The 129,712-nt window shown below is 40.2% G+C and overlaps 2 protein-coding genes across 3 annotated transcripts; one reads left to right on the forward strand and one right to left on the reverse strand.

The window, feature by feature from the left end:
- Positions 1-11,391: 11,391 nt before the first annotated feature.
- On the reverse strand, positions 11,392-105,169 carry CZH10orf67 (chromosome Z C10orf67 homolog). Of its 2 annotated transcripts, XM_070727219.1 has the most exons (17): positions 104,662-105,169; positions 103,132-103,211; positions 77,544-77,664; positions 76,944-77,087; positions 73,549-73,623; positions 68,928-69,074; positions 51,398-51,539; positions 49,993-50,051; positions 46,627-46,698; positions 43,388-43,525; positions 27,046-27,207; positions 23,228-23,313; positions 22,911-22,976; positions 20,160-20,244; positions 17,484-17,579; positions 15,452-15,551; positions 11,392-11,505 (listed from the first exon to the last, which is right to left on the reverse strand). In XM_070727219.1, the coding sequence occupies exons 4-17, from the start codon at positions 77,034-77,036 to the stop codon at positions 11,474-11,476; spliced, it is 1,353 nt and encodes a 450-aa protein (XP_070583320.1). In that variant the 5' UTR covers positions 77,037-77,087; positions 77,544-77,664; positions 103,132-103,211; positions 104,662-105,169; the 3' UTR covers positions 11,392-11,473. The 2 variants fall into 2 exon arrangements, with proteins under 2 accessions (XP_070583320.1, XP_070583321.1); XM_070727220.1 differs by lacking the exons at positions 103,132-103,211; positions 104,662-105,169 and adding an exon at positions 102,961-103,118.
- OTUD1 (OTU deubiquitinase 1) lies at positions 104,953-108,046 on the forward strand. The gene has a single exon (XM_070727221.1). It carries the CDS (start codon positions 105,523-105,525, stop codon positions 106,741-106,743), a length of 1,221 nt encoding a protein of 406 aa, XP_070583322.1. The 5' UTR covers positions 104,953-105,522; the 3' UTR covers positions 106,744-108,046.
- Positions 108,047-129,712: the final 21,666 nt, after the last annotated feature.

The raw sequence follows: 129,712 nt of genomic DNA on the forward strand, positions 1-129,712 counted from the left end.
AAGGGCTGTAAAAGCACCATGAAGCGGTATATAAGTCTAAATGCTATTGCTAAATGCTTGGCATGGAGACTGGTGACAAACAGAGGAGGCATGTTTTCATTGGCTGCTGATAATTGTTTCAACTGCCATAGGAAACTCTCCTCAGAACATAAAGGAACCATAGATTAGATTGCCTCCTAAATATTGCATGCTTGGGTGGAACCAAGAACCCTGTGAGGTAGGCTGCTCTTATCTTTTCTTGGTAGATGGGTTGGGCCAGTCTCTTAAAGCAGAGGGGGACAGGGAGGGAGGGAGAGAGATGTCCAAATATCACTCTGCTTTTTAATGTTAATTCCTTCAAACTCTGTTCTTATGAACAAATTGAGCAGGGGGTTGGACTAGAACACATAGAAACATAGAAACATAGAAGTCTGACAGCAGAAAAAGACCTCATGGTCCATCTAGTCTGCCCTTATACTATTTTCTGTATTTTATCTTAGGATGGATATATGTTTATCCCAGGCATGTTTAAATTCAGTTACTGTGGATTTATCTACCACGTCTGCTGGAAGTTTGTTCCAAGGATCTACTACTCTTTCAGTAAAATAATATTTTCTCATGTTGCTTTTGATCTTTCCCCCAACTAACTTCAGATTGTGTCCCCTTGTTCTTGTGTTCACTTTCCTATTAAAAACACTTCCCTCCTGGACCTTATTTAACCCTTTAATATATTTAAATGTTTCGATCATGTCCCCCCTTTTCCTTCTGTCCTCCAGACTATACAGATTGAGTTCATTAAGTCTTTCCTGATACGTTTTATGCTTAAGACCTTCCACCATTCTTGTAGCCCTCCAAGGTCCCTCCCAAGTATGTTATTCTGAATAAACTGAACAGGGGGTTAGACTACAAGACCACCAAAGTTCCTTTCAATTCTTATTCTTAACAAAAATTGAGCAGGGGGTTGGACTAGAAGACCTCAAACTCAGTTACTCTGAATAAATTGAGCAAGAGGTTCAAAAATATAAATATTCATTTGTTCATGATCTAAAATCTCCTAAAGTTCTTCACCAATTGCTTTGAAAATGGCTCTAAAATAAGTTTGACTACAAACCATGGGGTTTGCCACCTAAGTATTACATGCTTGGGGTGGAACTAACAACCCTGCAAGGTTGGTCGGGCCGTCTCTTAAAGCAGAGGGGGGCAGGGAAAGGGGGAGGGAGAGGGAGGGAGGGAGGGAAAGAGAGAGAGAGAGTGAGAGAGAGAGAGAGAGATGTCCAAATGTCATCCTGCTCTCTAATGTTAATCCTTTCCAACTCCTTTCTTCCGAATTTATTGAAAGGGGTTGGACTAGAATACTTCTAAGGTATCTACCAACTCTGTTATTCTGAATAAATTGAGCAGGGGCTTCGACTAGAGGACCTCCAAGATTCCTTCCAATTCTTATTGTGAATAAAAATTGAGCAGGGTTTTTTAATAGCTTTAAAGCATGCAATAATAATACTAATACAACACAAATAGTATAGCTCTATTCTGCTGTGTTAATTTACCCTAAAGGAAAGTGGGAGAGAAAGGCAGGCAACCTATCCCAAATTGTATTGTTAAATATAATTTTAAACCGAGTGATTTTTACAAAAATCTAGCATTTTCATTCATGATAGCCTACTACCTCTTACCCTGAAATACATTCCTTGAATTGAAGAGATGGGGAGAAGATGAGGATTAAGCAAAACAATCCATAAGACCATTGTATGGCTAAAAGGCTAAAAAAAACTTTGGTTGCAACATAAAACACGATTTAAGTATTGCCCACAAGATCATATGCTGCAACGTCCTGCCTGTCGGCTACTACTTCAGCTTCAACCGCAACAACACAAGAGCACTCAACAGATTCAAAATTAATATTAACCGCTCCAAACTGGACTGTAAAAAATATGACTTTAACAATCGAGTTGTCGAAGCGTGGAACTCATTACCGGACTCAATAGTGTCAACTCCCAACCCCCAACATTTCTCCCTTAGACTCTCCACGATTGACCTCTCCAGGTTCCTAAGAGGCCAGTAAGGGGCGTATATAAGTGCACTGATGTGCCTATCGTCCCCTGTCCAATTGTCTTCCCTTATCTTAAATATCATACATATTCTCTCCTTATCTATCTATCTATCTATCTATCTATCTATCTATCTATCTATCTATCATCTATCTATCTATCTATCTATCTATCTATCTATCTATCTATCATCTATCTATAAATCATATATATTCTCTCCTTATCTCTTATATCATATATATCCTCTCCCTCCCATCCACTTCTCTTCTTTTTTACTTTCTATCTTCATATATATTACTTAATGTCTATTCTCTTCCATATGTATTGTATATTGGACAAAGAATAAATAAAAAATTATATTCAGTTTTCTGACAGCAAATCTATTTAGTGGGGCTTATTTTGGAATAGATATGTATAAGATTGTTTCCAATGATTCCCCCTCTTTATACATCTCTCTGGAAGTTTTCACTGGGCTTTAGAACATTTGAGTAGATGGACATAAAAATCATGGTTTATCTATGAACAAGGTTCACAGGTAAGAGAAGGAACTTAGTTCCATTTTGGCGTGAAATCCCTGAACTTGGTGGGTCTTTCCATACCTGCCAGGTGGTCAGACGAGCTACAATATCTATACAGTACATAGTATAGGGAATACAAGGTTTTTTTTGTTTTTGTTTTTAAAGCAGTCCTTGAAAAAAGGTGAAGTGGTTTTCAACAACAGACTAATTGTCTGTGGAACACAGTGAAATTAGGGAGGCTGTCTTTTACTAACAGGCTTCCTGTACCGCTAAGAGTTTTGTGAAAGACAGAAGTTCAGCAGGTGCAGCCTCCCTCCCCCATGCCCCTCCCGGCTGGGAAAAATTACACTTGTTGAACTTCTGCCAGATGCAGCTGTTCACGGCACAGAAACTTCTGTCAGGACAAAACGGTGGCATCTCCATTGTGGATCGCTATTAGCGGAGAATTCTCAGGCAGCGGCGAATGCCACCAAATAGGCTCCGATGCTCTCCTTTCATACACAGCATTCATTTACATGTGAGCGTCTATTCCAGCTGCTGTGCGAAGGTCTTATTGTTCACACACAGGTTGCTCTTGTGTGGAAAGTGACGTCTTCGAGCCTAGCAGTTAATCAGGTGACGTCACCAGTGCAGCTTTTAGTGAAATACTGCTGTCCTGTTCAAAAAACTTCCGAAGTTTGGGAAGCAGGTGCGCAGACATCTGTGAGAGAATTTCTATAAATAACTACTCTCCATTTCCACTGCAAGTAGTGACCGTAAACCTCTAATTCTTTGGCAGGGAAAGCAGACAGGAGAAGTCAGCCAAATGTCCAGTTCAAAGAGCCATGCACTTCTAATTAAATATTGCTACTCCCTTTCTATCAGGAACATTAGTCCTCAGTTCTGGAAATTTTCGAATAGATGTCCACTTGAAAAATCAGGTTTTACTGGGGAGAAAGGGAGGGAGGGAGGGAGGTAGAGAGGGGGGAGGGAGGGAGAGAGAGAGGGAGGAAGGGAGGGAGGTTGGAGAGAGAGGGGGAAGAGGGAGCGAGATAGAGAGAGGGGGAGGAAGGGGGGGAGAGGGAGAGAGAGAGAGAGAAAGAGTCTCTGAAGCACCCGAGTATAAACTTCATTGCATTTCAAATAAAATTTTACAACTGTAAAATTATTCAAAATAGTGACCTCCAATGCAATGGATTAGTTTCATATTGTCTATATATTTTAAAAAGCTTTTTCATAAAAGTTAACTAGGAAATAACAGGGAGGAGACGGTAGTAGGAAAAAATAAATAAAAAATCCACCTAATTGTAACCAATTATCATTTGCAAATACTATGAAATTAAACAGAGATGCACTTAAATATCTATTTATTAATTATCTCCAGCTAAGAAAATGTGAGTTTTATGTTGATCTGAAGCCCTAGCTTAGCGCAGAGGCAATTATCATTAAAAGAAAAATCCAAACAAGGGCTTTGTAAAAAACAGCATAAAAATTGATATCCCAGATGTTTGGATGTCCACATGAAATTGAGCGCGACAACGAGAGGGTAAGAGTTAACACAAAGAAGAAAACTTAGTTTCTTTCTTTTCTTCAAGCCTATCTCAGGTTTCATAGTAAAAATTGGATGCAAATATCCTTTAAAAAAAAAAAGGACTAATGACATTTCACAGGTAATGCAATTTAGAAAGAAACACTTCCATGTTTTCTTTTCCAACAATGTGCATTTTTGTAAACTGCTATAAATTGCAATTCAAAAGCCCTGATCTTCCCATCCCCAATCATTTTTTATACTGATCAAATGAATGCAGATACTCTCGCTTGGGAGGGGCAACATGACATTTCACTTGGCAGTTCTAAACGGGTCACAGACCTTTCGCAGACCCTAAGGCAGTGGGAGGGAGCGCTTTACGAAACCGTGTAACCAAATCAAACCAATGGTTACCCCCTTTCAATTTTTTTGCACAATGCTTATTCACATAGCAGCAGAGAAACTGAAAGGATGGCCGGCCAATGGAAATGCCTTTCCCTTTGTTTGATCTTAACAGGAGCTTCAAAATAGTAGGAAAACCATTACATCTTGCAGCAACAAAACCCCACACAAACCTGGTACACATCTTTGAGAAGGTGGATACATTAGCGAGGGTATTGAGCTTCAATGCTTAAAAACAGCTACATGGGACTGAATATGGACATTTATGGGAGATGTTGCTTTGTTTGAAGCCATGAACACAAAGACACAACATGGCTGCCCTGGAGATGACCTATGGCTTTCAAGTTGCTTGAGCACATCAGAATTTCCATTGTTGAGGTTGATTAATTGAAACTGATAAGTTACCATGAATAAAGATTGTTTTTCTGTTTAATGTGGTGGGCCTGATTTGGTAAATGCTTCATTCATGTAGCCTTGCAGTGCAGCATATGGGCAAGATTCATTCAGTATCACAAACATACAGAATTTATTATGCTTGTATGGTCACAGCGAAAAGGCCTTTCTAGTTTAATGTCAAAGTCTGAATGAAAAATTCCATTTAAAGTGTCACTAGCAATGTTGCATCTGAGTTTTGTCCTTCAGACCGGCTCTTTAGTTTCAAATTCAAAAATCGTACATTAAAAAGTTAAATTCAACAGCAAAGTAGATGAGAGAGGTAAGGGGACATCGGCTTTCTTTCAAAATAGACAAGCAATTTATATGAAATGTTTGTAGACACCTATGACAAAGGCACATGTTATGGTCTGGTGCCGCCCTATGTCACACATTGCTGATAAAGTTATCACTATAATGTTTCAATAAGATACTGTCACCCCAGTTCTAAGGATCTGACATTCCTGTGTCTTTTTTGCTGGAAGAAAAAGTCAAGTTTACATAATAAATGTGCTCTTTTAGAAAGAGAAAACCAGAAGCCTCAATAAATTATTTTACTGCAACACGTACTGTCACGACCAGGCAAATATTGTATATTCTTTGAAGTCCAGCTGGTATAATTAGTTCCTTTAACAATTAGAAAGGTGTTTGACTTAAAAAATAAACTAACCAGTCAATGATTGCATCACTGATGCAAAATAATAAAATAAAATTAACATTGGTTTTAGGCTCAAATTAACTTTAGTCATTCTGGGATTGGGCAGCATATATATTTGTAACAAGAAACACAATTGTTGTTCTTATGATCTTAGAAAAACTACTGTCAATATTTATGGATTCAGTGCTGAAAATACTGTATTTTCTTAGCAGATGTTGAACTGATATGGTTAACAAGGTAGAATGCAGGGCTTGTGGCTCTGTGTTGTAACCTCAAAGGAGTGAAGCCAAAAATGAGCATTTTTTTTCCTACTGTATTTCCAAGTTTGAGAGGGTTTAATTTTTTCCTCACAATGGCCTACCAGATAGTTCTGAGATTTTCACGAGAAGGAAATGGAGCCATACTCTTTGATGGCTATTGTTCTTTTGCAATTTTGGAACAATTTTTTACCCAATCCTGAAATATAATTTACTTTTCAAAACTACAAGACTCCTCCTGAGTGATCTGTCCTCCATAAAAAAGCTTTTAAAATTTTCCAGGGTAGCAGAGATAATTCAGTTCACTGGTAACAATTTCCACAGATTAATTATACACTGTGTGAAGGTGAATCTTATTTTGTCTGTTCTATGTGTCTTTCCCAATAGGTGACTTCTGGTTCTTAGGCTTGAGAAAAAGAGGACAAGTTTGTTTCAGTTATTTTTCCCCATGGCCTGATGACCATGGCAGATCTGAAGAAGGTTGATGAGAGATAGAGAGGCTTGCTTATGTATGTATGTATGTATGTATGTATGTATGTATGTATGTATGTATGTATGTATGTATTTATTTATTTATTTAAAGACTCGGAGCGGCTCACAACTGATAAAAACAATATATAATGACAAATCTAATAATTAGAATCTAAAATAACAGTTGTACATTTAAAAATCTAAAAGCAAGGAACCCCAATACAGTATAAAGAACATACATACAGTCATATCATGCACAAAAACTGCATAGGCAGGGGGAGATGTCTCAGTTCCCTCATGCTTGACGACAGAGGTGGGTTTTAAGGAGTTTACGAAAGGCAAGGAGGGTAGGGGAAGTCCTAATCTCTGGAGGGAGCTGATTCCAGAGGGTCGGAGCCGTCACAGAGAAGGCTCTTCCCCTGTGTCCCGCCAGACGACATTGTTTAGTCGACGGGACCCGGAGAAGACCAACTCTGTGGGACCTAACCGGCCGTTGGGATTCGTGCGGCAGAAGGCGGTCTTGCAGATATCCTGGTCCGGTGCCATGAAAGGCTTTATAGGTAAAGGAGATTTGATCCATAGAACAGCCAAGGATTGGACATGACTGAATGGCTGATGACGATGACAGCACGGATTGATATATTTTGACCATTTACCTCTTGCCCCTCTTTTTTCTAAAAAAGTCCTGTTTATATTCTAGCCCAGGGATGGAGAACCTTTTTTAGTTCACATCCAAAAGGGTGGTGTTTGTGTACGTGTGTGTGTGTGTGTGTGTGCCCATACTCATTCCCTCCCCCCCCATGAATGTGCAACTCCCTGCCCCTGTGTCTGTGCGTAATGCCCATCCCCACATATGCCTCACTGAAGCCTGGGATGGTAAAAAACAGCCAAACCATAAGTTAGGAAAAATGGACTTCTGGTTTGTGCACTGTGCTGTTTTTTGCACTCCGGGCCTTTAGGGAAGCTTCCCTGAATCCTCAGTGCGAAAAACAGCATAATGCACAAAACGGAAGTCTGTTTTTCTAAACTTCCGGTTTGTCCATTGGGCATTATTTTGCACTTGAAAGTTCCCTGAAGCCTCCAGAGGGCGAAACAGCCTTCCCCAAGGCCAAGAATCAGAAGGCTAGCACATGCATGAGCACTGGAGCTGACATAGGGCAATGTCTCATGTACCCTCCAATATGGCTCCATGTGCCACCTGTGGCACACGTTCCATAGGTTTGCCATCACAGTTCTAGTCACTTTTTCTACAATTCTAGGTACTTAACATCTTTAGGTATTTTATTCATCTTTTTCTGCACTTTTTCAACTCTATGATGCTTTTTTTGTAAGCATGGTATTTCAGATGCAGTAAATGTTATATATTTGTAGGAAGGCATTATAAGGTTGGTAATTGTTCTGTCGGGCTCTCTGGCAGACTCCTCACAAAAATTCACAAGTACAAATTTCAGACACACACACGTTTGAAAATTCAAAACAATGTTCTTTATAATGAAAATTCACTTAACCTAAGCCCTCTTTTGGTATAGCAAAGAGCACTTGTCTCCAAACAAACTGGTAATTTGTACAAGTCCCTTATCAGTTCTGTGATACTTAGCTTGCAGCTGTGAGGCAATTCACAGTCCTTCTTCTTTCACAAAGTGAAACACAATTTGCCCTGGTTTAGTTTCAAAGCGGGGAAAAACCAGCACACAAAAAGTCAAAGTCAGTTAAGCAGTCAAGAAACACAACGATCAGATAATCCTCCACAATGGCCAAATCCACAGGCTGCTTTTTATAGCAGCCTCACTAATTACCACAGCCCCACCCAACCACAGGTGGCCTCATTTTCTTTGATAATAATCTCTCAGTTGTTGTTGCCTATGCATCACTCTCCACATGCGTGGCTGTATCATTAACTCTTGTTCTGAATCCAAGGAGGAGCTAGATAATTGATCTCCTTCTGAGCTGTCTGCCACACTCTCCTCCTCCCTGTCACTCATGTCTTCTTGGTCAGAGTAGCCTTCATCAGCAGATTCCACCGGGGGCAAAACAGGCCTGCAGCATATGGATGTCTCCCCCACATCCACAGTCCTTGGGGCAGGAGCTAGGCCAGAGCTAACCACAACATTAATGTTATTTTCAATGTCTTTCTTAATGATCCTTAACATTAAAATTTCCCCTTTTGTTAATGTTGCCTCTGATTCAACATCTTATTAAGCTAGCTTCTTTGACCCAAGATAATTTCCCTTTAGCTACAGTTTAGTTTTCATAACTTTTAAGGTTAAATTATGGGGAATTATTTTTCACCTATTTAACTGAACTAATTTATAAAGAAGTAGAAAAGTACTAGATGCTGATCCCTAGGGAGTTTCTTATTTCCCTCCATTGAAATATTTTTACTTTTTGTTTTCTCTTTTTGAAACAACAGTCCAGCTCATTATCAAATTTCAAAGAAAAAGTATCACATCCTTAGAGCCTACTTGATGAGAACATCTGCCTATTAAATCCAGCCTACTTTTTCAGAAAATTGGAATTTCTTTTTACCTGGGCAGAAAAGGCAGAAAAATAATATCCCTTTCTCACGGTGACTTTAAAGCAATCCCAAGGTCATGTCCTTTTCTTTGATCAAAGAAAAGAGCAGTACAGATGGTCCTTGACTTACGACTAGAAAAATTTCTACTGCCAAGCAAGACAGATGTTAAATTAACCATGCCCCATTTTATGACTTTTTTCAATGGTTGACAGCATGAGGCTGTTAAGTGAATCATATGGTTGTTAAGTGAATCTGGCTTCCCCCATTGACTTCCTTGTCAGAAGATTCTTAGGGAGAAGAAATGACAATCCCAAGAGGACCCTAGGATCCTACAACCATCAGACATACATGCTGACAAACACCCAAAGTTTGATTGCATGTCTGCGGAGATGCCGAAATGGTCATAACTGTGAAAACTGGCCATAAGTCATTTTTGCAGTGCCACTGTAACCTTGAACTAAAGAAATGGTTGTAAGTCGAGGACTACTCATATAGAAACATAGAAACATAGAAGACTGACGGTAGAAAAAGACCTCATGGTCCATCTAGTCTGCCCTTATACTATTTCCTGTATTTTATCTTACAATGGATATATGTTTATCCCAGGCATGTTTAAATTCAGTTACTGTGAACTTACCAACCACGTCTGCTGGAAGTTTGTTCCAAGGATCTACTACTCTTTCAGTAAAATAATATTTTATCATGTTGCTTTTGATCTTTCCCCCAACTATTTAACCCTTTAACATATTTAAATGTTTTGATCATGTCCCCCCTTTCTCTCTGTCCTCCAGACTATACAGATTGAGTTCATTAATTCTTTCCTGATACGTTTTATGCTTAAGACCTTCCACCATTCTTGTAGCCCGTCTTTGGACCCGTTCAATTTTGTCAGTATCTTTTTGTAGGTGAGGTCTCCAGAACTGAACGCAGTATTCCAAATGTGGTCTCACCAGCGCTCTATATAAGGAGATCACAATCTCCCTTTTCCTGCTTGTTATACCTCTAGCTATGCAGCCAAGCATTCTACTTGCTTTTCCTACCGCCCGACCACACTGCTCACCTATTTTCAGACTGTCAGAAATCACTACCCCTAAATCCTTCTCTTCTGAAGTTTTTGCTAACACAGAACACATATACTGTATACCTGACAAATGGTTTGTACGTCCATAGTTTTATCTCTCATATTTTATTTATTTATATATTTTTTATTGTATCCCATCTTATTTCTACAAATAACTCAAGGCAATGAACAGAATCAGTACATCATCCTTCTCCTATTTCCCCCTCAGCAGCAATCCTGTCAATAAACTGAATTGAGAGGGAATGACTGGTTCAAAGTCACCCAGCCAATTTTTCAATGCTAAAGTACATCTGCAGCTCACAATCTCCACATTTCTGGCCTGGTAAGTTTATTTATTTATTTTATTTATTATTTGGATTTGTATGCCGCCCCTCTCCGAAGACTCGGGGCGGCTCACAACAAGTGAAACAAATCATAAATAATGCAATTAATTAAAATATTTAGAAATTTAAAAAACCCCATAAACTAACAGACACACACACAAGCATACCATGTATAAATTAAACATGCCCAGGGGGAGATGTTTCAATTCCCCCATGCCTGACGGCAAAGGTGGGTTTTAAGGAGTTTACGGAAGGCAGGGAGAGTAGGGGCAGTTCTAATCTCCGGGGGGAGTTGGTTCCATTGAGCCGGTGCCGCCACAGAGAAGGCTTTTCCCCTGGGGCCCGCCAACCGACATTGTTTAGTTGACGGGACCCGGAGAAGGCCCACTCTGTGGGACCTAATCGGTCGCTGGGATTCGTGCGGCAGGCGGCGGTCTTGGAGATATTCTGGTCCAATGCCATGAAGGGCTTTAAAGGTCATAACCAACACTTTGAATTGTGACCGGAAATTGATCGGCAGCCAATGCAGACTGCGGAGTGATGGTGAAACATGGGCATACCTAGGTAAGCCCATGACTGCTCTCGCAGCTGCATTTTGCACGATCTGAAGTTTCCGAACACTTTTCAAAGGTAGCCCCATGTAGAGAGCATTACAGTAGTCGAACCATTCTTCTCTCCTGGCTATTTTAGCAGGGGATGATGGATCTGAAATTCAACAATCTGAAGGGTCCCTAGTTGGGAAGATTAATCTAAACCAGTGGTTCCCAACCTTTTTTTGGCTTTTGCATCTCTAAAATCCTGATGCCCCCTCCATGACATATAATTCTTACTATTCAAAAAAGGAACTTGATTACCTTGGTTTACCTTGGTTTAAACAAGCTTCAATTAAAAATCAAATCCCCCCCCCCCACTGTTGGGCATGGGCTCCACGTTGGGAACCAAGGATCTAAACAATATTAATTGGCAATTCATATTTATTATAGTTCATTAATGCGAGCCAATCATTTGTTTGATTGCAGCGGGAAAGCGTCATAACTAATGATGAACTTTTCCTAGGTAATCCCAAATCTTAAAAGTATTTAATTATGACAGGATTATAGGTAATTTTTCCCATTTCACAATTTTGAAATTTTTATTGCGATGAAATTTCTCACAAACTTGAACAGAAGATCTAATATTACATAATGACAGATCTAAATGTTTTGTTTGAAATAATTTTTATTAATAAATGAAATAAAGAATTTAAATTTATTTTACAAAAGGTCCTGACTTCCCCCAGATTTTAAATCTGGTCTTCTTTTTGACTTGTTTGGTCTGAAAAAGAAGAAGAAACATACAATGCAATCTATCAAAATAACTAAGCTGATTCTGTGCACGAGATTTGAGTATTGTTTAAGCTTTCTCTGTTTTTACAAACTATGCAAAGAGTTGGTATTTCTTGGCAGTTTTATCTTAGGGGTTCGTGTTTTTCTTACTCATTAAGACTGTTTCTAAAGATAACAAACAGCAAATACTGCCTGGCTACCAGACTGTGAGAAAAGTCTTCTTCAATCTGGAAAAGTAAACATGGAATTTTATTTTCACAGGGTGGAAAGCTTGGAAATTGTCCACTATCTATTTTATCAATGATTGAGAAGAGATAATAAAGTTCTCCAAAGCAAAGCAGAAAATGATGATGAGGTTATTCATCTTCCCTGAGTTGCTACTACAATTTACATAGTTGTCTACGACTAATCACATTGATCAAAATGATAGTTGTCACCTGTTGGGTTAAACAATTATTTTAAAACCACGATTTATTCAATAAACTAGAGTTGGATGGCTTCGCATCACTTTAAATTGTAACAATGATTTGTAAGTCACAATAGCTATACTCACACAACACATTAAATCAAAACCAATTGATTCATATTATGACTTAGCTCCAAGGGTGGCTGCTGCCTCGACGGGGGCGGGGGACACGCAGTGGGGTAGCAAAAATGGAGCTCCACCCCAGAGCACCCAATTTGCATTGAGAGATGTTGAAAGAAAATGAAGGGTGTCCTGCATAAGCCACGCCCACAGGGTGGTAGTAAAAGGTTTGGTAGCCCTTCACTGCTTAGCTCATTATATGAACCAACATATGGCTTACCTCTAAATAAGTAAGAAGAGAGAATGGATCATATACCCTGTTTCCCTGAAAATAAGATGTACCCTGAAAGTAAGGCATGTCAGAGGTTTTGCAGAATTTGCTAATATAAGGCACCCCCTGAAAATAAGGCGTAGTCAAGTTTACATACGGTACGGTGGAAAAACATACGGTACCATTCAAAGCTGTTCATAGCGGTACCGTAATAATGTGGCATCCCCTGCTGGCCCCTTCCATCGCTTTGTACTGTCCAGTACAGCAGACACAGTCTGCTGCTGTCTCACCGCCATTACAGTCTCCACTACAGTGCGTAGACTGTAGTTCCTCTGGTGGCTGGAAGCTGCAATAGCGGGAGTATACTGTTGTACCATATAAGTGCCGTCGTTTGTGTGTGTGGGTGCCATACTGACAGGTACCGTACCGTAATCAGTGTACTGTATGGTACACTTTCTTTGGGGTTGTCAGCTTTTCTGCCTGTGAATTTGTCTTATTTGAGAAATATAAGGCACCTCCAAAAAATAAGACATAGCACAACTTTTGGAGCAAAAATTAATATAAGTCAGTGTCTTATTTTCGGGGAAACATGGTAGCTTTGGATCAAGCATATGCTTGGCATTCAGATGTTATCAGATTGATCTCCTGATTTCTTTCTAGTTCAATGTTTCTCAACATTGTGGCCCTTAAATCCTAGAATTCTTGAAACAATATACTGGTTGGGGAATTCTGGGAGTTGAGGGCCATTTCAAGTTGCCAAATCTGAGAAAAACTGTTTTATGAGTTAAAAGCATCATCTGATGTAAAAGCGTCAGATGGTTGTCCTATTGCTAGCCAGGGCAGATAATACCTTTTATCGGGTGGATAAAAGTTTTTAATCTAATAACTGCTGCTGCACATATTCCTAATGGGACTACAGTAAATATTCTTGTGTTTTGTCTAGTATAATACCTATTTCAACCAAATGCTTTATTCTGGTTGATTTTTCCTCGGCTAGGAAACCAAGCGGGACCAGAATTGATTAATAGTCAGATGGTAGACCATGGTTTATAAGCCAAGACTAAGAACATATCATCGGGTTTAAGGTTTGTGATATTTCTAGTACAGTGATCCCTCGATTTTCGCGATCTCGTTCTTCGCGAAACGCTATATCGCGATTTTTCCCACCCGATGACGTCACTCTCTTCCTTCCTTTCTCATCTTTCTTTCTCTCTCTCTTTCTCTATCTTGCTTCTTCCTCTCTCACACTCTCTTCCTCCCTCTCTCATCTCTTTCTTTCCTTCTCTCTCTTTCTGTATCTCTCCCCCTCTTGCTGGTGGGCGGCGGGCGCCGGGCGGGTGAGCGGGGGCATCAGCGAGGAAGACCCAGGGAAGGTTCCTTCCGCCGCCCAGCAGCTGATCTGCTCGGTAGCGCAGCAGCAGCGAGGAGCCGAATCGGGGTTTCCCCTTTGCGTGGGCGGCGGGGAAACCCCGATCTTTGTCTGCTCGCTGCTGCTGCGCTACCGAGCAGATCAGCTGCTGGGCGGCGGAAGGAACCTTCCCTGGGTCTTCCCTGCCGCCCACGCAAACTCCACCATCTGCGCATGCGCGGCCATGAAAAAAAGGGCGCGCATACACAGATGGTGTTTTTACTTCCGCAACCCTACATCGCGAAAAATCGATTATCGCGAGGGGTCTTGGAACGGAACCCTCGCGATAATCGAGGGATCACTGTAATACCCAGGTGTACAAATTTCATCTATAAGACTTTCTTCAATAGCAAAATAACTTTGCTTGGATTGAATATTTTACACTTAGAGCAGGGAAGAATACATTGATTGGTGATCTACCTTAGAGAATGTGTATTTTGAATCTGTATTGTTGCTCAGTCCTACTAACAATGACACTAGATTTATTAAAGTTTTGGAAGTTCACAAACATGATTAGTCAGTACCACTACCTGTGCAGAATGTTCAACATTATAAGTCCTTGCGATAGTATCTATTGAAATAAGCTAAAATCCCCTCCCTCAATCTAGGAAGGGTTGTAACCTTAATTAATTATTTTACATATGTTCATTCCACACAAGGCTATTTCTAGCTCTTGTAGCCAGTTAGGTGTACATAGCAATTCGGAAAAGTGTCTGGAAAAATAAAATTTAACCGCTTCTGTTGGAATATGAAATAAACAACAGAATTATATGCATTCATTTTTAAACTGAAGAATATGTTTACATCATAATCAGCAAGAAATTAAATAGAAATCTGTAAGATTTAAAAATAACCAAGATAATTGAGGCCACATGAAATAAGAATAATAATAATTACCATATGTTCAGGGATGGACTTCAAAAATTATAGCAAAGGGTTCTTTGCCCAGTTGTTGGATGAATATGACCATGGTGGGCCTGACCTAGTCAGCCTCCTGCACCACAGTGGGGGGGGGGCTTTTTGCCCTTCCTGGGCTATGGAAGCTTTCCTCAAAGTTCTGGGGAGGTGAAAAGCTGTTCTACAGGCTCCACAGGCCCTCCACAGGGTGGAAGAGGTCCCATTACTGGAAAGGGGAGGCCCATTTTCAGTTTCCCAAACTTCCAATAGGCCCGTTTTCCCCCTCCCGGAGCCTCCGCATGTGCCCTGCAGTTACTTCCATCCAAAATGGGCTGTGTGGAGACTCCTGGGAGGGGAAGGGCAGGTAGGGTGGGCAGGGACTGGGATTTAGGGGTTCTCCGAACTGCACAGAATCTTAGCTAGAGTTTCTCCCAAACCCCAGCGAACCCCCAGCAGCACACCCCTGTACAGTAGTCCCTCGCTATACCACGCTTCACCTACTGCGGCTTCACTTCATCGCGGGTTTCTGAGGAAGTCGATCGGCAGATTTAAACAGCCCGCCGAACTCGATCGGCAGGTTTAAAAAAAATAAAAAATCTAAAATTGTAAATACTGTATTTAAATACTGTATCTAAAATAAATACAGTGTGGGAAGGGTTTATAAACACTTAAAACAATGAAAACTTACCAAACAATTACAATATAAATACTTAAATAAGTACTATCAGTCGATAAATTCCCCATCGCGGATTTCACCTATCGCGGCCAGGTCTGGAATGTAACACCAGCGATAGGTGAGGGACTACAGTATATGTTAAATAAGAATTACTTGCCTTGTGTTAAAGCATTGGGTATTTCAATTGTAACTGGATTGTTAGCATCACTTTGTTCTTCATCAGCTGACTCAATATCTATCTCAGTAGTTATCTCCGGCTGAAATTAAATATTTTATTATTTATTTATTGATTGGATTTCTATGCCGCCTCTCTCCGTGGACTCAGGGCGGCTCACAACATATAATACAAAATATCTTGAATCCAATTAATTAATTAAAAATCTAAAAAAACCCAAAAGCATAACTAACAATCATTCCATTCTCTCAACACATTCATTGCCCGGGTGCAAAGATCTAATGGCCCCAGGCCTGGCAACATAAATGAGTCTTCAGACTCTTACGGAAGGCGAGGAGAGTGGGGGCAGTACGAATCTCTGGGAGGGGGGGGAGCTGATTCCAGAGGGCCAGGCCCCCCACAGAGAAGGCTCTCCCCCTAGGCCCCGCCAAACAACATTGTCTAATTGATGGAACCTGGAGAAGGCCGACTCTGTGGGACTTGACTGGTTGCTGGGATTCATGCGGCAGAAGGCGGTCTCAGAGATATTCTGGTCCCATGCCATGTAGGGCTTATACAATTAAATTACAAGAGAATCATTGCATATATATGGTTGATTGATATGATATTAATACATATTATAGCATTTGCGGATTAATAAATTGTAGAAATTTGAGCAAAATAAATATATAAGGGGAACAGAGAAAATATAGTTCTTGACATTACAACTTTAATATATGTATTTTAAACATTCTGAATTAGCTAATTTATCTTGAAGAATGCTATAATGTTGGTTTTGGTTTAGTGTGTTGGGTGAATCCAGCCACCAAGAATTGCAAAGCATGATTTGTTGAATGGATCACAATTAAACAACCCATGCCTTTAAACAGTAGGTCAATCCAGTCATTCAAAAATGAATTATCCTGCTTTGTGTGATGCTAACACAAAGCAGGATTAATCAGACTTTCAGAGTTCTTGAGAAAAAAATGGAATGTTGAATCCATGTTGCAGGTACGTTCCCAAACTGGAGGCTGAAGACAGATTTTCTCATTCATAAAACCAATATCAAAAAGGGCATGGCATCCTACAAAGCACTGATTTAATGGGAGCTACCTATTTTCCTTTCTAGTACAGTGGTACCTCTACCTAAGAACACCTTTACTTACGAACTTTTCTAGATAAGAACCAGGTGTTCAAGATTTTTTTGCCTCTTCTCAAGAACTATTTCCCACTTACAAACCCGAGCCTCCGAAACTGTAACTGGAAAAGGCAGGGAGAAGCCTCCGTGGGGCCCATCTAGGAATCTCCTGGGAGGAAACAGGGCCGGAAAAGGCAGGGAGAAGCCTCTGTGGAGCCTCTCTAGGAATCTCCTGGAGGAAACAGGGCCTCCACCCTCCTTGTGGTTTCCCCAATCGTACACATTATTTGCTTTTACATTGATATGGGGAAAATTGCTTCCTCTTACAAACTTTTCTACTTAAGAACCTGGTCACAGAACAAATTAAGTTTGTAAGTAGAGGTACCACTGTATTTGTTTCAAAGAACATTCCCATCCTGTAGCCTTAAGCTACTAAATAAAATGTTTGCTTTCTCATTTTATGGGGAAGTACCTCTTTGTAAATTTGGGACCCAATGATTATTGAATGAGCAGTCAGCCATTTCATTTTAGCATTGTGCTTGTGATTGTATCGCTAACTTGGAGAACTGATGGCAAATAGGGGTTGTGACAGTGTCCTTGAGGGATGGGGGCTAGGAAGGACATTTTGTAACATCAAGGCAGACTCTGTGCATTTTCTATGTGTATTGTGATACCACATGCATGTACAAAAGGGAAAGAGATTACATCATAAAGCCAAAAGGTTGTTTCCTTCATTCTGACAAAAGCTACAAATAATTGTGAGTGTCCTGGATTGTGAATTTATAATACTTCACCATCACTTTTGAGCAAACTAGTAATATTCCAGGCCCTGATTGAGTGGCAGGAAGGTTAGTAGCACTAGCAACAAAATTATTAGCCATATGTTAAATTACATACCAGAGGTGAATACTGCATATACAAAGTACTTGAGAGCCAACGGCGTTTACGTGGAGGATTCTGAATTCGATTCTGGATGTGTATAGGCAAAGCTTTCTGGAAAGTAATCATAATTCAAATGATTCAGTAGTGAGTGAAAACCTATACCATAATTCATACTCTATCCTAGCATTTTCAAAATTATTACTAAAACTGAAGTTACAGAAAAGTTTGAAAAATGGATTTATGAAGGAACAATTGTTGTCACTGGTGTTCATATTAAGAACAACTGCCAGGAAAAGGCGAATGAAAGATAATAATATTCTATAACATTATTATCTTTCATTTGCCTTTTCCTGGAAGTTATTATTATAATTCAAATTATAACGGCAGCAAGAACCTTATATGCCCAGACCTGGAAACAGAAGCAAACACCTACCATATTAAACATTGTAATTAAAATAATGGAATATGCAGAAATGGCAAAATTAACTATGGAATTACAAAAAGATACAGTATTTTACCAAGTCTGGGGCAAATGGTATGATTGGCTGAAAAAAAGGAAAATACTTCATTTAATACAAAACGATAGTAATCCAACAAAATAACCTAATTCTTGTATAGAAATCCCTGCAGACACTTTGCTGCATACACACACACACACACACACACACACACACACACATATAAAATTTTTTTAAAACTATAGTCCTAATCTAACCAATAGAAATTTACAATTAGGGAACGACACTCCAACGATAAATATGAATTTTACGTCGTAAGGATACGATACATCAGCCGTTTGCTGGTCCTATTCTCAATCATCTCTCTATATGCTCTCTCTTCTTTTACTTCGTTGTTTTTTTCTTTCTCTTCTTCTTTTCTTGCCTTTTGCTTTTCTCTCCTCTCTTTCTACCCCTCCTTTTTCCTTTTCCATGCTCTTACTTTTTATTTCCCCTTTTTTTTCTCGATGTAAATATGTATACTATTTTAGAATTGCATACTTTAAAACTGCACGAATTTATACCAATGACTAAATAGACCTTTTGTTTTCTGTATTCCCTTCCCCCATTTATTTGTAATAAAGATTATACAGTGTTCCCTCGATTTTTGCGGGGGATGCGTTCCCAGACCGCCCGCGAAAGTCGAATTTCCGCGAAGTAGAGATGCGGAAGTAAATACACTATTTTTGGCTATGGACAGTATCACAAGCCTTCCCTTAACACTTTAAACCCCTAAATTGCAATTTCCCATTCCCTTAGCAACCATTTAGATTATTACTCACCATGTTTATTTATTAAAGGTTTTTTAAAAAATATTTATTAAAGGCAGATGACATATGATGTCATCAGGCGGGGAAAACCGTGGTACAGTATAGGGAAATAACCTATACGAAGTAATTTTTAATTAATATTTTTGAAAAACCGTGGTATAGACTTTTCGCGAAGTTCGAACCCGCGAAAATCGAGGGAACACTGTATTTAAAAAAGAAAAAGAAAGATAATAATGTTCATTCTCCAAAACAGAAGGACAAGACATTGTGTGATCTATTGCTCAGAGGTGGGCTTGGACCAGTTTGCCCAAACTGGTGCAACCTGCTGGTGATGTCATGATGATATAATGGAACTGGTTCTATTGGTGCCAGTTCATGAATGCTGCCATCTTTTTTGGATTTTTTTAAAAAATGGATTTCCCCCCCTGGGTTTTTTATTTCTGCGCATGCACAGGAGCTGAGTTTCTGGCACTGTGCATATGTCATCATCTTGTTTTCAGCATTTTAAAATTTATTTTTTGACATGGTACATGTGAGCGAAGCACCCAGGCGACATAGAAGGAAGTGAACCGGCAGTAAGGTAAGTTAGAACCCACCCCTGCTAGAGCTCCTTATTCACCAAATGGGTCACAACTTGCAAGGCATAGTATTACATAATAGTATTAGTATTAAGGGACGTACATAAGTGCACTGGTGTGCCTTTCGTTCCCTGTCCAATTGTCTTTCCTTTCTCTCACTTATCATATATATTCTCTTTCTTTCATATATCCTCTCCTCTAAGTTCACTTTTACCCTTATATATATTACTACATGTCTATTTTTCTTCCTATGTATTTGTGTATTGGACAAATGAATGAATAAATAAATAAATACATCCATGCAGGACATGTAAGCATTATGACATACAAAAGCATGCCACAAAACAAAGAACATCTCAAATGAAAAGTCAAATTTGGTGTCTCCCCCCCCTCAAACTAGGCTTCATGCTAGAATAAAATAGAATAGAATAGAATTCTTTATTGGCCAAGTGTGATTGGACACCCATGGAATTTGTCTTTGGTGCATATTGTCTCAGCGTACATAAAAAGAAAATATACATTTGTCAAGAATCCTGAGGTACAACACTTAATGATTGTCATAGGGGTCAAATAAGCAATAAAGAAATTAATAAAAATCTTAAGGATACAAGCAATAAATTACAGTCATATAGTCATAAGTGGGATGAAATGGGTGATAGGAATGATGGGGCAAAAAACTAGTAGTAATAGTAGTGCGGACTTAGTAAATAGTTTGACAGTGTTATATATAATATTAGAAGAGCCATATAAATCAGAAAGCAAGTCCTTTCAGTACTTTGAATTTCAAAAATGTGCTTTTAGATTTAAAGAAAAAAACAACAGAACATGGGTACCTATTATACCTACCCTGTCATTTAGTAATGGGCGTCGGAATTTCACTGATTGCTGCAGTGATTGTCTAAGATACATCTCATTCTTAATAGCATGCAAGCTAGAAATAAATGGAAATAATCCAATTTTAAATTAATTAAATGACTGCCCCCTCTGCAGTTTCATTTTTATCAGAGTAGGGATGAAACTGAAAGCTTTATAGAAGTTCTCCAAGACATATTGATGTTGCAGTGCACTTATTTCTACAAGTCCCCATAGATTGAAAAACAGTCAATTTTGTTGCTTAATAAGAACAAAAGCTTTCAATTCCAGCCTAAACCACAGCAAAGTGGACAAATGCTACTACACACTATTTTTAAATAAGATAACAAAATATTATTTGCCTTTATAGTCTGAAATATTGAATCTCCCCCCCACTCCCAGTATTTGTACCCACTACTTCCTATGCAATCATCCTTCACATGATCCATGAAATGGATCCATGTAGACTTAGAACACAATAATGAATATTAAAAACGTACTAATTTAAAAGAATTTTCAAAAATTAAAACCAAAATAGGGGTCCTCCCCTTTTTTCCCTGTTTAAGATAAATCTGGTACTGCTTTCTTTTTGGCTTAAAATTTGGATTTGGAAACAGCTTTTATACAAGATATCTGTATGTGCCTTTTTAGAAAGTCTCATTGTAGCAATAACAGAGTTGGAAGGGACCTTGGAGGTCTTTTAGTCCAACCCTCTGCTTAAGCAGGAATCATATTAACTGCATCATATTAACACCTGAGAGGCAAAATAACCCACCCAGAGTGAATAAAGTGTTTCCTTTCTCTGGTGGCTGGGAGTTGTTTATTCACTCTCCCAGTGCTCAGAGAAAAGAAATGCCTTATTCTCTCTGGACTGCCCAGAGCGAATAAAGCGTTTCTTTTTTCTGGCCGCTGGGAGTTTATTCACTCTCCCAGTGCTCAGAGAAAGGAAATGCTTTATTCGCTCTGGGCAGCCCAGAGTGAATAAAGCATTTCCTTTCTCTGGGCACTGGGAGAAGGAAGCTTCTCCCACTGCCCAGAGAAAGGAAATGCTTTATTCACTCTGGGCTTTTTAAAAACCCTGCGGGACATGGGACAAATTATTAAAAAGTGGGACTGTCCCGCCAAAAGTGGGATGTGTGGTCACCTTAACCTATTCATGTACAAACACTTAACAGAGGATAAATTTGCAAGTACATTCCCTAACCACCAAAAACCTCAGGTAAATTCCTGATTGCTCATTGATTTAACTCTTTCTCGGAACTAGGCTGCCTGATATTGCTTTTCCAGTCTCTGCTTACTCAATAAGGAGTCATCCCCCTAGACCAGGAGTGTCAAACTTGATTTCAATGAGGGTCACATCAGAGTTGTGTTTGACCTTGGGGGACTGGGGTGGGCATGTCCATGATGGCCATGGCCAGCTTGAGGTCACTCATGTTAGAGGCACCTGTGGAGGCCCAAGCGCTCTAGCAGTGACTCCTGAGCTCTGTTTTCAGGTGCAACGGCTTCCTGCAACTCCCTGACAGCTCCCATTTTGCTGCCAGAGGCACCACGGACCAGTCTTTGCTGTTTTTAGGGTGGTCCTGCGGGTAAGATCTAAGCACGCTGCAGGCCAAACCCAGCCCCTGGACCTTGAGTTTGACATCCCCGACCTAGACATTCAACAGCTCCCAGGGTACAGTCCTTGTAATTATCGACTATTTAGGAAATGGAAAAAATGACTTTTTCATACTTCATTCTCAACACACAATTCCTCAGAGTTTCCCTGATTTCTATTTTTCTCCTCAGGCAAAATTTTAGCTTTCTTTCTTCAGTGTTTCAATGAAGGATAAAGTGCATTTTTCTCTGCCTGCTAATTTTAACTGTGGTTTAGGTAATGCATGAAAAGGAGTGGGCCTTCTCCGGGTCCCTTTGACTAAACAATGTTGTTTGGCGGGACCCAGGAGAAGAGCCTTCTCTGTGGCGGCCCCGACCCTCTGGAACCAGCTCCCCCCGGAGATTAGAACTGCCCCCACCCTCCTTGCCTTTCGTAAAGTTCTTAAGACCCATCAGGCATGGGGAAACTGAGACATCTCCCCCGGGCATATTCAGTTTATACATGGTATGTTTGTGTGTATGTTTGCTTTTAATAATGGGATTTTTTACTGTTTTTTAAATTATTAGATTTGTTCTTACATTGTCTTTGTTATTGTTATGAGCCGCCCCTAGTCTACGGAGAGGGGTGGCATACAAATCTAATAATAATAATAATAATAATAATAATAATAATAATAATAATATACTGCTCAAAAAAATAAAGGGAACACTCAAATAACACATCCTATATCTGAATGAATGAAATATTCTCATTGAATAATTTTTTCTCTACAAAGTTGAATGTGCACAACAGCAGGTAAAATTGATTGTCAATCAGTGTGCTTCCTAAGTGGACAGTTTGATTTCACAGAAGTTTGATTTACTTGGAGTTAAATTGTGTTGTTTAAGTGCTCCATTTTTTTTTTTTGAGCAGTGTATAATTTGCTTATAGGATTCTGGACTAATTCTAGTTGCGTATGTATTTTACCAACACTTTAAAATGTTCAAAGAGGTTTTCTCATTACTATGTATGAGTGTGTTGCACTTTGCAGGCTAAGGGTTATGGGTGAAATAGGCCATAATGATAGGTTTAACAAATCATATAACAAAGCAAACACACAAGGCTTAGCATGATGTGCTAATACAATCGGATAGATATCATTAGTAACATACCTTCTCTTTAGAATATCAAACTTTACTTCCCAACATTTATTCAAGTCACTTAATTCCTTCTGAAGTCTGAAAAAAGAAAAGAGGAAGATTTATACATCTTGTAAATATGACATGATTGTCATACATCCAGGGGTGGGCTACTGCACGGACTGGGGGAGAATGCAGTGGGGTAACGAAAATGGAGCTCCATCCCACAGCACCCAATTTGCACTGAAAGTTGTTGAAAGAAAATGCAGGATGCCCTGCATAAGCCACGCCCACAGTGTGGTAGCAAAAATTTTGGTAGCCCTTCACTGCATAGGTCCTTGTGTACTTACCTTTGTACTTGCAATCTTGCTTGCTCTTCAGCTTTCTTAAGCCTTTTAATTTCATTATATAATGATTTTCTCTCAGCCGCCGTTAGCTTTTCAAATATAATTGGCAGCACATAAACACAAACACAGATACACATGAATTATGCATTAATTATGAATGTATGGAAAATGCTGAAATTATAACAGTTGGGCAGAGTTGTAACAGTTATAAGAGTTGGGCAGAGAGATATTTATTCATACAAGATTATCAGTATATACACATACATGTATACATATGTACACATATATGCATGCATGCTTGCATGTTTTTTGCTGAATTTGAAAATTAAGAGAGACTAGGATAGATCTATTTCGGCCTTATATTGGCCTCATCAGCTAGCCATACCCACTGGGACTTGAACCTGCAATCTTTGCCTTGTAAGGCAGAGAATTATATATATATATATCTGAAGGGATCAGATCTGGTGGCCTAGAGGTTAATTCTCTGCCTTACAAGGCAGAGGCCCCAGGATCAAATCCCAGTAAAGGTATGGCTAGCTGATGAGGCCAGAGCAAGGCCGAAATAGCGCTATCCTGGTCTCCCTTATTTTTAAATATTCAGCAAAAATATATGATATATACACACATACACACATATATATATAATATACTTTTGCTGAATATTTAAAATTAAGGGAGACTGGGATAGCACTATTTCGGCCTTGTTCTGGCCTCATCAGCTAGCCATACCTTTACTGGGATTTGATCCTGGGGCCTCTGTCTTGTAAGGCAGAGAATTAACCTCTAGGCCACCAGATCTGATCCCTTCAGATGTATATAGGTTGCAGGTTCAAGTCCCAGTGGGTATGGCTAGCTGATGAGGCCAAAATAAGGCCGAAATAGATCTATCCTAGTCTCCCTTAATTTTCAAATTCAGCAAAAAAACATGTGACACACACACACACACACACACACATATATATATATATATATATATATATATATATATATATATACATGTATGTATGCAAGCATGCATATATGTGTATATATGTACATGTATGTATATGTATGTATATATGCATATGAATGAATGAATATGTACCTCCATAGTCAAATTCCCTTAGAATTGGGGCCACTACATGCAGTCCTCAATTTATATCAGTTCATTTAGTGATTGTTCGAAGCTGCAACAGTGTTGAAAAGTGCCTCGTGATCATTTTTCATACTTATGACCATTTCAGCATCCCCCATGGTCACACAATCAAAATTCAGACTCATATTTATGATGGTTGCAGTGTCCTGAGTCCTGTGATCCCCACTTAGGATCTTCTGTCAAGCAAATCTACGGGTAAGTCAGGAAACTCAGATTCACTTACCAATCATGTTATTAACTTAGCAATTGCAGTGATTCACTTAAGAACCATGGCGAGAAAAGTCATAAAATGTGACAAAATTCACTTAACAAATGTCTCTCCCAAAACAGACATTTGGGGCTTAATTCTGGCCGTAAGTCAAGGACTACCTGTAGTAAATTTTCTACACCACATTAAAACTACTGAATGTAATTATTAACTAAAAATAAGCAGCAGCTGAGACGACTATGGGTTACACACAACCCTTGGAAATCAGTATGTACTTACAGTATGTACAGCAGGTTTATTCAGAAGCCTAAATCTAAAACTGTTATTGTTATTTCGAGATAAAAAAAGATGACATGTAAAAACAGATTAGTTCAAATGCTATTGAAAAAGGTAGTGATTTGTGAAGATCAGGAGTACAATATCCGTGGTTCACAAATGGCAATAACTAAGGGCACGTGCCAGATCTTACTATCTTCATCAAAACTACAGTGTCATTGACAAAAAAAAAAAGATGGGACTTTCATTTCAGAGAGTAGCGGGTTCTAAAACCCATTACTACTGGTCTGTGGGCACACGGATGTGCATACCACTTCTGTGCATGCGCAGCAGCAACCCGGGAAAGTAGGCAGAGCTTCCTGCCCCCTAGTGCGCTACCAGTTCATAGATCAGCAGTGGCAGCAACCCACTGCTGATCTCGGAGATGTAATGCTGCTTTTGTTGTTAGTCCTGTTCCCCTGGTGCAGAACATTGCTTCCAAACTCCACAGTTTCTGGCCACTCTAAGTTGTAGGAGTCTAGGGTCATTAGCTGCTCCATGCATATTCTACTGCTTTGTGCTTTTATCTTGTAATTGCTCAGTGCTTATTATTCTGTATCTGCTTCGTGCTTATACTGGAAACCAATGTTGGCTTGTCTCGGTTACGCTATGAAACCTTCGACAACACCGAGCAGAGAATTTTAACAGAGCGTGGATGTGTGATAAAGCCAAGACACAGACTTAGTTAAATAAGTATTATTTACATATAAACAAAATATAAACAATCCAGAATAAGCACGAAGCAAATACAGAATAATAAGCACTGAGCAATTACAAGATAAAAGCACAAAGCAAAATACAATATAGATAATAAGCACAAAGCTAATACAAGAAGATACACACGAAGCGTAAACACAACTCCCCCTTCTCAGGCAAAAGTAAAGGAAGTGACGAAACAGCCTTGAATATTAACTCTTCAAGTACAAGTTAACTCTTGTAACCAGGCTAGTACTTGGAATTCTAACTAAAAGTGTTTTGCTGGCCTGGTTTGAAGAAAGAGAAAGAAGGTTTAGCATAATCTACTGAATTAAATATATTCTCCATTGTCATTCTGCCCATTTCTTCCTTTGTTCTCAGTAATGATCAAATAAAACATCAGTTATGTCCAAGCAGAACTTTACGGATATCATATCTGACTAAAACAATTTCTATTTCTGGCTTATTTCAAGCGCTGAAAAGTAGTTTGGTAATGGAAAACTCTGATTAAGTGAAAACTGTGACAAGGAGGGAAAAGTTACTGAAAAGACACAGCATGAGCTAAGATGAGTGGCCAATAAATGAGACAAACAAACATGAGAGAGTCCAGAAATATTTCACAAGAAGAGTCCTTCATTCCTCTTCTCACAACAAAATACCTTACTCCACCAGACTTGAAATTCTTGGTTTAGACAATTTACAACTCCGTCGTCTCTGTTCCGACTTAATTATAGTTCATAAAATCATATACCAAAATGTCCTACCTGTTAACGACTACTTCACCTTCAACCGCAACAACACACGAGCACGAAATCGATTTAAACTAAATGTCAACCGCTCCAAACTTGACTGCAAAAAATACGACTTCAGCAACAGAGTAATCAACACCTGGAATGCACTACCTGATTCTGTGTTTTCTACTCCTAACCCCAAAACCTTTAACCTTAGACTATCTACAATTGATCTCTCCTCCTTTCTAAGAGGTCTGTAAGGGGCGTGCATAAGCGCACCATTGTGCCTACCGTCCCTGTCCTATTGTCTACTTTTTATCATTACTTATGTAATGTTTCATATGTACAAATTATCACCCTATAATTGTTTGACAAATAAATAAATAAAATAAATGATTTCAGAGCTTCTGCATGCTGTGGCTTATTCAACTGATTAATACATCCTTATGAAACCAATGAATCTTAACCTAATCTCACGTTTCGGTTTTTGACCCAAGATGCATCTTCTTTAGAATAGTTTTCTCAATTTGAACACCTAACAAGGAATTCTAGTGGAATTGCAGTGTGGAATGCGCCTTCTGGTAGGATAAACCCAAGGAAAAACTGAAAATTTGTTGCTCCCTCTTCATTTTGTTACAAAGGACTTTGAGAAAAGTTATGAGGACAATGCTGCAGCTGAGGATGAAGATGTGATTTAGGATCAGGGTTGTCTTAGCTTAGAAAAACATCTCAGTACCTCATCCGAAGTTTCACCTGTCCCATCTCCTTTGGTGGCTGCTTCTTTGACGGCTTCGTCTTTGATGGCGGCTGTTTTAAAAGCTGCCTCTTTACTGGCAGTTTTCCCTTTCAGAGTCTTTTTCCGGCCTCTTTTCACTGTTCCTTCCAGTTCTGAGACTTTCTATAAAATACAATTAATAATCCTTCTATTTGAGACATGAAGAGATTGTAAGATAGCTCTCCGTCATTAAGCCCTGATAGAAATTTCATTTCAAAGCTTGGCTGGTTGGGAAGGGAGGGGTGGAAGGGGGGGGAGGAGACTTGTCTAGCACCTCAAAAACCTTCCCAAGGGAAACTCACCTGCTCTCACCTTTGTTCATCCTTTGATGGCTGTTTGATTGCTGCTTCTTAGAGTTTAGGGGTATAAATATTAGAAATGAATAAAACACAATAATGACAAGCTTTGAAAGGCTGAATGGCAATAGAACTGTCTAGTCCAGTCACAGCGTTGTCAAAGAAATAAAATCAGATTTAAAAACAGCAATAAATAGCTAATGCACCGCTAGGATCAGTGGTGAATTAGTTTGCTATTGGTTTGTGTGTATGTCTGTGTGGGCGCGCTAGCTTCCTGGATGGGTGGGCAGAATCTCCCAACCCTGCTACTACTGGTTCTAAGAATCGGTCTGAACTAGGGGCAACCCGCCGCTGGCTAGGATGAAAAAAGCACGTAAGATAAAGAAACTAATGCGGGAGGAAGAACACAATGGGTAAAAACCATTTTTAAGTGTTGTTTATGACCTATAAAACCCTTCATGGCATCGGACCAGAATATCTCCGAGACCGTCTTCTGCCGCACGAATCCCAGTGACCAATTAGGTCCCCTAGAGTGGGCCTTCTCCGAGTCCCGTCAACTAAACAATGTCGTTTGGCGGGCCCCAGGGGAAGAGCCTTCTCTGTGGCGGCCCCAACTCTCTGGAACCAGCTCCCCCCAGAGATTAGAACTGCCTCCACCCTCCTTGCCTTTCGTAAACTCCTCAAAACCCACCTTTGTCATCAGGCATGGGGGAACTGAGATATCTCCCCCGGGCCTATACAATTTATGTATGGTATGTTTGTACGTATGTCTGCTTAATAATGGGGTTTTAAAAATATTTTAAATTTTAAATTATTAGATTTGTTATGAACTGTTTATTGTGTTGTGAACCGCCCTGAGTTTACGGAGAGGGGTGGCATACAAATCTAATAAATAAATAAATAAATAAATTTTCACTCCATAGGACAAATCTGATCTGTTAAGTGCTTATGACATCCTTCTTTTGTAGATTAAATGCATTTGAGATTAGATTTATATACAGGATGCTCAGTGCAGGCTTTGGAAGACAAAGCAACAATAGAAAGGAATGTGGCTCTTTAGTGTGTGTGTGTGTGTGGGATTAGTTATTTCTGCCTTAAACTATTAACTGTGGACTCCATTGGCTGCCAATCGACTTCCGGACCCAATTCAAAGTGTTGGTTATGACCTATAAAGCCCTACACGGCATAGGACCAGATTACCTGCGGGACCAACTTCTGCCGCATGAATCCCAGCGTCTGGTCAGGTCCCACAGAGTTGGCCTTCTCCAGGTCCCGGCAACTAAACAATGTCGTTTGGCAGGTCCTAGGGGAAGAGCCTTCTCTGTGGGGGCTCCAGCCCTCTGGAATCAACTCCCCTCAGAGATTCGCACTGCCCCCACCCTCCTTGAAAACGCACCTATGTCGGCAGGCCTGGGGTCACTAGACCCCAGCCTCTGCCCAGTAAATGTATTGAATGTGACAGTATGGTTATGATTGTTCGTTTTTAAATGACTAGTTTTGTAAGACAATTTTTAAAAGTAATTATTCTATTAATTGGCTTAGGGATGTTTTATATTGTATCTTTTTATCGGAATATTGTGAACTGGCCCAAGTCCGCGGAGAGGGGCAGCATATAAATCCAATAAATAAATAAATAAATAAATAAATAAATAAATAAATAAATAAATAAATAAATAAATAAATAAATAAATAAATAAATAAATAAATAAATAAATAAATAAATAAATAAATAAATAAATAAATAAATACATACATACATACATACATACATAAATAAATACATACATAAATAAATACATACATAAATATGTTAACATAATTTTATTGCTATTGTATATTATTTTCAGTCTTGTGTATATAACTTTACATAAGAGCAATGGTCTTCTACATATCCTAAAGTTGAATTTTAAAACCAAGGTTTGTTAAATTGAAATTGAATTTTAAAGTTGAATTTTAAAACCATGGTTTGTTTAAAAAAGCAGAAAGTTTTAAAACTGCAAGATGAAACACCAATATATTGCTCTATGAAATGTCTGTATATTAGTAGTTGGTGTTGGTAGCTATGTTGATGATTTGAGCTCCAAGCTTGGCCATTTGGTTATAAATATTTCATCCCCATTCGAAAGGACATCTTCAGTGGACTTTGGATTGTGCTTCCTGGGGGAGTACTGGCCTTTAAATATCTTTCTAACTCCTGGCTGATTTTTGGTAATGTCATCCTTACTCCTTCTCGCATCAGATTTGACATTCTCAATTCCTTTAACTCTTCATTATATGGTTTAGCTGTCAATCCTCTAATCATCTTTATTGCTCTTCTCTGCACTCTTTCCAGAGTCTTAACACCTTTTTTGTGTTGTGCTGACCAAAGCTGGATGCAGTATTCCATATGTGATATCTCACTAGTGCAATATAAAGTAGTAGTAACACTTCATGTGCTCTTGATATCATATTTCTGTTAATAGAGCCTAGGATTGCATTGGCTTTTTTGGCCGCTGCATCACACTACTGGCTCATAGTTGTTCACTAGGATACCTAGATCTCTCTCAAAATTAGTGCTGTTGAAACAGGTACCATTGGTTCTGTACCTATGATGTTGGTTTTTCTTGAATAAATATAAATTTTTGCCTTTTACTGTTGATTATTAAAAGCAAAATTCCAAAATGCAATATGTCATAGAATTGGTAAGATAGCAATCAAGAAAATATATTTTGATGTCACAATTGTCTATACTTACAGAGACCAAAACTGAATAATCAGTGGTTTTCTCTATAATTCTATATGGAGAAAAGTTGGACTTTGAAGAAATAGGACATTGATGGTTTTGAACTTTGATGTTGAATAAACCCTTGAGAAGTGATGGATAGCCAATAAATAAATAAATATAGAACAAATCACTCTGGAGTTTTCATTTAAGGTCCAAATGACCAGGCTCAAGGATCATACTTTGGCTATAATGGAGTTCTCTTGAGAAGCCTGTAATAGGGGCCTGTTTGGTCTGATGCAGGGGTGGGAAAGAGGCGGGATGTTGTGGAATGCTGTTCCACTGGTGGAAATGGAGTTGTATGTGCATTCCATCACCACCAGCCATTCATGCGCCGTGCGTGCGAGATTCAGCTTCTGCACAACTGTAGCAGCCGAATCTCACCACCTCAGCAAGCAGCAACAGTACCCCCTGAAATGAAGGAGACTCAGACAAGAAGTACAAGATGGTTCCGTTTATTCAGCTTTTCCGCAAGTGACTCCAGCAAGGAAACGCATCTGAGCTGTCAGTGTCAAAACAGCCCTATTTATACTTTAAAGGCTCGCGCCTAAAAGAAACGGCCGTGCGTCTTAGCCAATCAGACGCGGCCAAGGTTTATTCATAGTTAGGAACAGTATTTACAAAATCTTTCTTTTACAGAGTTTTACATTGGTTATACAGACTTAACACCCCTCCCTCATTAGTTGAGTCAAACTGTCAATCAGTGAGCCAAGTGACGTAGTCCTCCAATCGATTGGGCCGGCGTGACGTGCGCTCAGACCTGCGCAGATCATTACCGGCTGGTATGTCTATGGTGGAGGTTGGCTCGCTGTTGTCTCCTGTCCGCGGCTGGGCCCAAGTTGGGGCTCTGGCCTGCGGAGATGAGTATGCTGGTGGCACACCGTGCCCTGAAGAGGAGGAAGGCTCGGCGTCACTGGAGGATGCATCTGGCCGTGGTAAGTCCTTTTGTAATTCCAAAAGTTCGAGTTGCGAATTAGTGTCTGCTTGGGGGGAAGAATTTCCGTTAGCGGCCGGCTCTCCATTTGGTGTTATGCGCCCTCTTAAATGATCGATGTGCCGCCTCCATGTGCGGCCATCTTCCAATTGAACCACATAAGATTTTGGGGCTGTTTGTTGCATTATTTTTCCTTTCAGCCAACTCAACCCCCCGTCAAAATTTCTAGCAAAAACAAGTTGCCCTAGGTACATACTTCTTTCAGGTGCTATACATGTTTCATCATTTACATTTTGAGTACAATAACGAGGGTGCAACCTGTCCAGGGGGGACCTTATTTTTCGACCCATTAAAATCTCTGCTGGGCTTTTGTTTGTGATGGAATTTGGGGTGATATGCTGCATTAATAGGAATTGATCTAATTTGTGTTGTATTTCCCCTGGGCCTGCCCTGCGCAAGGCTTCTTTGGCCACACATACGTAACGTTCTGCAAGGCCATTAACCCATGGTGAGTAAGGGGATGTGAGTGCGTGTCTGACCCCTAAGTTGCTTAAAAAACACTCAAATTGTCTGGCAGTCAATTGTGGCCCGTTATCTGAAACTAGGATGTCTGGGCACCCATGTGTGGCAAACAAGTGATATAATGCCTTAATGGTGGCACAAGTAGTAATGTTTTGCATAGCAATGATTTCCACCCATCTGGAGAAGGCGTCTACCACAATTAAAAAGTTTTGAGTTCCAATAGGCCCTGCGAAGTCAATGTGAATGCGGGACCATGGCCCAGTGGGTCTTTCCCATTCCAGAGGTGTTGTTTTCGGGGGATTGGGTCGTGACTCCTGGCAAGGGTCACAGTTTGCTACCCATTGCTCAATGTCCCTATCTAAACCTGGCCACCACAAGTAACCCCTGGCCAAACCCTTCATTCTAACAATGCCTGGGTGGCCAGCATGCAACATACTTAGTACCTTCTGTTTTAAGGTATTGGGGATGACCACCCTGTCACCCCATAACACGCATCCCCTCAAGTAGGATAATTCCAACCTCTTTGATTTAAAATCTGACAGTCCAGTTTCCTCAGAGTCTCCCAACCATCCTTTTTGAATACAATTGATTACTCTTAATAATAGTGAATCCCTTTTAGTGTGCTCAGCCACCTCTTTGGCAGTGGTCAGGCAGTTCTCCTCAAGGTCTATTAGTAAAACATCCTCTGTGGGGGTTGGATCTGAGACTAACTCGGGCATGGGGCATCTGCTTAGGCCGTCAGCATGGTTTATTGATTTTCCCCCCTTATGTGTTAGTTGATATTGATACCCTGACAGGAATAGAGCCCATCTTATTAATCTAGGGGACATGAAGGGAGGAGTTGGTTTGTTGGAAGCTAGAAGACCAAGCAGGGGTTTGTGATCTGTTATTAGTTCAAAACTCCTCCCACACAGATAGTAGTGAAATTTCTTAACGCTAGAGACTAGGGCCAATGCCTCTTTGTCTAATTGGCTGTAATTTCTCTCGGCCATGGACAATGTTTTAGAAAAGAAGGCGATGGGGGCCTCTGTATTGTTTGGCATTATGTGAGCTAATACCCCGCCAACCCCATACGCCGAAGCGTCGCACGTGAGCCTTATGGGCAAAGTTGAGCTATATTGAACCACTACGCTTTTAGAGGTCAATAACTGTTTTATTTTATGAAAAGCTTCGCGCTCCATTGTGCCCCAGGTCCAGGGAATCCCCTTCTGCAGCAGTCGGTGTAGCGGTTCTGCTGCCGTTGCCTTCTGTTTCAGAAAGACAGAATAAAAATTAAGAAGGCCCAGAAATGCTTGGAGTTCCGTCTTATTATTTGGCTCGGGTGCTTTGGTTATGGCCTCTAATTTATCTGCTGTGGGGTGTATTCCCTCACTGTCTATTCTATAGCCCAGAAATTCTATGCTATTGGCTCCCCACACACATTTGTCTGGTTTTACTTTTAACCCCTTAGCTTGAAGTCTAGCCAACACCTCTCTGATGCGCATGTTTAATTCTGCTTGGTTTTTTCCTGATATAAATATATCGTCAAAATATGGGGTGGTTCCTTTTATACCTGCTAATAATCGTTCCATGAAACTTTGGAAAATGCCTGGGGCGGTACTGACCCCAAATTGCAGGCGGGTGCACCTGAAAGCACCCCTGTGGGTCACTATGGTCTGGGCCAGGGATGTGGCCTCATCGACCGGAAGCTGTTGGTATGCTTGCGCCAGGTCGATTTTTGAAAAGACTCTCCCTTCCCCCAGGGAATGTAGCAACTGTTGGACTACTGGGATTGGGTATGGATGGTGTTGAAGGGCTTTATTGATAGTGGCTTTGTAGTCTGCACAGACCCTTAAGGAGCCATCAGGTTTAACTGGAGTGACTATGGGGGTTTCCCATGGCCCTTGTTCTACAGGGACTAAGATGCCCTGGGCAATAAGTTTGTCTAATTGGATGTCTAATTTAGGTAATAGCGGTAGGGGTACCCTGCGAGGCTTAAGTCTGACTGGGGGTACCTTGGGATCTAGAGAGAAGGAGATAGGTGCCCCATTATAGGTGCCCAAAGTAGGGCTGAAAACCTCAGGAAATTCTTGGATAAAGTTAGGAATATCAGATTCAGCATTTATATGACAAAGACCCAGTATTTCAATACCCAAAGGAGACATCCATGTTAGCCCCAGGAGGGAGTGTTTGGCTCCCTCAACCACGATCAGAGGAAGAGAATATTCACAATTTTTAAATTTTACAGGCACATCTACTTTCCCCAAAACAGGTATGACATTACCTTGAAAATCCCTTATTACTAAAGTTGAGTTAGCAAAGTCAGTTTTAAGAAAATTTGGCATATACATTTTGAATTTGTCCCAAGGCATGATAGAATGCTTAGACCCTGTGTCTAATTCTAGGTTACAGGGTTTGTTATTTAAAAGTAGCGAGATGATAATCTTGTTCCCTCCTTTAGTAGTTGCGCAATTTACGTAAGTTTGTGCTTTACCTCGTGCGTAGTCACGGTTAGCGGTGGAGTCGTTTCTGCGATTGAAGCCTCTGGAAAATTTGTTGTCCCGCGGTTGTTGTGCCTGGTTGTTGAAACGTTGTTGGCGGGGTGTAGAGAAGGACTCCTCTGGGAGGGGCGCTCTGCAAGCCTCGGCGATGTGCCCGCGTCGATTGCAGCGGCGGCAAATGGCGTCCCTGAAGGGGCAGCGCTGTCGTGGGTGATTTCCTCGGCAACCGGGGCATGGGTTGGATGGACGTTGGTATCTGGGTTGTCTGGCGTGCTCGGAAGGCAGCAGGAGGCAGGTGTCGTCGTCCGTGGCAGCTGGGCTGAGGTCATCTGGGGTTTCGGCGCGGGAAACAGCAACGGAGATTTTGGAGACGATTTCCTTCTTTTCGTGGTCTTTTAGTTCTTTGGCGGCCGCGTCAGCTACTTCGGCTGTTTGAGCCAACTTGATAACCGACTGAAGCGTTGGGTCGTCTTCTGTCAGGATTTTATTTCGTACCGTCGCATTCTTCATTCCAAAAATCAGAGCGTCTGTGAGGCGAGCTTCTGGGCTGTCAAATTTGCACTTTGACAGTACTGTGCGAAGCCGCGTGGCAAACTGATTGATTGTCTCTGACTCACGCTGGGTCATCCTGGAAAATTGATGTCTGTAGACTACGGCAGGCTTCGTTGGTTTGAAGTGGTTGGCGAGTCTTGCTTGGAGGTCGTCCCATGGAACGGATTTAGCCGGGAGCGGGTCGGTGAGCGTTTGGACGAGGTCAAAGATTTCCGTCCCGCAATAATTTAAGAAGATCGCCCGCTTTCTGTCGTCTTCGGCTTCTCCCATTCCTGCCGCTTCTAGGAAGATTTCAAATTTCGCCATGTAGGCGTCCCAGGACGACTTCTCGGGGTCGAAGTAGTCGGGAGCCCGGCCGATCTGGAGGTGATTCATGCTTGACTCGTGGATTCTTCGTTCTCTCGTCGCCAGTGAAATGAAGGAGACTCAGACAAGAAGTACAAGATGGTTCCGTTTATTCAGCTTTTCCGCAAGTGACTCCAGCAAGGAAACGCATCTGAGCTGTCAGTGTCAAAACAGCCCTATTTATACTTTAAAGGCTCGCGCCTAAAAGAAACGGCCGTGCGTCTTAGCCAATCAGACGCGGCCAAGGTTTATTCATAGTTAGGAACAGTATTTACAAAATCTTTCTTTTACAGAGTTTTACATTGGTTATACAGACTTAACACCATCCCACCTTCGTCGCCAGTGAAATGAAGGAGACTCAGACAAGAAGTACAAGATGGTTCCGTTTATTCAGCTTTTCCGCAAGTGACTCCAGCAAGGAAACGCATCTGAGCTGTCAGTGTCAAAACAGCCCTATTTATACTTTAAAGGCTCGCGCCTAAAAGAAACGGCCGTGCGTCTTAGCCAATCAGACGCGGCCAAGGTTTATTCATAGTTAGGAACAGTATTTACAAAATCTTTCTTTTACAGAGTTTTACATTGGTTATACAGACTTAACACCCCCCAACTAGGTGGGCCAGAGAACGTGGCACTCATCCAGTTGGCATGGGGTGCCTCTGCTGCTGCTGATGCTGGGGCCGGCCAACAGCCGTGGAGTTGGCTAGTGTGAGGCACGGCGGTAGGGGTGATGGTCAATCTTGGCCAGGAGCCACCGTCTGGAAGAAATCCTACATGGTGGGTCTGGTTGGTGGGCGAGCGGGCATGGCTGGTGATGGGCAGTGACAGAACACCAGCCAGTGTGAGAAGCTCAGCATGCAGCACCTGGCCATCTGCTACATCGGCCACCTCTCCGAGATGCTCAGCCAGGAGACGCACCTGCCGCACCCCTGCTGGAGCCACCCCACCACAGCCAAAGTAGGGCCGCCCTGCTCCCACACCGAGTTGTGTGCAAGACGGCCGAGTCAGCACCGTGCTTCTCGTGGCGGGGCAGCTCGAGCAGGTGGGGTGGTGGGCATATCTGCTGGCGGAGCAGCTCAGAGAGGTGGCTGATGTAGTGGATGGCCAGGCACCGCATGCAAAGCTTCTCGCGCTGGCTAGCATTCTACCACTATCTACCGCCAGGCCTGCCCACCAGTCCCACTCACCAAGGAGCCGCAGGAGTCCAGGGAGGAGACTGTCGAGGCGCTGCTGGACCCCAGCCGGCCTTGGCTGGGCACAGACAGCAAGAGGGCTGCAAGAAAGCAGAGCCGAGGTCTGGAGAGGGGCAGCTACCACAGGTCCCATAGGCCATGGCTGGGGCGCTTCGGGTCTGGGCTCGTTGGAGAGTAGCACACCTCCAGTGCTGTACTTCGGGCCACGACTCTGCACATGCGCAGGAAGTTAAAGGACATGCATGCATGCATGCACCCCACCACCACCGGAGCGTTCCAGTAGGGCCACAAGTAGCTGCTCTTTACTGGTCTTATGGCTAAGCATCAGGCTAGCAAAGCAGGAGACCATAATTGAATGGGTCCAAAGACAAAATTGAACGGGTCCAAAGACGGGTTACAAGAATGGTGGAAGGTCTTAAGCATAAAACGTATCAGGAAAGATTTAACTAACTCAATCTGTATAGTCTGGAGGACAGAAGGAAAAGGGGGGGACATGATCGAAACATTTAAATATGTTAAAGGGCTAAATAAGGTCCAGGAGGGAAGTGTTTTTAATAGGAAAGTGAACACAAGAACAAGGGGACACAATCTGAAGTTAGTTGGGGGAAAGATCAAAAGCAACATGAGAAAATATTATTTTACTGAAAGAGTAGTAGATCCTTGGAACAAACTTCCAGCAGACATGGTTGATAAATCCACAGTAACTGAATTTAAACATGCCTGGGAGAAACATATATGCATCCTAAGATAAAATACAGAAAATAGTATAAGGGCAGACTAGATGGATCATGAGGTCTTTTTCTGCCGTCAGTCTTCTATGTTTCTATGTTTCTATAAGTTCAAATCTCATTTTAGCCCTAAAAGCTGGCTGGATGACCTTTCATCCCAACTCATCTCATAGGATTGCTGCTATGGGGAAAATGGGAGGGAGGAATGTGCGTTGGATATGTTTGCCACTTTGACTTTTTAAGAATAAAAATAATAAAAGTGGGATATATATAAACAAACAAAGCTGGGAAATATATGTAGCAGTAAAGAGAAGGGGATGACCAGCATCAAGGTTCATAGATTTAATTGCAGCAGCAATTGGTGCACTGTTGGAAGATCTGAAGGGACAATTTTGTTTGAGGACAATCATCCTGGAATAGGTCTATCTATTTAGTCATTGTCAATACCAATTTGATTGCACATAATAAATCAATTAATAAAACAGTTTCCCTTTGTGAAGAACTATTCAGCAACTGTTTCCTGATTGAGTTGCACTGTTAAGACAGCTAAACAAATGCGAGCATCAGGCAACTCAAGAACTTGTGCTGATTAAAACATATTAAACTTACTTTGCTTTTTATTTTTTAATACGAAATATTTTTTCTTGTACAAATACTGCTCAGATATATACAAATATAATGTATAAGGAACCTTTTGAAATCCTGACAGGTGCCCACTTCTGTATCTACCCATAATTCCGGCTACTTTACTAAATCTGTGTTAGCAGACAAATATTGAACAAAGCATGTATATGTTTAACTACAATTATATTCTATTTTCTCTTATGCTGTTTCATGAACTTCATTGTACAGTTTCCAGTAGCCTCTGAATTACAGCCCAAAGTAACCAGATAATTCTGTTTACCAACCTTCTCACATAAAAAGGTGCACTGCAAAAATCAGGACAGCTAACAGAAGACAGCAAAGAGTTAGTTTACTCTATGTTTTTTGTGCCATTTATTGCCTGCTTCTATTTTTGTATCCCAGAGCTGGTTGTCTAAGCCCTGTTTAATTACACATATTAAGTGAATTAGGAATAGATGCTTGGTGTGAGCTGTGATGGGACAGTGGGTTTTGGGATTATTGTTTTGTTAAAAGGGAAAAACACTTTATTTATTTGCTGGTGTAAAGCATTTATCTAGCTGCCCACTTTATATCAAATTCAGGGTAACTCCCAAAACACAACATCAATACAACATTAATCTATTAAACCTTAATCTATTAAAAACATATCTATTAAAAAACCAACCTTATAAACTGGCACCAAGTGCACTTTCACGTGCAGTCCATCAGACTCACCCTATCTTTGCATTTAATGTATTTTGCATTGGGGGAGGGGAGGGAAAGTATTTTTCAGAAGGCTATGAGGGAAGGATGGGGGAAGGATGTCCCATAGGGCAGGAGTGCCGTGGAAAACATATACTCCCCAGATCCCATAAGAGGGCAATGTTTAAGAGAAGGAACTAGAAGGGTATCCATCCTATTTGACTTTGAAGGAGAGGTAAGTGACCTTAAGGTGACCCTATGCCATATAAGGCTTTCAAAGTAATAATCAGCACCTTGAATTACAATTGGGAGGAAAATGGGAGCTGGTGTAGCTCACACAACAAGTGTTGCACGGGCAAATCTAGGAGCACCCACCACTATGCATACTGTCACATTCTGGACCAGTTGCAGTTGGTCAGATAAGCGATGATGAATCGGTGGCACGCGTGTCACAGGTGGAACGCGGAGCCACATCTGAATGCATGTGAGGCACTTCCCTATTTATTGACCAACTAATTTTTGGCCTTGTTCTTGACCGTTTTCACTCTCCCCACGGCAATAATGGGCCAACATTCAGGATTCAGAATGTTATATATTGTTATATATAGACTTGTATGCCACCCTGAGTTTTCGGAGAGGGGCGGCATACAAGTCGAATAAATAATAATAATAATAATAATTATAATAATAATAATAATTATAATTATAATTATAATTATAATTATAATTATAATTATAATTATAATTATAATTATAATTATAATTATAATTATAATTATAATAATAATTATAATAATAATTATAATTATAATTATAATTATAATTATAATTATAATTATAATTATAATTATAATAATAATTATAATTATAATTATAATTATAATTATATTATTATTATAATTATTATAATTATAATTATTATTATAATTATTATTATAATAATTATAATAATAATTATTATTATTATAATTATTATTATAATTATTACAATTATTATAATTATAATTATTATTATTATTACAATACAACACAGCAAACGAGATCACTATGCTGGATTTCGTATTTCATCACCAGTCGGGCGCTTCCCAAGCACCTAGGACTGCGTGATGTAGCGGCGAATTATGTTTGCCGATCCCAGTCAATTGCAAAAGTGGCCTTTTGCAATTGACAGATGGAGATTTTGTCAATTCCGATGGTTTTCAAATGTCCGCTGAGATCCTTTGGCACTGTGCCCAGCGTGCCAAGTACCACTGGGACCACTTTCACTGGCTTATGTCAGAGTCGTTGCAGCTCGATTTTTAGATCTTCGTATTTCACTAATTTCTCTAGCTGCTTCTCCTCAATTCTGCTGTCCCCTGGGATTGCGATGTCGATGATCCATACTTTCCTTTTCTCCACAATCAGGACGTCTGGTGTGTTATGCTTCAGAATTCAGTCAGTCTGAAGTTGGAAGTCCCACAGTAGTTTTGCTTGCTCATTTTCGACCACTTTTTTGGGCTTATGTTCCCACCAGTTCTTTGCCACTGGTAAATGGTAGTTCTGGCACAGGTTTCAGTGGATCATCTGTGCCACAGCATCGGTGATCCACTGGAACTTGTGCCGGAAATACCATTTTTTAAAATTATTATTATTATTATTATTATTATTATTATTATTATTATTATTATTATCATCATCACCATCATCATCATCATATTATTATTATTATTATTATTATTATTATTATTATTATTATTATTATGTTGTTATTGTTGTTGTTGTTGTTTTAAGCCACTCTTACACTCTTTGGAGACCGGCGACATAAAAGTCAAATAAACAAACAAACAAACAAACAAACAAACAAACAAACATTGGGGAGAGTGATAAACAGCCCAACTGGAAATCCAGAGGCTTCGGTGAGAGCTGTGCACATGCGCGGGGGGTGGGGTGGGGGAGGGTCAGCGGAAGGGGAGCTGTGTACATAAGCAGGGCATTGCATTATGGGGGTGGGCACATGTGCTCACGCTATTGCATGCGTGCTCACCCTTTTGGCACTCGAGAACAAAAAAGGTTAGCCATCGCTGTTCTAGATGATCTACTAAGGAAGCCCCATGTGTAATGCATTACAACAATCCTAATGAAAAGTGACTAAGGTATCAAAAGGCCTCCCATGCAGGAGGAGTGCAATTTGCACACTAGACCAGTGTCTCCCAACCTTGGCAACTTGAAGATATTTGGACTTCAACTCCCAGAATTCCCCAGCCAGCATGGAAAACACTGCACTAGACAAAACTGTGCAAAGGCCTTCCTTGAGGCATAAGATTAGCATATTTCATTTCATTTTACCAATTCATGCTTTGTTTCCTAATGTGTATGTTTGTCTTTCTGTAACAATGGGGACTCAGAAAATCCTGGGTTCAGACTTTTTGACCTTACACTTGCCAAATAGGGTGAATCATTATTTGCTTCATCTCTACCCATAGCTTATTCTTGTTGAATTTTCTATGGCAAGACTGGAAACATGCTGTCATTTCCTGGGATTCAAAATGATCTTTGAAGAGCTGGCGTCCAAATATATAAATACAGGATTGTGATAAGATGAATTAAAATGAAGTACACGAGGAAGGTGAATTGGAAGAAGCAAGTATTATTCCTATCTTTAAAAAATATGTCTTTCAAGGAAAAATGATTTTTATATAGAAAGAAAAATGATTTTTATATAGAAAGAAATTCACTTCTGATTCTTTCTATATCCAAATTTAAATTATGCCTTTCAGTCCCAATTCAAGGCATTCCACTCCCATCCTTCAGTTCAAAAAGTCCATCCATAATGGTTTTAAACCACGTCAAATTCAAAGCAAAGTGTACCTTCTCGTAAGTCGGAACCTAGAATTGTAACTCTTAGTTGATACTACAAAATGATTTACTAGAAATGCATGTTTAACAGAATAATGACACTGATATATTAGTTACTGAGTTACCCTCTTAAAAGAAGCAAACACAAACATCTTGATAAAACATTACTTCTTTTATCTGAAAACAAATCACAGATATTTCAAAACTATTTACCACATTATAATTAACTGATCTTATTTCCTCTCCTTTCTTTTGGAGACTGTTTTCCAGTCCAGCTAATCTCAGCATGTGTGACTTTCCCACTACATGTCACACTTTTACAAATATAGGTTTGATTAATAAAGGAAAGCAAATTCCTCTTGCAGCCAATGCTGCATCAAAGGAGGAGGTGAGTTGTACATGGATTTAGACATTAACTTCTGAGCACTTGCTTGCTGCGTGCCTTTATTTGAAGTTTGAGAAAGATGTAGGATAACAGTAGTCTTTAGTCAAACAGTTTTATCAAACTCCATATTAAGAATATCTTTAGGAAGGAATACAAAAACAATCCTTTATTATTTAAAGCACCTACTGACACCCATATATTGGAACATGCTGCATGAAAAAATGTTAAAGAACCGGACACAATTTAAAGTGTTGGTTATGATCTATAAAGCCCTACATGGCATAGGAACAGATTATCTCCGAGATGGCCTTCTGCCACACGAATCCCAGCGTCCAGTCAGGTCCCACAGAGTTGGTCTCCTCGGGGTCGCGTCAGCCAGATAATGTCGGCTGGCAGGACCTAAGGGGAAGAGCCTTCTCTGTGGAGGGCCCATCCCTCTGAAATCAGCTCCCTCCCGGAGCTTTGCACTGCCCCCACCCTCCTTGCCTTCCGAAAAAGTTTAAAGACTCATCTTTGTCACCAGGCCTCGGGTCATTAGATCTTTCCCCCTGATTAACAAGTGTTTTTGAGTGTGTTTTATGGAATGAGTGCTCATAAATTGGTTTAGATTATTTTAGGATTTTTAGGGTTTTTAATTACATTATTGGATTAGATGTACCACTATGTTTTTTATATATATTGTGTGCCGCCCCAAGTTCTCGGAGAGGGGCAGCATACAAATCCAATAAATAAATAAACAAATAAACAAACAAACAAATAAATAAACAAATAATAATAACTAAATAAACAAACAAACAAACAAACAAACCATAAAAAAGATTTTGTAGTAAAGTGATCAGTTGCAAATATTTGGTCTTTTAAAAGTTGCTTAAGATATGGGCATTGCACAAAGTTATGAAGTCTTGCTAGCGTTTCAGTAAGCTGAACTTTTAGATTTTCTCATAATTTTTTGAGAAGCAACTGAAAACAAATATGGAGCAAATCATATTTTGTGAAACTTCATTTCCCATCGTCTACAATCATCATATTTCATCCTCAGCGAACAGCTTCTGTGTGTTTCTATAGTTGTTTTAAAACAAATTATACAGTATGGGATTTCTTTGACCTAATTGTTTTCTCCCTCTATGTAGGTAGTTTATTTATATCTTTTATGTAAGAATATATATTTATATATTAATATTTATGTATCCTTGAGAAATAATTTCTAAAATCTTTGATATAGCTATTAGCTAGATTGATTTTAATGTTCTTAATCAGACTTGTGAACAGCAAACAAAGGCAGTCTGTTAGCTTCATGTCTTATCAGTGGAAATGTTTGACCGGTCACAGCTGGAAACAGCACTGGGCTAGACAAAACTTTTGCCTTCCTTTAGTAAGATCCTTCATCCATTCTTAGGCAGAATATTGTATAGGGTGTCTTCAGGTAACCTATTCGAATCATTCCTATGTTCCATTAAATTTCACTAAGGAACTGAAATGTGTTTAGTTCAAAAACTGCAAAATAAAATGTTAAATATGGAAAGTGGTCATTGAGTTACAACCATTTGACTGTTTAAAGTCATAATGGCCTCAGAAAAAAGGACTTAATTTAATAATAATTTATTAGATTTGTATGCCGCCCCTCTCCGAAGACTTACAACCTGCCCTTGGACTTACAGCCAATGTATCACTCCCATGATCATCTGATCACAATTTGACGGCTTCTACTTAACAATAGCTACCTAAAATTACTTGGTCACGATTTACCTTTTTTTTTACTGATTTCTGGTAAAAAAAACACCCATTGAGCTTAACAACAGCATGACTCAATGACCAGGTGATTTACTTAACAATCACTCTAAAAATTGTTGTAATATTGACTTACAGCTGCAATTACTTACAATGGAAATTTTGAACTTACTTGTGATCATAAGTTGAGGACTACCACTACAATAAAATAAAATATATTCACAACCAACAGACTAAATTACCTTTGCTATTGACAGAGCCTGCGCCTGAGCCTGAGCCTGAGCCTGAGCCAGAACTTGAGCCAGAGCCGGAGCTAGAGACGGAATCTGATCTGCAGCTTCTTTTAATTTTGCGAGAATATCTTGAGCTTCTTTTAGTTCCTTAAAAATAAAGATAAAATATAATTGAGCACAATTGCAAAAACAAATGTGATGATGAAATCTCTAGCACTAGAAGGGAGATGTTTATTTTCCTTGATTTACAATCTAACTAATGTAAAGAACCATGTTCTATACCATGAATCCCAACGACCGGTTAGGTCCCACGGAGTTGGCCTTTTCCGGGTCCCGTTGGCCAGACAAGGGGAAGAGCCTTCTTTGTGGCGGCCCCAGCCCTCTGGAATCAACTCCCTCTGGAGATTCGCACTGCCCCAACATTATTTACTATAATGCAATCTTTTTAAAAAATCATTGCGCTGGAAAGAATAATCTTAAAAACAAAATGGCAGCATATTGGCCATTATAACAATAATTTCAATCATTCCTCTGTATCATAACAGCTCTAAAGATCCATGTCCTCTTTTTTTCTCTTTTCATTTATAATGAAAGAACAAGGATCTCCCAGGTTTGATCTTCTGCTCAAGGACCTACACAGTGCTGAGCTTAACAAAATAGAATAAACAAATCATCTGTAATTTAAAGCCCTTTAAAGCCCTACATGGCATTGGGCCAGAATACATCTGGAACCGCCTTCTACTACTACGCCTTCTAATCCCAGCGGCTGATAAGGTCCCACAGAGTTGACCTTCTCCGGGTCCCGTCGACCAAACAATGTCGTTTGACGGGCTCCAGGGGAAGAGCCTTCTCTGTGGCGGCTCCGGCCCTCTGGAATCAACTCCCCCTAGAGATTAGAACGGCCCTCACCCTCCTTGTCTTTCGCAAATTACTCAAGACCCACCTTTATCGCCAGGCATGGGGGAGTTAAGATATTCTTTCCCCCTAGGCCATTACAAGTTATGCATGGTATATTTGTGTGTGTTTGGTTTTTATAATAAGGGTTTTTAGTTGTTTTATTAATTGGATTGTACATGCTGTTTTTATCATTGTTATTAGCCGCCCCGAGTCTGCGGAGAGGGGCAGCATACAAATCCAATAAAATAAATAAATAAATAAATAAATAAATAATAATAATAATAATAATAATAATAATAATAATAATTAGGCACAGATGTAACTGCAAAAAGGAAGTGAATACTCAACAAGTTTGGTTTGCTCTTCATAACATTTTATACTCTGAACAACCACATTACTTGGCAATTTTTAAAAAAGTAAACCAAGATATGTTGGATTTTAATGTGTTTTATAAACAATATAACATTTAATCTGCTGTAACAAAACATGTTGCAGGGATGGACTGCTGGTGGTTTGCAGGAGTTCTGGAGAATCTCTAGCTAAGATTCTGTACAGCTTGGCGAACCCCCAAATCCCACTTCTGGCTGGCCCCTCCCCTCCCCTCTCCCAGGAGTCCTCACATGGCCCATTTTGGATGCAGGTAAGTGCAAGACTTGTGCAGCAACTAAGGAGGGCGAAAAACAGGTCTACTGGAAACAGGCCCATTATCGGCCACCAGGGAGCCTCTGGAGCCTGGGAAGGCTGTTTTCATGATCATGGAGGCCTGAGGAAAGGCTCCAGAGCCAAGGGAGAGCAAAAACACTTCCCCACCATGGTGCATGAGGCTGACTAGGCCAGGGTTGGGTTACAATTTTCTTTACTGTTGGTTTGCTCAGGTATGTGCCATGTGGGCAAGTGCGCACAATAATAAAACAAGACAGTTAAAAAAAAATCCAAGATGGCGGCAACTACTGTGCCATTGAGAGAACGAGCTCAGGGATGTGGCAGGTCTGGGTTGTTTCTGGGCCCAGTGACCCAGGCTGCCAAGTTACTACTGGTTCTATAGAACCGGCCTGAACTTGGAGAAACCCATCTCTGGTCTAGGCCATGCCTATCATGACCACGCTCACCCAGCAACTGAGAAGATAAAGCCTCTCTAACATTTTTGAAGCCCAACCCTGAGATGTTGGCATTGGCAAAACATGAAACTAAGTTATTATAAGTTAAGAGGAGATAGGAAGAATAAAAAAGAAATTTAAAAAAAATTGGTACCATGAGGAATATAATTTTTTAAGCAATACTGAACTGGAGGTAATGTGGCAAAATCTGAAAAGCTGATAGATATTATTTTTTATTTGTGTAATGGTAAATAGTGAAAGTAATTCTTGTATCCAAAGGGGAAAAATATTTCAGAGTTCTCTATGTATTCATTTTATTTTCAAATACCTCCGAAAAGACATAACATCATTAGTGATGGGTGAACCCAACGGTGTTCGGGTTCGGCAAGTTCGGACGAATTTTACGCAAACTTCAGCCGAACTGAACCTGAACAGGGAATCCCTCCCACGAAGAGATTCCAGGGGTGGAGCTTTGACGTCACTGGCAGGTTGCTAAGGACGCCCAGATGATCACTTCCTGGATTCCATGGAATCCAGGAAGTGATCACCTTGGTGTCCTTAGCAACCTGCCAGTGATGTCAAAGCTCCGAACGCCGAACACGACCCTGAATTTTGTCCGAAGTTTGAAAAAAAATTGAGTTCGTGTTCGGCATACCGAACACCGCAAAATTCAGTATGGACCCGAATTGTTCGGGTTCGGTTCATCCATCACTAAACATCATAGAAGAGTTCAAAGCCAACTCAGCTTTCTAACCTCTGAGGTCAATAAAATGAGGATCCAGATTGTAGGAGGCAATATGCTGACTCTGTAAACTGCTTGGAAAGGGCTATAAAGCATTGTGAAGCGGTATATAAGTCTAAGTGCTATTGCTATAAAGCACATGCAAAATAGTATCTTTCATGGGCCTTGACATATCATGAGGAAATCTAGTATATATTCTCTTCACAATAGACACTACACCAAGCAGTTTTGAAAGTTCTAGTTTTCAAAGGCAATACACATCTCCCCAAAATAATATGCAGTAATATTATTATTTAATTTGATGATGAGAGCCTGCTGACATAAAATTAGTCAAGCTAATATGCAAATTGAAGCATGATTTTTGAAATGTTAATCAGGAAGTCTGAAGAGTGAAATATTGAGCATAACATTTGTACAGATATCATAGCAACCATCAGTTTTCCAGGCTTAGGAGGCAGATTGAAAACCAAAAAAAAGTTTTAACAGTTTAAGTCTTTTGAAGAGAATCTTACCTGAGTCCTTGCTTGCAGTTTTTCCTTCTCTTTGTCAAGTTCTGCCTTCAGTAAGTCATAAGCATTTCCTAACTAATTAAAAAAACAATTATGAAGCTTTAGCGAAAGTATTTTTTTTTAAATAGATAGAAACATAGAAACATAGAAGACTGACGGCAGAAAAAGACCTCACGGTCCATCTAGTCTGCCCTTATACTATTTCCTGTATTTTATCTTACAATGGATATATGTTTATCCCAGGTATGTTTAAATCCAGTTACTGTGGATTTACCAACCACGTCTGCTGGAAGTTTGTTCCAAGGATCTACTACTCTTTCAGTGAAATAATATTTTCTCACGTTGCTTTTGATCTTTTCCCCAACTAACTTCAGATTGTGTCCCCTTGTTCTTGTGTTCACTTTCCTATTAAAAACACTTCCCTCCTGAACCTTATTTAACCCTTTAACATATTTAAATGTTTTGATCATGTCCCCCCTTTTCCTTCTGTCCTCCAGACTATACAGATTGAGTTCATTAAGTCTTTCCTGATACATTTTATGCTTAAGACCTTCCACCATTCTTGTAGCCCGTCTTTGGACCCGTTCAATTTTGTCAATATCTTTTTGTAGGTGAGGTCTCCAGAACTGAACACAGTATTCCAAATGTGGTCTCACCAGCGCTCTATATAAGGGGATCACAATCTCCCTCTTCCTGCTTGTTATACCTCTAGCTATGCAGCCAAGCATCCTACTTGCTTTTCCTACTGCCCAACCACACTCCTCACCCATTTTGAGACTGTCAGAAATCACTACCCCTAAATCCTTGTTGTGTTTTGGATGTTTTGGAAGTTGTCTGGAAATATGTGTATTGAAAAATTATATTAAACTTAACAAATTAAAGGAAACTTAGACTATTAACTTTTTTAATTCTCCAGTTCTTCAGTTCAGAAGTATTGGCCTGGGGCAGAACAGTGCTTACTATAGGTCAGAAGTAACCCATCAACACCTGATAACAGTGATTCTCCACTGCACAGCTGGCAAACTTGTGGGCTGTGGCCTGGATGCGTTACACGCTGGCCACACCCCTGTCTGCTTTAGTGAAGGGGGGAAAAGTCCTGATATGTCACGTGACACCACCATGACGCCACAAGTTTGACACCCTTACTCTACCGCCATCAGATTATTTATCTCTGATGGAAAAATGCTTTTATAGTCAACTAAGTTTCAGGAAGACATTAATGTGAACAAATCCTTCCTTGAGACATTAAAGAACATAAATTATCAATTTCCTTGTCCATTTCCTTTCTTTTCCTCATACATACAGTAATTCTAAACCTGAATTGTTCTTAAGTACTGGTTTTAAAGGTGAGGCTTAAAATATCTCAGATTTTTTTTTTTTAAAAAAAATTCTTCCAGCAGTGAAATTATCAAAATAAACTTAAGGAGAGAATCAAAACCTCCCTCAACAAAATGACTGTTGGACTCCACAAATCCAACAGGGATGGCTTTCCTTACTTTTCTATCTTCAAAACATTTTCCTGCCATTTAACCGAATCCCACTTTCAGAAATACCCTTATGTCCAAAGAGAAAAGGATGGCTGTCTAGATTTTTGGTTTGCCTGGATAGCACTGAATGAAGAGGAATCATCTTGGGCGATCTGTCTGTCTATCTGTCTGTCTGTGTATATTCCAGCATAATTTTGGAATGCTCTGAACAATTTCAATCACGCTTGGTACACAGATGGCTTACCCACTGGAAAAAATTACTGTGGGGGTAAGACACCTCTAACACTCCTCTCTGTGTGTGAATGTGTGTGTGAGTGTGTGTGTTCCAGCATAACTCTGGAATGCTCCAAGAAATTTCAACCTGGTACACAGATAACTCACTCACTCAAAAAAATACTGTGGGGAGTAAGACACCCATAACTCTTCTCTCTCTCTCTCTCTCTCTCTGTGTATGTGTGTGTCTGAGTTCCAGCATTATGTTGGAATGCCTGGGCTGTTAAGAAGAGCGAATGCATCCTCCTGCCGCAGCAATTGTTTGTGATGTCACTTTCTTCGCAGCTTCCTCTGGAAAGCCAGCTGTGATGTTCGTCCTCTAGTACACTGTTTCCCAACCTTGGCAACTTGAAGATATTTGGACTTCATCTCCCAGAATTCTCCAGCCAGCGGATGCTGGCTGGGGAATTCTGGGAGTTGAAGTCCAAATATCTTCAAGTTGCCAAGGTTGGGAAACACTGATCTAGTAGACCAATGGGGAAGCTCCTGATGTTCCCTTCTCTTGGTAGGAGTGCCCCTGGTGGATTTGGGGCAAAATGCCAGGATCGTAGAAAGGGTGGGATAGAGGAGCGCATGAGAGGGAGAAGGGAGAGGGCAGGGATGATGGGCATGGGAGTAGGGGGAAGAAAGGCCCTTCTCAAAGGCCCCCTGTCAGACAAAGGCTTTGTCATCTGTGTTTCTTTCCCCCCAATAAATAAATAAATAAATAAATACCCAAGCAATACTGTGTTATCAATTTATATATAATTCGTGTATATAAAGTATAGTTAAAGTATATATAATAATAATGTTAAAGTTTATGATCTTGTGGGGCTGCACTACTACCTGTCGAGGATTGCAAGTGGCCCATAAGCCATGGTTTGGACACACCTGATTTAAAGCAAGCAAGAAACGCCCTATACATCCTTTCACCTATTACCAAGTTGGAAGTTTTAAAAAGCGTATGCTTAAATTTATTAAGTAACTTCTCCACCCTTGACTTCTTAGAAAATTCATCTAATGTAGTGGTCACCAACCTTCCCAGCTGTGCAGATTGCCAGCAAGGAAGGGGATGGTTTCTCATGCACACTTGCCACTTGTGCAAATGGAGATTCTCGCATGTGCAAATAAAGCTTCCACTCTCGTATACCACTTGTGCAGTCCAGTTGTCAATGGGCCATGGACCTGTACCATGTGGACCTGTACCACGTAACAGACCAAGGGTTGTGGGCCCCTGCTCTAATGTATATGAATCAAATTTATGATTATAAATAATGAACTATTATTGTTATTTTTATCAATGATTCCATTCTGTTTCCAAAAATTCAACTACATGAAATTCCTATCATATGGAATAGCACCAAACCTGGCAAATCAGGAATATCACATTAATTTCCATTTATATGATTTGGTATTTCATTCTGCTTTTCCATCCTGGATCTAATCCAGATTAACTTCAGGATGCAAGATTTCCACAAAATCCTATATTTTGAAAACCATTTATAAAAGGTAAGGAACAATAGAGTAGTAGTGATCATCTTTTAAATATTTTTTTTGTGAATTCCTGGACTCCTGCATCTGTCCTAGAAGTTAATCAATTGCAGACATAAATAAGTAAAGGATACAGTACCTTTTCCGTTGCCTTTATCTCTTTTTCCATTTTGCTCTGCAAACTTTTTATTTCGTTCTCTGAAAGAAGCAAGGGTAAGGTGGGGATAAAGCACACCATGAAATTACATGGCTATTTGAATAGATTCATATTGTGCACTACAGGTCAGTCGGGTGCATGGCAGATGAAGGCATTGGGCAGACTGTGACCTTCACAACTGCCCTTGACCTTCAGAGAATTCTGCCTGCTGTTCAGATGGCTGGTCAGAGAGAGAGAGATTAAGAAATAAGTTCAAGAGCCAAGTGTGTCTGAGCACCCTTAGCTTTTCATTAATATTCATTTATGCCATTAGTCACCACTGATAAAAAAAACACGCTTTTGCAGGTGGTTCTAAATATTGCCAGAAATATGGCCAAATCATGATAAAACTGCAAAAAAGGTTGGCTTTGTGCTAATTTATATCTCCATCCAATAGTATCATATTTCTGTATTTTGTGTTTGCTACATGTGTGTCATTGTTCTTTGTTATTATTTGTATATCTTTAAAAATGGTTTTGATATTTACTTAATTGTTGTAAAACTTCTTAACTTCTAAGAAGCAGAAATTATTTATCATTGCAAATTTCTAATCTTCTACTTTGCAATATGCAGAAAGAAGAAGAAAACTTATGGTATGCAGATACACTGCATGTATATATTACATTAATAGACATTTTCCTAAATATATTCATTTATTACTTAGTAGGAGTGGATAAATACTGTTGTCTTATTAGAAATAGAAATAATTAAGGATGCGACAAAATGGACAATGCAAAATTGGTATTGGTACATGGTGGACCATATTCAATTTTAAATTATGAATAAAAGGATAAATTTGGATAATGAAACTGACTTGCGACAACTGATGGGACGGTGGGACAAGGTAAGACGATATATGATGAGTAGAATCCGAGACCAAGCTACAAGAAATAAATTGGAATCACCCAATAATATGTAAATAGATATATTGCTCTTGGGTCAAAGTGAGTTATATAAGAAACACTCCCGATTTGGTGGTGGGGTATGTGTGTGTGTCAGGGTGGTAAGTACTTTTCACCTTTTTTTTAATGTTGTGTGTATATTAAACTTGTTAAAAATCAATAAAAATATATTTTAAAAAGAAGTAGAAATAATTATTAATCTATAAATAACATTTTGACATCCATGGATAACATACTTTCTTTTTACTAGAATAAAAACTTAAAAATAAGCAAATACGCAATATAAATTAATTCCACTAAGTCTATCAAAGTTCAAGATCAACTTAAATTACAGAGCAAATTGGAAAGAAACGAACAATTGCTGTTTAGACACAATTCTGCCATTTAGTTTTTTTCATTACTTCTTTTTTTGCATATGCTTTATTTGATTTACAAGTAAAATTTACCTAAGTAAGCCTGTTCTTTCACTCCCAGTTTCACAATTTCTTGAAGCTGTGTGTTTTTTTCGGTCTGGCTAACTATTTCCTCTCTCAACTCTCGCATCTGTTGCCGATGCCACTCCACATCAACATATCCTTCTTGCTGAAGCTGAAAGATTAAGAACCCATCTATTTCTAAAGCAAGAGGCATAAAAGAACAACAAAATGTAAATCTGATGCTGGGATGGGTAGGGGACGGACACACAATAGTTATACAATGCCGCTATCATAAAATTTTCTGAATCCTGTCATGTAAGTTACAATATGAATGGGAAGGAAATCTAGGAGACGAAGTAGAACTTGCTGAAGAAAAGCTTTGGTGCCGCTCATACAAAGACGGAAATATGTGGGGATGTATTATTGACAGGCATAATACATATCATACTGTTTGTTTGCCCTCATCATTCAGGCCAATTTATTGTGGAAGCTGCATCCCAAAGGCAGCTGGGGCCTATCCAATCCACCCACCCTTATCTCTCAGTTTAGAAGGGCCATCTGTAACTAGGCAGGCAAGGGAAACCATGGGCCGACAGCTCCAGGGGACTGCAATGTGCAGGGCTAAAGAGAAGGAGGGGGTGCCTTGCTGTCTTTTGTGCCATTTCTCAGTGACAGGGCTGCCATTGCAGTGACGAGTACATCACATGTCAAAATCGGAGAAATTTCCAGGCTGGGAGCCACATGGAGTCCGTGAGGCAGTCTTACGGCAATATAGTTGGCTTTTTGCTTCGTGCTGAAGCCACCCAGGGCCAATTCATTTTCTGAGCTTTAGAGCAGTTTTGCATGCACATCACACATAGGGTTTGCAGTTTTTTTTTTTTTAAAAATGCCATTGAAGTTTTTGGGTAAATTTCCATGCAAGCAGTGATAACCTCACAGGAAAGTTTCGGGACAGCACACAACAAAAGACTTTAAAGTTATACTTTTAGTAAAGCAAACTCATTTACATTTTTATTATGCATGGCCTTTGTTAAAATCTGGTCGCATTCATTATGGAAAAGACTTTGTATGCATCCAAGCTTATTGGGAGAACTACTCTTTCTTCTTGTCTGCTTCAAAGCTATTTGGAACATTTGCATATATTGTTAAATGGCTGTTGAGATTTTACTGCTGCATATTTCTTTTAATGAAAGGGGAAGGGGAGGGGGAATAAAGAAGTTGAAACAAGTTTTTTAAAATCACCCTGAAAGCTAACAGTACATAGCTCAATTACTTAAAGATGTATTATTAATTTTTTAAAGATGATTATTAAATAATTCCTTTCTAGATCATTTGAAGATAGAAATAAAAATGAGTATGATGATACTGACAATATAATAAAATGAAATGCTATATAGAATATATTTATGACAAAATATACCCTGGAAACATACAGTAGTTGTTCAAATATCAGCATACAGTGATCCCTCGATTTTCGCGATCTCGATCTTCGCGAAACGCTATATCGCGATTTTTCAAAAAATAATAAATTAAAAATACTCCCCGGTTTTTTTGCTATACTGTACCATGGTTTTTCTCACCCGATGACGTCTTTTTTTCTATCATTTCTCTCTCTCTTCCTTCCACTCTTCTCTCTCTCTTTCTTCCTCTCTCACACTCTCTTCCTCCCTCTCTCATCTCTTTCGGGGGGGGGGCGGCGGGCGGGTGCCTATGGGGGACGGTGGCCGCCAGCGCTGGACTCGGTGGTGAGAGGGGCGGTAGCGGCGAGTGAGCGGGCGGGCGGACGAGTGGCGGGCGGGTGGGTGCTTACGGGGAACGGTGGCTGCCAGCGCTGCTGCAGGAGGACTCGGCGGTGAGAGGGGTGGTAGCGGCGAGCTGGCGGGCGGACGAGTGGCGGGCGGGTGGGTGCTTACGGGGAACGGTGGCCGCCAGCGCTGCTGCAGGAGGACTCGGCGGTGAGAGGGGCGGTAGCAGCGAGCGGGCGGGCGGACGAGTGGCGGGCGGGTGGGTGCTTACAGGGAACGGTGGCCGCCAGCACTGCTGCAGGAGGACTCGGCGGTGAGAGGGGCGGTAGCGGCGGGCGGCAGACAAGCGGCGGGCGGACAAGTGGCGGGAGGGCAGGCGGCGGACAAGCGGCGGGCGGACAAGCGGCGGGCGGGCAGGTGGCAGACAAGCGGCGGGCGGGCGGCGAGCTGTATGTAGCGGAAGTAAAAACACCATGGAAAAGTGGCGCGCATGCGCAGATGGTGTTTTTACTTCCGCACCACTATATCGCGAAAAATCGAGTATCGCGAGGGGTCTTGGAACGTAACCCTCGCGATACTCGAGGGATCACTGTATATATATTACTCTATGTTGACTCATTCCTTCCAGTTAGGCATCTGAGAATGATAAAGAGTTCACAAGGCCCATGTTTTTGCATAGTATATTTCAATGTGCCTCACATTCTTCCTTTACTTGATGAAAAGTTTCACAGTTTATTGGGCACTGTCATCCAGTTTGGCTTGTTTGGGTTGGTCTACTAAATGTAGGCAATCTCCAAGATCCATACATATGTTTGGAGTCATACGAACTGGCGCCAGCTTTTCACGCAGTAATAAATAGAGCTTCAGATTTCTGGTTTTCTTCCATGTTCTCACCGTTAAGCATCTGCAGGATAGCAAATTGGTTTGCTAATTATGTTTGGAATTCTCGTTTATATCCTGGTTCAGCCTCTTGTGACTACTACAGCTTTGCTGATGGTACCATCTGTCATTTTATGCATTGGAGTTTACGTTGAACCACTGGTCAGATTATGTAGCATAATAATTGGACCTGCAATCAACGCTTTGCATGACATGAATATCTTTGAGGGATGATGAAGCTTAAAATAATAAAATATGTCAAACTTCAGAGGAGGGAATTTTAGGAGATTTTGTGGTGCCAGGTTAAAGCCTCTAATACAGGGGGGGTCTCCAGCTTTGGCAACTTTAAGACTTGTGGACTTCAACTCCCAGAATTCCTCAGTCAAGTTGGAAACCTCTGCTCTAATATATGTTTCCAGAGGGGGGGGGGGAGAGACAGCTATATTGTGCCAAATTAGACAACTACCGGACTACAAATTTTTTTTAGGAAAAGTACATTATCAGCTTAGCCATAGAACATTCAGAAGGCTAAAGAGTACGGCTAACCTGTGAAAAATTACTTGGGGGCAAGATGAATTTATGCACTGGACTCAACTTCCTTGTGTGTTCAATCACATTTGGACAATAAAATATACTGTATTCTAGTCTATATTCTATTCTAATAGCTTTCCTCCTATGACGATACCTGTAACACTAACACAACTACATCTATTTATCCAGGATCCTTGGGAATGGCCCAATAGGCAGACAAAAGAGCCAAAATCAGTCTGAAACACTGGCTGACTGTGTGACAGACCACAATAATAAGGACCATTCCTCCTCTCCGCAGTCACTCTTGGGCCTCTCAACTGCCAGGCTGCCCATTTAGTTCTCCTCTGGCCGCTGCCGCTCTACCGCCTCTGACCTCTCCATTGGGCCTCAGCTGCATCAGCTCTGCCTCTGACCGCTGCCTGTTTCCTCAATGCTTGTGGCAAGCCTATGTTCCGTATGGCACGTGCACTCATGGTCCCCAAAGTGGTCTACGAGGTACCTTGAGATGAGTTGATAACCAAGCTTAAAAAGCATTATCTGTCTTTCATGTCATGCCATTTCCACTTCAGGTGTCACATCCAGGCAGAGGGTGAGTCAATCATGCAATACGTGGCCGCCCTTCGTGATGCCATGTGGGACTGCGACTTTGAGGACCTAGATTGCTCCCTGCTGGAGCAATTGGTCTGTGGAGTGCGTGACCTGCAATTACAACGCTGCCTCCTAGCCCATTCCAAGCTCACCCTAACCATAGCCATCGACGATGCCTACGCCGTGGAGATTTCCTTTCACTTGTCCGCCGAGGTTGGAATGTATCCACCCCACATACACCCCTAACCTAGACAGGGAGATATCCAACCCCATAAGGAGTTTTGCCCAGGGGGACCCAGTATATGCCCGAAATTATGCGGGGGAGACCCATGTTAGGAACCAGGTTGAGTCTCCGAAATAACCAGGCCTTGTTCTTATAGGATCCAACTCAATGACGGACAGACCTGGCGCTGGCACGTAGACCAGTTGCCCTGCCAGGCATTAGACCCTGCCATGCCGGCGTCACTCACACCATTCGTCCCGTCACTCAGAACCACACTGTTCAGTCTTCCAGAGGACATTCCATCACTTGGCAACCAAGATCGTACCGCAAACTCCGCACCAGGAACCAATAACACCAGTAGAGGGTGATCCCTCTATGGAAACAAATGTAGAAGACAATCCCCAACTATTCTCTATGGGAGCAGTAACACCGCTTCAAACACCACCCTCACCAGTAGGAACCAAACCACGCCTTTCCACAAGACCACACAAGTGTCCCTCTTATTTAGGGGACTTTGTGTGCTCAAACCAGGTGGGGAGGGGTGTTGTGTCCAGAGGACAGTTGAGAAATGCGGCCCCCCTGAATTGGCTGGCTCAGCCTGGCAGCAGTAGATATAAATAGCTGCTAGGCGCAGCCATCTTGTTCTTGTTGCTCCAACTAGTTCGTTGTAGTTGTTGTTACCCTTTCCAATAAAGCCTGCTAACAATCGCCAGGCCTACTGTCTTTACTGGGGAAGATTTAATAATAATAAATAGATAAATAAATAAATAAATAAAGATTGATAAATAAATTCTTGCCATCAGTTTTCTGTGTTTTTTAAGAGGAAAAATTTGACAGTACAATAATATGATGGAAGAAATGTTACACGAATAAAGAAATCACATAATAGTTTAGGGCAAATTTGTTAACAGAAATTAGTTGGATATGTTGGGAATATTAGAATTTAAGAAAAAACTTAAGAAGAGGAGAAGGGTAGAAAAGGGGAAAAAAGCAAGACAGGAAGCAAATTATTAAAAATGTAGATCAACTTGAGAATACACCCAAAAGAGTCAGGCCAGCAGTTGGAAGCAAACAAACCCAGATAAGGAGAAAGAAATCAGGGTTAGGTTTAGGGTTATTGTGGATAATACCTTGGCACAACATTATTAATGAAGAGTTCCATATGGAGCTCTTAAATAAAGACCACTTATGAAATAAATGCAATTTTTCTTTTACCAATAGAATGATCAAAATACTAAAAAATTATCAAGGGCAGGAGTGGACAATCTGTTGCCCCGACCTGATAGTCTTAGGATCCAATTCATGTCCATCTATATACAGTGGTCCCTCGATTTTCACGGGTTTGAACTTCGCAAATAGCCTATATCACGGTTTTTAAAAAAATATTAATTAAAAAAATACTTCACGGGTTTTTTTCTATACCATGGTTTTTCCAGTCATACATCATCGCCAAACTTTCATCCGAATTAAGAGCTGTGGTAGTGCTGTGGTTAGAATGCAGTACTGAAGGCTACTGATCACTGACTGCCAGTAATTTGGCAATTCGGATCTCACAAGGCACAAGTTTGACTCAGCCTTCCATCCTTCTGAGGCGGGTAAAATGAGGTTTAGAGTCAGCATATTGTTGAGAGAGCTGTAAAGCACTGTGAATTGATACAGTATAGAAGTCTTATTGCTATTGCTATTCTGTGTGTCTGCATGCACATTTGTGTGTCTTCCTTTTTGGCGGGGTGGGTGGGTAGTACAATCAATTTAAATTCAAAATCTGTCAGAGCATAGGCAAATAAATAACAAAAAATAATTATTGTTAATAAATAATTATGTTTATAAATATCAGGATCGCTAAGTGTCTTATTCAATTGTAAGTATCAGTAATAATGGTGAGTAAATGGTTATTAAGGGAATGGGAAGTGGTAATTTAGGGGTTTAAAGTGTTAGGGGATGGCTTGTGATACTGTCCATAGCCAAAAATGGTGTATTTACTTCCGCATCTCTACTTCGCGTAAATTCGACTTTCGCGGGCAGTCTCGGAACGTATCCCCCGCGAAAATTGAGGAAACACTGTATTACTAAAATTCTTACCAATAATTTTTAATGGGGTGAAATGGTAAATCACTTGGCAACAATGTTTGAACTAAGATACTAAGATGAGCTAATTTACAAAAGGGGCAAAATCTGGGACCTAAGCTTCCTGAAGCAGTGAAATTTGGGAAAGTTTCAACCGCTCAGTGCTATTTCCTTTTGCTAGGCTGAAACTATGATCATGTGATTTTCATTTTCAGTCTTCCATGACAGTTTCCCAGGCAGTCTCATAATCCTTTGCTCCCTTTCCCACCCAGCTTATATATCTGCCAGTTGGGAAGGGAAAGAAGGAGGAAGGGAGGGAGGCTGATTTCCAATGCTTCCTGCCAGATTCCCTCAAGGATTCAGTGGGAAAGTCAGTAGGAAGTTGAAGTCACTCTTATTTTCACTGCTTTTTTGCCCAACTATGGAGATTCTATTTCTCTGCTTAGATTAAAATAAAATAAAATAAAATAAAATAAAATAAAATAAAATAAAATAAAATAAATAATAAAATAATAAAATAAAATAAAATAAAATAAAAAATAAAATAAAATAAAATAAAATAAATAAAATAATAAAATAATAAAATAAAATAAAATAAAATAATAATAATAATAATAATAATAATAATAATAATAATAATAATTTATTAGATTTGTATGCCGCCCCTCTCCGAAGACTCAGGGTGGCTCACAACAATAATAAAAACAATGTTACATGGAACAAATCTAATATTAAAAGAGAAATCTCTAAAATGATGACACAACAAGTTACAGTTGCCTAGCTTTGAAAAACGATGATGCCAAAATGGTGAAATGTGAGTCATAATATCACAGTGCAAGCTCTTTTGTTTTGTACTTCACTTGATTAATATCATTTAATTATGTTTGGGGAAGAGCTTGTATTGTGTTGGTGCAATATACTTCATTTGTTTCCTTGCCTCTCAGCAGATGCTTATAATCCCATTTGCAGCCTCCAGCATAGCCCAAGTAGGTTCAGACAAATTAGTAGCAAAATGGCCTTTTTTGCTCAACATTTTTTTTAATGGTGGGAAAAAACCCATAAGAGCCTTAATTGTCTCAAATAATAATCTGCCTCTAGATGTTCATAAATAGAGATGAGTGATTAGTGCTTTCCTCTGATGTTCTTTCACCATGTGTGGTTGCAAAGGAAATCCCCCATTTCAAATCAACAGTACCATGACCTTATACAAAGGTTCCCAACCTCTGGGCCATGGGTCACTACTGGACAAGGGCCTATTCAGAACTGGGGCACATGAGAAGTGGACCGGCACGCATGCGAGTGGTGGCTGAGAGCTCACATGAGTGGAGTTGGGCATGCATATGCGTTCCGACCCACTGCTTGCACAGTTCAGTTCCCCTCTTGTCCTTCCAGCCAGGCTGCAAAGATTTGGGACCAATGATCTTAATAGGCTTAACAGCATCTTTGCTGAGATACCAGGAACTATCTTTCGTCGGAAAAAAAAATTGTTTTTCAGAGTATAAGACGCCCCCTTTTCCTCCCTAAAAGAGGCTGATAATTCTGAATGTAGCTTTTCCCCCCCAGCCCTAACTAGGTGCTAACAATCTTCCCTGCTCTCACCTTGCAGGCTCTTTCATAGTTTCTCTCTACGAAGAATGTTTTCCAAACTTTGCAGGGTTTTTTTCATTGCTCTAACTTGTTCCAAATGTTTCTTTCCAGCCCTAACCAGGTGCTAACAATGTTCCCAGCTCTTATCCACTTGCAAGCTGTTTCATTGTTACTCTCTGCGAACAATGTTTTCCAAACCCTGTCTTGGTAGATTCCCCCCCCCCCCATTCTCTACTTGCTCCAAAATTTCCTTTCCAGCCCTAACCAGGTGCTAACAATGTTCCCAGCTCTTACTGGCTTGCAAGCTTTCATTGTTACTCTTGGCAAATAATATTTTCCAAGCCCTAAGACTTTCTAGGGTTTTTTCATTGCTCTAATTTGCTCCGAATAAGTTCCTTTTCAGCCCTAACTAGGTGCTAATAATGTTCCCAGCTCTTACCTGCTTGCAAGCTCTTTCAATGTTACTTTCTTCAAGGAATGATTTCCAAGCCCTAAGTCTTTGCAGGTTTTTTTCATTGGTCTAACTTGTTCCAAATGTTTCTTTCCAGCCCTAACCAGGTGCTAACAATGTTCCCACCTCTTAACTGCTTGCAACCTCTTTCATTGTTACTCTTTGCAAAGAATATTTTCCAAACCCTGTCTTTGTAGGGTTTTTTTCATTGCTTTACTTGCTCTGAATGTTTCTTTCCAGCCCTAACCAGGTACTAACAGTATTCGCAGATCTTACCGGCTTGCAAGCTCTTTCATTGTTACTCTCTGCGAAGAATGTTTTCCAAGCCCTAAATCTTTGCAGGGTTTTTTCCATTGCTCTATTTGCTCCGAATGTTTCTTTCCAGGTGCTAATGATGTTTCCAGCTCTTACTGGCTTGCAAGCTCTTTCATTGTTACTCTCTCCGAATAAAGTTTTTTTAAAGCTCTAACTAGGGGATACAATAATGATGTGCTGACTCAGGATGCTAGCCAGATGAATAAATAGTAAGCAAATCCTTTTCTCTATTTTTCTCCCCAAAAACTAAGGTGCCTCTTATACTCCAGTGCGTCTTATACTCCCAAAAATACGGTAGGAAGATTGCACCATAATAATAACAACAGTAAACAAGAGTGAATATTCAAGTGAATGGAAGTAAATTACCTTAAAATTCAAGCAAGCCTATTTGAATGCAGACTTTTAACCTAATTAAAATGCATTGCAGCTTTGTATTTTAATCCATGGATAGGTTGTGATTTTTTTTTTGCATGATTGAAATTTAACACTAGCTCCCCCAGACCCCCACCCATTACATATAAGAATTACTAAGAAAACAAATTGTGTCTTATGATAAATATACTTTTCCAAATCCAAATTTTGAGCCTACAGGCCAGGGACGGATTCCTCTTATCTGTTGCTACTGGTGTGCTGTACACACAGCACGAGCATTTTCACACGCATGCATGTACTACGCAGCGTGCAGGAGCATGTATGCAGTGTGATTCTGCTTCTGCACATGTACAGGAAGTAAAAGCACACCGAAATCTTGTGAGGGGATATGCATGTGAGAGAGATTTTGGTGATTTTTAAACTTCTGCACATGCACCTATTGCACTGGTGGTACCCACCACTACTACGGGCAGCAGCAGGCAGTTTCAGGAAAGAGTTCCAGCTTACCAACAGCAGGTAGCAAATCAGGCAATTTGAAAGTTGAAAGCGCTATGACCTTTTGCATTCATTAAAGCATAGATTTCATTTTGCAATTTACCATTGTAAAATAGTTGGCTTGGTTTAGGCGTATCTCACTCTCTGTGTTTTTACAGCATGGGCGGAAGAATTGCCTTTATGAAATTTAATTAACTATGAAAACTATTTAATAAATTGATAATCATTGTATCATATGATTATACTTTCATTTTCATTATTTCATAATTTATTTAAAATGTGCTCTTGCTTTCTATTAGTGACAATTAATAATGACTAGTAATAATAAAAGCAAAAAATAAACTGTTAATACTCTTAATTTAAACAATGAAATTATTCTAACCACAATTAACCACAATTAATTTGTATGCCACCCCGAGTCTGCGGAGAGGGGCGGCATACAAATAGAATCGAATCGAATCGAATCAAATCAAATCAAATCAAATCAAATCAAATCAAATCAAAAACCAAAATAGAGAAAATCAACATTTATTTAGCCTAATAGCTGCATAATTGTTAAGTGAATCACTGTTAGTAACACAGTTGTTAAGGGAATTTGGCTTTGTCACTGACTTTGCTTGTCAGAAGGATGTAAAGGGACGATCACATGAGTCTGGGACACTACATCTTTCACAAATATGAGTCAGTTGCCAAGTAGCTGATACTGTGTTTCCCTGAAAATAAGACACTGTCTTATATTAATTTTTGCTCCAAAAGTTGTGCTACGTCTTATTTTCGGGGGGGTGTCTTATATTTCTCAAATAAGACAAATTCACAGGCAGAAAAGCTGACACCCCCAAAGAAAGTGTACCGTACGGTACACTGATTACGGTAGGGTACCTGTCAGTATGGCACCCACACACACAAACGACGGCACTTATATGGTACAACAGTATACTCCTGCTATTGCAGCTTCCGGCCACCAGAGGAACTACAGTCTATGCACTGTAGTGGAGACTGTAATGGCGGTGAGACAGCAGCAGACTGTGTCTGCTGTACTGGACGGTACAAAGCGATGGAAGGGGCCAGCAGGGGACGCCACATTATTACGGTACCACTGTGAACAGCTTTGAATGGTACCGTATGTTTTTCCACCGTACCGTATGTAAACTTGACTATGCCTTATTTTCGGGGGGTGCCTTATATTAGCAAATTCTGCAAAACCTCTGACATGCCTTACTTTCAGGGTACGTCTTATTTTCGGGGTAACAGGGTATTCATGTGACTGCTTTGATCATAAATGTGAAAAAGGTCATTCAGTTATGTTTTTCAATGCCTTTGTAACTTTGAACAGTCACTAAATGAACTGTTGTAAGTCAAGGACTATATGTATTAATGCCTTTAGATTCAGATCCAATCCCACTCTTAATTGTTTTATACCACCACAACTCCTTCCCTCGGGAATTCAGGGTAAATTTACATGGAAAATTATCTTCATTTTACTTTAATAACAATCCTGTGAAGTATCCTAGGCTGAAGGGGAGTGACTGAATCAATGCCTGAGTCACTAAGGGCTGAGTGTGGATTTAAATATTGATCTAACCCCTACTACCTGTTGGCTAGCTCCCACTAGTGGCTCAAAAATAAAATGTTATGTTGGGTCCAGAAAGCTACTTTCCAACTTTTTCTGTGTACAGTGATCCCTCGATTTTCGCGATCTCGTTCTTCGCAAAACGCTATATCGCGATTTTTCCCACCCGATGATGTCACTCTCTTCCTTCCTTTCTCATCTTTCTTTCTCTCTCTCTTTCTCTATCTTGCTTCTTCCTCTCTCACACTCTCTTCCTCCCTCTCTCATCTCTTTCTTTCCTTCTCTCTCTTTCTCTATCTCTCCCCCTCTTGCTGGCGGGCGGCGGGCGGGCGGGCGAGCGGGGGCATCAGCGAGGAAGACCCAGGGAAGGTTCCTTCGGCCGCCCAGCAGCTGATCTGCTCGGCAGCGCAGCGAGGAGCCGAATCGGGGTTTCCCCTTTGCGTGGGCGGCGGGGAAACCCCGATCTTCGTCTGCTCGTTGCTGCTGCGCTGCCGAGCAGATCAGCTGCTGGGCGGCCGAAAGAACCTTCCCTGGGTCTTCCCCGCCGCCCACGCAAACTCCACCATCTGTGCATGCGCGGCCATGAAAAAGGGCACGCATGCGCAGATGGTGTTTTTACTTCCGCAACCCTACATCGCGAAAAATCAATTATCGCGAGGGGTCTTGGAACGGAACCCTCGCGATAATCGAGGGATCACTGTATTGTAGTGCAAATCTTGTATGTGTGAATTATATTGAAGAAACATGACTTTTAACTGCAAAGCTCCTTTGCAGAATCAGCATATTTATAGTCTCAATATTAGAACTATAAATTGCTTTATATTACTCAAAAGTCAACTAGATCTAATGTACTTATACATAGATTACCGGGCCAACGGCATCAAAAACAAGACCCACAATCCATTCCACAACCCCCAACCCACCAACCCCCAACAACAAATCAACATCCAACACACCACCAACCAAGACCAGGTAAGCGTGCCCCTCACTTCTTAAATCCAATCCAATACTAATCTCAAATGCAAACTAATCAATGCAAGAAGCATAGTTAATAAAATGCCCGAATTGCTCCTCCCACTAAACACTGACACCTTCAATATTATTTTTGTCTGCGAAACATTACTAACTGCATCCCTCCCTGACTCCATCATCACACCAAGGAACTACCTTGTCTTCTGGTCTGACCGTGAAACCCACAGAGGAGGTGAAGTAGAAAACTACAGATAAATCTCTCTATGCTGTGTCACATGCAAAGTCATGGGATCAATCATAAACTAATCCATTACCTTCTACCTAGAAACTAACAACCTACTTTCAAACAAGCAATTCGGTTTCAGAAAAAATTATCCGGCAATTTACAACTACTACGCTGCAAAAACATATGGACTTTAAAACTTGACCAGGACAAAACAATAGATGCAATTTATATAGACTTCTGTAAAGCCTTCGACTCAATAGTTCATGATAAACTACTTCTGAAACTGAAATCCTATGGTATCTCTTGACTCCTGCATGACTGGATAATGGTGTTCCTGTCAAATAGACAAGTGGTCAAAATAGGGAGTACCCTATTTAATCCCATTCCTGTTAACAGCAGTGTACCCAAGGCAGCATACTAGGAGCAATATGCTTCATACTTTATATAAATGACCTTTGCAATCACATTCTTCATCGATGATGTAAAACTCTTCTACACCACCGACAACACTGCTAGCCTCCAAAAAGACCTTGACTCTGTGTCAAGATTGGTCAAACATTGGCAACTCCAAATATGCCTTGCACATTGGCAAAAAGAATCAGAACACCAAATACAAGCTGAATAAACAAGACCTTCACTCTGTCAAAGATCTTGGAATACTCATATCAAATGACCTAATAGCCAAAGCTCACTGTAGCAACATCGTCAAAAAGACTTCAAGACTTGTTAACCTAATCTTACGTAACTTCTTCTCTGGCAATATTACACTACTAACCAGAGCATACAAAACATTCGCCAGACCAATCCTTCTGTCTGGAACCCACACTGCATATCAGACATAAATACATTAGAAAGTGTCCAGAGATACTTTACTAGAAGATCCCTCCACTCCTCTACTCGTAAGAGAATATGTTATGCAACCAGACTTGAAATCCTGCGCCTAGAAAGCTTAGAACTACATCACCTTCAGCACGTCCTAAGCATAGCTCACAAAATTATCTACAATGTCCTACCTGTCAATGACTACTTCAGCTTCAACCACAACTATACACGAGCACACAACAGATACAAACTCAAAGTGAACGGCCCCAAAGTTGACTGTAGAAAATACGACTTTAGCAACAGAGTAGTTAATGCCTGGAACTCACTACCTGACTCTGCAGTTTTGTTACCAAACCCCCAAAACTTTACCCCTAGACTGTCCAGTGTTGACCTCACTCGATTCCTAAGAGGTCAGTAAGGGGCGTGCATAAGCGCACCAGCATACGTACCATCCCTGTCCAATTGTTTCCTCTTATCAGTACCCATCTTATGTATATAAACACTGTTGTATCTATGTATATTACAAATACGTACATGACCAAATTAAATAAATAAATAAGATATTTTAGTTGTGGGGGTAAATAGTCTTTAAGTTGGATGGGACTATGCCAGATGTATGTATGTATGTATGTATGTATGTATGTATGTATGTATGTATGTATGCATGTATGTATGCATGCATGCATGCATGCATATAAATCCACAGAAATACACACACACACACAATCATCTTATGGATTACAGGCAGTGTTCCCTCTAATTTTTTTGGGGGGTGGGCGGAAAAGTATAGGGTCTGAGCGGCAGTCCCTTCGGGACTGGGCGGCACAGTAATAATAAATAAACAAACAAACAAACAAACAAACAAACAAACAAAAAACCCACCCTGTTTTGCCTCAGAAAATTTCAAAATAAAATACTGTACTGTGTGTCTATAACAATGAGCTCATAATAGGGCAACTCTATCAACATCAAAATGCCACTTAAATAGTTGAGCTAGTTTCAAACTAGATTTTGATTTTCTTTCTCTCTTCCTTCCTCCCATTCTTTTTCTTTCTCTTTTCCTTCCTCTCTTTTTTCTATCTGTTTCTCTCTCTTCCTCTCTTCCTCTCTCTCTCCTTCCCTCTCACTCTTTCCCTCTCGGCTTCTGGGCAGGTTTGGAAAACTCTGAGTTGATGATGATTTTTAAGTGAGCGATTGCTCACTGCTCAGCTTAGAGGGAACTATGATTACAGGTAGGGCAGAATAGCACATTATACCCTCTGGTGAAACTCCATAATGTATTTTGCAGTTGTCTTTTAAAAATACTTTCCAGACTTTATTTAAATTGGGAGTTCTGATTCAAAAGTACGTACTAACAAATTGGGACTCTTTAAAAGTTAAATCCTGCTTGGCCTTTCTCAGACCAATGAGAAGTGAATGCAGAGGAGGGAGCTCCCTCTGATGTCTTATCTTGTTCTGGTTTTTTATACATTGCTCAATCACAAAATCAGAAGAGGCTCACATATACTACACGGATAAAGATAAGAGTTGGGTCCTAAAACTTTTGGATACATCAATAATATTTGGCCCAGTTCAGGCTGGTGGTCTGGCATTTTGAATATAGCCCATTAAAACCTGTTCAACTTTAGGAAAGAAACATGTTGGAATTGTTTCCCATCACTGCCTCTAGTTTCCAAGTTCTCTTTAGAAAGTGAATCCAAACCTTACATCTTTCACTCGCCTTCATATACCAATATCTGCTACAATGCTGATTTTATCCCAGTGTTTTCTGACTCAGAAAAATCTGCTCAGAAATTACAATGGATGAAGGTAAATTGGACTGCAAAATCAATTTAGATTTTGCACAAAAATCCCGTTAGGAGGAACAACAGTTTCAGTAACCTTTTGTAACATGTTTGTTTCTTCTTCCCAAAGGAAAAAAATATGCATAAGTGTATTAGTATGATTAGATCCACAAGAGGGGGCTGTTGTACAGGTTTATTATTCAAGGTAACAGCAAGAAGAATTAAGGCATTTCACTTGATTTAATCTGATTTAAATAAACAAATGTAATTTGTTAACATGAACACACAATCATACCAAATTTTACAACAGGTAGCCCTTCACTTGTAGCTATTTCCTTAACGAACATCTGAAGTTAGAACAGACAAAAAAAACCCTAACTTATGACTTGTTACAACTGCTGCATCACCTTGTAGTCATTTTGGGTTGCAACTGCCATTTGCAACTGGTTGCAGTGTCCTACAATAATATGATTCCATTTTGCAAAGTTTGTTGCCATTTTCTGGCAAAAAAAAAAAAAGCCCATTGAATAAGCTGGATTCAGGCTTGCAATGTGATTAACAACCACATGATTTGCTTAACGACCATTCATTATATCAAAATTCTGGGCTCATTTGTGATCATAAGTTGAGGATTCCCTGTAATGTTAGAAAGGGTCATTCCAGCCACTAAACCCAAATGCTTAATCAATGTTCTTTTGCTACGTTTTAGAGTCTGGTAATGGTTTAGAGCTTTTACAGTGACTTTGGCCACTGACCATGGTTTGCTTGTTTTAAAGTGGTAATTTATATGCTTGTAATTAATTTTAAACTTGTTTTATTAGATTTTATATTTTGTATAAAAACACGATCTAAGTATTGCCCACAAAATCATATGCTGCAACGTCCTGCCTGTCAATAACTACTTCAGCTTCAACCGCAACAACACAAGAGCAAGCAACAAATTCAAACTTAATATTAATCGCTCCAAGCTTGACTGTAAAAAATATGACTTTAGCAATCGGGTTGTCGAAGCGTGGAACTCATTACCGGACTCAGTAGTGTCAACCCCTAACCCCCAACATTTCTCCCTTAGACTATCCACGATTGACCTCTCCAGGTTCCTAAGAGGTCAGTAAGGGGCGTACATAAGTGCACTAGCCTGCCTTTCGTCCCCTGTCCAATTGTCTCTCCTTATCTCATATCTCATATATCTTTTCTTCTTTCATATATCTTCTCCTCTTTTTTTATATCTTCTCTTTATATATAATACTTCATGTCTATCCTCTTCAATATGTATTGTGTATTGGACAAAATAAATAAATAAATAAAAATGTTAAAAATTACAATTTAGAGTTACAATTCTCAATACTATTTTTTCTTGTATAATTTGTAAGCTAAGATCCATTGGCACTATGCTGGCTGGAGAACTCTGGGAGGTGAAGTCCACACGTCTTACAGTTGCCAAGTTTGAGGACCCTGTGGCTTAGACACCGAGAGTGTGTCTTAAGTTCTATAACTAAAGTTAAGATACACTCTCAGTGTTTAAGTCAGGGGTCTCCTAACATGGCAACTTTAAGGCTTGCGGACTTCAAAAACCCCCCAAAAATGAACCAACTGTTTTGTAATTTGGATATCTGAGAAGCTGAATTTGTTACTGGTCAAACAATATTGTTAACAGAGGTTTCTAGTTGTAAATATTGCTATCAGGTTACATCTGGTAGTGGTGAAGAACCCACTTCTTGGATGGGAAGTGAAATGTCTTCAAAGAAAAAATAGAAAGTCCAATTGCCTCTTGAGACAACCATGTCCTGGATGACCAAGAATCTCCATAAACATCTGGTAGATGATAATTGTCTCTTAATACATATTTTGTCTCTTATCATCATCTATCAAGTGCTGCAAGGTCAATATCTGAGGTTTCATCCAATTTTTTTCATCACTATCTTTTTTTCTAATTTTTAATGTTGGATTTCCCCACAATGTCAATATGGCATGGGAAAAAGAATCATGTTTTAAAAGATATTACATTCCATAGCTTTCTAATTGATATAATTGTTTCTAAAAATACTGTGTAGAGTTCTATTGTACAGTATTTAGACCCTGTATATTTAGAACACTTTTTATTAATCCAGAGGTGCCATCTGTGTGCATATAGATAGCATCTTTGGTTTAATAGAATAATAACTGATGTTAATTTCTATGTCTGAAAATTAACATCAGTTATTAGCTTCCAGCATTTAATACTTGACAATAGATAAGTTGAAAGACAAATCTCCTGTTTCAGAAAATCAAATCTTCCCTAATTGGTGGTTGCATTTCCTATAAAAAAGTTAACAGAATCAGAGAACTTCATACAACATTTCTAAACTAAGATTTTATTTTCTGAATATATTTTCCAGATATTTGAATTTAAACAGGAATTTTTCCTGGAGTATAAATTAATCTTCTTGGCCTTTTAATCAAGTATCTTATTGCTTTCCTTTTTTTAAGTGACAAAATTTACCCCGATTGCTCTTTCATTTGTTATTATTTATTCAATTTTCTAACTTTCTAATTGTTTTAATGCTGTCTCTGTCTTTTAAGGTTTTTGCTATTTTATCCAGTTTGGTGTCACTTTTATTTATTTTGTGCTCCCAGTTATTCATTTTAAAAAAATGACACAGATGACCTTATTTCATTCTGTACATCCAAAATAGGCAAGTTAATGGTTATTTGAAGATACACAAAAGATCCAGGTTAAGCCAAGGTGAGCTCAATCTAATGACCTAGTATAGGAGAGGGCGGCAGAGGGAGGGAGGGAATGTAAACTCCTGCAACAAAATTGCAAAAAAAAAAATTATTTTTAGGCAGATATATCTTTGATGGATTGCATCAGACCTGCTGGACCACAAGTTTCAATGAAACAGATTCTGCAGCTGGCCTAATTTCTTTAATGGCTGTGAAAAACAACATACCTTTTCATCCCTCATGTCTTTCGCTTCCTCTAATAGCGCTGTTAAATAGTCGATTTTATCTGCTTGCTCATCAATGATTCTCCTTAACTTATCTATTTTTGCAGCTGATAATTCTGCTCTACATTGTTCATCCACTTGTACATATTTCTGTCAAAACAAAAGGAGGAATTGTAAGAGATCCTATCACAGTTAGTTGTCCAGTTACAACAACATGAATAGCTTCAGGAAGCATCTGGTTTATGAATGTGTTTTACCATTCTTTTTGGTCTGATCTAAAGAGGAAAAAAAGAGCTTTCGTGTTTATTTTTAATTATGAGGTGGCCAAAGTAGGTGGGGAGAGGTCTGATATTTTATGATTCCGCAATTTGTGTCCCACCAACTTCCCAAACCTTAATTAACCTACAAAATAAAACATGAAGTAATTATGGTGGTATTCAGATGAGGATACAGTGGCAATCATTCTAGGAGAGGGGGGTAAATATTTATTTATTTAATAAATTTATGTAGTGCCCATCTAACTGAACATAACTCTGGGCCATGTATTACTAACAATTAAAAGAATGATTCAGCAGTTTGAAATAAAAGCCTATTAAATTTTATAAAGTAGACTCCATAGTGTCATTCCCAAACCCCCAACACTTTACCCTGAGATTATCTACGGTTGACCTATCCAGATTCCTAAGAGGTCAGTAAGGGGTGAGTACAAGTGCACTAGAGTGCCTTCCGTCCCCTGTCCTATTGCTCTCCTATATCTCCTATACCTTTCTTCTACTCCTACTTCTATTCTTTCATTGATACGTTCTATTACTATATCTTCTTTTCTATTATTTCCTAGATATATTTTACTATGAGTATCTTCTCTATAACCTTCTTCATGTATTTTACTATGTGTATATATATACCCACTAAAACCCTTATTGTGAAAGGACAAAATAAATAAATAAATAAATAAATAAATAAATAAATAAATAAATAAATAAATAAATAAAATATAAATAAAAGCAATAATGTAGGAAGTGAACATCCATCTAAAACCAATATGACCATCCTCTGGACTCCCCCATGGGATCTATACCTGCAGAGGGAAAAGTCACATTTTAAGGGTTTTTCAAAAGACTAACAGAGATAGAGCTGATTCCCCTCCTGAGTGGGCATAACGTAATATGCTGGTGTCTGGAGGCTGTCAGGGTCTGGATGGGTGCCAACAGGCTCAGACCCAATTCAGACAAGACGGAGTGTGGGTACTGCCTCCCAAGGACACGTCCATCTGTCTGTCCATCACCCCGAGGGGGATTATTGACCCCCTCAGAGAGGGTTCGCAATTTGGGCATCCTCCTCAATCCACAGCTAACTTTAGAACACCATCTTTCGGCTGTGGCAGAGGGGGGCGTTTGCCCGGCTCTGCCTGGTGCACTATTTGGACAGGGAGTCTTTTGCTCACAGTCACTCATGCCCTTATCACCTTGAGGTTCGACTACTGCAATGCTCTCTACATGAGGCTACCTTTGAAGAGTGTCTGGAAACTTCAACTCGTCCAAAATGCAGCCACGCGAGCAGTCTTGGGCCTTCCAATAAATGCCCACATCTCGCCATGACTCCGCGGACTGCATTGGCTACCAATCCAATTCAAAGTGTTGACTATGACCTATAAAGCCCTTCATGGCATAGGACCAGATTATCTCTGAGACCGCCTTCTGCCGCATGAATCCCAGCGACTGGTGAGGTCCCACAGAGTTGGCCTCCTTAGGGTCCCGTTGACCAAACAATGTTGGCTGGTGGGACCAAGGGGAAGAGCCTTCTCTGCTGGAGCCCTGACCCTCTGGAATCAGCTCCCCCAAGAGATTCGCACTGCCTCCACCCTCCTCGCCTTCCAAAAGAGCTTAAAAACTCATCTTTGCCACCAGGCTTGGGACTTTTAGATCTTTCCCCTGATCAATGAATGTTATAATGTATGAATGCTGAATGAATGGTTTGATAGGTTTTACTTTCTTTTAATTGAATTTAATGGTTGTTTTAATGTAGTATTAATTGGATTTATATTATTGTTCTGTTTCTGTATATGCTGTGAGCCGCCCCAAGTCTTCGGAGAGGGGCGGCATCCAAATCCAAATCCAAATCCAAATCCAAATCCAAATCCATCAATCAACCAACCAACCAACCAACCAACAAACAAACCAATAAATAAATAAATAAATAAACAAACAAACAAACAAACAAACAAACAAACAAACAAACAAACAAACAAATAATATTTTAGAAGACGGAAGCCACAGCAGAAAAAAAAAATACTATCTGGGTCCCATCAGATAGAACTCTTTAGCAAACAGGATGTGCAACAAACACTCCTCCTGCTGGCTCTGATGAGATAGGCCAGTGATGGCAATATCTGCTGGCACACAAGCCTCTACCTAGCTCAGCTTCAATTTGCATGTGCGTTCCGGCCAGCTGATTTTCGGCTCACCTGGAGGCTCTGGGAGGGCATTTTCAGCTTCCGGAGAGTCTCCAGGGAGGATGGGGGAGGGCATTTTTGCCTCTGGAGCCTGGGCACGGTGAAAAATGGGTCTACCGGCCCACCAGAAGTTGGGAAATGGGCTGTTTCAAACCTCCAGAGGGCCTCCAGGGGAGGCGGGGGAGGCCATTTTCGCCATCCTCAGGCATTGAATTATGGGTGTGCACTCTCACGCCTATGCAATAACACACCAGCTTTCGGCACCCGAGGGGAAAAAGGTTCGCCATCACTGGGATAGGCAGATGGTGTTCCCTCATATTGCCTGACCCTATACTTATTTATTTATTTATTCATTCATTCATTCAGTCATTCATTCATTTATTAGATTTGTATGCCGTCCCTCTCTGTAGACTCGGGGTGGCTCACAGCATACAATAAAACAATTCATAACAAATCTAATAAATTTAAAAAACATTTAAAAACCCCATTATAAAACCAGACATACACACAGACATACCATACATAAATTGTATAGGCCCGGGGGAGGGGGGGAATATCTCAATTCCCCCATGCCTGACGGCAGAGGTGAGTTTTAAGGAGTTTATGGAAGGCAAGGAGGGTGGGGGCAGTTCTAATCTCCAGGGGGAGCTGGTTCCAGAGAGCATGGTCCACCACAGAGAAGGCTCTTCTCCTGGGACCCGCCAGATGACATTGTTTAGTCGACGAGACCCGGAGAAGGCCAACTCTGTGGGACCTAATCGGTCGCTGAGATTCGTGCGGCAGAAGGCGGTCCCGGAGATATTCTGGTCTGATGCCATGTGGGGCTTCAAAAGTCAAAAAAAAAGCATGTTGAATTGTATCTCCGAGACCGCCTCCTGCCGCACGAATCCCAGCGACCGATTAGGTCCCACAGAGTGGGCCTTCTCCAGGTCCCGTCAACTAAACAATGTCGGTTGGCGGGCCCCAGGGGAAGAGCCTTCTCTGTGGCGGCACCGGCCCTCTGGAACCAACTCCCCCCCGGAGATTAGAACTGCCCCTACTCTTCCTGCCTTCCGTAAACTCCTTAAAACCCACCTTTGCCGTCAGGCATGGGGGAACTGAAACATCTCCCCCTGGGCACGTTTAATTTATGCATGGTATGTCTGTGTGTGTCTGTTAGCATATGGGGTTTTTAAATATTTAAATATTTTAAATTTGTCTGATTGCTTATGATTTGTTTCTACATGTTGTGAGCCGCCCCGAGTCTTCGGAGAGGGGCGGCATACAAATCTAAGTAATAAATAAATAAATAAATAAATCTGGAAGCAAACCAACAGCCAATGCAGCTCATGGAATAGAATTTAACAAGTGTCATCTTAGAGGCACACATAACTAGCATAAAGGGGGGGGGGGGGGGCGCGGAATGCAGTGGCTGTACTTCCACCTTACAACAGTTAAACTCCAAACCATCACCAATTTAACAACTAAATTTAGAATAAATAGGATTGGGCCTTAAATCCATGCACTCCAGCACTGAATGTCAGAGTGGCCTGCTAGATGAGTCAGTGAAACTGTGAAATATAAATTAGAATATGATAGCATCTTTCGCTTTTAGCCGTCCGCGTGGAAGGTTGCAGATAACAACTCAGGGTGTAATGAGCAGCTACCAGTATTTATAGCCACTGACAGTATTAGCTTCCATAAACTAATACAATCCTCTTTGAAACCATTCAGGGTTTCCCGTCATTACCATGCATATCTAATCTCTTTGAGTGTATTTCAGTAGATAGAGTAGCAAAGTTTAGATACGATTGGGGAAGTCAATATATTCCAGTAGTCCTGTTACTCTTACATAAAAATTGCTTTACATAATATTAGGCAGAATCACCACATCTACACAGGAGGCTCTCGCAAGCAATTTCACTCTACTTTTTTTTTTTAATTTAAATTTTACATGGCCTTACTCCAAGTGACTCTGGCCCATTCACAAACACAGGAAAATAGCAATAAAAGAATAGTGCAATTAAGGCAAAGAATGAAAAAGATGGTAAGACCAGGTAATAATGAAAAAAATAACATACAATATTTATAAAAAACTTTCTACCACTGTAATAAAAATTCAGAGCAAAGATCATATATTGTACAGTATTACATGCCTGAACACATACACAGTAACAAAAATCAAAAACTCACTGAATAGTTCATTTTAAGAATAGCAAGTGCGTCACTTAATTGTTGTTGGTAGCTATATCGTGTTTTCATTTCTTTCTGTAATTAAAAAAAGAAAGGATTCATATTTGTTTGAATTATAAAAGTAATACTAATAGCAATCTGAAAAGTAATCCCCATTGTAGAAAAGAAGTCCTTATCAAGTTTCTTTTAAAAAATATTTTCTTTAATTTTTTTGAATATTAAAGTATGGAGCTATTTTACAGTGTGATCCATAAGTCAGTTTGTCCGGTGCTGTCTGTTTCAGAGTTTTTGCTAAACCCACAGAGTGCACATCATAAGAATTTTAATCTAGCATAACTGGATGTCTCCTGATTAAGGATGACATTAATGAATTTGATAGATCTACGTAATATTGTTGAGACTTATAATTGCAACACAACTGCTGGTTGCCAATCTTGGAAAGCCTGAGTTATGAGATCTTGTTATGAGTCTTCGGAGAGGGGTGGCATACAAATCTAACAAATTATTATTATTATTATTATTATTATTATTATTATTATTATTATTATTATTATGCAGAATAAACAAGGAAAGAAAATTATGAAATACGGTAATATCTCTACCTAAGAATACCTCTACTTACAAACTTATCTAGATAAGAACCGGGTGTTCAAGATTTTTTCCCCTCTTCTCAAGAACCATTTTTCACTTACAAACCCGAGCCTCTGAAATTGTAATCGGAAAAGGCAGAGAGAAGCCTCCATGTGGCCTCTCTAGGAATCTCTTGGGAGGAAACAGGGCCGGAAAAGGCAGGGAGAAGCCTCTGTGGGGCCTCTCTAGGAATCTCCTGGGAGGAAACGGGGCCTCCACCCTCCCTATGGTTTCCCCAGTCGCACACATTATTTGCTTTTACATTGATTCCTATGGGAAGAATTGGTTTCTATTTAAGAACCTGGTCACGGAACAAATTAAGTTCGTAAGTAGAGGTACCACTGTATAAGCATTCTTTTTCCACATACAATATGAAGGAAACACTGGAAAATTAGGAACTACTGTAATTGTCTTATCTGCAATGTAGCAAGTTAGTGATCAGTTTGGGCATGAAAGAACAACTGAAGAAGGTAATACTGTATTTTTGGGAGTATAAAACACAACTTTTTCTTCCCTAAAAGAGGCTAAAAATTTGGGTGCCTCTTACACTCTGAATGCAGCTTTTTTTGAAGCTTCTCACCCCACTAACTAGGTGCTACATATCTTCCCAGCTCTTATCTTGCAGTTTCTTTCACTGTTACTGTCTGCAAATAATGTTTTCCAAGCTTTAAGTCTTTGTAGAGGTTTGAAACAATCAAGTGTGATAGTTATTAAGTGATTTTTTTACCCCATTTTACAGCTTTTCTTGCCATAATTGTTAAGTTAATGACTCAATTGCTAAATTAGTAACATGGCTTCCCCATTGACATGCTGATTAGAAGGTCACTGTTGTAGTTGGCTCTGGCCCAGCTCCTGCCCCAAGGAATGTGGAGGTGGATGTGGGGGAAACATCCACATGCCACAGGCCTGTTTTGCTCCTGATAGAATCTCCTGATGAAGTCTCCTCTGACAAAGGAAGCATGAGTGGCAGGGAAGAGGGGAGTTTGGCAGACAGCCCAGGAGGAGATGAATCATCCTTATCATCCCTGGATTCTGAACAAGAACTTATAACAGACCCACGCATACGTAGAGTGATGCATAGGAGAGAACAACTGAAGGATTATTACAGGAGATAAGTGAGGCCACCTGTGGTTGGGTGGGGCTGCTATAATTAGTGCTACAGATAAAAAGAACAGCGTGCTGGTTTAGCCTTGTGGAAGTTTATCTGATTCATAGTTTCGTCAAGATCGTGGTTTTGCTGTTTCCCTGTTCAAGACTGTGTGTGGCCTTTCTGGACTTTGGTATTGGACTCAATTTCCCAGTTACTGGGTGAGAAATTGGATTGCATTTAACCTGTGCCTTGTGTGTACCAGAAAATTCATTTGACATTTAAAAAGGGAATTTGTTCTGCTTTTCTGTTGATAAAGACTTTTGGTTTTTCTTCTATCGTGTGGTGTGTGTCTTTTTGGACTAATTATCCTGTAATTACGGGCGGTTGTGACACACCGGCAGAACAGTCACAAAAGATGATCACCTGCCCCTGGAACACTGCAACTGTCAATCAATTGTCAAATATCACAATTTTAAACATGTGACCATGGGGCAAATATTGTACGTGTGAAAAAATACTTGTCACCTTTTTCAGCGATATTGAAATTTCAATCATTTAAATAAAACATTGTAAGCTGAGGACTATCTATATGGTCCATCATGAGACAAGGAATTAGTTTTGAAAACAAAAGGACCTTAATGCAGCTCCAATGCCACTTAAAATCAGCCTGCTGCCTGAATTTTAGCACTGATTTACAACACTAAATCTTCAGTTTTGGTCACCAGAATGTAAAAAAAGATGTTGAGATTCCAGAAAAAGTGCAGAGAAGAGCAACAAAGATGATTAGGGGATGGAGGCTAAAACATATGAAGAATGGTTGTTGGAATTGGGTATGCCTACTTTAATGAAAAGAAGAACCCGGGAAACATGAGAGCAGTGTTCCAATATGCCACAAAGTAGAGAGAGTCAAGCTATTCTCCAAAGCACCTGAGGGCAGGATAAAAAGCAACGGGTGGAAACTAAACAAGGAGAGGAGCAATTTAGAAATAAGGAGAAATTTCCTGACAGTTAGAAAAATTAACCAGTGGAACAATTTGCCACTAGAAGTTGTGAATTCTCCAACACTGGATATTTTAAAGAAGAAATTGGATAACCATTTGTCTGAAATGGTATATGGTTTCCTGCCTGACCAGGCTATTGGACTAGAAAAGCTCCAGTGTCCCTTCTAACTCTGTTTATTCTATTCTATTCTATTTCTATTTCATTCTTCTGCTTTATCATTTCCATCTTCTCCTTCTCTTTTTCCTTCTCCTTAAAGAAAAGTTCTGAAGAAGTTAAATACAGTAGTACCCCTAGATACGAGCATAATTCGTTCCAGAAGGGAGCTTGTATGTCGAGGCAACTCGTATCTGGAACAAATCACTTTAGACTTTGTTTTTTCCCTCCGAGATAACCAAAAGCAAGGATTCTTGCGCCACCTAGTGGACGCTCGGCTCGTATCCCGAATTTGAGCTTGGGACTGGAACAGAAATGTCTCTCCCCTCGTGGCTCGTATCTTGAAATACTCGCATGTAGAGCAGCTCGTATCTAGAGGTACTACTGTACTTGTACTCACATTTATATTAATTGGATTGTTTTTTTGTAATTACCTTTTTATTCTTTTATAGCTATTTATAGACAGCACCAAAACAATCATGCAAAGTACAAAATGAAGATGAAGGATATTAACTTGTACCTCCTTATAAAGTTTCTCAATGTCTTCTAGTCGGTCAGTTATCTCAAGCCAGAGTTTGGTTGAATGTTCCTGTATTTTTTCCTCATACTGCATTTTCAAAATATTTTTATACAGGGCGAAGTCATCACAGAGAGAGTATGTAAACTAAAAATTCAAAAAAAGATAAATGTTATGTAAATTCATAATTTATTTTGGATTACAAAAGGTACAAAATTGTGATTACAAAAGGTGGATACTGATTATGATGGATTTGTTTTACTTTGGTTTCACTTTCTGTCTCAATGTTTTGTGGGTAGTTGAAAATAAAGAAGAAATAATCAGAAATAATCAGAAATATACATGTAAATATCAGTTAAGCAAAGATCTTTGCAAATATTGAAGAAAATGATGATAACTACAGACATATGAATCCCATATGTCTATATGTTTATATGCAAACTAGCCCTCATATAAACAAGGACAATTAATCACATGGACTGCAACAATTCAATTCAATGCAATTCAATGCACTCTCTAACTTCAAACTGGAGATTTGGAACAAGGTAAAAAGCAAAATAAAGATAAAAAGAGAATATCAGGAAAACTATTAATTAAATTTACCTCTAGTAAAGTTCTCGTCAGTGCTGTAGACTGTTTCAGATCTCCTACTTCACTTATATCAGTTTGAGTGGCATGATCAGAGATAGCAAAACCTATTTTTAGGTCCTCTGAAATGCAAGGTCTGCAGATTTTTAAAATAAAAATTAATTACATTAGACAGCAGAGAGGTTTTACCTTAATAGAAATTAGCATTTTAATTTACAAAACGATCTATCTTATACAGTATATCCTCGGTGTTATAAACATAACTGGGATGGAGTTAATTCCCATATATTTTCAAGCAAGTCTATTTAGTTCCATGGTTTTCAACTTGAATCCAGTGCTTTCAAGTGATTGATCTTGTACTTTGTTTTTATTATTCTGCAGTAGAATTTTATAATTCTCTCATTTGGAAGATGGTGTATCTAGGAAATAGGAAAGGTAAATAGCCTTTTACATAACCAAAACTTTATTCTTGATAGTAATATGAAGTGGCTTGGTTTAGTTTCCCAATCTAGGATTTTTTGGGATTTTCTAAGCATTTTGACCAAATGTTAACTCAGTCTAATTAACTTTATGTTTTTGAAATTAGCCCAGGTTGGCTGTGTGTTGCCACCTGATGGACATTATATAGAGGAAAAGGAAATTCTAAAGGAAATTTCGTATTCAGGGAAAATTCAGGGCATTTCTTAAAACAGCAGATGATATGGAAAATCTGCATTTGAAATCTACCTACCTGGTAATTGCATCCAATATAATTTGCCCCTCTAATCTATGTTTAACTGTCTGGCCAGGTAATTTACATAATGCTCTATTTCAATACAAAGATGTGTGTGTTTATGTATTTACAATGATACCTCACTTACAAACGCCTCGTCATACAAACCCGGGGTTTAAGATTTTTTTGCCTCTTCTTAGAAACTATTTTCACCTTACAAACCCACTGCCGCCGCTGGGATGCCCCGCCTCCGGACTTCCGTTGCCAGCGAAGCACCCGTTTTTGCGCTGCTGGGATTCCCCTGAGGCTCCCCTCCATGGGAATCCCCACCTCCGGACTTCCATGTTTTTGTGATGCTGCAGGGGAATCCCAGCAGGGGAATCCCAGCAGCGCAAAAATGGGCACTTCGCTGGCAACGGAAGTCCAGAGGTGGGGTTTCCCAGCGAGGGGAGCCTCAGTGAAATCGTAGCATCCCAAAAACACAGAGGTCCAGAGGTGGGGTTTCGAGTACTTCGGTGTTTTTGCAGGTGTGATTCCCCTGTAGCATCGCAAAAACACAGAAGTCTGGAGGTGGGGTTTCCCATGGAGGGGAGCCTCAGGGGAATCCCAGCAGCGCAAAAATGGGAGCTTCGGCTGGCAAAAGTGATTAATTTTGGGCTTGCACGCATTAATCGCTTTTCCATTGATTCCTATGGGAAACATTGTTTCGTCTTACAAACTTTTCACCTTAAGAACCTCGTCCCGGAACAAATTAAGTTTGTAAGACAAGGTATCACTGTATTTGTTTTGCCAGGTACCTATTGGTGATATACAAAGATATAGACAGTGGATAGTCCAAGGGTAAAGTTTTGGAGGGGGGGGGAGAGAGAGAGAGGGAGGGAGAGAGAGAGAGAGGCAAGCAGACAGACTACTGCATGTAGAGCATATGCAGTAAAACTTTTGATAGTCCTAGCATTTCAGATCAAAATATTGTAGCCATAGAGCCGCACTAGAAAATGTGGACAAACCTAGGATAATATCTAAAATTAAATTAAATTTAGATTGATTGAATGCAGTTTATATTGGCTTCTTATGTACTTAACTAGCTTCCACCTTTCAGTTACATTAGACTTTTCAAGTTGATAGACTTAGAGAGACTTTTGGGGCCCATATGTTGCCTGACACTGGATTAAATAATTTAACGATCTTGTGCCTTCAAGTGGTTCTCTAAAGAGACTGCACTCTAAGCTAACTGTGTATACATGACTCATCATATTGACATTTTCAGCCTGCAACAGCATAAAACACTCTTCGGAAGTATTTGGGAAAGACTTGTTGCTTCCTTAATGCCCATTGTCAATTTATTTGAAAAGCCAGTTATTTTCCTTAGCGAGGTCTTGTGGGGACAGCTCGTTATGTTTAGATATTTTCAAGGTGGAAACTATCCAAAGATTCCCTGGCTTTGGGAGCTTTGACAAACAGATGCACACAAGTGACTGTTTAGTCTTCTGACCACCAAATCAGATTGAGTCAACATGTACGTCACCCAAGCTAAACTTAGCTCATTCAGAAAGGGAACTCTTAACGCAAACCTATAATAAGACACATGGTTATGCCATTCTTAAAATGTCTTAAAATGATTTCTTGCCATAATCGCTCCACATTTGCGTTATGTAAGTGATTCCCTGTGTGTGAATTTGTGCCATATTTCAAACTCTTTCAATGGGGACATTGCAGGAGCAGGGAACATAAAGACCTTTTCTGGTTCTTAATATTGACCCCAGAGATGCAAATGAATTTTAAGAGTCCATATGCAATGGGGTGGCCTATGAATATTATATTGCCAATAAATAAATAAGCCAACCATCAATCTCCCATGGGAGTTATTTCTCACATTATTTGGAATGATATCTATTGAAAAAAGTAAACAGATGCTGACAGCCCCTCATTCATAATGAGGCAAGCTTCTAGTCCCCTACATAAAAAATCCAGAAGAGGTGAAAAATAGCTGCATATACTGTACATCGGTATCTCACTCAGAAATAAAGTATTCATGGAAATTCTCATGTTGCAACCATAATTTTTAAAAATATTTTTTAATATATTTTTTTATTTTTATTTTTTATTTTTAAATTATGGGTTTTTAGCTTTCTAATTATTGAATTTGTATTATATATTGTTTTCTGTTGCTGTTGTGAGCCGCCCCGAGTCTGCGGAGAGGGGCGGCATACAAATTAAATAAATAACTAAATAAATAAATAAACAAATAATCTTTCTTCTAATAAATGCTACTAAATAAAGTTTTTAGAGACTTGTTCCAAGGTATTAACTGTAGAGAAAGGCAGACTTGCATCATTCTCAACTGGACACAATACCCAACTGGACAAGCTAACTGTAGTATGCAGTGGTGTCTCTTCTTAAGAACTTAATTTGTTCTGTGACCAGGTTCTTAAGTAGAAAGGTTTGTAGGGAGGAGCAATTTTTCTCATAGGAATCAATGTAAAAGCAAATAATGCGTGCAAACCCATTAGGAAAGAAATAGAAGCTCACCCACCCTAGGGAAGGGGAGGGTTAGGGTTAGGGTTATTAGAGAAGGGGAGGGTTAGGGTTATTAGGGAACGGGAGGGGAGGGGCCCGGCATGTGGACTTTGCCCACCCACCCTAGGGAAGGGGAGGGTTAGGGAAGGGGAGGGTTAGGGTTCATAGGGAAGGGGAGGGGCCCGGCATCTGGACTTGGCCCACCCACCCTAAGGAAGGGGAGGGTTAGAGTTCGGGAAGGGGGGTTAGCGTTAGGGTTATTAGGGAAGGGGAGGGGCCCGGCATCTGGACTTTGCCCACCCACCCTAGGGAAGGGGAGGGTTAGGGAAGGGGAGGGTTAGGGTTCATAGGAAAGGGGAGGGGCCCGGCATCTGGACTTGGCCCACCCACCCTAAGGAAGGGGAGGGTTAGGGTTCGGGAAGGGGGGGTTAGCGTTAGGGTTATTAGGGAAGGGGAGGGGCCCGGCATCTGGACTTTGCCCACCCACCCTAGGGAAGGGGAGGGTTAGGGAAGGGGAGGGTTAGGGTTCATAGGGAAGGGGAGGGGCCCGACATCTGGACTTGGCCCACCCACCCTAAGGAAGGGGAGGGTTAGGGTTCGGGAAGGTGGGGGTTAGCGTTAGGGTTATTAGGGAAGGGGAGGGAAACTGGCGGGAAACTGGCCGCTCTCAAATCTCCTGGGAAATTTTTCCGGGCTCGGATTCTTAAGTAGAAAATGGTTCTTAAGAAGAGGCAAAAAATCTTGAACACCCAGTTCTTATCTAGAAAAATTCTTAAGTAGAGGCGTTCTTAGGTAGAGGTACCACTGTACTGTATTTCCATCTACATTTTCAGTATTGGTGGGCAAACTAATGACTCAATGCCGCAATTCATTTGCTTGTTCACAGAAGGTTTTTAGAACCAGCGTTGCTAGGTATAGATAATGTAGTTAAGCATTGTATTCTCCCAAGAACCAAGTTAAATCCCTTTGAGCAGCCCCAAAGCAGGTCATGTGTATAATAATTCTGTCCTTCTTTCTAGCAACTGATACTCCATGAGTTTTTCTGGCATCTTTTAGTCAATATTAGAGTGAAGTAACAAGTTTCATATTATTTTAGTGACATGTGTGGTTTGGGATTTTGGAATATATCACAGGACAGGGGATGTTCAATGAGATATTTGATTTGATTTTAGCTGTTTTTAAGCCATCAGGACTAGCAGGGATCTGATCTAAATCTATTTCAATATAATCCATATTGTGGATTATATGACACTCTGATTGTTTATTTCACAGGTCAGGAGTTCCCAATCTTTTGTAAATATGGGGAGGCAGCTTGCTCTTTCACAATACACCTCATTTACAAACTGAATAAACAAAATTTCACAGACAACCCCCACTCAGTAAAAGACCTTGGAATACTAATATCAAATTACTTAAGTGCCAAAGCCCACTGCAACAATATCACCAAAAAGGCTTCTAGAGTTGTTAACCTGATCCTATGTAGCTTCTGCTCCGGCAATCTCACACTACTCACCAGAGCTTACAAAACTTTCGCCAGACCCATTCTCGAATACAGCTCATCTGTCTGGAACCTATATCACATCTTGGACATCAACACCCTCAAAAATGTCCAAAGATACTTCACCAGAAGAGCCCTTCACTCCTCCACTCGAAACAGAATACCCAACGAAACTAGACTTACAATCCTGGGTCTAGAAAGCCTAGAACTATGACGCCTTAAACATGATCTAAGTATTGCCCACAAGATCATATGCTGCAACATCCTGCCTGTCAACGACTACTTCAGCTTCAACCGAAGAGCACGCAACAGATTCAAACTTAATGTTAAACACTCCAAACTTGACTGTAAAAAATATGACTTTAGCAATCGAGTCGTCGAAGCGTGGAACTCATTACCAGACTCCGTGGTGTCAACCCCCAACCTCCAACATTTTCCCCTTAGACTATCCACGATTGACCTATCCAGGTTCCTAAGAGGTCAGTAAGGGGCGAGTCTCAGTGCCCAGACCTATTTTGGGGGTAGGGTTTATATTAGGCTCACTTAAAAAAAAACAACAGGCTAAGGCTTCTTTCCCATCTATGTTATAATTGAACAATCTTCCCTCAACATTTCCTTCAACTGAGGGGGGAATACAGCGCCACCTATCTCCTGTCTACAACATAGACCTTTCAGCAGTTCCAAGAAGATTCCACATACCATTGGCACTCTGATTCAGGTGACCTTGAGAACCCAGAAAAAAACCTCAAGGGCTCTCAGAGAGAGTGCTAACAACCAGAGTAATCCATCTTTCCCACCATCTAGTCAGAAGTGATGAAATTTCTTGGATGAGAAGTGAAAAGAAACCTTTTGAAACCAGCTACTTTTTGGAAAAAAACACACATCTGAGACAATATATAAAAATGTAAAAAATAGTCCTATCTCCCCTAAGACATGTAATTCCTGGTTTCATTCATTTTGTGAAATTTAATGCAACTGGCATGCCTTTTCCAAGCCCAATTCTATCTGCCTCTGTGTTGGTTGCATAGCAGTAAGATTCATCTCCATTATTTAATAGCAGAAATTTGTTTTACTTCATAAGTTGTTTCACAGGGTCCAACTACATAATGTATATAATTGTTTTAATCTGGACTGTGATGTAACAGCATACAGCAGTGATGACGAACCTTTTTTTCCTCGGGTGCCCAAAGAACGTGCATGTGGGCTATCATGCACATGTGAGTGCCCACACCCATAATTCAATGCCTGGGAAGGGCAAAAACAGCTTCCCCCATCCCACAGAGACCCCCCTGGAGGCTGAAAATGGCCTGTTTCCAAACTTCTGGTGGGCCCAGTAGGCTCATGTTTCACCCTCCCCAGGCTCCAAAGGCTTCCCTGGAGCTGTGGGAGGGCAAAAATGCCCACCATCATCACCCTAGAGGTTCTCTGAAAGCCAAAAATACCCTTACAGAACCTCTGTGTGACACACAAATCAGCTGGCTGGCACAAATATGCACATTGGAGCCGAGCTAGGACAACAGCTTGTGTGCCAGCAGATATGGCTCTGCGTTCCACCTGTGCCATAGGTTCGCCATCACTGGCATACAGTAACACTATCAGTAAAATATTAAATATTTCTGTATATATAAGGCATTTACTATATCAGAGGTGGATTTTAGCAGGTTCTGACCAGTTCTGGAGAATCGGTAGTGGAAATTTCAGCAGTTTGGAGAAATACCACCTCTGACTGGCCCTGCCCCCATCTATTTTCTGCTTCCCGAGTCCCAGCGGATTGGAAGGAAATGAGGATTTTGCAGTAACATTCCCCTGGGGTAGGGTGGGAATGGAGATTTAACAGTATTCTTCTCCTGCCACGCCCATCAAGCCATGTCACACCCACAGAATTGGCAATAACATTTTCTGAATCCCACCACTGTACTGTAAGTTTACCCATGATAACCAAGGCACGTGAGCTGGCTTTATTTAAAAATGACTATTATCCTTTGGGAGGGTGACGATATGTAAATTAAGAATGAGGTCATGTTCTGATGACTCCATCACCCACATGTAATTTGTAGGTGCATCGTTTTTAAATGAATTGTCACTATCACATAACTTAAGTTATCTCATCAGACTCTTACCCAGTTAATTTGAATACTTTAGAGCTGTATTATTTCTGAGGATAGTTTCAATTAATTACATCTAAGTAGTGGGAATTAATGAAGATTTTTCAGCAAGTTTGACCTTGGGCTTTACTCTGCTTTAGTTTTGCTGTGTCTTCTATGACTCCTGCTTTTTCAGTTTCATGTTTTGGGCTTTTATACTGTTCTTATATGATTGTTTAAAGCCATTGTGGGCATATACCTGGACCAAGAGTGGCAGAATATATTATTTTTTTAAAAAGATAAACTTGTTTGAAATGAGGTGTGTTTATATACTCCCCATCTGAAGTAGTCTTAACCCCTACCTCCTACCTCCACCAGAGGTTCTCCCACCCTTTTACTCTTGTACTTTGGTATGAATCCTCCCAAAATGCTCCCTCTAGCTAGCTCAGTATTTTACCGGTAGTCATTTTCCAGTTCCTCTAAACCACAAGGCAGAGTTAAAAGTTCTAAGATGTTTGGTGAGAGGGTCAGCTTCTGTGTTGAGAATAGGGTAGAAGATTGCTCCAGGCTACTATATTCCCTGGAGCGGTAGGCAGGAGCAGGAAGGGTATGGGCTTTGGCCATCTTTCTTCCTCTTCTTGAGTCTTGGAAAGAACATTAGCAAGGAACCAATCATGAGTTACCATGGCAGCAATGTGGACATTCTGTATTTACTACTGTATTTGTTTCTATTCCTCGATCAAAAAAATAATTCTAGCTGGAGAAGACCCTGCTGGAGTGAACTTTGAGAAGAGGAAGTTGTGACCGACCTTCACCTGCAGATCAGCAGTTTTCCACTAAAAATTGAAACACACAACCAATTTAGTTGTTTGACTAAGGAAAGACAACAGCAAATCTACTAAAGATGTCTTAACTCCTTTCTCTGACAAGAACTACATTCCCTGGCCAGTAAAGTGCACAGTTGAAATTAGGCTGGATGTTGAAATGGAGTAGAAGTTATTTTATTGACCTACTCTCAGTAAAACACCACTGTCAAATTTATTTTTTTTCCAACTTGGATACTCAGATGCGTGGATTTGAACTATCGGAATTTTCCAGATGTCTTTGATCTACTGTAGATCAACTTCAATCATACTGTAGATCAGCTTCAATCACTTCTCCAGCATCCCAGGAGCAATAACTAAAGTTTTTCCATTAGCTGAACAAAGGATTACAGCTCTGAGTGACAGCACTGTGTATGCTTTCTAAGGAAACTCAGTGTAAGAAATCAGAGGATTGAAGAAGAATTGGAAGCTGAGGTTGCAATTCTGTGGTCTATTGTGAAATACTAGGCATCGCACACCCATCTAAACCTCTTGGTTCAAAGGTAAGAAAACTACCGACCATCTTTTTGTGGCTTATATCCCTCTGCCAGTGCAGCTGAATGGGACATGATTGCTCAAAGTCAGAGATGTGATTTCCTGTTATTCTCAACTAGCACGAGTGGAAACTGTAATTTACATTTTCTATTATTATAAAACTATGGTTTCTTAATAGTTTCTTAATGCCAAAGTACTTCAGTCTCAACAAAATAAGAAAAAGAGAAATTCCCAATATAACTTGCAGCTGAGTATGATTAACCCTGCTTATGTATTGTATCCTTAGATCCAATCCAGCCCCCTCCTCTCCATTTCAATATAAAGTGGTCACCAACAAAGTCCCCATCTCAGCTGGAGATGAAGTTGTATATTGGAACTAGGTTGCATTATAACTAGCACTTTTGTGCTGCCTCTAAAAATGACATATCTGTTGTCAAACATATCCAAAGGATGCTAGGAGGCAATGATAAAATCTCCTTCAAGTTGCTCCTTGTTTTTTCATAGACTTGTAAGATCATGTAGTTTGGGCAGAAATGCTAAAGTAGTTTCTCTCTGACATATCTCTATTTTTTTACTTTCCTAGTTTAGCTTATCCTCTTAGACTGTCAAGTTGACACCACATAGGAAACATGATAGATAAGTTGATTCTACTTTATTGTGAGGCTACATTAACAGAATCTTGCAAATCTGAAAGAACAAATCCTATGCCTTCTTTTTTATAGCTTGAGAACTTAGAGTAGGTCCCTTCTAAGACTTTTATTTATTTGGTTTTTATGCCGCCCTTCTCTTTAGACTCAGGGCGGCTTACAACATGTTAGCAATAGCACTTTTTAACAGAGCCAGCATATTGCCCCCACAATCCGGGTCCTCATTTTACCCACCTCGTAAGGATGGAAGGCTGAGTCAACCTTGAGCCGGTGTTGAGATTTGAACCGCTGACCTTCAGATCCACAGTCAGCTTCAGCGGCCTGCAGTACAGCACTCTACCTGCTGCGCCACCCCGGCTCTCTTGCCATCCATTATGAAGCTGCAGGCTACAGCCTTTCTTAACTGAAGGTAGCATTTTCCTCCCTCATCTCTTGAGCTCATTTCTACATTACTGCTTCCCTGATTGTCTTCTATCCAATCTAGTTTGACCCTGCTTACTTCTTCCACATTATAGAATAACATAGAATAACAGAATTGGAAGGGACCTTGGAGGTCTTCTAGTTCAGCCCTCTGCTTGGTCAGTGTTCTGTCTGGGTCACTCCGGAAGCTATGACCAAGGCAAAAAGATAAGCCAGACACACCGGTAAAATGCAAATGCAGTTTATAAAGTTCAAGAGAAACAAAGCTAACAGAAAATGTCCTTACAAAGCAGGAAAACACTGGAACTCCAAATATATACATGAAGGCAATTGTCCATGCAGCAATACAGGATTCTTGCTGCCAAGACGAGGCTGTAGATAGCAGGTTAGGTTAGGTTAGGTTTATTGGATTTATATGCCGCCCCTCTCCGCAAACTCGGGGCGGCTCACAACAATAATAAAAAACAGTACAGTACACAATACCAAATCCAATGCCCACCCATCCAGTTCCAATTTAAATTAATAATCTTATAAAAAACAGTATATATAAAAAACAGGCACACAGTCAATCAATCAACAAAACAACATGGGCAAGGGGGAGGTGTTTTAGTTCCCCCATGCCTGACGGCAAAGGTGGGTCTTAAGGAGTTTACGAAAGGCAGGGAGGGTGGGGGCAATCCTAATCTCAGGGGGGAGCTGGTTCCAGAGGGTTGGGGCCCCCACAGAGAAGGCTCTTCCCCTGGGTCCCGCCAGACGACATTGTTTAGTCGACGGGACCCGGAGAAGGCCAACTCTGTGGGACCTAACCGGTCGCTGGGATTCGTGCGGCAGGAGGCGGTCCCGAAGATATTCTGGTCCGGTGCCATGAAGGGCTTTATAGGTCATAACCAACACTTTGAATTGTGACCGGAAACTGATCGGCAGCCAATGCAGACTGCGGAGTGTTGGAGTGATATGGGCATACTTGGAGAAGCCCATAATTGCTCTCGCAGCTGCATTCTGCACGATCTGAAGTTTCCGAACACTTTTCAAAGGTAGCCCCATGTAGAGAGCGTTACAGTAGTCGAGCCTCGAGGTGATGAGGGCATGAGTGACTGTGAGCAATGACTCCCGGTCCAAATAGGGCCGCAACTGGCGCACCAGGCGAACCTGGGCAAACGCCCCCCTCGCCACAGCTGAAAGGTGTTTTTCTAATGTGAGCTGTGGATCGAGGAGGACGCCCAAGTTGCGGACTCTCTCTGAGGGGGTCAATAATTCCCCCCCCAAGGTAATGGACGGACAGATAGAATTGTCCTTGGGAGGCAAAACCCACAGCCACTCCGTCTTGTCTGGGTTGAGTTTGAGTTTGTTGACACCCATCCAGGCCCCAACAGCCTCCAGGCACCGGCACATCACTTCCACTGCTTTGTTGACTGGACATGGGGTGGAGATGTACAACTGGGTATCATCGGCATATTGATGATACCTCACCCCATGCCCTTGGATGATCTCACCCAGCGGTTTCATGTAGATATTAAATAGCAGGGGGGAAAGGACCGACATACACCTCCCATGGGTCTTCCAGACTGCTGGGCCACAAGCCAGGAACAGAGACGCCGAGAAACAATAAAGGTTACCGCAACTCCAAAATGATAACACTCCACATGGTTTCAAGAGCTTGCCTGCCTTATAAACCCTTCCCTGCTAATGAGGACCACACCCAAGCCCTGCTGTTCCTAATTCAATGCTGATAATATTTCTTTAATTGCTCCTTCCTTTGATCTAAAAATCTCTGTCGCATGTCAATGACAGCTTGTGCTTTGTCACCTAATGACTCCAAGCTACTGGCTGGGGAGAGCGCCCCCCCGGGGCTCTCATGCTGTTCTTCCTCGTCACATTCCTGACTGTACTCTCCCCCGTCCGACTGCTCAGCCCCCTCCTCTTCACTGTCATCCTCCTCCGGGCATGGAGCCAGCAGAGACGCAGCTGGTCCCTGATCAGCCTCAGGCTGAACCATAACAGTCAGGAGGCCCTATATCATTTCAGACAGATGGCTGTGCAAGTCTCTTCTTAAAAGCTTCCAATGATGGAGCACCTACAACTTCTGAAGGCAAGCTGTTCCACTGATTGTCAACTCCTCACTGATAGGAAGTTTTTCCTTAGTTCTTCTCTCCGTGGTTAGTTTTCATCCGTTACTTCTTGTCTTGCCTTCTGGTGTTTTGGAAAATAGGCAAAGTCTCCTATGAGTTGCCACCAGGATAGAAAAGCCTAGTGCAATAAATATTGGAGATGTACAGGAAGGCAAGAATGCTGATAAAAGAATGCAAAAGTCATTATTAAACTTGTAAAAGAGACTGCAAATAAAATTTCAGCCCTGAAATACTAAGCATAAGAAAAAGATTTAACTTCATGATTAAGCACGGTACATATAGTCTTCAACTTAAACAACCACAATTGGGACCAGAATTTTTATTGCTAAACAAGGCAGTCATTAAGTGAGTTGCATCTGATTTTTCAACCTCTTTTTGCCACAGTTGTTAAATGAATCATTGCAGCTGTTAAGCGAATCATTGGTCGTTAAGTGAATCCAGTATTCCGCATTGATTTTGCTGGTTGGAAACCAGTAGCCAGGCTGCAAATAGGATTTACATGCCTCAGGACACTGTAGCTATTATAAAAATATACTGGTTGCCAAACATCCAAATTTTGATTGTGACTAATGGGAACAGACTGCGACGATATAAAATAGCTTACTCAGTAATATGTTATTCTAATTCTTGATTGTACTGACCAAGTTATGATAAAATAGTATATTATTGATGATATTAATGATTGAGATGAAAATTTAGGAATACTGTACATATTAGTCTGAAATAACCATTTTCCTCTACAATGAAGTCTATAATTCATGATAGACATGTTTTTTTTAAAAAAAGTATAAGAGAAAACTATATTAAGTTGCTATTTTATGAATGTAAATATTTTAGTCTTGTTTGTAAGTACAGTATATTACTTCATTGTTAAAAGCTCTGTTTGCTGTCTCTGAGAATAGAATGTATACAGAGTTCTTGGTGAAGCACACCCCAAATAGGAATATTTTTATAGTATGCAATCGGACACATTTTTGCTAGAGGTCTTATTGTACTGTTTCAGCATAGACATTTATGTGTCTAGGCAAATTGAGATATTGTATAAGAAAGATAATTTTACATTTGACCTTTGTTTATTCTGAAGGAACTTCAACCATGTTCAGTTCAGTTTATGCTCAAGTAAGTGTTTTAGGACTGTTAGAATTGCAGCCTATCCAATTATATGTATGCTTTCTCCTAAATAATTTGGTTGACAGTTGCACTCCAGGCCTACAATCTTAAACACATATTAGAAGTAAGGCATACTGAATACCAGGCGGCTTTTCATTTCACTAAATCCCTAGGAATTTCACTCCAAGACTTTGTAATAATTTGGCTTTTGATATAATGTTGTTTAGGATTATAGTTCACCATCACTGATCTATCATCTCTTGAAAAGAGATAAGAAATATGCCTCTGTATTGTTTATTTAGAAACCATCCCTTTTATTTGTATACACATTTATAGAATGATTGTATTCCTTACTTCATGATCGTGCTTTTGCTTGCCACCATTCCTCAACCTTTATTCATTGGCCACTCGGGGCTATCATGGTGAGAGTTTCTTATGTGACCATGAAGAATGCGTACATTGTCAGCACAGCTCCTTCAATATGTTGTCTGACAAGTGTGAAATGATAGCATAAAACTAAGAGCAATTATTTTTAGTGGACAGAGAAGTTACGGCAGCAGAGTTCCAGTAAATTCCAAAAGTTTAACTAAGAGCTAAAATAGGCAGTGACATAAAATAACTGTTATCAGATTTCAATTTAAACACTTTAAAAAGAACTATGGGTAGTTTCACCTTTAAAGCATCATCATGTCAAAAGGAGTTTACTCTTTTTTTCTGATCTACTGTACTCCCTGGTTAAAAAAAACACACCCTCTCCCTTAAATTACTGTATCTGGTATGTTTTTAGTGCTAATAGTTAATAAATTGGCAAAATTTAAAAATTCACAAAATACTTATCTTTTCCTTCTAGCTAAGCTGTAATGTTTTGGGGAGTGAGAAATGATTACAAAGTAGGGATTTAATAGGTTTCTTATTTTAATATGTATTTAAAAATAACAGTCAGATGGTCAGATTTGAGTCATATGTTTTTTGACCTTTAATCTTTCCTAATAAAAACAAATGTGTACAATGGTTCACAAGTACCATACACAGTAATTATTATTAATGTACTAATTTCAATGATCTAAAAGACAATATTTCAATTCAATTTCTTCTGTTCTCACATCACAGGACAAGCTAACTGCACTAACTAAAATAGCTTTTTCCCAATAGTTAAAACATTTCTTCTTCTATTGTAACCCATCACCTTCTTTTTAGTACTAATAATTAATAAATTCTCTACCATCTTTATATTTAGTCAATGATGCGCAGAAAAGGGAAAATTTGTTTATATTGGTAATTCTTGGATTATGACCACTTGTTTAGTGACTATTCAAAGTTGACAATGTCGAATGAGTCATACTTCTGATCGGTCTTTGATGTTCCCGCCATGGTGGCATTGCCGCAGTTACTTGATTGTGATTTGGACACCTTGCAAATAGCTTGCACTTATGATGGTTACAGTATTCCATAATTACAGAATTGCCATTTACATCTTCCCTGCCTAGTTTCTATAAACATAAATGAGGAAGCAAGCATGGAAGGTCAGTCCCATAAGCTTATCCATCATTTTTTCTCAAGGTTGACAGCCTTCCATCCTTCTGAGATGGGCAAAATGCTGACTCTGTAAACCATTTAGAGAGAGCTGTAAAAGCAACATGAAGATGTATATAAGTCCAAGTGCTATTGCTGTTGCTATAGAGTACAAGATCCCATGGATCCATGGCCATCGGTTCCGGTGCCCTCCAGTTTCCCAGCTGTACTGTGGCACTTATCAATAATACTTTCCATGCCCTGCAACATCCGTACTCCTTGCCTGTGACTTCCACCACTTCTTGCTCAACAATTTGTGTGATCCTGAGGTTATGAAAGCAACTGAAACTAATAGGATTGCCATTGCTAAGGGATGGGCTCATGTGACATTGTGCTTTATGACTGTATCACTTAGCGACAGGAAATTTGGTCCCAATTGCCATTGTAACTCAAAAATTGCATTGTATATAGATATTACATTTCATCCGTGTAGCTCAGTGGAGACCACCAGCCTTGATGGCTGACTTAAAAAGAGATAAAGCTGGGTGTATAGATTCACTTTCTGGCTTACTGTGAAAACAACAACCCTGCCCACTGCAATATATTTTTCGTACCATCAATCTAGAGATCTAACTGAAGGTAGTGCTTGCTTGGTTCTCCTCTTCTCCAATTTAACTTCTCAATGAGGCCACTGGCCATCAACGTGCAGTTAGATATCATCAGTATATTGATGATACTTTCAGCCCTGGCTCCTCCAGGTTATGCTGATGAAGTTTGATCTTGGAATATAGATGCTTCTGAGATCTACCGGTAGATAGGGAGAACAAGTTCAGACTCAGCTCTCAGAAGACCTATTGGCTCGGACTGAAGTACTTTCTGGGTACGGAGATTTTCCACCTTTGATTCTCCTTCCCTCCCTCCCATAACTGTATTAGAATTTTAAACAAAAAACATAGAAATTAACACAAATCTAATATTTTAAGTAAAAGAAGAAAAAGTAAAGCAAGAAAAAAGCAACAAAGCCAAAATGCAGGGGGGAAAGAAGAAAAAATAAGTTACTTCCAATTTTTTAACATGGATCAGACAAATATTGCAATGAAACTCTAATTATGCTGCAAACTAGTGGCCATTTGAATGTTTCAGGCACAACGTCCTTAATCTTAGTAACACTGGCTACGTGACTATATTAAAAAAATATTCTTGCAAGTTATCATAATTAAGCTCAATGGAGGCTCACTTTTTATCGAGTATGTAGTACTTATGATTTTTTTAAAAAAAATATATAGGCGCAAGTAACCAGAATTACTAAAGGTAATTGTGCCTGAAAACATTCAGGTGGCCACTAGACTGCAGCACAGTTAAGAGTACCTTTTTGAAAAAGCCAGCACTAATAGTCTGTGTTCTATCAATTTAAAGGAAATCTTTTGCTACTCTTAAAATTAATAAGACTGAGATGTGCTATAAATTCAGGATTTTACTAAGAAAGTCAGCATGTTATTTTTTAAAATTAAATTTCCACAATCAATAAAATATAAAAAATGACTAAATTAAGAAAAATGAGGTGTTTGTAAACTCAGTGAAGTAATAATTTATTTAGACTTAATTATGTGTTTGGCTTGTGTTGTTCTTGTTACCTAGTATCAGCAAGTATCCTTGATTTAAGTATCCATTGTGACCAGTATTTTAAAATCTTAATAAGTATGGACTAAAATTCCCAGAATTCCCCAATCCAACGTGGGTGTCAGGATTTCCTGGAAAAAAAAAGAGAATAACTTGTTGCTAAAAAAAAAATGTTGCCCTTTAAACTGGGACACTTTGTTGTATGTCATTTTGTTGTTATAGTAATTGTCTCATAATCTCTTCATCTACTCCTCTAATATCGCCCTTTCATAGTCTGAGAAGACGTTTATGCAGGCGTTGACCTTGATGGCCACTAGAATATTACACATGTCCAACCTGCTAAACTGAAGATAAAGAGATTAATCTTGGCACAGGTGATTAATGTCTAGCTCTTTTTTTTGTAGGGAGGGGAAATGTATGTTTGGAGATTTCTTTTCTACTTAGTAATAAATGAAATATTGTAATGATACAAAACACACAAACACTTTAACCCCACTTCTTGTAAAATAACTTTTGCTACAAAGGGCTACCCCTATGATTTTCTAATTCTTAGAGAAAGAGAGATGATAAGTTTAAGATTATGCGTTATGTTCTGTAGGGAGAAGTAGGTGGGCAGGAACTGAGGTGAGGCAGGTTATGAGAGAAACACAACCTTTATTGCTAACAACCAGAACAAGACAACTCCAAATGGCAACAACATGTCCTCTCGCTTGCTGGCTGCTCGCATCTTAGCCAATCAGGAGCATCTGATAAGTCCATTCGAATGGTGGGTTGTTGTACCTCCTCCGGCCTCCTCCCATTGATAATTGTGAATGACAATCTGTCAGCCTCCTGGGTTTAGGCTGGTTCATGCACTTGGCCTCAATGCGTCCAGGATCCACACAATGAACACCAACGGTTTTGGCATGCTGACCACCGAATTTGCAAATTCTTTGACAACAGCCTGGGTAAATATAAGGGGAGCCCCACTTTCATTTAGAAGAGCACCCCTTCTAGCCTTCTATGAGGTAAAGTTTTCTGATACTTGAAACCAGTGTTCCCTCTAATTTTTGGGGGTGGGTGGGTGGAAAAGTATAGTGTCTGAGCGGCAGTCCCTTCGGGACTGGGCGGCACACAAATAATAAACAAACAAACAAACAAACAAACAAACAAATAAAAAACCCACCCTGTTTTGCCTCAGAGAATTTCAAAATAAAATACTGTACTGTGTGTCTATAACAGTGAGCTCATAATAGGGCAACTATATCAATATCAAAATGCCACTTAAATAGTTGAGCTAGTTTCAAACTAGATTTTGATTTTCTTTCTCTCTTCTTTACTCCCATTCTTTTTCTTTCTCTTTTCCTTCCTCTCTTTTTTCTATCTGTTTCTCTCTCTTCCTCTCTCTCTCCTTCCCTCTCACTCTTTCCCTCTCGGCTTCTGGGCAGGTTTGGAAAACTCTGAGTTGATGATGATTTTTAAGTGAGCGATTGCTCACTGCTCAGCTTAGAGGGAACTATGCTTGAAACCACTGTAGCCTGGCTGATGGTCATAGAATGAAGTCGGTGTATCTGGGAGATTGCAAGGCATCTTCTTGGCACTTTTGTGGTCTTTTGTTCATTTTTTTATAGAAAGTGGGCTCAGCTGCTGAGTCAGAGGCTAGCAGGGCAGCTTTGCAGACTCGCAACACGTTGCCATTCTTGCCACAACAGCACCAGATGGCAGTTTTGAATCTGCAGTCAGACCTGTTATGGTTCCTATCACAACCGAGGCAGCCAGTCTGAGGCGATTTGATGGCTGGAGCCTTTTTTTTTGCGTTATTTTGAGGTGACTCACGTCCTCTTCCTTGTCTGAGGGGTTGTTGCAGTCGTCTTCTTAATGGGGGATGGCTTGGCTCCTGCTAGATAGGGTGGTCAATAGCTGGAGCTGCTGTTGACAGGGGGAACTCATTTTGATAGTATATTGTAGGCACTATGGCTATCAAGAGTGTGTTTATGGCTTTTCCGCTCACAGAATTGCCGGCATTATAGTATGCTGGTGGAAATTAGCAAGTCAATTGGACAGGCCACCACAAGACCCACACAGGTCACTCTTCCAAGAAGACCACACTGAAAATCTCAGGTCTGAAGCTTTAGTGAAAGTGAAAGTAACATATTATGTCTTCAAATCATAGTTAAAATAAATATTGACTTGTATCAACTCAGCCGTTAGTTTGTAATATGAGATATTGTTGCTTATACTGTGACTACTACTTGTAGAGTTGATATATACAAGGTTTTACAAAGTACAATGACATCTCCACTAATAAGATTTGTTAATAGATAATAGATATAAAAACTGAAATAGGAACATGAATGTGAGAAAAAAACAGTTTTTTTTTCTACACAAGAGGACAAATCATTATATTTTTTCTTGTCTAACTGCAGATTCAATTTGTTACATTTATAGAATTTGTTAATGACAGAAAAGCAATCTTAATGCAGGCTGACATCACTGGATATGAATGTTTTGCCACTGGCTTTGTACACACTGCTGGTTTAATTTCCATATAATCTGGGCAGCTCTCTAAATTCTACCCATGAATCAGTTCTTACTATGCCAGTAATGGAAACATAATTGTAGGATGCATGTTTTCTTGATTGGCAAGATTAAACTATGCTTAAGCATGTAATAATGTTTTCTTTCGTAATTCCAACATTTTCTTTTGTATAAATTGCAGAGTAGGAGAAAAAAGCTGACATACACAAAGATAGTAGTTTTCATACAAATACTTTAGTTTTGCTCTATTCTGCTAAATATAATGGCTATTAATAAACATATGACACAATATTTTACTGGCATGGATAGCACTCACTGCATTCCTTTTTGCCATTCTGCAAGGACGGTCCGTTCTAGTCACTGTTTTAACTTTTAATATCAGAACTCTAGAACCGAAAAATGAAATTAATTTACAGTGCAGTAAATGCAAATACAATATATGAAGTACACTTTTCTAAATTCCTGTAATCATGTTAAACCTTCTCTTTTTTTTAACCTGCCTTTATTGCTTTGCATAAGAGGAAACATTTGAAAAGTATCTTTTCCAATAGCAGTCTGTTTATCAATCTGGCATATTCTTTCACCTATTTTTCAGCTGCATTTGTTTGCAACAAATATAAGTGTTACAAAGACTCTGCAATCCATGCGGAGTATGCCAAAAATAAAATATTTTATATTTTTACTACTACTTGGCAAAAATACTGAAGAATTGTAAGCCTGTTTCTTTAAATAACAAGTTTGCTTCTAGTTTGCCTGATGTGCTGTGATGTCACTGTCACTCATTCTGAAAGTATTGCTTTCCTAGAGATGCCAAGCCTGCCAGGCTAGTTGCTAGGATACAAGGGAATGTTACGGATTACTTTTACACTGAATCATTCAGACGGATTACTTAGGAGAGAACATAATGTCATAGTACATTGTCAGTGAAGTCACATCAAAAATTACTTCACATTCTTTAAATATGTTGTCTAATTGTGAAAATTTTATAGAAAAAGTAATGTTTTATGCCATGCTACAAATACTAATAATTTTCAAGAAAGTTATGAACTTTGAAATAGTACCAAAATTTGGGAAGGCACAATGTAAGTATTTTAGCATACTGAGAAACACTGATTGTCAGCATTCCAAAGCATAGATTTCAAAGCCATCAGCTGGTCATTTAAAAAAATGATTACAGAGATTATGTGGTATTTATAATCACATGAAGGTAACTGGAATTGTTACCTTGCTATGCCTAAATCAACTAATATTTAAATGAAGAATAAAGTATTTGCTCTTAACTTGTGATTTAACACCTTAACTTGTGATTTAATATCTTAAAACTCAGTTGCCAAGATGTTTTTCAACCTTGGCAACTTTAAGATGGGCAGATTTCAATTTCCAGCAAGCCTGGTTGGGGAATTCTGGGAATTGAAGTCCTGCTATCATAAAGTTGTTAACATTGAGAAACACAATGGAATAAAAAATAGTCACATGATACCAATGTCATCTCACGAAAAAAGAAGGGAAAGGGAAAGGACAGAATGGTTCTTCAGTTTTGTAGGCTCTAGTTTCATTATGTCACAGCAAAAGATGGCATGTACTAGGAATGAAGGGCAAATACTATGTGGTGACCAAGAATATAATTACAGTTACAGTGCATCTGATGCCCCTCAACATTCTGTTTGCATGCTTCCTTTTGCATTCTTATGTCACTGCCTTAGAGCATTAAAAGGCCAGATGCCTGAGAAAAGAGTTATGGTCAGCCATGTTCCCACTTGCACTTAACTTTGGTACTGTTAAAAGGAAAATCCATCTAGTTCAGTTACAAATTGGGAGAAAGGCACTGGAAACAGCATGGAGGCTAATTGGAAAGAAAGATTAATGATGAAGCAGAACCAATAGTAGTATGGTACCATTCCTCAGTCTTCCTCCACTCCTCCATTCCTCTACTCTCAGTTCTTGCAATTGTTAGTTTATCCCCTGACACTATCCAAGGCGGCCTCAGAATCTTTAAAATCCATTAGGTTTTGTCACCTTGGAAGAAACTCTGGGAATTGACAGTAACTGGGAATAGAGGGAGAGGAGTCAAAATAGTGATCTGCAATGAGGACATGACCCTTTTATACAGGTAGTTTTGTTCCAACCTGAGAAAATGAAGAACACTGTAACGCCCTTGTAGAAAAAGGCCAAGCGATTATTAGAACAAATTGACAGACAAATATCCATGCAACTATTTATTTATTTATTTATTTACTTACTTACTTACTTACTTACTTACTTACTTACTTACTTACTTACTTACTTATTAAAATTAGTAATCAAGATAAAGGAAGAAGAAAAGCCTTGGAAAATTATAAATTTTGCTCTGTGTACATTACTCACCTCAGTGAACATTCAGTAAGAGTTGTCTGTACCTGCCTATTCTGAAGATATGGCTTAGGAACATTAATTTCTATGATCTTGATGAAATCAACAGGATTATTCACATGGATTGACTATGATACTTTAAAGATGTACTTGTTGTTCTTAGTTGTGGTCCTAGTATTTAAAGTTTCAGAACATTAATACCTCTAGATTTTTGGGACAAGAGAGTTAACAGAAATAATTATTCTACAACATGGGGAAAAAAATCTTCAAAAAGAAATTGTTATACATTTAGATTAGCTGAGCAAAGAACAAGGCTTTTGGAGAATAGTCATCCAATTTGGAGTGAAGTTGAAAGTGCTATTTTTATATCTCATTGCAGTATTGGTTCCTCACCCCACCCCATCGAAGAAGATGGCAGCACCTAGCTTGATTTGGAGTAATTTAGATACAGAGGTGGGCTGCTGGCCGGACCAGGGGGAGGGATGCAGTGGGGAAGCAAAAATGGAGCTCCAACCCAGAACACCCAATTTGCACTGAAAGATGTTGAAAGAAAATGCAGGACATCGTGCATAAACCACGCCCACAGTATGATAGTAAAAATTTTGGTAGGCCTTCACTGTCTAGATAGTACTTGAATCGAAAATCATTAAAAAAAAAATCACAGGACTAAGGACTCCGGCAAGATGGCTGCTGAATGGTATGAATGTTTTATTTCTTGCTGGCAATTTGCTGATTTTGCTGCCAGTGCTGATTCTCTGGAAGTGTAGCTCCCTAGATTTGAATGGGAGCACTTAGGAATAATCCAGATGACTTTTGGATGGTGGTGAACCCATCTAGGAAGGGGAGTCTTGAAGATTCCAGCTCTCTTTGGGAGCAGTCTAAAAATCAGGGCACCCACCTTCCTTTCAGCATTTCATCTGGACCGGGACTCATTGCTCACAGTCACTCATGCCCTCATCACCTCGAGGTTCGACTACTGTAACACTCTCTACATGGGGCTACCTTTGAAAAGTGTTCGGAAACTTCAGATCGTGCAGAATGCAGCTGCGAGAGCAGTCATGGGCTTACCTAGGTATGCCCATGTTTCACCATCACTCCGCAGTCTGCATTGGCTGCCGATCAGTTTCCGGTCACAATTCAAAGTGTTGGTTATGACCTTTAAAGCCCTTCATGGCATTGGACCAGAATATCTCCGAGACCGCCTCCTGCCGCACGAATCCCAGCGACCGATTAGGTCCCACAGAGTGGGCCTTCTCCGGGTCCCGTCAACTAAACAATGTCGGTTGGCGGGCCCCAGGGGAAGAGCCTTCTCTGTGGCGGCACCGGCCCTCTGGAACCAACTCCCCACGGAGATCAGAACTGCCCCTACTCTTCCTGCCTTCCGTAAACTCCTTAAAACCCACCTTTGCTGTCAGGCATGGGGGAACTGAAACATCTGGATATTAACTTTTAGTTTTTGAATTTACTGCTTTGCTTTTTATCTACTTCTTCGCTTTTTGTCTTTAAAAATTGACCAACTAGTTAAAAGTTGACTGGCTGATTGAACCTACTTTAATCCCTTGTTGGGTTTTATTTGTCCGCCCCCCCTTTCCTTTTGATTTAGATTATTCTGAATAAATTTTGCTTTTCTGTATGGAAATAGTGTCCTTGGAAGCTGAAGTCTTTTTATTGATTTACATCATATTAGACTTTCACCATAGGGGCTTTTGTACTTTATTAACTTGCAAAATATTTGGAGTTTATATTTTTTCTTTTTCTTTTAACTTTGAATCAACTATCTTGAAAATATCTTCCCTGTTCCTTTGATTTATTTCTTCACTTTGCTTTAATGTTGTTGTTGTTTTGCTTCTTGGCTTCTACAGAGCAACAATTGGATTGAATTAAAATGAACTGGCTGAAAAAAAATTTGTTAACTTACACTTTTTAGTTGAATGCTTATTTTAAAAAATAGATGAAATTATAATGACAATGGAAAATATACAGAGGCATGTTTTTCTGAAGTTAGATTCACAAAAGGAATGTGATTTGGAACCAGTTAATTTGTTGAAAAGAATTTGGGATTGTACAGTCTTAAAATTAACTGAGCTGATAGCATACATTTCTTTAAAGTTCAAGCTCACAGTTTTTATATAATAGCAGAAATTACACTGAGTGGAGAAATAAATTAGCTTTCCCCAGAAGGATTGAAGGAGGGAATGGATTTTTCACACTTAATTGTGAATCAATTTTATCTGGACTTTTTTGGGAAAATAGACCAACTTATTATATATTTAATCAGACAGCAATTGATAGGAAATGGCATTAAGAAACATACATGAATATTTGATCCAGGACAAATTACTGTTAATCTTTGGGATGACTTTGGATAGATAAGATGTCATGAAAAAAATCGTCTGAGTTATTCCCAATAACGGTTTGTCATATTATTGTTCTTGCTGTTAACTATTTTGTCATCAATATTGTAGAGAGATGACAGTTAAGCAATTTGCAAATGGACTTGATTGTTTAAAATCTTCTTGGCTTGTTTTGCAAAGGGTGAGAAATTAATTTTATATTAATGTATTAATCAGTATAAGAGATAATATGTTTAAACAATGCAATTTTTTAATGTCTTGCTTGTTTTGTGTTGGAAGTTAAATCTGGTCTGTGTCTTATTCCAATCAGGGAAATAAATGCAGGGAGAAGAAAATTTGAGGCAGGCTGCAGTTTGAAAGGAGGTTTATTGACCCAGTAACAGCAATGATAGCAACAAGTGTTTCTGGGATTGCCAGAATTCCTATGGCCTCTTAGACTGAACATTCTTGATGTTTCAATCCTAATACTGTACATAAAAATATCTTCAGGTTGCAGCTAAATATGCAAATCATTAGTATATGAAAGCCATATTTGGTCTTTGAATGAGATATTAGATATGCACATTTCAGAAAATGAATGGGGCTAGACTTAAAATAGAATTTGCTTTGGTTCAAAATTAAAATGCTTTCAATGTAATTTTAAAATTAGGAATATTATTACAAGGTATTTAGAAGCAATTTGGGATCATGTTGAAAGCCACTAATTGTACTTTTTTGCGGAACGGCTGAGAAGGGGCAGCACTGCGATATACTGTATTTTAATGCCTTAAGTTAAAATCTTATTAAATCTTATTGAAGAATTCCACTGAATTTGGGATTTTTAAATAACATAATGCACAGTGTTATTTTATTAAAAAAATAAATATCAATTTGGATATCTGATCAATTTGAACAATCTCTTGGAATTTTCCATTACTAGGGATTTGGAAGTAAGATTAGACAGCCATTTGTATGAATGATATCAGGATCCATACTTGGTATTGGACTACAATCCTTTCCAAATATTGGATTTTATGATAAGCAGTATAAGATAATGGTAGATTTCACTTTACTTTTTGAACTAAAGATTCACAAATTGCATGTTAAAGGACAATATACTTACCGTATACCAAAATGTAGTTCTAATTATTGACAGTAAGGAGGTATAAATATACAATAATGAAAATAACATATTGCAGCAATTTTGACTATTATTAGATAAATATCCATTTATATTTCACTATATTAAAAACTGTAAACTTGATTCATAAAGAAACAGTTTAATCCTGCTATAAATAATTAACAATGGAATCTAACTTTTCACTTTCACTCCCATATAATAATTTAGAGCAGGGTTCTTTTCAAAAGATAAGGAAGCATATAACAGTTTGTAGTCAATTTATGCTTGTGCATATTAATTTCTAGATATAGATCTATATCTATATCTGGGCATACTGCCCAGGTTCAAATCCCTGTAAGAGTATGGCTAGTTGATGACAGCAAAATAGCTTGAAATAGGTTTATACTAGTCTCCCTTCCTTTTCATTATCAGCAAAAATATGTTTATATATGAAAAATCAACAAACAAAGTCCGGAAACAGCAAGGCACGGTCCTGAAGAAACAACGATCAGATAATCTTCCACAACAGCCAAGCCAGCACACTGTTATTTATATCAGCAGCTCTAATTGCTGGAGCCCCACCCAAACACAGGTGGCCTCTCTTATCTCCTGTAATATTTCTTCAATTGGTCTCTTCTATGCATAATTCTGGGCCTGCGTGGGTCTAACACTTCCTCATCCAAATTGACTGAAGATAATGGAGACTGCCAAGCCCCCCTCCCCCCATTCCAAGTCACATACCCCTTCTTCTTCGTCCAAGGAAACTGCACTACCTGACTGTTGGCAATAAAACAGACCTATGACATGTTGATGTTTCCCCTGCATCCACCTCCACATTCCTTGGAGCAGGATCTGGGCCAGAGCCAACCACAACACCTACATACCAGATTCATACTTTTGCTTGTATGTGTGAGAGTACTGAAGTTTCTATACATTGTATTACAGTCTCTGCTTTAACTCCTGAAGGTGGTGGCCACATGGGTGTTCCTCTGATTTGTTGGTATATTTGTTTATCAACTAGAAAGTAGATAAAAATGCATGGGTTGATGAAATCTGTGATACTGTGCATTTTGATCTTAGTATATTTGGTTAGATCTGGTGTGTTGTACAGTACAAAAGCAGACAAGATTGTAGAACTATTGGGTGAAAAAGGGAAGAGGCTTCTGTATATATATCAACAACACCTGGTCTCAGGACATTATTATAATACACAAATTCTGTGATGAAAACTTAGAGTCTTATAAACTCACATTCTCCACCTAAATTCACATTATTTTCCTGCCACAAGCCTCTCTAAACAAGGCTTTACAAACTTGAGCTGATCAGATTATGGAGGCTGAAGCCAAATACCCAGATTCATTGGCCATTATTCTATGTGATTTTAATAAAGGCAACTTAAGGAAACAGCTTCCAAAATATTTTCAGCATGTCAATTGTTCCACCAGAGGCAAGAATATTTTAGACCGCTGCTATATAAAACACTAAAAGATACTTATCAATCCTTACCATGAGCAGCTGTGGGCCATTCTGATCATTGCATGATTCACCTTGTAGCTGCTTACAAAGATTTAAATCCACAAAACGAACAATTAAATCAGTGAGGACTTGGATTGAAGAGGCAAAGTTAAAGCTACAGACCTGCTTTGACTGCATGGACTGAAATATTTTTGAACATACCTCTGCAGACCTGGATGAACTCACAAGTACTGTAACATCATATGTCAGTTTGTGAAGACCTATATGTACCGACCAGGAACCTGTGAATATATAGTAACAATAAACCTTGGTTCACAGCTAAACTTAAGCAGTTATGTTGTTCCAAAGAGGAAGCTTACAGAAAAGGTGATAGAATGCTGTACAATCAGACCAGAAATGTATTAAGGGAGATCAGAGCAGGTTCAGCTTAGTTAGAAGAGTGTCTGGAATGATGGTATTGAATGCTGAACTAAAATCTGCAGAGGACAATTCTTTGGAGATTCAAGATGTAGGATGTAGTGTACAGCCATATCAACAGCATCACCTATTGATCTGTTTGCTCAGTATGCAAATTGCAAGGGGTCTAAATGTAGTTCTGATGGTTTTAGGTGGGACAGAACTAGCCTTTCAAAGGTTTTCATAACTACAGATGTTAGAGCAACTGGTCTGTAGTCATTCAATTCCTTGATGGTAGGTTTTTTCAGCACTGGGATGATAGAGTATTTGAAGCAAGAAGGAACATAGCAGATATGTAGTACAGTAGTCCCTCGCTATACCGCGCTTCACCTACTGCGGCTTCACTTTATCGCGGGTTTCTGAGGAAGTCGATCGGCAGATTTAAACAGCCCGCCGAACTCGATCGGCAGGGTTTAAAAAAAATATATATATCTAAAATTGTAAATACTGTATTTAAATACTGTATCTAAAATAAATACTGTGTGGGAAGGGTTTATAAACACTTAAAACAATGAAAACTTACCAATTACAATATAAATACTTAAATAAGTACTATCAGTCGATAAATTCCCCATCGCGGATTTCACCTATCGCGGCCAGGTCTGGAACATAACACCAGCGATAGGTGAGGGACTACTGTAATTTATTGAAGATTCAGATAAATATGGGACCCCCTTGGTCAACACACACTTTTAAGCAAGAAGGAATTATCTTGTCTGGGCCCAGAGTGTTTCCTGGCTTTTGTATGTGTACTAGGCCTTGCTCTTCCTTTTCTGTTATCACTAGGGTTTGTGAACCCAATCGTATAGGGTCAGTTGGAGGAAGTTTGGCTGTTGTTTGTATGTCTGAGATGAGGGTTGTGGCGATAGGTGGCTGTAGTTTCCTTTCAAACCTGCAGTAAATCATGTTCAAGTGGAAAGGTGGTTTGTCATAACCAGTGATGTTTAAGAATTCTCCACTGTTTGCTGGTTCATTTGTGGAGATTCTTTAGCTTTTCAGAGTGGCTTGTTTTTGCTGCTCTGATCTCCCTTGTTGATACATTTCTATCTTGATTATTCAGCATTTTAAACCTAAACAAGAAAATTTATTTGGTTTTCAAACGGGTACAGAATACTATTTGCTTCTCTCTCTCTCACACACACACACACAAAAACACACACAAGTAGCAACTGCTTTAAAAAAGTAAAACGAAATAGCACAAGATGGCCGAAGGGCAATATAATTTCTTTCTGCATTCCTTCAGCATTGTACACATGTTCAAAGTATTTTTCTCACTGTATTTAAGCCGGGCTTCTAGCTCTGTGGCCGTCCCCAGAGTGCTCTTGCCTGGCTATCACCATTGGCGGACTCTCCTTTCCCTTCGCTCCTTGTTGCTACTGCAAATTCCTCGTGGCGTCTAAAGCGGATCCATGGGACTCCAAAGCGAGTACTGTAATTCCTATTGCCCCCCCCGCCCCCCCCCAAATCTCCTGAGGCGGCACACAGAGCGAAGCTAGTGTGTGTGTGAGCGCGCGGCCGCGCGCGCGTGTCTGCGTTTTTGCGGTAACGTCCTTGGCCAACCGGCTGTGGCAGGTGGGGAACTGGGCCAACCTCTGCCGGAAGCCTTGTCAAACGCCCCAGCAGGGGACGTGGCCGGGGAGCGACCGCTCGGCTCCACGCCAAGCCCCTCCCATCTTGGCGACGTGTGTCTTGCAACGTGCTGAAGGGCGGGAAGTAAACAAGGCCCGGCCTCTCCTAGCCGCTCCCCCTCTGCCGGGCCTCCAGTACCTTCCAGGAGGGCTTAGGCCTACGAAAGGGAGGAGGAAGCCGCCCAGAGCTGTGGCGCAGCAGGAATTCCCGCTCCGGCGCGGCCCGAGGAAAGCGGGAGGGCGAAGGGAGGGGGCGCTGTTTGCTGCGGACCCGCCTCCCCGCCCGCTTGAGGAACTGAGGGGGCGGAAGCGCTCTTAGGACGCCGACGCCGGGGGGCGGGGATGCCTGAGGTTATTTTTACTCGCTCGCCTCATCCTTTCTGGCTACTTGCACGGAGGGGCGGCGGCAAAGCAGCGGCAGCAGCGGTTGCTCCCTAGCCCGGCCCCTGCAGCCATCCTGGGTTGCTTGTCAGCGCCGCCACCGCAACAGCCTATAAAAGAGCCGAGGATGCGGCTCTACAGCTTTATCGTCACTCATTACTCGGGCGCGGCGGCGCCGGGAAGCGGAGCGTCCAGCGGGCCGGGAGTTGTCTTCAAAGTCTCGCCGGAGTCTGCGGGACAAAGCCCGGTTGGAATTGAGAGCGAAGTCGGAGGTGGCGGAGGAGGAACCGCGAGTGCCGTCACGGCCGGAGCAGCCAACACCATGCCCGCCTTCTCTTGCTTGGAACTGATGCCCTCGGCGGGGCCCGTCCAGAGGAAGCCGCAGCAGCAGGTCTTTGGCTCGGCGTCGCAAATGACCCGCTGCCGGCAGATTGAGAGAGTCGACCCTATCCAACTGGTGCCGCACTCGGAGTCCGTCGGAGCTGTGGAGGAGCTGGACCCACAGGCGGCTCCCAAGAACTTCTCGTGGTTGCTGCTGGAAAGCAGTGGGGGCGAAGTCGCGGCCGCCGCCCAGCCAACCTTGCAGCCGGAGCCCAGCAATCATGGTCTCCGCTTCAACGAGCATTGCCAGGCCTTGGAAGCGGCGGCGGCGGCGGCGGAAGCCGGCTCCTACTCAGGGCTTGCAGTGGAATCTCAGACCGCCACCACATTGAAACTTGCCGAGGAGGCGAGCTCCAGCCAGTTGCGTCAGACGGAGAGGAGTGAAAAGCTGGCGCTGTACCTGGCCGAGGTGGAGAAGCAAGACAAGTACCTGCGGCACAAAGGCCGCTTCCGCTTCTATATCATTCCCGACGGCAACTGTTTGTACCGGGCCGTCTGCAAAGCCATCAATGGGGACCAGCGGCTGCACGGGGATCTTCGCGAGCAGACAGTGCACTACATTGCCGACCACCTGGAGCACTTCGCGCCCATCATCGAAGGTGACGTGGGAGAGTTCCTCATCAACGCTGCCCAGGACTGCGCCTGGGCGGGCTACCCTGAGCTTCTGGCCATGGGGCAAATGCTGAATATCAATATCCACCTCACCACCGGAGGCAGATGCGAGAGCCCCACCGTCTCCACCATGACCCACTACCTGGGCCCCGAGGATCCGAGCCGAGCCAGCATTTGGTTGAGCTGGCTTAGCAATGGCCACTATGATGCTGTGTTAGATTGTCAGTGTCCCAACCCAGAATATGAAGAGTGGTGCAGGAAGACTCAGATGCAGCGTAAGAGGGACGAAGAGCTGGCCAAAACTATGGCAATGTCCTTGTCCAAGATGTACGTTGAGCAGAATGCCTTTTCCTGAGATAGGCATTACATCTTCTGCCTGCTGTTCTGGTGCCTTAATTGTTCTCCATTTCTCTCTCTCTAGCAGTTGTAATTCTTACATGGAGCAAAAACCTGAAGAGAAGGAAAGGGAGAGTGAAATTTATAATGAATGCTTATCTATAGATTATCAGATGCTAGTTATTTTCCTATATTTTGTTTTGTGTATATAATGTTTATTTCCATACACACCGTTCTTGAAAAGAAGATTTTTTTCCCTTTTGCAATTTTTCTAGGCTGTTCACAGCCAAAATAAAATTTAATTTCATTCTTTATTTTCCTATAGATTTTTTTTCTGGCCTATATGGCTGATAGCATAACAATTACTTTATGTTAATATCTGACACATTAACAGTATCATTCTTTCAATGAAAAATTGTATTGCTTTCTAGTAAAGATGGGGTGCAATTGGATTTCTTGTTAAGTTATCTGAAGTAAGATGGGTTTTCAATTTATTTGATTGGTCTTTTTTGTTAATTACATATAAACCATGTGGTTTTAAAAGCTGCAGGCATAAGAAAGATACTTGCTCTTTTTAGGAGCGTAAATGCCTCTTGTCTGCTAATTGGTAGCAGGTTTATTACATTCTTTTGTTTTTAATTGGCATAAGATGGTATTATGTACAAATATATTTATACTAAGTTTGTATAGTTTGCTGGGTCAAACATCCAAGGTAGAAACCACCCTTCAATTTTGAATGAACTGAAATGGTTAGATATATTTATTAAATGGAGTTTGTACTTTTTTATCTTGTGACTTTTGAGTTTATACTGTATTTGTATAATAGCAATATTCTTAGCATTCTGGAATAAATGTATAGTTTTGCTTGGATTTCTGACACATGTCTGTGTGGGTGAAAACATCTGTTTCTGGCTAGACTGCAGAAAGAAAGTGAAAGCTCTTGGCCAAAGCCTGATTTTTTTCTTTGGTTCTTTGGCACTAGGCCTTACTGGATCCACATCAGGAATAATGAATAAGAAAGGGCACCTGAGAATCAAGTGTTATAAATTTAGATATTGGAATATCTCCATGATACAATTTTGACCTGTTGTTTCTGCTTTTTGAATAGTGGGGAGGTGTTGAGAAGTCAAGACTTTATATGAACATTTAATATATAACTTGGCTCCAAGGTCATAAACTGGTTAGAAGACAACATTAGTCTAACAAATGTTCATGGAAAGTGAGGGATCATATTTTTGGAGAAGCCAGTGATGCAAAATCAGCAGAGTTGGGATTTGTTACTTCTAGGGAGAGTATTCACGCAATTAAACAAAATTCAATTATTTGAGTCTGAATTGTAATGTGTTTTCCATTTCAAAATAATTTACTAATTATTGTGGGAAAGGGGGAACAGAATGGACTCCATGTTGGGGCTACGTTGGATACCTAATAAAGTAATTCAAAGAGAAATTGGGACCACAAAGTGGTAAAATGTAACTTTTTTGCTATAGGTTAGAAGACTTCCTACCATTTAGCCCCATATTTAATATAACTTTTCATGATGCTTAGAATTACTATATGATATTGTAAGTCAGTAACAGCATACATAGAAATCAGCTTTATTAAAATCAATCAAACATATTGAATAAAGGTGGACAGGCAAGAATATATTATAAAATAGGGATGGTGAACCTTTTTTCCCTCGGCTGCCAAAAGTGTGTGCACGCACTGTCACACATGTTGTGTGTTGTTATGTTGTAATGCAATGCCCTCCTGCAAGTCCCGCTATGCACCCCTCCCAGTTTTGGCCTCGGATCTCAAAACGGTGCTGGGAGAGGCAAAAAGTCTCCCATCCCAAAACAGCTGGGGGGTGGGGAGGAGGGAAGCCTCTTTCCCCAAAGGGTGGAAAGAAATCCTCTTTCCCCAAAGGCAGCTGGGAAGGGGAAAATCCTCTTCACCTGGGAGGGAGGGAAAAGCCTCTTTCCCCAAATGGAGCTGAGAGAGGGGAAAGGCCTTGCGTGCCCAAGTAGCGCTGAGGTGGAATCTCCAGAAATCTAGGAAGGCATGAGCAGCAGAAAGTGAGAAGAAAGCATGGGCTTGTTTGACCTGAAAATCAGCTGGCCAGGGGAGACACTCGCACATGCATGCGCAGTGGAGCTGAGCTGGTCAACGCCTTGCATGCCTGCAGAGAGGGCTCCGAGGGCCAGTTATGGCACATGCGCTATAAGTTTATTTTATTTATTTATTAGATTTGTATGCCGCCCCTCTCCATAGACTCGGGACGGCTAACAACAGCAATAAAACAGCGTATGACAAATCTAATATTTAAAATAACTAAGAACCCTTATTAAAACCAAGCATACACACAAACATACCATGCATAAATTGTATAGGCCTGGGGGGAAAGGAGTATCTCAATTCCCCCATGCCTTTTGACAGAGGTGGGTTTTAAGGAGCTTACGAAAGGCAAGGAGGGTGGGGGCAATTCTGATATCTGGGGGGAGCTGGTTCCAGAGAATCGGGGCCGCCACAGAGAAGGCTCTTCCCTTGGGTCATGCCAAACGACATTGTTTAGTCGATGGGACCCGGAGAAGGCCAACTCTGTGGGACCTGACTGGTCGCTGGGATTCGTGCGGCAGAAGGCGGTCCCGGAGATATTCTGGTCCTATGCCATGAAGGGCTTTATAGGTCATAACCAACACTTTCAATTGTGACCGAAAACTGATCGGCAACCAATGCAGAGTGTTGGTGTACCATGGGCATACCTAGGGAAGCCCATGATTGCTCTCGCAGCTGCATTCTGCACGATCTGAAGTTTTCAAACACTTTTCAAAGGTAGCCCCATGTAGAGAGCGTTACAGTAGTCGAGCCTCGAGGTGATGAGGGCATGAGTGACTGTGAGCAGTGACTCCTGGTCCAAATAGGGTCGCAACTGGTGCACCAGGCGAACCTGGGCGAACGCCCCCCTCGCCACAGCTGAAAGGTATTTCTTTAATGGGAGCTGTGGATTGAGGAGGACGCCCAAGTTGCGGACCCTCTCTGAGGGGGTCAATGATTCTCCCCCCAGGGTAATGGACGGACAGATGGAATTGTCCTTGGGAGGCAACATTAATTGCATGCTTTGCATATTAATTGCTAAACCTGCTTTTTCTGCTCCCAGCATGCTATCAACAGATCTCTGTATACATTGTGCAGGGTAAATTTTAGATGGATTTAATGTTATTTTCTTTCCTGTTTTTGTTAGATGATATTTGACATTCTTAGTTTTTGCACAAATGTATCCCATACAACACTCATATATCAAATTTCTATCTTATTCATAACAGTTTTATGCTATTACTAAACACTCTATCACACTAACTTATCTTATTTACTTATTTCTTATTTTTCTTATCACTATATTGTATATTATTGTAATGTAATATTCTATATCTTTGTTTCTACAAACTGCTTACTTAAACAATTATTTTATACTATTTGGTTAATATATAACTTAATATATAATATAACAACATTTAACAATGTTTATAATATGTAGTATATATTTATAGTATACTTCAAAAGATATATTAAGGAAGAAAAAGAAAATCTAGAGAAATATAGTAATCAAGTGTCTATTTAATTGTAGTCACAATCTTGCTTAGTCTTGCACGATCTGAAGTTTCCAAACACTTTTCAAAGGTAGCCCCATGTAGAGAGCGTTACAGTAGTCGAGCCTCGAGGTGATGAGGGCATGAGTGACTGTGAGCAGTGACTCCTGGTCCAAAATAGGGCCGCAACTGGTGCACCAGGCAAACCTGGGCAAACGCCCCTCTCGCCACAGCTGAAAGATGTTTCTCTAATGTGAGCTGTGGATCGAGGAGGACGCCCAAGTTGCGGACCCTCTCTGAGGGGGTCAATGATCCCCCCCTCAAGGTAATGGATGGACAGATGAAATTGTCCCTGGGAGCCAAAGCCCACAGCCACTCCGTCTTATCAGGGTTGAGTTTGAGTCTGTTGACACCCATCCAGATCCCAACAGCCTCCAGGCACCGGCACATCACACCCATTGCTTCGTTGACTGGACATGGGGTGGAGATGTACAACTGGGTATCATCACGGTTATAGACTAAACAGGAATTCCAATTAAAACAAATCCTGTTGTGTACTAATCAAATTGCAGAAACCACATTTTACAGGAAGTGTCATGATTAGTGGAATTAACTTGGCATCAGGCTGTTCTGAATCAAAGCCTATAAAATGATGTCCTAAAACTGAGCAGAATTTGCCTAAGAATATGGAAGTGGATTTTGCTTGTTCTACTAGCAGTAGAAAGAGGGTCCTCTGAGAAGCCAATCATAAAACGAGGGTTTTGCGGCATAAGAGATTTTCAAGCCTGTTTTCTTGCAATATTAATGAATGTTGCCCCACGTACAAGATGTCCAGGGTTGCAATTGTGGAAAAGTAACAAAGCTCTTACTTTAAATTGGATGAAGCATACAAACTTTGCTCCTGAGTTTATTTTGATTAACATCAATTTCTAAACCAGGCTAGTCCTGTTTGGAAGTGGGAATCCCCAGCGGAAGCCATGATTTGGATAATGAAGTGTCATTTTGTAACTATCCACCCACAAAATAGGTGTGTGCTCTGTCCCTCTTCTTGGTAAAGGCATATTTACTACTATTATGAATCTGTTTAGTAAAAAAGCTGTAGATATAAACATAACTTTTTAAAAAAGAATTTTAAAAGCCTTTATAGTGGGAAGCTATTCTCTTTAGGAAAAGGCAGAGTAAAAAATTCAAAGAGATGAGTGTTAAGGTTAAATGTCCTTGAAGGAAAGTTTTCTGATAACCATTATTTACTGTAAGGCCTGGATAAGAGGTGGTTTGGCCCTTGGATACAAAGTTAAGCTGAAAATTTTAGGGATTGTGTGTTTGTTTGTTTTTCTTAGCACTGAAACTCAACAAATTTATTTAATGTTACATTTAAGAAAAGGGGTACCATCTGAATTTTCCATTTCAGTGTCTTGAGCTATTGATCTCACCTTAGATTTTGTTTGATGTTGACTTCACTTCCTGAGCCTCCTCTAGTATCCTCCAGATGCAACTCAATTGCATTTTTCATAATTCCTATGGCTATTAAGTCTGCAAATTCTGGGAATTCCCAATCCATCTATGGAACACCAAATTAAGGAGTGCTGATGTAGGCCATCAAACGACACAACAGAAAACTTTACAGCATTATGCATTCAAAGGTCTGATTTTCCACAATGACTAGTTGCTATGGGAAATTATGTACAGTATTCTCTATCAGCGTGTTCATGGTATATAAGAGATCTGGTTGAAGCTGATATTCTGTCATATGGTAGCCCACCAGAAGCACTAATTCTCAATATTTTATTCAATACACATTCATTATATATTCACTGACCAATAATCAATAATGAAGAAAATGCTCCCCTATCTTCCAAGGTTCACCACAAGAGGTTTAGGAATAGTAAAGATGTTTTATCCATGTACATAGCTAAAGTTTGGAATTTTCATACGCGCAGTACAAGGATGTGTGTATTTTGCCTACAGAATGACTGACCTAGGATGTCATAAACTATACTGCTAAAAAAAAAAAGGGAACATTCAAATAACATCCTGGATTTGAATGAATGAAATATTCTCATTAAATACTTTGTTCTGTACAAAGTTGAATGTGCACAACAGCATGTGAAATTGATTGTCAATCAGTGTTGCTTTCTAAATGGACAGTTTGATTTCACAGAAGTTTGATTTACTTGGAGTTATATTGTGTTGTTTAAGTGTTCCCTTTATTTTATTGAACAGTGTATATCAATCATTTCAAAGAATGAGTAAAATTACTTATTTCCTGTATCCTTTTTGATGGAGGGGTGTCTTTTTTTCATAAATTACAAGATATTATAAAAATCCACCGTGCAAAAACATGTTAACATAGTCCTCGACTTATAGTAGTTTATTTAGTAACAATTCAAAGCTACATCAGTAACCGTGGCAACTTCTCCATGATCACATATCAAAATTCAGAGGCTTGCAAATTGACTCATATTTATGACTTGTCGTGTCTCAGGTCATGATTACCTTTAATGACCTGACAAGCAAAGTCAATGGAGAAGCATAACAAATGTTGTGGTTAGCTCTGCCCCAGCTCCTGCCCCAAGCAATGTGGAGATGGATGTGGGGGAGACATCCACATGCCGCAGGCCTGTTTTGCTTCCAGTAGAATCTGTCTCCTCTGACCAAGGAAGTGTGAGTGACAGGGAAGAGGGGAGTTTGGCAGGCAGCCCAGGAGGAGATCAATCATCTGTATCATCCCTGGATTCTGAAGAAGAATTAATGACACATCCACGCATGTGTAGAGTGATGCATCGGAGACAACAACTGAAGGATTATTACAAGAGAAAATGAGGCCACCTGTGGTTGGGTGGGGCAGCTGTAATTAGTGCTACAGATAAAAGTGCAGCCTGGTGTGTTAGCCTCATGGCAGTTTATCTGATTCATTGTTTGTCAAGATCGTGGTTTTTGCTGTTCAGGATTGTATGTGTGGACTCTCTGGACTTTAGAATTGGATTCAATTTCCCAGTTATTGGGTGAGCAATTGGATTGCATTTCACCTGTGCCTTGTGTGTACCAGAAAATCCCTTTGACATTTAAAAAGGGAGCTGTTTCTGTTTTTCTGTTTATAAAAACTTTTGGGTTTTCCTTTTATTGTGTGGCATGTGTCTTCCTGGATTACCCTGTAATTACGGGCGGTTGCCGGCAGAACAGCAACTATGTCAAGAAAGCTGTAAAAGGGATTTGAACTCTGCAATAATTCTTTGTTTCTAATTGGGCTGGTTTATAGTTTCTCTTTTAAAAAAGTTTTAATTTTTTTCTAATGTGCTAGTTACTATCTTTTTGTGCTATTTCAACTGTATCAGGGTCTACAATTAAGATTAATTTGCTACTTTTATATGCAGTTCCTGAATAAATTTCAAAGTTCTTCTGTTTTATTAAAAAAATCCACTATAATTTTAGCACAAGAAGCTATTATTCTCTTTAATAACCTAGATGTACAGTGGTCTATGGTTTTTGATTCATAATGTTGTAGTTTGAATGGGATAACGATGTTGTGTGAATTTACTCTGAGCTTACCATTATAAAAGTACCAAAGGCTGGTGGAAAAAAAGAGGAATTCTCCAGTGAGCAAAAAAGAAAAGGATTGTTGGCTGCATAATTTTATCAACACTGGATAGCTAACCCACTGAAATCTTGTGAGCAATTTTCAACAGCTTGTTAAAAAGTCTAGGGCTAAGGCAGGAGGCGAGAAAGCAGGAGGATGAATTCTCCTCCACTTCAGCCTTGACAAGACAGCTGGGTGACCTTGGGCCAGGCACTCTTGCTCAACCCAACTCACTTGACAGATTTGTTGTTATGGGTACAACAGGAGGAAGGTACATTAGATATGTTTGCTGCTTTGAGTTATTGGTAAAAATAATAAAAGTGGGATACAAATAAGAAACACTCATTTATGAATGATAGTATTAAAACCAATGATCCAATAGATGAAGAAATGAAATACTTCTTTTTACCATAAAAGTGCGGTTACCTTTTTATTTCAGCAAAATGAGTGGCTATAACAACAACAGGTAGTCCTCGATTTACAACAGTTCACTTAGTGAATGTTCAGAGTTATAAAAAAGCAACTTATGATCATTTTTCACACTTTTACAACCGTAGCCAGACACCCATGATCACATGATCATAATTGAGATGCATGGCAAGTGACTCATTTCTGACAGTTGCAGTGTCCCAGGATCACGTGATTACTTTTTGTGACCTGACAAATGAAGCCAACGCGGGAGCTCGATTCGTGCTGCTAACTTAACAGTTGCAGTGATTAACTTAACAAACTATGGCAAGAAACTATGTAAAATGGGGCAAAACTCAATAAATTTCTCACTTTACAGTCAATTGTGGTCATAAGTTGATTTCCTGTTCTCTATTTGCAAGTTATTGACAAGTCTTGAGGGAATGCCAGGCAATGGGAAAAACAGATGCCAATTTGAAAGGGAGACTAGCAGGGCACTTCTAAAACTGGATACCAAATTATAATTTTTAATGTAACACTAAAGCGATGCTAGAATGTTTTTTTTAAAAAAAATCAGAAGAAGGTATTTTAATAACAAACTGTTTCAATAACTGGCAAACAAACTTCATGGATGTAATTATATGGAGTCCACTTAAAAGACAGTTTTGTATGTTAGGCAAAATTATTAAATGCTAACAACTTTTTAAAATTAATTGATTTGATGGACTTCAGCAAAGCCTTTGATACATAGAACATAGAAACATAGAAGTCTGACGGCAGAAAAAGACCTCATGGTCCATCTAGTCTGCCCTTATACTATTTTCTGTATTTTATCTTAGGATGGATATATGTTTATCCCAGGCATGTTTAAATTCAGTTACTGTGGATTTATCTACCACATCTGCTGGAAGTTTGTTCCAAGGATCTACTACTCTCAGTAAAATAATATTTTCTCATGTTGCTTTTGATCTTTCCCCCAACTAACTTCAGATTGTGTCCCCTTGTTCTTGTGTTCACCTGTGCCTATCAGTTCCACATAAAGAACTGATAGATAAATTAGTGAAGATTGGACTTAATCCCTGGATAGCTCAGTGGATTTCAAGCTGGCTGAAGCATAGACATCAGAGAGTTATTGTTAATGGCGAGTATTCTGAGCAGAGACAGGTTACAAGCGGTGTGCCACAAGGGTCTGTTCTGGGTCCTATTCTTTTTAATATGTTTGTGAGTGACATAGGGGAAGGTTTGGTAGGGATTGCCAAATGACTCTAAAGTGTGCAATAGGGTTGATATTCCTGGAGGGGTCTGTAATATGGTAAATGATTTAGCTTTACTAGATAAATGGTCAAAGCAATGGAAACTGCAGTTTAATGTTTCCAAATGTAAAATAATGCACTTGGGGAAAAGGAATCCTCAATCTGAGTATTGCATTGGCAGTTCTGTGTTAGCAAAAACTTCAGAAGAGAAGGATTTAGGGGTAGTGATTTCTGACAGTCTCAAAATGGGTGAGCAGTGTGGTCGGGCAGTAGGAAAAGCAAGTAGGATGCTTGGCTGCATAGCTAGAAGTATAACAAGCAGGAAGAGGGAGATTGTGATCCCCTTATATAGAGCGCTGGTGAGACCACATTTGGAATACTGTGTTCAGTTCTGGAGACCTCACCTACAAAAAGATATTGACAAAATTGAACGGGTCCAAAGATGGGCTACAAGAAGGGTGGAAGGTCTTAAGCATAAAACGTATCAGAAAAGACTTAATGAACTCAATCTGCATAGTCTGGAGGACAGAAGGGAAAGGGGGGACGTGATCGAAACATTTAAATATGTTAAAGGGTTAAATAAGGTCCAGGAGGGAAGTGTTTTTAATAGGAAAGTGAACACAAGAACAAGGGAACACAATCTGAAGTTAGTTGGGGGAAAGATCAAAAGCAACATGAGAAAATATTATTTCACTGAAAGAGTAGTAGATCCTTGGAACAAACTTCCAGCAGACGTGGTTGGTAAATCCACAGTAACTGAATTTAAACATGCCTGGGGTAAACATATATCCATTGTAAGATAAAATACAGGAAATAGTATAAGGGCAGACTAGATGGACCATGAGGTCTTTTTCTGCCGTCAGTCTTCTATGTTTCTATGATTTAAAATTAAGTACAAAATTAAATCCAACTATGGTACTTTTTATTTTGTGGATGTGGAGAAGAACAACATCTTTTTGTTTTGCACAGACTAATCCTAGCTTAGTATCTTTGGCAGGCTATTCCCAAGATCTAGCTTTACTCTTTGGCACAAACATCCTTGTATCTCCTGCATTCAGGGGGGTTTTCAGAGAAATGTTTTGGAACAATTAGCTCCAGCTCAGGCAAGGATATCTAAGGAATTTCAAGGAAAGCAAAAGAAGCAGTAGGACAGTAGGTTGATATTTGTATTTTCTCTTTCCCTCCCCTAGTGCAGCTTGCTGAAATGAATCTGGTTGTTTTCTAATGCTATGTTCACATTCTTTAAGTTTTCAATCCATTCAGGAGAATGTGTCTGAAATATTCTTTTTAATCTTCTTTTGTTTATGCAACATAAATTGTATCCTTATTTTTTTTTGTCCAGCATGACAGGTGGAACATAAATGGAAAACAAAAGCATACTTAAATACCTGAAGCATTTTCTTCCAAAACGATGGCATGACACAACAATTATATTCCTTCCACGGTTGCTACCTGGTTTGGTAACTGACTCATCTGCACCCTGGACTTCAGCAGGTTTTATTTACAGTTCTAACAGGCTTTGCTTCATCAAATACTTAGCATGCCTTTCTTGGGCAAGTAATATCATTTATGTAAGAACTGGTCCTAATGCTTGAGCAAATAATGTGGTTATTTTCTATTTATTGTCCTCTGCTCCTGTTAAAATGATTTTCTTTCTCCAGGAGTCTTCTCTTAACTAGAGAATCTGGCAAAAATTTAAACCCCTTTTTTATTTTATTTTATTTTATTTTATTTTATTTTACTTTACTTTACTTATTTATTTATTTATTAGATTTGTATGCCGCCCCTCTCCGTAGACTCGGGGCGGCTCACAGCAACAACAAAACAATGTACAACAAATCTAATAATTTAAAAAAACACTAAAAAAAACCCCATTATTAAAAGCAAACATACACACAACCATACCATGCATAAACTGTATAGGCCCGGGGGAAGTGTCTCAATTCCACCATGCCTGACGGCAGAGATGGGTTTTAAGGAGTTTGCGAAAGGCAAGGAGGGCGGGGGCAGTTCTAATCTCCGGAGGGAGCTGGTTCCAGAGGGTCGGGGCCACCACAGGGAAGGCTCTTTCCCTGGGTCCCGCCAAACGACATTGTTTAGTCGACGGGATCCGGAGAAGGCCAACTCTGTGGGACTTAACTGGTCGCTGGGATTCATGTGGCAGAATCCATGTTGCATTAATAAATTCTACAGTCTCTCTCTGTGTGTGATCATTATTTATGTATTTTTTGTTTATCTAATTTATATTTTTATTTATTTACCTAATTTACAAAGATTATAGCAGGTGCCAAAACATCCTCACCACTCAAACCCTTCATGCTAGCCCAATGCTTAGGGAAAAGTCAACTCTTCATAACTGGCAGAACGACAGAGGTCCCATTGGTCTCTGGTGGGAGGCTGTTCCAAAGGACTAGGGGAGCCACTGAGAAGGCATGACTTCGAGATCCTATCAAATGGCAACATTTAAGGAAGGGGATCTGGAGCATTTCCATCCTATGTAACCTAATGAGATGGAAGGTATCCTCAATCAGAGATGGTCCCGTGACCTATAGAGGTTTAAAGAGGAGAACCAGCACTTTGAATCGCACCCAGAAAGCAATTGGAAGCCCAGTGCAGCTCTTGCAGCAGGTGTTAGTGGGTGAACTGTGGGTGCACCCAAAACTCTGTGTTCACTATACAGTGATCCCTCGATTTTCGCGATCTCGTTCTTCGCGAAACGCTATATCGCGATTTTTCCCACCCGATGACGTCACTCTCTTCCTTCCTTTCTCATCTTTCTTTCTCTCTCTCTTTCTCTATCTTGCTTCTTCCTCTCTCACACTCTTCCTCCCTCTCTCATCTCGTTCTTTCCTTCTCTCTCTTTCTCTATCTCTCCCCCTCTTGCTGGCGGGCGGCGGGCGGGCGGGCGGGCGGGCGGGCGAGCGGGGGCATCAGCGAGGAAGACCCAGGGAAGGTTCCTTCGGCCGCCCAGCAGCTGATCTGCTCGGTAGCGCAGCAGCAGCGAGGAGCCGAATCGGGGTTTCCCCTTTGCGTGGGCGGCGGGGAAACCCCGATCTTTGTCTGCTCGCTGCTGCTGCGGCCGCCCAGCAGCTGATCTGCTCGGTAGCGCAGCAGCAGCGAGGAGCCGAATCGGGGTTTCCCCTTTGCGTGGGCGGCGGGGAAACCCCGATCTTCGTCTGCTCAATGCTGCTGCGCTACCGAGCAGATCAGCTGCTGGGCGGCCGAAGGAACCTTCCCTGGGTCTTCCCCCGCCGCCCACGCAAACTCCACCATCTGCGCATGCACGGCCATGAAAAAAAAGGGCGCGCATGCGCAGATGGTGTTTTTACTTCCGCAACCCTACATCGTGAAAAATCGATTATCGCGAGGGGTCTTGGAACGGAACCCTCGCGATAATCGAGGGATCACTGTATTCCAGACCAGAGGTAGGCAAAGTTGGCTCTTCTATGACATGTGGACCTCAACTCCCAGAATTCCTGAGCTAGCATGATTGGCTCAGGGATTCTGGGAGTTGAAGTCCATAAGTCATAGAAGAACCAACTTTGCCTATCCCGGTTCTAGACCAGTTGCAAGTTTCTAGATGGCCTTGAAGGGCAGCCCCATGTTGTTCACCTTACAGTAATTCAAACAGCAGGTGGCTGTGAATAAGACTTCCCAGTTCAAGAATGGATGCAATTGGCACATCAGATAGATTATTTTGATTTAATTTAATTTAATTAATTTGATTTATATGCTGCCCAATCCCAATGGAACTCCAGGCAGCTTACAACAGTAAATAGTACATACAATAAACAAAGACAAATTATTATTTTTTAATTTTTTTTTTATTATTATTATTATTTATTAGATTTGTATGCCGCCCCTCTCCGCAGACTCGGGGTGGCTCACAACAGTGATAAAAAAATATACAATGATGAACTAATATTAAAAGTCTAAAATAACAAATCTAACATTAAAAGTCTAAAAACCCCATTATTTAAAAATCATACACACAAACATACCATAAATAAAACTACATAGGCAAGGGGAGATACCTCATTTCCCTCATGCCTGATGGCAGAAGTGGGTTTTAAGGAGTTTATGAAAGGCAAGGAGGGTGGGGGCAATCCTAATCTCTGGGGGGAGCTGGTTCCAGAGGGTTGGGGCCACCACAGAGAAGGCTCTTCCCCTGGGACCCGCCAGATGACATTGTCGCTGGGATTTGTGTGGCAGAAGGTGGTCCCGGAGATATTCTGGTCCGATGCCATGAAGGACTTTATAGATCAAAACCAACACTTTGAATTGTGACCAGAAATTGATCGGCAACCAATGCAACTTAGCACTATGAAAGAATGCCCACTGCATCATTCACTTCACCTGCTGGGATAGAAATATACAGCTGAGTATCACCAGCATTTTGGTAATACCAATTCATATGGCGATGGGTGATTTCACCAGCACTTTTGTGAGGATGTTAAAAAACAGGGAGAGCACCAAAAACATTGGTACTCCATAGAGAAAAGCCTGTGAGTTGGACCTCTTATTTCCAATTGGGTCCAGCTTTGGAGGAAGGAAGTGAACCAGCACAAAACTGCACTGCCAACCCCCGACTCTCTAAGCTGGCCCCAAAAATACTATGGTCAATGGTATCAAAAGCCTCAAAGAGGTCAAGGATAGTAAATATAGTTATAGCATATCCCACTCCTACCACAGATCCACCATAAGCATGACCAATGTAATTTTTGTCCCATGTCAAGGACTGAAACCTGAATGAAAAGAGTCCAGATAGTCTGTTTCCTCCAGGGACCTTGGAATTGCAACACCATCAACTTATCAATCATCTTTCCTAAAAAGGGATTAGTGGGAGGCTGGGCAAATATTGTCCCACATAGTAGGATCCAGCAATGTCCTCTTCAGTAAGTAGCCCACTAGTGCCTCTTTAAAGGAAGCCGGAAATACCCCCTTCAACAAGGATGAGTTCACCATTGCTTGGATCCACCCACCTGCCACCTCTGGGGCAGCTTTAGTCAGCCAAGCCGGGACACGGATATAATATGTAGATGATGGTGTTTGCAGTACGCAGGATCTTAACCAATTCCTCACATCCAACAGAATCAAGTCATTCCCAAATGATTTGACTCGTCTGTTCTCTGAGCATCTCCATAGGACACCTGAACAGTTCCATCAGAAATTATTGGATGGGTAGAAATTATGGAGATAGATGGTCTCTCAAATAACCTGGCTCTGCATTATGAAGAGCTTTATAAATACTAACCAGGACCTTGAATTGCACATAGATACTTATCATCAACTAAAGAAGCTCATAAAGCAGTGACTATATGAATATACCAAGGCACTATGGATTAATTATAACTTCCAGATGGTCTTCAAAGTAGCCCCACATAGAGTGTATTGCAGTAATCCAAACCTGAAATGAGTAGAGCATGAGTAATTGTCTGAGATGTTTTCTTGTCCCAGAACAGGAATAACAGGTGTACCAGATGAAGCTGTGCAAAACTGACCTTGGCCACAATTGCTACCTATTCTTTAAGCAGGAACTGTGAATCCAAGACAACCCCCAGGTTTTACCAGTCTTGAATGAGAGACTGCAACCCTATGCAAATCTAAAGATGGTAAATCACCAGATTTGGAGGGGCTAAAAAAAGGGATAGCCATTTAGTATTGGCAGGGTTGAGCTTTGATCTGCCTTTACAGAGATTGTCTAAGAAACAGACTGCATATTGTTCTGAAATCTGACTGAAACAGATCCAGAAAATTCACTATCCATTTCATTGAGAGTCACAAATATCTCAGATAATCCCATAGAACTGTGCCCCAGGCACCTTAAATAGATGTGATCCAGTTAAAAGTAATTAATTAATTAATTAATTAATTAATTAATTAATTAATCCATCCATCCATCCATCCATTAATTCACTCCATCAATTCATCAACTTTAAATAGAAGATCTCACATTGTCAGTTCCACCAAGTAGAATTGATCAGAAAATTGATACAGAAAGCCTGCCCTGTAACTACTTCAGCTGACACTGACTGTAATAACAGAGACTTGCAAATATGATTGCATTGTATCTCCTCCGCTTCTTGTACTGTATTAAGGAGGGATCTGCCTCAGTTCCTTTTGAATGTTTTCAGCATTGTGAACTTAAAATAAATTTTAGTCTTTTTTGGTTCGGTTGTGGGGCCTGCATATTTCCATCAAGATTATCTTCCTTACTTTTTTACACACATCTAGTTATAGGCAGCAACAATTCACATCTCAACAATAATCTCCCCTCTTCCCTGGGCGGAGGCAAAACCCTAACCTAGGCAGGCAAAGTTCCAAGTGAAGAATATCCTTTTCCTGAGCCCATCCTGATCTCAACTATACATACATCCAGGAGTGGGCTACTGCCCGGATGGGGAGGAATGCAGTGGGGTAGCAAAAATGGAGCTCCACCCCATAGCACCTGTTCTGCTGGGCTCTCTGGTAGGACCCTCCCGAAAATTCAAGGATACAAATTGCAGACACACACACGTTTGAAAATTCAAAACAATGATCTTTATCACAAAATTCAAAATAAACTAAGCACTCTTTTTGTATTGCAAAGAGCACTCTTCCCAAAACAACCTGGTAGTCTGTACAATTTCCCTTAAGCAGTCATTAAGTACTTAGCTAGCAGCTGTGAAGAAACTTCACACCCCTTCTTCCAATGAAGTGAGACACACACATACACACACACACGTTGCTCTGCTTTGGTTTCAAAGGCGTGAAATATCAAAAGTCCAGAAAACAGCAACACAGGATTCCTGAAGAACTGCGATCAGATACTCTTTCACAACGGGTAAACCCACACCCTGCTATTTATAGCAGCAGCCCTAATTACTGGAACCCCACCCAACCACAGGTGGCCTCATTTTCTCTTGTAATAATTCTTCAGTTGTTGCCTCCTATGCATCACTCTACGCATGCGTGGATGTGTCATTAATTCTTGTTCAGAATCCAAGGATGATACAGATGATTGATCTCCTCTTGGGCTGTCTGCCAAACTCCCCTTTTCCCTATCACTCATGCTTTCTTGGTCAGAGGAGGCTTCATCGGCAGATTCCATCGGGAGCAAAACAGGCCTGCGGCATGTGGATGTCTCCCCCACATCCATCTCCACATTGCTTGGGGCAGGAGCTGGGCCAGAGCTCCAATTTGCACTTAAAGGTCTGGAGAGAAAATGCAGGACATCCGGCATAAACCACACCCACAGTGTAGTAGTAAAAATTTTGGTAGCCCTTCACTGCATGCATTGTATCAGCTTCCATACATCTCATTAATCACCAGCTTACATAACATCCAGCTTCATCAGATAGAGGGGACATGAATTTCAACTGTGTTCAGGCTCCCATGGTTAACACAGAAGACCTTAAATCAACAAGAAGGTTCACAGTTACATTTGAAGAACTCTTTACATCCTGAGTTAACACCTCTCTTTCCCATTAACACCATGTTGTTACTCCTCTAATGAAATGCATAATTGAAAAATTCTTGCAATAACAGACCAGCTGTGATGAAGGAAGACCCAAAGCCTGCTAATAGGTTGCATCAGCTTTGACTCGTGACAACAAATTGTACAGGCAACACAATGTGAGGGACAAAAGAACAGGTGCCCCACTCTACTTCCCATTTTTGGGTTGTTTTTAATTAATAGTGGAGTGAAAGCTATTTTTCAAAGTGAGAGAATAACTGTATCAGAAGTATGTCAGTAGGCTAGGAGAAACGCTGAGGAATGCCCCTGGAGAACTGATACAGCAAATGCCAGCTCTCTCTCTCTCTCTGAATGAATATGCTGCCAAAAGAAAGTGAACAGATTGCATCCTTTCATTTCATGCTTTTCCCCATCCGCTATTCCATTCCCCCCCACCCTTCTGTTGTACTCTGCCGGGAAAATTCTTGAAATTGTTTTGCATTACTGAATATATATTTCTACTAGTATTTCAATTTTTAGAAGGCAGCAAAACACAATTGTTAGCACAATATGTCAGTCCTGGAGAAAAACATATGGACAATGAAAAGCTGTTATATAATTAACATGCATTTATTGTGCATAGTAAGGAACTGTGCCCATGGAAAGTTATGGGGGTGTTTCTATTGCAGGTTTTTAATTTAGTCTGGCTAGAGCTTTTCCAAAACAAAGTTTCAAAGATCAATAAGGGTGTTTGCCATCTCTCTCTCTCTCTCTCTGTGTAAAACGTGTATGTACCTCAGGGACCGCCTTCTGCTGCACGAATCCCAGCGACTAGTTAGGTCCCACAGAGTGGGTCTTCTCCAGGTCCCGTCAACCAAACAATGTCGCTTGGCGGGACCCAGAGGAAGAGCCTTCTCTGTGGCGGCCCCGACCCTCTGGAACCAACTTCCCCCAAAGATTAGAATTGCCCCCACCCTCCTTGCCTTTCGTAAGCTGCTTAAAACCCACCTCTGCTGCCAGGCATGGGGGAACTAAGATACACTTTCCTCCTATGCCTTTACAATTTTATGTATGGTATGTTTGTATGTATGATTGGTTTTTATATAATGGGTTTTTAACTGTTTTTTAGTATTGGATTTTGTTGTACTGTTTTACTACTGTTGTTAGCTGCCCCGAGTCTGCAGAGAGGGGTGGCATACAAATCCAATAAATAATAATAATAATAATAATAATAATAGTAATAATAATAATAATAATAATAACAACAATAATAATAATAATAGTATCTGTGTGTGTTTGTGTAAAATGTGTGTGTGTGTGTGTGTGTGAAAGGCAAACTCACTATAGAAGACCAGGCCACCTTTATCAAGAAAGGAGTGCCAATAATCTTTGCAGATGAGCTGGATGACTCCAAACCTCCTCCTTCCTCTAGCATGCCACTGATTCTGCAGGAAAAAAAGGCTCCTCTCCCTCCCCCTAAGTATCCAAATCAAAATGTGCCAGAAACTCCCTTGAACCAGGACGTCATAGGAGAATATACACCTTTGCGGGATGAAGACCCTAATGCCCCTCCCTACCAGCCTCCCCCTCCTTTCACAACACCCATGGAAGGTAAAGGTTCCCGCCCGAAGAACATGACCCCGTACAGGTCTCCACCTCCCTATGTCCCTCCTTAATGAACCAGAGACACCCACGGAGACGGAGCCTTGAGTTCCACACCAGTGTTATCTACCGGGATCAGTGGCCTGCAGATCTGTTGCCAGCTAGAAAACCAACATTCAGCATCTCAAACATTGCCCGATCCCAGCAGGCCTCTCTCCGTGTGCATTTGCAAAACCAGAATGCTTGTGGAACTTTTGAACTTTGTACGTGTAGAGCATTAAGAGGACAACTGAGACTTTGTGATCAATCTTTGAGATGCATGTCTGTAGAGAGTCTAAGTCATCTTTGTCACAGTTGTCTCGAAAGTGTTTTTTCTTCAAAGGCAACCAGACTGGGGTTTTTTTTACCATGAAGAAGAAGAAAATATTTTGCTTTTCACCCAAGAAGCTTCATCCGTTCTGATGGCAGTGAGACGAAAGGATAGGGGCGGCATACAAATTTAATAAAACTTAAACATAGGTATTGACATTTGAGACTGAATGTGGTGGTGGAGGGTGTTAGATATTTGCCTGGGTGACCTACCCAAACAGGGTAAAAGTCAAAAGTTCAGATTTGTTTATTGCATGTTGATTGGTTGCCTTCTTTTGGTGCTTAAAATGTATCTTTGTAAAACTGCCTGTTGCTGGGCTAGATTGTATAAATAGGAGAACTGTCATTGTATAGAGCAGTGTTTCCCAACCTTGGCAACTTGAAGATATTTGGACTTCAACTCCCAGAATTCCCCAGCGAGCATTGCTCGCTGGGGAATTCTGGGAGTTGAAGTCCAAATATCTTCAAGTTGCCAAGGTTGGGAAACACTGGTATAGAGCTCCCAATACTCCATTGCTTCTTGACTGAATTGACTTCCTTGTCCTGTTAGCAAATAAACCTTGCTTGATTCAACCTTGCTTTGAGAGTTATTACATTGGCGACGAGGAGACCGACCCTCCGTGTGCTATCATGGCTACTCCATCGGTAGTCCAGCCACCTGAATTCTTCGACCCAGAAATAAGGGATGGAAAAACAGGCTCTAATAGAATGGGGTGGGAGGAATGGAAGGGTTATATTTCTTTGCAGTCATCTGATCTTTAGCACAGGCCATGTGGGGGTTTACCTGTGACCTCAGGGTGCCCATTAGAGATCGAGAAGCACATTACATTTTAAAAAAGGAATGAGACCTTGATTACACAGTGATGACTCTTATCTTGACTTTTAGACCTCTCCTATAAATATTCCCACGATGACACATTAAAGAAAATTATTAGTTAACATGTGTAATTTTAATTGCTTCTCACACACTACATTTATCAAACATTCATCTGGTGTGACTTAAGAATAGCTGTTCTCAAAGTCATTTGCAGGTATTTTGCAGCAGTTTTATAAAAATTCTGATGCAAGCACTGCCCTTTCTGTATAAATATTTGACATCTGTTGGAGAGGAACAGAACTTACATCGCTATAATGTAATGTCTGACCCTCTTGTAGATTCCTCTGACATTTTGGAACTCACCTTTTAGCACATTAAACCAGATGTTGTACTTTGTGTATTAATTTCTGCATCTGGGTTAAAGGGAACCAAGAAGTTGGCAATTTTCCACGTCTATCCATGCTCCCTTTTGATAAAAACATTTTAGTTAAAGTGGAATCACTGCTGACTTTCAAGGGTTTTTGATGCTTATTTGATTGTTTAATTGATTCTCTGTTGTACAGAATTAATATAATTCCTAGTCATTGGCTCTATTGGTTTAAATGCTGAGATTTGGAGGGTGTGTAATTGACCCCCAGAGGGGGGGGGCTGTATTTGGATCTTAAATTAATAAGACAGACTAGTGTATTTTTTGGAATATAAATCCTCAGAGATTGGTGGCATATAAATAAAATAAAATAAAAAAACACACCTTTCCCCCCAGTAAAAATGCTGAAAATTTGGGTGTACGCCAGGGGTAAGCAATTAATTTTGCCATGGGGCCACATGAGAAATTGGGATGGTTTTAGAAGGGCTGGATCAATATAATTAACTCAGTTCTACCCAATACTGTATATTATTGGATAGAACTGAGTTAATTATAAATTATAATTATATATTATATTATATTATATTATATTATATTATATTATATTATATTATATTATATTATATTATATTATATTATATTATATTATATTATATTATATTATATTATATTATATTATATTATATTATATTATATTATATTATATTATATTATATTATATTATATTATATTATATTATATTATATTATTTATATTATTTATATTAATTATATTATATTTTATATTATATTATATTATATTATATTATATTATATTATTATATTATATTATATTATATTATATTATATTATATTATATTATATTATATTATATTATATTATATTATATTATATTATATTATATTATATTATATTATATTATATTATTATATATTATAATTATATTATAATTATAAATTAATTGCCCACTCCTTCCTTCCTTCCTTCCTTCCTTCCTTCCTTCCTTCCTTCCTTCCTTCCTTCTTTCCTTCCTCCCTCCATTTCTCCTCCCTCCCTCCCTCCCTCCCTTCCTTTTCCAGATGGAGAGAAGCTTCTATCTCTCTGATTTTCTCTGCCTCTTATTTCTGCTTTTGGGCACTTATTTATTTCTCTTTCAAAATAATCCTTTCAGGTGCCTCTTTTCTACTGACCTACATTGTCAGTTGAGAAAACATAGTGGAGGCTTTGCCTAAAAGTAGCTTTGGATTCCTTTTCTTCTTCCTCCTCCCCTTTCCCCCCCTGAGAGGTGAGGTGGTGGGGTTTGCTTTAAATTTTTTGGAAAGGCCAATGAAACCAATGAACAATTAAAAAATGAGCATTTATTGGACTTTTGCAAAAGAGCATGGAAAGAGAATTTCTCCTCCCTCCCTCCCTCCATTTCTCCTTCTTTCTTTCTTTCCTCCCTCCATTTCTCCTTCTTTCTTTCTTTCTTTCCTCCCTCCATTTCTCCTCCCTCCCTTCCTTCCTTCTCTTCTTTCCTTCCTTCCATCCTTCTTTCCTTTCTTCCTTCCAACCTCCGCGGGCCGCGGGCCCTAGGCTGCACTTTGCCCAGGTCTGGTGTATGCTATACTCCAACTGTAGTTTTTTCAAAGCTTCCCCCCTCCAACCCTAACGAGGTGCTAATGATATTCCCAGCTTACAGGTTTGTTTTCATTTCTACTCCCTCCCAAAAAGTTTTTTTTCAGCTTTAAGGAGGTGCTAACAATTTTCTCAGGTTGCAAGATTTTTCCATTCCTACTCCCTCTGAATAAGGTATTTTCCCCCCAGCCCTAAGCCTTTGCAGGCTTGTTTTCATTGCTACTCCCTCAAAAAAAAAGTTTTTTCATCCCTAATCAGGGGATAAAATAATGTGCTGAAGATGACCTGAATACATGGTAGGTACTGCAGATTTCCCCCCTATTTTCTTTCCCCAAAACTAAGGGGCATCTTATACTCTGGTGCATCTAATACTCCAAAAATATGGTATTTGTTTTTGACAAATCAGTAATCCCATTATATCTATGTGATTCTGTAGACTTCACTTAAAATTAGTCACACACCTTCAAGACTTAATCGCCCTTTCCTAACTGGGCCATTTTCCAGATGTAGAATCTTAGCAATGCCCATTGTTTGGAATTCTAGGAAGTAAAGTCCTTCTTATGAAGAATAGCAAGATTAAAGAAAAGCTGATCCAGAACAAGTGACAGTAGAAGGGGAATTGCTTAAATATTTGTTATCCAACTTAACATTCCACAATTCAGTAATTGATCTGAAAAACATTAGGTCTCACTTCTTGCTACTAATATTGGAATGGTACTGCATCACTGATTGATTGATTGATTGATTGATTGATTGATTGTGTGCCATCAAATCATGATCAACTCCTACTGACTACATGGATAGAAACATAGAAGCATAGAAGATTGACGGCAGAAAAAGACCTCATGGTCCATCTAGTCTGCCCTTATACTATTTCCTGCATTTTATCTTAGGACGGATATATGTTTATCCCAGGCCTGTTTAAATTCAGTTGTTGTGGATTACCAATCACGTCTGCTGGAAGTTTGTTCCAAGCATCTGCTACACTTTCAGTAAAATAATATTTTCTTACGTTGCTTCTGATTTCCCCTCCAATTAACCTCAGATTGTGCCCCCGTGTTCTTGTGTCCACTTTCCTATTAAAAATACTTCCCTCCTGAACCTTAATTTAACCCTTTAACATATTTAAATGTTTCAATCACGTTCCCCCTTTCCTTCTCTCCTCCAGACTGTACAGATTGAGTTCATAAAGTCTTTCCTGATAGGTTTTATGCTTAAGACCTTCCACCATTTTTGTAGCCCGTCCTTGGACCCATTCAATTTTATCAATATCTTTTGTAGGTGAGGTCTCCAGAACTGAACACAGTACAGTGATCCCTCGATGTTCGCGATCTCGATCTTCGCGAAACGCTATATCGCGATTTTTCCCACGATGATGTCACTCTCTTCCTCCCTCTTGCTCTGAGCGGCGGGCGGCGGGCGGGCGGGTGAACGGGTGAGCGGCAAACAGCGGGTGGGCGGGTGAACGGGCGAGCGGCGGGCGGGCAGGTGAACGGGCGAGCGGCAAACAGCGGGTGGGCGGGTGAATGGGCGAGCGGCAAACGGCGGGCGGGCATCAGCGAGGAGCCGAGGTGGCGGGGAAGACCCAGGGAAGGTTCCTTCGGCCGCGCAGCAGCAGCGAGGAGCCGAAGATCGGGGTTTCCCCTTTGCGTGGGCGGCTGGGAAACCCCGATCTTCGGCTCCTCGTTGCTGCTGCGCTACCGAGCAGATCAGCTGCTGGGCGGCCGAAGGAACCTTCCCTGGGTCTTCCCCGCCGCCCACATGCAAACGCCACCATCTGCGCATGCGCGGCCATGCAAAAAAAAGGGCGCGCATGCGCAGATGGTGTTTTTACTTCCCGAACCCTACATCGCGAAAAATCGATTATCGCGAGGGGTCCTGGAACGGAACCCTCGCGATAATGGAGGGATCACTGTATTCCAAATGTGGTCTCACCAGTGCTCTATACAGCGAGATCACAATCTCCCTCTTCCTG

This window comes from Erythrolamprus reginae, chromosome Z, assembly GCF_031021105.1.
Source record: "Erythrolamprus reginae isolate rEryReg1 chromosome Z, rEryReg1.hap1, whole genome shotgun sequence".
Lineage (NCBI taxonomy): Eukaryota > Metazoa > Chordata > Lepidosauria > Squamata > Dipsadidae > Erythrolamprus > Erythrolamprus reginae.

Bases quoted from the DNA above. Each gene is read 5' to 3' on its own strand.
- CZH10orf67 (XM_070727219.1), bottom strand. From the start codon at position 77,036: ATGCAGTATGAGGAAAAAATACAGGAACATTCAACCAAACTCTGGCTT. The intron at 46,699-49,992 runs GTACTGTATCCT...TTTTTTAATTAG, and splicing joins AGATAAAGGCAACGGAAAAG to TTAGGAAATGCTTATGACTT. The intron at 11,506-15,451 runs GCAAGTAATTCT...CTTCTTTTTCAG, and splicing joins ACCCAATGCTTTAACACAAG to ACCAAACAAGTCAAAAAGAA.
- OTUD1 (XM_070727221.1), top strand. From the start codon at position 105,523: ATGCGGCTCTACAGCTTTATCGTCACTCATTACTCGGGCGCGGCGGCG.